This window comes from Rhamphochromis longiceps, linkage group LG10, assembly GCF_057381845.1.
Source record: "Rhamphochromis longiceps isolate RC_006_pf linkage group LG10, R_longiceps_female_GT1.1, whole genome shotgun sequence".
Taxonomy (NCBI): domain Eukaryota; kingdom Metazoa; phylum Chordata; class Actinopteri; order Cichliformes; family Cichlidae; genus Rhamphochromis; species Rhamphochromis longiceps.
In genome coordinates, this window is record NC_140566.1 from 17,465,318 (window position 1) to 17,609,496 (window position 144,179).

At 39.7% G+C, this 144,179-nt stretch overlaps 5 protein-coding genes across 8 annotated transcripts in view; 2 read left to right on the forward strand and 3 right to left on the reverse strand.

The window, feature by feature from the left end:
- Positions 1–2,448: 2,448 nt before the first annotated feature.
- slc43a2b (solute carrier family 43 member 2b) lies at positions 2,449–12,756 on the reverse strand. Its single transcript, XM_085420648.1, has 14 exons — positions 12,636–12,756; positions 11,463–11,775; positions 8,909–9,203; positions 8,728–8,783; positions 8,544–8,620; positions 6,442–6,534; positions 5,965–6,098; positions 5,564–5,760; positions 5,324–5,467; positions 4,488–4,620; positions 4,199–4,331; positions 3,641–3,714; positions 3,359–3,482; positions 2,449–3,282 (listed from the first exon to the last, which is right to left on the reverse strand). Exons 2-14 carry the CDS (start codon positions 11,620–11,622, stop codon positions 3,121–3,123), a joined length of 1,782 nt encoding a protein of 593 aa, XP_085276774.1. The 5' UTR covers positions 11,623–11,775; positions 12,636–12,756; the 3' UTR covers positions 2,449–3,120.
- Positions 12,757–14,430: 1,674 nt separating this feature from the next.
- hephl1b (hephaestin-like 1b) lies at positions 14,431–37,724 on the reverse strand. Of its 2 annotated transcripts, XM_085420645.1 has the most exons (20): positions 37,402–37,724; positions 35,446–35,690; positions 34,340–34,552; positions 33,844–34,056; positions 33,352–33,606; positions 32,515–32,683; positions 28,008–28,141; positions 27,727–27,858; positions 27,084–27,289; positions 26,614–26,758; positions 26,233–26,445; positions 20,440–20,656; positions 20,183–20,322; positions 19,981–20,106; positions 19,783–19,889; positions 19,450–19,684; positions 16,129–16,268; positions 15,842–15,995; positions 15,719–15,739; positions 14,431–14,849 (listed from the first exon to the last, which is right to left on the reverse strand). In XM_085420645.1, exons 1-20 carry the CDS (start codon positions 37,575–37,577, stop codon positions 14,791–14,793), a joined length of 3,300 nt encoding a protein of 1,099 aa, XP_085276771.1. In that variant the 5' UTR covers positions 37,578–37,724; the 3' UTR covers positions 14,431–14,790. The 2 variants fall into 2 exon arrangements, with proteins under 2 accessions (XP_085276771.1, XP_085276772.1); XM_085420646.1 differs by lacking the exons at positions 26,614–26,758; positions 27,084–27,289.
- A 2,173-nt stretch (positions 37,725–39,897) lies between these two features.
- tmem135 (transmembrane protein 135) lies at positions 39,898–46,248 on the forward strand. Its single transcript, XM_085420649.1, has 15 exons — positions 39,898–40,073; positions 40,414–40,541; positions 41,336–41,428; positions 41,550–41,583; positions 41,670–41,735; positions 42,023–42,069; positions 42,146–42,187; positions 42,288–42,416; positions 42,513–42,582; positions 42,707–42,874; positions 43,004–43,067; positions 43,193–43,269; positions 43,549–43,647; positions 43,757–43,824; positions 44,614–46,248. Exons 1-15 carry the CDS (start codon positions 39,936–39,938, stop codon positions 44,762–44,764), a joined length of 1,374 nt encoding a protein of 457 aa, XP_085276775.1. The 5' UTR covers positions 39,898–39,935; the 3' UTR covers positions 44,765–46,248.
- Positions 46,249–47,595: 1,347 nt separating this feature from the next.
- Positions 47,596–63,421, forward strand: ltn1 (listerin E3 ubiquitin protein ligase 1). Its single transcript, XM_085420650.1, has 32 exons — positions 47,596–47,751; positions 47,926–48,132; positions 49,211–49,309; positions 49,665–49,895; positions 49,984–50,036; positions 50,149–50,329; positions 50,550–50,723; positions 50,882–51,072; positions 51,289–51,436; positions 51,527–51,784; positions 51,977–52,288; positions 52,660–52,878; positions 53,003–53,044; positions 53,160–53,349; positions 53,447–53,686; positions 53,786–53,939; positions 54,078–54,228; positions 54,390–54,600; positions 54,745–54,901; positions 55,146–55,250; positions 55,355–55,482; positions 55,574–55,709; positions 56,187–56,331; positions 56,653–56,869; positions 59,099–59,336; positions 59,466–59,543; positions 59,685–59,871; positions 60,004–60,169; positions 60,593–60,813; positions 61,909–62,103; positions 62,335–62,502; positions 62,626–63,421. The coding sequence occupies exons 1-32, from the start codon at positions 47,710–47,712 to the stop codon at positions 62,686–62,688; spliced, it is 5,307 nt and encodes a 1,768-aa protein (XP_085276776.1). The 5' UTR covers positions 47,596–47,709; the 3' UTR covers positions 62,689–63,421.
- A 37,853-nt stretch (positions 63,422–101,274) lies between these two features.
- cadm2a (cell adhesion molecule 2a) overlaps positions 101,275–144,179 on the reverse strand; it is a 239,753-nt gene continuing 196,848 nt past the window's right edge. For 2 of the 3 annotated variants that reach the window (XM_085420654.1, XM_085420653.1), the window contains 7 exons: positions 141,889–142,026; positions 128,996–129,157; positions 127,724–127,814; positions 127,429–127,607; positions 124,526–124,639; positions 104,344–104,466; positions 101,275–103,435 (listed from right to left, as the gene is read on the reverse strand). In XM_085420654.1, the coding sequence (XP_085276780.1) occupies positions 103,317–103,435; positions 104,344–104,466; positions 124,526–124,639; positions 127,429–127,607; positions 127,724–127,814; positions 128,996–129,157; positions 141,889–142,026 (926 nt within the window). In that variant the 3' untranslated portion in view covers positions 101,275–103,316. The remainder of the gene's footprint in view (positions 103,436–104,343; positions 104,467–124,525; positions 124,640–127,428; positions 127,608–127,723; positions 127,815–128,995; positions 129,158–141,888; positions 142,027–144,179) is intronic. The other variant, XM_085420656.1, reaches the window with a different exon arrangement.

Here is a 144,179-nt window from a genome sequence, read left to right on the forward strand (position 1 = left end):
CTCACACCTGTCTTTATTCGGCTCTCCTCCCTGTCCTGTAAGTGCGCACTGCACAAACAGCGGAAATTCACCAGGTGCGAGTCGTTACGTATGTATGAGTAAAATAACACATATTCGACTTTATTGGGTGGAAATGTGTTTTGTGCTAGCAACCAAGGCAGCAGACCCCAAAGCAGTTAAAAAAAAAACCCCTCATGTTGGCATTCGGGCAAAATGAGGTTCCCTGAACCGTTTTTCTAAAGGGTGTGCAACACTCTGCGTCATCGCTGTCACGATGACGTAGAAGCGTAGTTATTCACCATCATCAGAGTATGACACGGAGATCACCGCTGGCACAGACGCACGGTGCGTCAGCTCTAAACCCTTTCCAACAGAGTCCTTGCATCTGATGTGATTATCCTCTTCCACACCCACTCGATGACAACTCACATGAATTACAGGCTGATCTGTAATTCACTCAAGGACCCCGGAGGCGTTCGGACCACACGTTTCAAGCAAGGCATTACAGATCCCTAATCCATGCAGTCCCTCATCCCGAAGACCGGGATGTGATTGCGAATGTGTGAGTCTAAAATTATGTAACGATGGAGTCTGTATTTATGGCGCATCTGTAACAGTCTGCCCGCATCCACTCATTCCTGTGTCATCTTGGGATTGCCTTTACCTCCTGTAATATCTATCTATCTATCTATCTATCTATCTGTCCACCGCCTTTTTTACACCGAGTTCCCAGATATGAGTGACGTGCAGGTGAGAGGAGCTGAGGTGTCAAGTGACAACCATCTGCTAGAGTGTAGTATCAGGTGGCAGTGCTGCCAGGCCTGGTTAAGGGAAACATTTAGTGAGAGTATGCTAGGAACATCTGGTGAGAAAACTGCTCAGAACTCCTCTGTTTGGAAATGTTTGGCCACTTTTCTGCACAAAGGCTTATTTAAAACATTAAATTATGGTAAATGGCCTGTATTTATATATTTATCACTTTTACTAGTCCCTAAGGACCCCAAAGCACTTTACACATCCAGTCATCCACACACTGGTGATGGCAAGCTACATTGTAGCCACAGCCACCCTGGGGCACACTGACAGAGGTGAGGCTGCCGGACACTGGCGCCACCAGGCCCTCTGACCACCACCAGTAGGCAACAGGTGAAGTGTCTTGCCCAAGGACACAACGACTGAGACGGTCCAAGCCGGGTTCGAACCGGCAACCTTCCGATTACAAGGCAAACTCCCAACTCTTGAGCCACGATCACCCACAAATTATGTCACCTGCTTTGTGGAACTGTATCTATGTTTTGATTTGGTTTAAATATTTAAGATAGTCTATTTACTTTTAAATCTTAGGCTGTATATCCAAATTTAATACAACATAACTGTAATTAAGGGTTTACAAGAACTATGAGCCAAAATCTACCCAGCCTTCTTCCTCTGGTGCTGGCTCCAGTGCAGGAATATGCTCCTAATGCTGACCCCTGCTGTGGTTGCAGAACAATCAAAAGCCAATCTCCAACCAGTCTCAATAAATATTTTTTGGAATAGCAATTGATTGCAAGGCTGTACGTTTGATGAAAGGTGCTGATGAAAGTACTTCATCGGATGACTTTCATCTTGCATTTAAAGATTCCTCAAACCAATCAACCAAACAAATTGCCTCAGAAAAAAATCTCAAAATTGACCACAGTGGTCATTTAATTTCTCATCCAGTGGATGGAACAGATTTCAAGGTAGAAAGGAACACTTTTGCAACTTGATGAGAATTACATGCAGACACTGAGTGCAGTCTGATAAAAAGTGAAAAAAGCAAGAGTCTTTATTAACCTCGGCAGATTTTTTTCATATTAAACAAACTTGCACAACAAAACATCCCTACATCATGACAGGAGGAGCTCTATGCTAACAGCACAGTATACAATCAGACACAGAAGTAGTTGTCAGCAGAGAGCAACTTAAATATGCCAAGAAATTTGAGTGTAAAATAAAATAAATAGAAATAAGAAGGCAGAAAATTCTAAGGCTAAGCAGAACTATTGCTGAAGAGATGAAGGGGAACTGTCAAACTGAGCTTTTTTTGTGTGAAAGAAGGGTAAAAGTGCTGTATTTCTCTCAAGAGTAGGCGGACAGACTGGACCAAATACTGACTTTAAGGTAAGGCATCTGAACTGTAAGTAATTTACTCGTTTTTTTATTTTATTTGTATTGACATCGATGTGTAAATGGTAATGTCAAAAGCTGTTTTCACTGATATGTGTGATGAACCTTCAGTTAGATTCGACATCGAAATGCACCCTAAATTTAAATTATAAATAGAAAAACTAAAGTCAAAGAGTAAAATAAATAGTCTACAAACACACCACAGAGTGGCTCATTGAATGGATTGGAACCTTCAAAATACTGACATTCATCAATACTACACGATGCGCTAAGCTACAGTTGTACTGTAATCAGATGTTAGCTTTAAGAAAAAAAAAAAATCCACCTCTGTAATTACTGTCCTGACTGTCTTTACTACTCGCTTGAGAAACATCAGCAAAAAGGCTCTTCTCCCCTTTCTGTTTCTCCTTAACAACACTGAATCAAAATCTACTGTACAGCAAAAACCCAGCAGGTGAACAGAAAGGTGGTACTTTGCTGATTTTAAGTCAAAGTATGACAAAAACAAAAGAAAAGAAAAACAGATTCTGGTTTTCTGAATGACGTGGGATTCACAGAGGAAGAATCATCCTTTTTATGGTCGTGGGAGAAATACTGAAAGCAGCCTTAGGAGTGAGCTGCACTAGCGTGCGGCTCATTGGGGAGGGGATACAAAAAGACGTCAGGAGGATTTGGGGGAATACAGAGGCTGTTGCCTCTTTCCTTTCACAGTCTTTTCTCTCTCTTGTTCTTCTTTTCGCCCTCTGTGTTTATACCCTTAGGTTTATTTATCTTTGTAGCATTTGGAAAATGGGCATATAGGTCCGTTGGTTTGTGTAATGTATAGAGAAGTACAAAAACATTATGTTTCATTGTGATATTTAACATTTCAGTTTTCCTTTTACAACCAGCTCCTTGTGTTCACGTGATTGCCCATGTTTCTCAAAATCTTCTTCATCCCTTCTTTTGTTTTCCTATGTTTGCTTTTCTCTAGACAAAGGCCTCTGGGATTTCAGAGCTGTTGATTTTGATGTAGATCTTAGCATTGTCATCCTTCAGCTGCTGCTCTTTGTAGAGAGTTCGTCGGTACCAGATTAGGTAGAGAGGCAGCAAGAAGCCCAGCATGCTTAGTACAAGGAGTCCAACATTGACCTAGAGGACAGTACAAGAATTAGCCACGCCCGAGGGCCTAATCTCTGATTGTGTTCATGTGTATGCATATCCATACCCAGAGTGGATCTCCACCCAGTGGTCCCATCATAGCCAAAAACAGTGGCTGCTGCAGCAGAGCAAACACAGCACTGACCAGAGACTGCATCCCTGTTAGACTTCCAAACAGTGACGAGGGATACCTGAGGACACACGAGACACGGCAGGTATCTTTAGCGTCTTAGTGTGAAGCTGCATCCACATATAGAAGAGTAAGATAATGTGTGTGTGTGTGTGTGTGTGTGTGTGTGTGTGTGTGTGTGTGTGTGTGTGTGTGTGTGTATGCATGTGTGAGACTTACACAGCAGCATAAAGGCCACCAACAGCAGAGTGGATGAATCCTCTCACAACCGTGTGTAAGATAAATGACACAATCTAGGGAAAGATAAAAGTATAAGAAATTATTATTCATTATCATTTCAGAAGATCAATCATCAAGTCTATTAGATTAAAAGATTAGCTACTCTTATCTATTTACTCTTACTTAGCTAACAGCTAAAACTGGTTAATCTTAGCTGTTAGCTAGTCTTAGTTATTAACACTTAGCTAACAACTAAGTATGGCTGATCTTGGCTAGCTGGTCTCAGCTATTAAAAATCAAATTAGCAGCTATGAAATAGCTGCTAATTTGATTTTATCATTCAGGATAACTTTTCCATCTATTTCTAGAATTTCTGCTAAGCTAAGCAAAACAGTAAAAGTGTTTTGTTTTCACTTTGTCTTGCAAGAAAGTAAACATAAACACCTAAAAGTCTAACTGTACTGTGCAGTGTAGTATAAACTGCAGTCAACGGAGATTGCAATTTACATCTAGTGTTAAGTGTGAAAAATGTTGGTAAACTCAAGCTGGACTACTCACCTGCAGGGGGAGATTAGGCACTAAGCACGTAATCCCAAATCCAACCAAAAGCAAGTTTGTGAGCAAGAATGCTCGCAGTGCATTGGTCACCTTCTGAATCTTTCTGTCTCTGCGCTTGGTCTTTGTTTCTCCTCTTCAGGTTTGAAACAGAAAGAAGGAGAGGTCATTTTTCAGTCACAATAACCTTTTATTTTTGGCTCTATTAATCACATTCTGTGTCTAGAAATGTTGAGAATTTAACAAAGTGGGTTTGTCCTGCATTGCAAAGGATTGCTAGTATTTGACATACTTGTTTAAGGGTTCCTTGTCTTCTTGTCCGTCATCACAGTCCTTCAGCTTCCAGTCCATAATCTGACCAATCACAGGGGTGGTCATCAGGCAAAGTAGCTGCAGCACCCCGAAGATGGAAGAGTACAAACTCACTGAAAAAGAGATCAGGGTGAGCATACAATATAAAAGGATAAGGAGAAAGTTTAAAATACAGTGACAGTGTTTGAAAGAATATACCTATACTGACTTGGTTAATAGGACAGTATAGTTAATATTTAGCACCTAGTATTAGTGCTATATTGAGTGGAACAATGGTTGATGCAGGAGGGGGTAAGGTTGTGTGGGTTATTTCTATGGGCTAAGGGAGTAATGATACACGGAAACTGCATCACGTGAAACTGCTCATATGGTGTGCACCCTTTGCTGCTAACGGGCAAAGTTAGTTAATAAGTACAGTAAATAGTCATTCCGTGCAGATTAAAGCAGAATGAAAGATCAAAACAACAGCCAAGGTCAACTGATGAAATAAAATAACTAGCTATTAAAAAAGGTGCTATTCAATGCTGTGAATGGTACTATTCACAGCATTGAATAGTACTAATCACTGCTGTGATGCGTTTCTAAATTGTAAGTGTTTTCACCTTGAAATGTAACAGTCGAATGATTTAGTAATCTACTGATACAGAAGACTTCTTATCTTACCAACTTCCATTCTTTCCACTGAAAATCCAATTAAAACAAGTAAGCCAAACTGCTTTCAAGTTATGATTCATATTTGTTGAGAAAGAAACAGCAAAAGCATTCATGTTTAAGTATGCGTGCAAACTTCAAGCAAAGAGAAGTCGAGAAAGTGACCTGTATTGAGGTCTCCATCGGTGAGTGACTCCAGGACGCTGTTCATGGCTCCCATGTAGAACAAAAGACGAAGCTGAGTCATAGACATGGTCACTAGACTGAGCAGGAAAACTGGAGTGATGATAGTTTTAAAGAATGACTGGGCTGCAGAGGAGAAACGAAAAACGAAGAAGGGTAAATTCAGTGGATTTAAGTAAAAAGTGCATACATGGGTTCAGGTTTATAATACTGCAGTCTTACATTCTTCTTGTGGCTTGCACTCCATTTCCAGGTCCATGGTAGAGAGACAAAGATTGTTTCCATCTTTGGTAGTCAGCTCCTTTTGCTTTGTGTTGGTGCCCACGCTCAGACGACGGCCCACTGTGGTCACTTGCTTGTAGAACTGCTGACCTGTGATTTTATGGTCGAAGCCAAGCCAGCTGAACTTGATCTTCACACTGAGGAAGCAAAGGATGAGAGAGGGATTAGAAGACTGGATAACAAGAATGGGAGTAGAGGGGATTATGTTAAGGGTAACAGAGAAAAGTGGAAAGAGATGGGACCATGGGGGAATTGAACAATTAAAAAAAACTAACTGTTGGTGTGAATTGGCGCTATATAAATAAAATTGAATTTAATCAATTTGCATGTGTGTTACTAACGTGTAGTCCATATCTTCTGGGCCTGGGAATGGTTCCAGTGGCCAGTTGAAGAAGCAGTTCATGAAGACCAGTCCTGCACAGGCGGCCCACACCACCAGAATCGTGATGAATGGTACGCCAAAGTCATAGATCACCTGTGTCCAAAACAAGGGCCCATAAATACAAAGTACAGTGCAAAAAAAGACATAGAGAAGACAGTTATAGTCACAGTTCTTGGACTAAACCGGTCTGGGAATTCTAAGTTCTCACATGATTCTTATGGTGCACTTTGTTAATTGGGTTAGACAAAATCAAAGTTATCCTGTACTAATTGGCAGGAAAACCCACTCCTTGCATTTAACCCATCCTGAGAATTAGAACCAGTTCTCCTAATACTTCTGATAATCCATCTGTGGACCAGTTCTAGATTTTGGCAAGTGCCTTGATTGCCAAGATTAAGGTGCCAGGAGAAAATACGTAGCCTTCAGTGTTTGTTACCTTGACACCGGGAAAAGTGACAGCAGAGGATGCGTAGGAGCCGATCATCAGGGCGATGAAGGTTGAACGAAGGTCCCCAAACATGTTTGGTAGCTAGAAGAGAAACGAATGAAGAAACAGGGAAAGAGGCCGTGAGCTTTACAGTGTTTTTGTTCTCTAGATTTTTGCATTAGATTGCACAGCAACTGAGATTAGATATATTCAGTTATCTAAAGGAAAAAATGGGGAGGTCAACTGTTGTGCAGCTGCACTTAGTTTAGTTTGGGAGGGGGTGGAGGTAGAGGGTGTGGGTGCAGATTGGGGCACTGTGAGGCTGGTACCTACTGACAATGGAGTCACAGTTTACAGTAAGACCCAATTAGTAAGCAGACTTGGCACCATGGCGCGAACATCAGAGAAAACAAAAATGCAACAGAGTGACATGAAACCAGCCCACCTCGGTGTATGTAAATATAAAACAGCATCACATAACACACACAGCTGTCCAACATACGACACTACTGATGAGTTCTTTCCAGCTGAAACAATCGGACGGGTCGGCTGAGGCGAGGTGACATTTGAGGACATAAAGATGTCTTTAATATACTTTTCTTTAAGAAAAAAAAATGGATTTGGAAGCCAAAACAGGAGACAGCGGGTGACAACAAAACATCCGAATACAAAGGCATTCACAAGCTGTTCTGTTTTCAGGAGACTGAACAACAACAAGCTCATTCAATTACATAAGAGTGGGGAAAGCTAAGGAAGAGGTATGTGAGTGCTAAATTGAGAAGGCGTGTGCACCCAGGTTACCAGGATTTCCCAACACTTTAATCAGGAATAACTTGAAAACTCATCTCATTGAGTTTAAATGACTAAAGGTGCTGTGCACAAGCAACTGCTGGATGAAACCTAGAACGCGGAAGGTGAGCTGACATTAGCACTGAGCCAGTAGTGGCCACTGAGGGCAGCTGACTGTTACCCAACATCCCTCAGCTGAGAATGAATGCTTTAAGGTCTGCGGAGAAGTCACGGACAAGCAGTCAAGCAACAGGGTTGTGTCTAATGATTAACCCGACACTGAGGCTTTCTTGTAAATTGAGCTGCTGAGGAGATGAAGTGAAACTTGGTGCGAGGGAAACATCTTTTTATGCACCACCTCTGGAGACTGACAGTAAAGGGAGCAAACAATTCTTTAAATCAAGGTTTTACTATAACACTGATATGAATGGCCATGGCAGCAAGTAATGAGAGACACGACAAATACAACAGGAGAAATAAAGGATGTAACAGCAAGAGTCAGTGCTGGTATAGAATCGGGATGTTTCACTGGGAGATTTAGTGGAGCAGAGGCCCTCTCCAGTGAACAGCATCACCATGGTAGAGAACTGGACTCCCATGTGAGTCACTGCAGGCTGAACTGATGTCAAGGCCAGAGAAGAAGCGGGGTGGATAATTGCAGGACAAGAATGCAAATAAATGATGATCTTTAGACTGTTTATCTCGGCTTTTGTATCCTTGCCTGTAGGGCTGATTACATTTAAACTGTTTCAGGTATAAAGGCTTTTTCTTTGCTCCAAAGAATCTGTGAAATTTGATGAACTGAATCGAAGGATATGACTTCAGGAATTAGGCTCTTAACTGAAATTTTAGACTTCCAAGAGTGATGCTGCTTGGTTTTTTTTTTTAAGTGGGAATTTCTGTGTTTAGGGACTGTGCAGCAAGTCCATTAAGTCTTTGCGAGAACAGAGAAAAACGAGGGATAAGTAGGAGAAATTCTTGATTCCTCCTTCATGTCCTTTGTGAAGCACAATAATATCCCTCTAATCAACTCCCTTACCTGCTATCTGACACTTGGCAGGGTAATCCCTAGGAACGTGTAGTTCAACATTAGAAAAAAGGCAAAGTTAAAAAAAAGAAGATTAAACAGGAGACAGGGTGGAACGTCAGACAAGAAGGGAGGGAGAAGGCGAGCAGGCAGGGAGCCAACAGGCTATTATAACAGAGCGAGTGAGACAAAGAGCTGTGTAGATAGAAACATACATCTCGACAAACATATTGCAGCAGGTGCAAGGACTCTATGGAACAAGGATTATAAAGCACACATCAGTGTGCACACTTACTGTGAGAGAGGTGAAGGTCATGCACATGCCCCCGAAGCCATTGAAAGTAAGAGCAATGAAGATAAGGACGGAGAGTTCTGCAAAAAAACCCAAACAACTATATATAAATATATATAAAAGTCAAAATCCATACAGTGCTCCAAATGTTACAGTGCAAAAAAGACATTTGTTCATATGAACTCACCATTTGGTTTGTAGGCTCCATAAGCAATGAGTAGACAGGACAATCCAAAGCAGGTGCTGAAAATATATGATTGTGTCACACTTCTGATAACAAGCTAACTAAAGCTCTATTTATGACTACACGTGTATTTTTCTCCATACATCACAGTAAGTCTGGATAATTTCTTCCCTTCTTTGCTTACCTTCCCAGCAGTCTCAGTTTGCGAGGCCCATATTTATCCATGACAATCCCCAATGGCAGCGTGATGGCTGAGAGGAGGAAGGAGCCCACTGTGAAAGCCAAGTTCAGCATCTCATCCTGTTCTTTACAGATCAGCCAGCCGTTCATCCTCAGGGGCCCATCCATAGGGACCAGGGGCCTCATCTCGACACCGTCTCCCAAACCCACCACACCAGCCTCACTTTCATAGTCATAAGTGTACTCATCAGACGCCTGTGCTGAATGAGACTGGGACAGATTGTAGTTGGAGCTGTTACCTAAGGACCGAGATAAAGGTTGGTAGAATATAAGAAGTTTTATAGGAATTATGCAAGTGGAAGATATTCAGTAAGTTTGGATGTTTCAGGCTGACTTAATGTGCCCTTTTCACTTAGAAGTTTTTTTTTTATAATGCTGCGAAAAAACAAACACCACCCAACTAAGATGCAGTGTTGTGGATAATCAGGAATTTTTTAGGTTCTCTTCTGTGGCTGAAGAATATAGCTCTGAATAGTTTACTTATATCTCTAATACATCAATACATACCAATCAAATGTGCACAGCCAGTTAGATTAATTGTGAACCTCAGCATAAAATAAAAAAAGTGCCCCTAAAGATTATGATATGGAATGCAATTTGGCTTTTATTGCTACTTTGGAATGATATGAACAAAACGTGATAAGCTAGCACTTACAATAAACTTCACATCATTATCAGGACCTGCAAGGAGATAATGTGAACAAGTACAAAAGTCCAGAAGACGTCCAGGTGATGAAGTGAGGGGAGCTGCAGCTTTGGACCTTCTTAGCATTAGCTTTCCAGATCACGCTCTTCCAGTGCTATCAGCCACCGGTTATCTCTGGGAGGAAAAACGTGTGTGTGTGGCATCCCAACGTGAAACACTGTGACGCACTTCATGACCAAGTGCCAAAGTCTTCCCCAAGAAGACAGATCAGCATCTCATACCCTTTGAATCACTGGGACACAATGCTGACGGGAGCAGCTGAATGGCAAACTATATTGCTGAACGTGCAGTTAATACCCAACACTGTGTCCCTGTAGCATGTATAGCAAAATGTTTGACTGGGCATCCTGGTGCAAAATGACTTACAAAGGCTAGAAAAGGCATTAAGATGTTGGCACCGAGCTAATGCTGAACCCTGCACTAACACTGCACACAAAACGAGAAAAGGCAGCTTCTAAATGCATCGATATCTTTTGCTTTATTTCATTTGAAGTGATCTGGTATTTCATAATTAAAATTCATAAAATGTTTATTACGAAACACAAAGCACAAAGTGCAGTCTATATATTTTAAATGCCAAATATGTGCTTCTTGTGCCGGTCTATGCTGGACCATTATCTTTCCATTTCGCCATTCTATTTTTTACTGTTTCCTGGTTTGATTTCTACTGCTCATCACTTTAGCTATCTCACCCTCTCTGCCCTTTGTCACTGAACTTTAAACTCACTTATTACCAGCTATAAATGCTTCCTGCTGATTACTTTGTTCCTCAATCACGTCACATGTTTGAAAAAAAGCTGAGCTGGTGCTTGCTGCTGTTCTCCTTTTTTTTTTTCTTCTCTTATGTCATCAGAACAAGATAAGATGACTGTGGCAGTTCTCCAGGAAGTTATTGCTCAACTTTTACTTGACTGGTGAGTGTGCACAGCTTCACAGCTAAAACATTTGCACTAGCCTATAAAATGTTGTTCCTTTGCAGGTAAATGTGTATGGGACAGCTGTCAGCCTTTATAAGTTTTTATTGCTGAATGTTAATATTAGCCACTGGTGCAGAGGTGAGTAAAACATCCTGCTGCATGTTATAAATGCTCCAGGACTTAGTGTGGATACTAACATGTTTACCTCTTTCAGGCCATGGGACGCCACACAGTATCACCTCGGGTCCTCCTTTACGTTCCCCTTGTTTATTCTCTTTTAAAAGACCACACCAGGGTCACTTAGGCTGAGTGCATCAATCCAACCTTTGTTCTTAACGATACAAAGTACCTGGTGTAACTTTTGTCATAGTGTGGGACTCTTGACATAAAGAGAGCAAGCTTTAAACAATACAGACTCAGGTAAAAGGATCAGCCGATCAGTCCATCATTGGTCTATGAGTTGACTCTCAACAAGTCTACTGCACCATAAAACCTTTTATACTTTCACTTTAGACCAACTGACCTACCTGTTACACTGCTCTTTATTTCATTTGCCTGCTCAGATTTAATTTCCTGAGTCCTTAAAACAGGTTATGACACTTGTACAGAAAAAACCCTCATTCTCCCTAAAGAATGGAAGAGGCCAGAACACAGTAGTCTCGTATTACAACTGTTGAATAAAACCCGCTCCTAACTTAAGATCACCATTGCTGTCAATCACTTAATCCTTATTTTATTGGGATATTTCAGCGTACAAAAAGGAAAAAGTGCTTTCCAAAAGCTAAGTCAAAAAACCAATTGTCTTTTCTTTCTTTCTTTACAAGGCATCGCCATAACTATTTTGGTAATTATAAAACACAAGAGTTTCGACTTACCCTCCTCGCTGCAAAGGTACGAGTAGAAGCCCTCTGACTTGAGCATGATGAGGAGCGATCCCCATCCCAGCAGCACAGCAGAGAAGAGCAAATTCTCAATGATAGCAGTCACTGCCATCCACCAGCGCCTGGCAAATGCTGTGGCCAGGGTTGGAGCCATGGTTGATTGGGAAAAAAAGTTAAAGACAGAAGCAAAAAGCAAGAGGAGAGAGATTTAGGGGACAAAGAAAGAAAGGGAGAAAGAAGATGTAGCTGGAAGTGCAGAAAGAACCTCCCTGACTGACGCTCGGATGAAAGATCACAGCTCACTTATCTGTGAAGAGAAAAGAGCAAGAGGAGGGGGGGGGGGGGTCTTACAGTTAGCCTATCACTGTGACAGACAGATAGAAAGGCTCACTTCTTTTTATAAGATTACAAGATCAATCACTTAACTTTGAACCCAGCAGAGGAAGGCTGGCTGCACTGCATGGAAATCTGTGCTGTTTGTTTGTGGCACTTTTCTGATTAATTTAAAGTGTCTGTGTTAGTTAGATACAGAGAAGACGCTAAGCTCTACATCAACTAACATTAAGTGGTGAATGATTAACTTTTGTCATTGTAGGAAGATTATGACATCATGAGACAAAGACCTTGCATTACATTACAGGCACTTATAATACATGCAACCATAGTGGACTTTCTGCTGATTTCTGGAAAAACCAAACTGGTCTAAACTGGACATGCACAGAAAATGGGATTCTCTCACTGCCCATGGCCCCTCATGCCCATCCAACCGCAGCTTTTCTCTGCAATTAGTGTGGCACATCCACAGCCAGACAAACAATAAACAAATCAACGGGAACAGCCAACCTCTCTCTCTGTCTCTCTCTCTCTCACACACACACACACGCACGCACGCACGCACGCACGCACACACACTGTCTGTTCAGCTAGTAGAATAAAAGTAGTTGCAGAGCTGCAGAGTTAGTTGTACGCCTCAACAAAATGACCAAATCAAACGAGAATACACTCCTGGAAATCATTTAATTGTAGGAGCTGTTGTTGAATGCTTCATTTAATTAAAAAAAATGAAATCACTTTCCCACTCCTGTTTCAGTCATTCACTCTCTATAGCACACTTCAAAGCAAATTACAGATCTGCTTTGACATGTTCAGTGAGTCTTAATTTCTTACCACTGCGGCTCAGAGCTGCTCCTTCCAGCTTCAAAGTGATGCCTTCTGGTAGGCTTTGAGTAACCTGGTTTCTGTGAAAATCCACTTTTATATACCAGCGTCGCCCGCACATAGCGCCCCCTATGGACATTACCATGCAGTATGTCTGGACTCCAACCAGCCTTTATTTTGTTGACACTTTTATCACCAGATAGTTATATAATTTAATAATTGTGGGTCTAAAGCCATTATTTTTACTTTAATTAAATGTGGTGAACTATGAAGAAAAAAGAAAATAACCTGTGTCTAATTAAACAGATTTTACAGGTAATGACAGGAAATATGACGGTTGTGTGTATCAGTTGATAAAGAATAAGAGCAGACTTCCCCTATTTCAGTATTTACGCCACCTGTTTACTTATGTTAATCTGAGAAATTAGAGAAAATAAAACATCAAAAAAGAATACTCCATTGAAGTCTTTGTTAAAATTCAGCAACAGTAAAAGTTAAAGTCTTAAATCTTTAAAGTTGATTTAACTAAAGCTTCAGCATAACTGACCAAAACCCTCTTGAGCAACTCTTGTATTGAGTGTTTTTCTACACATAAGACTTTAAATGAGCTGCAGTTTTTATTTCCTGTACAGGATTCGCCCCTTCTTAATTTTTATTATTGGTTTTGTTTCTTAGTTTAATTCTAAGCACACTGTTAAATGAAAAAAAAAACAAAAAAAAACGGATCTGGTTAAAGCAAGTTAACACACGTTTACACCGAAATGTCAGAGTTATATCAGCAAACTTGTTTTTCAGGTTGGACACTTGAGTTTGTCCCCCTGCAGTGGACTGTGATTCAGCTCTAATCAATTGGCCACTCAATGATTCAGTGACCACTGTGACCATATCTGCATAAACACTGATGTGCTGCTTTGTGTTGTTACAGTCTTCAGTATCTCACACTGAGAGCACTCTTTAAACCTTTCAACAGCAAAACAGTTAAACTAATGGGATCTCTCATCTCTAATTTTCAGCTCTAATCAGTCTGTTTGAATATCAGCAGGCCCATCACAAGGTGGAGGTACCCAGCCTTACTTCACAGTTATTGACAAACTCTTTGCAGTCACATCAAGTAAATTTAATCCCTAGTGCACTGTTTTTCCAAGCCTTATCAAAACCATTTATTGACCTGCTTGCTTTTCACACCTTACATTTGCGTCAAATAGTCTAATCATTTAGATATTGTTTACTGTCTCAACAAGGGGCCAAATCTGTATGTTTAACTGTTAATCTTAAGGTAAAAACCAAAAAAATATCCGGTATCTTTTAAATTGTGGCACACACATTGAGAACTTGCTGTTTTTTCATAGAATTAATGCCACCTTGTGGCTTTTAGTGATCCTGGCACAGTCATCCAGGTTCATGGCCCATATGCAAAGCTCAGCTAAAAAACAGTAAAATGAGTCAAATTTGGGGAATTTGTTCAATTTTTTCGCCTTTCAGGTTCACAAAAATGCTGCTATTTTAAAACAGATAAATGTATTGTGACTGCTTTGCTTAACACTTTTACTCGTCTGTGGTATGTACCATGAGTACTGTTTAATCTCCAATAAATCTTTACTCTCTCTGGAATTTCTACTCATTAGTACTCATTTCTAAGCATAAATAAGTCTAGCTTGTCTTAAAAATATACTCTCCTCAAGTGTTCACATCTAGAAAAGAAATCTGTGGGTGTCTAGTGGGACAGATTGTTCCACATCCAAACCCAGCACTGTTGTGCTAGCACAAGAAAATGAATTACTCACACTGACGCATGCCACAGTGCAACTGAAAAAGTTTTTTTTTTATTGCACATTCATACTTGAAATCCAGTATTTGGTAGCAGAAGTAAAAAAAATAAAAAAAAATAAAAATAAAAGCCAACATAGTGCAATATGACAGAAAGCAGCAACAGAAACAAATCCCAACTGTAAAATGCTTTGTTTCCTTCATTCTAATGCATAAAGTCATCTTGAACATTATACATGATTGTAAAGTGGTATATATAATTTAACTGGCCTGGGCCATGCTTGATATTTATGTACATGATCTCAATCAAACACATAAGTGACAGACAGTTTTATAAGTGCATCAGTGACCACTGTTATAATCCACACATATAATCTGTTGTCAGGGTCCCTCATCATTAACATATAGCCAGTAGAACAAACAGCGAGAGCAGCATCTTTATGGAGCTTTTAGTTCCTGGTGGTGTAAAAGGAAAAGAAATATAAGTGAGAGATAAGGGAAGCCAGAAAAGCATTACAACATTACCCAAAAATCTATGAATCTTCCCTGTGATGGGCTGCAGGTAACAGTTTTCTAGAAATGCATATGTTTGATCTTTGAAAAAGGGAACACTAAATGTAACACCCGCCTTATCAACATTTACGCTTAGTCAAAAATTCCTTAGCAGCACTGCATCAACAGTGCCACAAGGACACCCGACGCAAATGACTGTTTTGCTATACCCAATACAAACAGAGCAAAGACAGATAAACTTTAAAAACATTCCCCATCAGTTACATAACAGTACTGAGGAAATGCTTTGTCCTGCAGTACTTGTGACCGATGGTGTGCCGCAGAGGAGAGATGAATGGTATGCTGTGGTAGTAACCACACCAAATAAAAAAGACCACTGCTCTTGAAGAAATATTCCAGTGTTTATGCATGTTTGGTTACTGAAAAGCATGCCTCCAAACATTTTGTATGTAATTCCAGGCACAGGATACGGAATCAGGAATATATTCAGACACATAATACATAAAAAAAAAACTACAATGTTTAAAAGTATAAATAGCAACCCAGTGTGTTAAAGTGTATTTTTGTGACAATGACATCATAGTTATTGTAATGTAATGCAGTCCTTTGAAACAGTAATAGTGACATAATACAAAAGTTGTTAAAGAAATTCAATACTCTGTGTGAAATTTATTTTTCAATCATGTATCCTACAAAATTAAGTTGCATTACTTTTAGGCTCTATTTGATATAAAGTTAAAGTGACAGAATACTGAAATCTTCCACCCAGTGACGCCCAGTAACAATTTTTACGTGAAAAAAACAGATCTTACCATGCGAGGAGTTTTCTGGAACTGAAAAAAACAAACAAGCGAAATGTTAAACTCATTTCTAAATAATAGGTGACAGTGTATTAACATGAGAGACTGCCCCGCAGATCCTTTACACTGACCAACCTTTGATGGTGAAAGTGGTCTCCATGCCAGCATGGATATGGTCAGTCACATGACAGTGGAGCAACCATGTGCCTGGGTTTCCAGCCACCATCTCCACAGTCTGGAAGGTCCCGGGGAACAGATCAAAGACGTCTGCACGGTGCACAAGGTCCGTCTGACACACATAAGAGTGGTGCAAAAAAGGGGGAACAGCAAAGAGGAAATATAAATGGAGATATGATTCTTTCGGTGCGAAAGAAAGAATGGTCTTCCCGCTGCGAGTGACCACTAACAAAGCACAAACAAACCTTGTAAGTAAAGGTCTCTGCATGAAAGTGAACAGTGTGCATGTCTATTTCGTTGCCCATTCCGATGAGATACCAGTCAACTTTCTGGCCCTGAGTCATCTCCAATCCATGGAGGTTCCCATATAGCTTCCCATTGATCCCTGCAGCAGACACATTCACACACAGAATCAGAGACATGGTGCACAAGAGAAACAGGAAATGTGAAAGCAAACACACTTCAGCACACTCATCAAAAGCAAGCTGAGGAATAAAGGTCTGATTTTGTATCCAGTACAGGACTTTATTGAATTTAACCTCATTTCTACTGTCTGATAAAGAGAAGTGGAATGTCCCTGCTTCCTGCTGGATCAACTTTAGATGATGTACATTGATGTTTGTGGGCTGAATTTGGGGATTTGCTTGTTATTATGCGTTATATGTAATTTATTTTATCTTAAATAATTTGCATTTGAAACTTTTTGTGTTGTTTAACTCTCCTCAGAATTTTATTGGCACTTCTACACTGTGCCCTAACTTTACCCAGATTTGCCTATTTTATGATACAGCCAGGGGTTAAAGTGGGCCAGAAGAGGAATCCAGCAAAGATTCAAAACATCATTCAAGCACCGTCATTTAATGAGTAAGTAGACAGGTTAATGCATGTTACTACTGGATGAGTTTATTTTTCACGAGCTGCAGGCTGGCATGCCCTTCAGTAACAAGAAAACAATCCCTACGATGCCTTCATGGTACAGATATAAATTTGCAGTTGCTGAACTTAAGCATCTAGCTGCAGAAGAGGAGTGAGCATAAATGGAGTAACGTCAGGTCATTTCAGATGCAACTTTTCAAACAGCTCAACAGACACGAAATAAACTGTTTCTTTCACAAAATGTGTCTCTGACTAAACACCAGATTTAAATATTGATTAATTCCATCTTAAATCAACACAAGCCTGCTTGATCTCTGATCTGCTCGAGTTCCAATTTGCCTAAAAATTTTATGGGCGAAAGTTTGAACATGTATAATGAGTGCTGTGAAATTTTAGCTTCATATACCAAATGCCTTTCAAGATCATTTTTTAAAAAATGGTCAGTCGACCTGCTTTTTGCACGTTGAAGATTGTTACGGCCCTGGGGCCTGTTCTTCGTACCTCGCTAAGTAAGTTAGCTGGATTAGATTGTTGACGATTTCGCGTGATCTTGGATCGTTCGGTTCCCCGAAGCTCATCCGGGACTTGCTGTCATAGCAACAGAGCCGTAAGCGTAAACCTGCTCGGGAGCAGGTTTACTTTATGTAAACAGGATTAGATCGCGGCCACGCAGGTATGTCCGCTTCATTTATACGAAAGCAACAGCGATAAATAAATAACATCAATGTAACTGAAGATAATGCAGCACTTGATCCTTTTATTGATGTCACACAGATACATACAGGTCATTTCCTAAAAAAGGGAAATGTACTATTAACATTCTATTACATGTATGTGATTATTACAGATGTAAGTCATATTTCAGAGTAGTAATTGTAAATTACTTCGTGTAATCAAGATGAGAGACCACGGCTATAAAAGCCAAGGTGGATTTGGGAAGCCTGTCGCAGCCATGTCCTGTCCGTTTACGCGAGCAACCCATTGCGGAAGGTGCAAGATTGATAAGGAGAGTCCTCAGAATTCAGCATATATTGCGGGACAGACAGGATCCTTTAGCTCAGCGCGACAGTGTGCTCATTGAGAGATATCGATTTTCCCGTGAGGATATTATTTACTTAACCAACTTGTTGACGAGGGGGTGCAGGACCACCACCTGTCTTTTTTTGCTCTGCCCTTTTCTTGGTTGCTGTTATAAACAAACAAACAGATTATTTCAGGGTCTCTTTCCAAGAGACTAAAAGCAATATAAGTGATAAATATTACCATTCTATAGAATATTCTTATATTTCACTTTTACTTGTTCCCATGTTCTAGTGGGTCCTGTTGTGGCTCTAATGTGAAAGAGGATATAATATAACAATATAATATAATGTAATATAATATTGGATAATATAGTGTAATATAATAAATCTACCCTACCGCCTACTGGTGTTGGCCAGAGGGGCCGATGGCGCGATATGGCAGCCTCGCTTCTGTCAGTCTGCCCCAGGGCAGCTGTGGCTACAACCGTAGCTGCCTCCACCAGTGTGTGAATGTGAGAGTGAATGAATAGTGGCATTGTAAAGCGCTTTGGGTGCCTTGAAAAGCGCTATATAAATCCAATATATTATTATTATTATTATTAAATTACTTACGAGTTTAATTTGTCAGCAACTTTCTGCCAGCCCTCTCTCCTTGCTTTTGCAGCCTTTGCAGTGTTCCCTTGCGTTCTGATTAAACTCTGAAACTCCTGAAATCCCTCACTCAGGAGTTCTTGCTCTGCTGCCGAAAAATACCGAGCCGAGCGCGCTCCTTCGACATTTTCGCCGACCAATCAGAGGGTTGCCGATCAATGTTTCTACTATCGATGCGTAGCCCCTTTTACGACACCCAGTGATCTCACATTACTGCGTCCAGCTGTACTAATCGTCAACGGAAGGTGTGTTCGGAGAACCGGATTAGCGAGCTCACGGTTAGCGCGATGGTTTGATCTTGGATGTGTCATTTGATCTTGGATGTGTCATTTGATCTTGGATGTAGTGAGCGACGTACGAAGAACGGGCCCCAGGGCCGGCTGTGTACCTTTGTTGTGCTCTGTCTTTAAGACTCCACAGGTCCTTCCTGATTGGAGAGCTGGCGGCGGCTGATTGGTCTCCAATCGGGAAGGACCTGTGGAGTCTTAAAGACAGAGCACAACAAAGGTACACAGCCGGCTCAGGGCCGTAACAAAGATATTCATGTTTGAACATGAATATCTCAAAAACTGTTTAATATAAAAGCATTCAAAAGTTCTTCCACAAAAGTAAAACTATTTTAGACAGTCCTGTCCAAACAGAACGGAGTTTCCAGATGGTGCTGTAGTGGTGCTGTAGTTATAAGTTATGTCTGTGAAGGTTCTCAGTCATAAGTTAGAAATTTATTTTGTTAAATTTGTGCATATTTTCTATTTTCGAGATCTGGGTCATTCCATTTCAAATCATCAAGTTTTTTTTGAATATTTTCTGCTCAACCATCTCTGATTTGCTGTCCTGATTCATTGTGGTGGCAACAAAAACGATTACATTTATACTAGGTTACATCAAGATCAACAGACATCAATTTATGTTTATCTTCTCTGGATATAATAGGTGAATATGTTTACTAAATCTAAAGTTTAATTCTTTGGCCAATAAGGTTGTTTTTCTTTCTGTGGCCCCGTTCACTCTTCTTACCGTGCATCTTGTTACTCTCCTCAAACTCTTCATCTGGAGTGAAGTTCTCAGGGTTGAGACCAAGGTACGTTCTGATGTTGTCTCCCAAATACCAAGACTTGTTTTCATCATGCACCATAAAGAGCAGTGCAAACTCCCTCTCCACGTCACTCCTCTCCCTATCGGGACCCTCCCCACGCTTCAGAGTCCCAGGCCTGCATATCACCAGAGGCCCCAGAAGGCCGCTGTACAGATCCTGAACATAAACAAACACCTTATCAGAATAAAATCTAATACTTCAACTCCTGCTTAAATATTCTAGTTGCGCTGTAAATGATGCGCTTCTATTTTTACCATAACAAAGTCAACAGTGGAGTAGTAGATATAAGAGATACAGTTAGGATCCGTGACCCCTGGACCAGAGCTTTCAGGAACATCCCAAGTTACTTCAATAAAGTTGCCTGAAGGTTCAGAGAACATAAAAAGTATGAATCCTACTGCTTCTTTAAAAAGCCAGCATTTTTTATGCCCGTTTAAAAATTCATTTCTCACCGGGTTTGACAGGAATGTGTCCACCGCTGGCCCTAACGCCATGTGTGGTTATTGAGTATGGTCGGGTGGCATTGTTCTTGAATATAATCACGATCTGCTCTCCTACTTCTGCTTTGATTATTGGCCCTACAGGAGAAAATAAAACTCATGTCATCTTCATTCTTCTCTTAGTAAAAACAACATAAAGAACTGTTAAGCTTACCTAGAATTTCCAAATGCTGCTGGTTGGGCTGCCTTTTCTTCTGAACACTGAAGGTGTCATCAGTATATTCTCTATACACCACCTTCTTATAGCGTGAGCCAATTCTGTTCTTTCCTTTTCCCACAAATATGCTGCCTGGACTGGGAGACAAGTAGCAATTTGCTTCTATTAACAAACAGTAATAAGTTATGGCATGAATTACAGGTTGTGGCTTCAACAATGAAACGTATCATCCTGCAATTATCTCACTCACACACCTGTCCTTTGGTGTGCTATGGTGTTTCTCCAGCTCCCAGTCTCTCTTAGGTGAATAGTCCCACTCTATTTCCTCAGCACTGATGAAATATCGCACAGTCTTGTTCAGCTTTGTGTATTTGTGATTTACTTTTTTTCCTGGGCACTCATTAACTTTATACCACTGCCTCATGCCACCTGAGTAGTGATCTATTACTATGCAGCTCACCTCATACACACCTGTTTGGAGAAACAACAAACAAGAAAAGGTTAAGGATTTGGACACATTCATGTGCCTTAAAAACAGGGCCCCATGTGAAAAAGGCAAACTTAATAACTGATTGTGTCGCTCTTCGCAGAATGAACTGCAATCAAATGTTTGCAATAACTGACAATAAGTCTCTCACATCACTGTGCAGGAATATCAGCGCACTCTTCTTTGCAGGAGATTTTTAATTCAGCTACATCGGACAGTTTTCAAGCATGAACAGTATGTTTAAGGTCAAGTCAAAGCATCTCGACCTGATTTAAGTCACTTTGTCACGGTCCCCGTGTCTCTCTGGTTGGCCCACTCTGGCTACAGGTTTTGTTGTTGTTGTTGTTCGTCCTCCTCCTCTCTGCCTGGGTGGAGCTCGTTACGGGCTCTCGCTCTTGGCCCACGCACCTGTGTGATTGTGTCCACCTGCTGCTGATCTTGCTGATTTCCCCAGCTGCTATTTAAGGCAGTGGCACAGAGCAGCTCACCGCTGGAAATGTTGAACCTCCTGAGTTCGTGCTCGCGGCATTTTCAAAAGAATCCCCTGTGTGTATTTTGCTGTGGAACTAATGTTAACTTCTGTGTGTAGATATCCCTCTTCTGGACCACATCACGGGACCTGCCCGGGTGTGGCAGCGTGTGTGGAGTTTTGGAGCGAGTGCGGCTGAAGAGGAGGTCGTGTGTGCGGAGGAGCTGTGGCGGTGACTGTGTGGAAGAGGAAGCGTGTGTGTGGATTTCCCCCCTCCTTCTCTCCCTGGAGCCCTGGACCCCCCTCCCAACTCACTGTACATATATATAGCACTGAGGTGATCCTGTTGTAAATAAATCTCCTTTTGGTCTCTGAGGAAGAACTGTCTGAGCGTGAGTCCGTTCAGTAGCCATGACACACTTAATTGGTCACTTCAACTTGCTGGTGTGTTTTGGATTGCCGCATAAGTCGAGTGAGCTTGAACTCAGGGGAACGGACTGATGGCCGGGCATTGCCCTTGTGGATTTTTGGTAGAGAGCAGAATTCATGTTTCCATGGTTCAATTATGACAAGACGCCCAGGTCTGGAAGCAGAAAAGCAGCTCCAGACCATCGCACTACCAAGAGCATATTTGACTGTTGGTGTGAAGTCATTTTGTCTCATCAGTCCACAGATGACTTTCCCCAAAGTCTTTGGGATGATCAGGATGTTTTCTGACAAATGTGAAATGTGTGACATCCTGGAAAAGCCATCGAGGAGTAACTCCTGGAGTAATTTTGGTCTCGCCAGACACAGGTTTCGGAAGGTTCCCCACTGTTCCAGGTTTTCTGTCACAGTGGTTCACGAGAATACTAAAGACTTTATATTTACATTGCTTTATAACCTGTTCCAGACCGACAGACCTCAATGATTTTCTCTCAGCTTTTTTCTTTACATTGGGGCTTTAAGTGTTACTTTTTGAGATCTTTTAGCCTACTTCACTTGTGCAGACAGGGTCTGTGTATGTGATTCCTTGATTCAACAGGTCTTGCAGTAATGAAGCCTGAGTGTAACATGTGAAAATGAACTAAGCTTTAACTCAGGGATAATTACTTTCTACACAGGGCTATAGGTTTGGATAACTTTTCTCAATCAATTAATGAAATCATCATTGAAAAACTGAAATATATTTACTCAAGTTATTATTTTATTTATTTTACTAATTATTAAAATATGTTTGATGAAATGCGAAAAAATAAGAAACCAGGAAGGGGGAAAAGTACTTTTTCATGGCATGGTAGATATAAACGCACAGAGTACAAAAACCTTTGATTTCATGTTTATTTCCTGTCAGTTTGACTGCATGTATTTTGAGTCAAGCTGAAGAAAAGCATGTGACAAAACAATGCAATAATAAACTGTCAGTGATTACCACTGCAGGAAAAAAGATGTTGTTTGCACCTTTTTTGCAAAGCTTAGCTTGCTTGGGGTTTTCCTTGTTTTGCAAATGTCTGCGCAATATGAGCAAACAGATGCTGTATATTTTGTGAATCTAGATCTTTGCTTTGTTTTTGTTTTTTTTGATGAGTGAAATTCTAATATTCTATTTTTATGATACATACCACTATTTAGATCTATAGTGCTAACTTCGCTACCTATCCATACTCCCCTTTTTCACTGCAGGAACAACCATATAGCATATGTGTGTATATATATGTGTATATATATCTATTAGGGGTGCAACGATATTCGTATCGATATTGAACCGTTCGATACAGTGCTTTCGGTTCGGTACGCATATGTATCGAACAATACAACATTTGTAATTTATTTTATCAATTTTCCTTCTGACGATGCTGTCTGTGTTGAGCGCTCAGTCAATCTGCGTTCGACTACTCCGTCTAGGCTGCACTGTCCAGCGCAGATCCACTGAGCGCTCAACACAGACAGCATAGTCAGAAGGAAGAGCGCAGGGCAAGCTAGCGAGACAGAAGTTAAGCTCTGCTTGCAACAAGCAAATTGAACCTCATTCAGATCTGGCGTTTGGAATTATTTTGGTTTTCATGTGACGTATGACCCTGAAGGTAAGCGAGTCATGGACTAAAGTAAAACAGTATGTTGGATGTGCCATGCAATGCTCAATTACATTGGTGTGAACTAGTGTGTTAGCGCAGTTAGCTCGTTAACGTGTTGGCCGTCTAGCCCCATGCACGGAGCGATCGGCGGTAGCTCGTTAACGGAGATTTGCCGTGTTGTGGCGTTAAGGTCATTTCAACGAGATTAACCTGAAAGCACTAGTGGGAACACAACGAATATGACTGCACATTTACGCCGACATCATCCTAGTGCAAAGACAAAAACAACAAGCATGCTACTAACTTTAGCCGAGTCATTTAGACAGCTGTTAGCACATGATTCTCCTTATGCTGCTGAGAATATAGCCCAGAAGAAGCGGATAGTATAGCTTTTATTTTGGAAAGAGACATTTCTCTGTAATAAACTCTCTTTTCCAAAGATGAGTGATTCCTCAATCAGATACAGGGCTTGCAATATCGCTAGCCCGACGTCCCGGAGCTAGCGATTTTTTTCAGTCGGGCTACCAAAATCTATCTCTTCCCTGCCCGTCGGGCTATTGTACGAAAAATATATGTCAATGCTTTTGCATTCTTTCAGAAATGTAGCTGGGTAATTATGTCATTGGCATCGGTGAGCCACTGTCAATATGTGACATATTGAAATCGCGTTTGAATTTGCGCTTGTTTTTTTTGCTTTCACTTTGCAATCGCAAGAACTGTGTCTAGAGAGCGACAGCACTGATCTGTGAGTGATGATAATTTGTGCACCAATTCCTCTGACATCGTCTTATCAATCGTTAGCTTACTATGCAAACATGACAAGTGAAATCTCCCGCAGCTTAAACATGTGAGAGGTTGATCGCGCAGAGAATCGCTGAGCTTATGTGAATGCGTGTGTAAAAGCATTTCAGTTCTGCTGAGCCAAATAAGACAGGTCAGGGTGAAGAAGTGACAGCCAAAGAAAAGCTTACCACAAAATGGAGAAGTTATGACAAATCAGACTATAAGGCAAAAAGAAAGTGCAGCTTTATGGTTTCATGGACAAAAGAATTTCTGTGGCTGCAATATGACGAGCTAAATAACCAGGGCTGCACATAAGTGGTCCGCAGGTGCGCATTCGCTGTCAAAATAAAAAACACGCACAAGGGTTAGGGTTAAATTTAAAAACTGTACTTTTGAGTTAAAATATATATTTATAATTTTAATAAATGACAAATTAAAAATGCATGAACATTTTTTTGTATCGAAAAAATATCGAACCGTGACACCAAAGTATCGAACCGAACCGAACCGTGAATTTTGTGTATCGTTGCACCCCTAATAGATATATGTGTGTGTGTGTGTGTGTGTGTGTGTGTGTGTACAAAAAAAATCCTAAAATTGACAAGAGCTGAGGTAAGTAACATATTTCCTAAAGGTGAATGTCTAGTGTGGAACAAAGTAAATGGCATAGCTAAACGTCATTCATTGTGGTATTTCCCTTTAGCAGAAGAGCCTTAAACATACATAAGGACAATGTGAACCAGATTCTCTGGTGGCTTGGATCTCCGACTACCTCACCGACAGACCACAGTACGTCAGGCTGAAGGACATCACGTCTGACACTGTGGTCAGCAGCACAGGAGCACCACAGGGAACTGTGCTGTCCCCTCTTCTCTTCACCCTGTACACCTCTGACTTCTGCTACAACTCTGAATTATGCCACATTCAGAAGTTTGCAGACGACACAGCCATCATGGGGTGTATCTGGGATGATCAGGAAGAGGAGTACAGAAGTCTGGTGAGGAACTTTGTCGCATGGAGTCATACAAACCACCTGCAACTCAACACCTCAAAGACTAAGGAACTGGTTGTGGACTTCGGGAGGTCTAGAGCAGGTCCACTGCCGGTTCAGATAGAGGGGGAGGAGGTGGAGGTGGTCAACAAGTACAAGTACCTCGGGCTGTGGGTGGACAATAAACTGGACTGGTCATGCAACACAGAGCACCTGTATAAAAAAGCACAAAGCCGACTGTACTTCCTCAGGAGGCTGAGGTCTTTTAACATCTGCAGGAAGCTCCTGAGGATGTTTTACCAGTCGGTGGTTGCTGGAGTACTTTTCTATGCTGTGGTGTGCTGGGGGAGCAGCACAGCAAAGAAGGACTCATCCAGGCTGGAGAAACTGATCAGGAGGGCTAGCTCTGTGGTCGGCATGAAGCTGGACACTCTGGTGACAGTGGCAGAGAAAAGGACATTAAAGAAACTGATGGACATTATGGACAATGCCAGGCATCCTCTGCACACGGCCATTAACAACCAGAAGAGTCTGTTCAGTGACAGGTTGCTTCTCCCCAAGACAAGAACTAACAGACTTAAAAACTCCTTTGTCCCACACGCCATCAAACTGTTTAACTCCTCTCTGGAGGGGAGAGGGAGGGGAAACAGGAGGACAAAGGAGGGGGGAACAACTAAGCTGTAGTGCCTCTTCACCTCACTGTGCAATACCTTTTGTGCAATACTTTTGTAAATAGTCAACAGTGCAATAGACCTCAATACTTGAAATGTGCAATTCACTTGTATTTTTATTTTTTATTCCTATTTATTCTATTTATCCCCTTGGTATATTTTATTTATATTGTCTCTGTATTATATATATGTGTGTGTGTGTGTGTATATATATATATATAATATTCTGTAACTCTGTAACTTCTGTCGGTGCTGTGCTTTTTTGGAAATCGAATTTCCCAGAGGAACCCACCCGAGGGATTAATAAAGTTCTATCTTATCTTATCTTATCTTATCTTATCTTATCTTATCTTAATTTCCTGTTTGTACTGTATAAGCATTAGTGTATGCATCACAGGAGGCATCCACACAAACTTATGTAAACATGTTTATAGAGGATAACTTTAACTGCCAAACAAAATCTCAATGACAGATTATGTGTGTGGGAAAAGATGAAGTGTGTTGTTTTTGTCAGTGTGTGTGTGTGTGTGTGTGTGTGTGTGTGTGTGTGTGTGTGTGTGTGTGTGTGTGTGTGTGTGTGTGTGTGACTAACCAGGAGTGTCAGGCTTCATGTCGACAGCTACAGTGGTGTGAGGGAAAAGGTTGAGAGTGTCCCGGGTGGTGCTTTGTTTGTTGAAAGTGTTTCCCTCAAAATACACGCCATGGATGTCCACCTCTGTGCCTAACCCAAAGGTGTACCACCTGACTTTGTCCCCTGAACACATCTCCAGGCCAAGAAGGTTCCCATGCATGCGCCCATTTACAGCTGAAATGAAAAGGAAGATATAAAAATATGAAAAAAATACAAAGACACACCTGAACCGGGTCTCAAATATGACAAAATCTGAGTTGCAATCAACGCTGATTCAATAGCTTTTCAGATAAATAGGTAAGGTAATATCTATTCAGCTGATTCACCAAACAGACTGATTACCATGCATCATGTTGCTCTCCTGAAAGTCCTCGTGCTCTTGATTAGTCTCATTGCTGCCAAACTTCTCAATGTTCTCATCTAAATACCAGCTCATGTTTTCATCCATGACAGAAAAAAGAAGGAAGAACTCCTTATCTACATCCTTCTGTTAGACAATAGAGACAAAATTACAGAATCAGTAAGGCTCTTAAAGTGCTGCTAATTTGATTTTAAGGTAACATCACACAGAATTTAAAAAGCACTTAAAAATTACACTTAAAATTTTCATCATAAATTATTTTGTCCTTATCTTAGCTATCTTGTATTATTAAAGTTCTAATAAATTTGATAATCCCCAGCAACTTGTCAAACAAAAGGCAAGTGCTATTTTGATTTTAGCTATTTAAAAGTGTATACACTCAGAGGTTCCTTAAGGTTTTGGGGTTTTTTTTAACATGAGAACGTGTCTGAATACATAACCAAAGCAGCACCTGTCTGCCGTCATCCCCAAGCACTCCTCTCTTGCATACAAGAAGAGGTCCAACTAGTCCAGAATTAGTGTCTTTGGCAGGATCGGTGGCAGAGTAGTAGAGATAAGGGATGCAGGAAGAATCAGATGATGATGGGCCTTCCAGGACCTGCCAGGTGTAAGTAAAGTTCTCACCTGGACCAACATGGGAGCCTGGCTTTTCAACACCTGCAGTGTTGCAGACAAAGAAGTACAAACAATTTGGTTTACTATAACTTGCTGTCAGTACAGACAGCAGTCAAAAGGCACTGTGATTCTCTTTTCACTATGCTTAACACCTTAATATAATATCATATGTATTAGTCAAACAATGTGCACTTTGAGTATGAACAAGTTCATTTACAGCTTTTATTTCTTACTTTGTGTGATTAATTACCTTTTTAAATTTGTAGAGATATACTCATTTATTTCTTTGCAGTAACTCTTTTTAAAGTATCAGTAATGCAAATGTATGCTTTGGTCAGTCTGAACAGTTAATCATTAGTTTCAGCTTGTGTTTTTAGAGAATAAGTAGCGTCCCCTAAGAATTACAGGATATCCCAGCTCCTTGACTTACTGAGTTAACTGTGCCAGTATTATTTGTGTTTGTATCGTTGCTTCCTCACCATCCTCATAGCTGCTTCCCTGGAAGTGTTTATCATAATGAAGGCCATGAGGCTGGATGCTGTAGTTTCTATCAGCCTTATTGAGGAATGTCACTCTGAGAGTGTCACCCTCCTCTGCCCTCAGGACTGGACCTGTATGAATAGAAAAGGAACACTGTAATCAGATAAGAGATCTTGAGACTTAGTGAACTTGATGAATTTGGTGAATTGTTTCAGGAAACGTATAACAAAGAGAAAAGGTGACTTTTATTCAGAACATGGTGAAAAAAGGGAGGACTTACCCAATAGTCCTAAATGTCCAAGATCAGCTGATTTCTCAGTAGTGAAAGTATCATCTGTGTACTCTTTGTATATCACTTTTATGTATTGACCACCGAGCCTTCCATCATCTCTGCCAAAAAACACATCTGATGGACTACAAAAGAAAAAGATGGGATAGTTGGAGGAAGAAAATGAAGCAAAAACTGTAAATGTGGGTTGTAGTAAATATTAGGGGTGCAACGATATTCGTATCGATATTGAACCGTTCGATACAGTGCTTTCGGTTCGGTACGCATATGTATCGAACAATACAACATTTGTAATTTATTTTATCAATTTTCCTTCTGACGATGCTGTCTGTGTTGAGCGCTCAGTGAATCTGTGTTCGACTACTCCGCCTAGGCTGCACTGTCCAGCGCAGATCCACTGAGCGCTCAACACAGACAGCATAGTCAGAAGGAAGAGCGCAGGGCAAGCTAGCGAGACAGAAGTTAAGCTCTGCTTGCAACAAGCAAATTGAACCTCATTCAGATCTGGCGTTTGGAATTATTTTGGTTTTCATGTGACGTATGACCCTGAAGGTAAGCGAGTCATGGACTAAAGTAAAACAGTATGTTGGATGTGCCATGCAATGCTCAATTACATTGGTGTGAACTAGTGTGTTAGCGCAGTTAGCTCGTTAACGTGTTGGCCGTCTAGCCCCATGCACGGAGCGATCGGCGGTAGCTCGTTAACGGAGATTTGCCGTGTTGTGGCGTTAAGGTCATTTCAACGAGATTAACCTGAAAGCACTAGTGGGAACACAACGAATATGACTGCACATTTACGCCGACATCATCCTAGTGCAAAGACAAGTGGAAGCAGAAAAAAAACAAGCAAGCATGCTACTAACTTTAGCCGAGTCATTTAGACAGCTGTTAGCACATGATTCTCCTTATGCTGCTGAGAATATAGCCCAGAAGAAGCGGATAGTATAGCTTTTATTTTGGAAAGAGACATTTCTCTGTAATAAACTCTCTTTTCCAAAGATGAGTGATTCCTCAATCAGATACAGGGCTTGCAATATCGCTAGCCCGACGTCCCGGAGCTAGCGATTTTTTCAGTCGGGCTACCAAAATCTATCTCTTCCCTGCCCGTCGGGCTATTGTACGAAAAATATATGTCAATGCTTTCGCATTCTTTCAGAAATGTAGCTGGGTAATTATGTCATTGGCATCGGTGAGCCACTGTCAATATGTGACATATTGAAATCGCGTTTGAATTTGCGCTTGTTTTTTTTGCTTTCACTTTGCAATTGTGCGAACTGTGTATAGAGAGCGACAGCACTGATCTGTGAGTGATGATAATTTGTGCACCAATTCCTCTGACATCGTCTTATCAATCGTTAGCTTACTATGCAAACATGACAAGTGAAATCTCCCGCAGCTTAAACATGTGAGAGGTTGATCGCGCAGAGAATCGCTGAGCTTATGTGAGTGCGTGTAAAAGCATTTCAGTTCTGCTGAGCCAAATAAGACAGGTCAGGGTGAAGAAGTGACAGCCAAAGAAAAGCTTACCACAAAATGGAGAAGTTATGACAAATCAGACTATAAGGCAAAAAGAAAGTGCAGCTTTATGGTTTCATGGACAAAAGAATTTCTGTGGCTGCAATATGACGAGCTAAATAACCAGGGCTGCACATAAGTGGTCCGCAGGTGCGCATTCGCTGTCAAAATAAAAAACACGCACAAGGGTTAGGGTTAAATTTAAAAACTGTACTTTTGAGTTAAAATATATATTTATAATTTTAATAAATGACAAATTAAAAATGCATGAACATTTTTTTGTATCGAAAAAATATCGAACCGTGACACCAAAGTATCGAACCGAACTGAACCGTGAATTTTGTGTATCGTTGCACCCCTAGTAAATATGTGACCTAGATGTAAAAGCGATGAGAAATGTCTTACTTGGACCTTAGTTACTTACTTAGAACGAAAACTGGTGTCAGATCAACAATAAATACCAGATAATAACAGATGGGTTGCTGCATGATCATCTAGACTGTTGAATCTTCACAAGCTACTCCAAAATTGAGAATTCTATTATCTGATGTGAAATCTTTGAAAGCCTGCCACCTGCCCGCACCTTTACACACAACTCTGACTCTCTATTAAAAGATTTCCTTTTGTCACCAAGGAGCTGTCACTACATTTCAACTCTCCATGCAAGTTATGAAAGATGACGTGCTTTTCAGTGCATAAATAAGTGTAAAAATTGATTACATATAAATTGTTTTGATACTTTCAAACTTTATTACAAGGTTTTAAACAGAGGTGGGACCAAGTCATTGTTTTGCAAGTCTCAAGTAAGTCTCAAGTCTTTATCCTCAAGTCTCAAGTCAAGTCTCAAGTAATGTCAGGCAAGTCAGAGTCGAGTCTCAAGTCACTGGTGTAAAAGTCCGAGTCAAGTCACAAGTCTGAAACTTTGAATTTCAAGTCCTTTCGAGTCTTTAAAAAAAAAAAACGAAAAAATAATGTTGCAGTTATGCTAAATGTAAATATTAGACCGTGTAATTTTTTAATCTGTGTTTTTCTCAACACATGACAAAATAGTGAACTTAGAAAATATACACAAATTGTGAAATTGCACCTCTTTAAAATGCAGCTCAATTAAACCTAGCTCCAAGAATAATTTTCACCGACAGTTCTGAGATAAGCTGCATGTTATTCTTGGATGCGGTTGTAGGACCGGCTTTAAAATCGCATGACAAAAATATCATACACATTAAAAAAAAACTGTATCACCAACGTAGCCTGGACAACATTTGCTAGTTAGATGAAGTCAGCTATCTCATCGTAGCATATTTATATGCATATTTATAATCATACGGTTCTTGGAGTGAGTGCATACACTCATGAAGTTTAGTAACTTCCGGTCACTGCAACAAGCCCAGGTACAGTTTACCGACGGATGGGTGCAGGACCTTGAAATGCACCGTGTAGAACGAAAGACCATCGTACGTATCATAAGTTTACCAGTCTCACAAATCGTCTTCATAAATACACATTCGTTAACCGTTTATTAATAGGACCTTTGAGCTCAACGGTAATTAATTAGTAGTGGAAATAATTTCTGGTACCCATCACAGAAATGTAGCAGTGACAATAATATTGTATGCTGTAATCGTACTGGGCAATTAGTGATACAAAAAACCTGTTTTATCCTGTGAATAAAAGTATATGTTTTTGTCAATGTACCATAATAACAGAAGCGAAACACAATATTGTGTCAGGACAATTCACTATTTATGCACAATAAACAAAGGAGCATAGCGCGACAATTTCTGTTCAGCGCCAGACTTGCTTGTAACCTATATCACCAATTATGTTATGAAAATGACACATTAACTACAACAGCAGACTGACCTTCGTGTAAATGCTTGGAGCAGACTAACCTGTGAGCTGGAGGGTTCTGGGACGTTATATTTGATCTTTGAATGGCTGCAATCCAGACCATCCGTCGCGTCTTTGTTACTTTGGAAACATGGCTCGAACAATTTCTCTTCAACGACGTAATCCGATAACAACCGATCTCTTTACCCGTCGGCTTCCCGTGGCTGTCATGCGACCGGCTATTGCAGTTAATAATACAACAGCTTCTTGACATTTTTGTGTTTCTTTTTATCGCTGTGTGACTGATTTCAATTGAAAGCCTGCATGCGCTAGTACCGCTTGCCACGAGTTCCCAGAATCCTTTGCGGTTCTACCCGTGAATGACGTCACATTTTCAATCTCTATATAATATGCATGTTAAATTTTATATTTGGGGTAAAATATCAAGTCTTTTCAAGTAAACCGGTTCAAGTCCAATTCAAGTCCCAAGTCATTGGTGTAAAAGTCCAAGTCAAGTCACAAGTCTTAGAACATTTTTTCAAGTCAAGTCTAAAGTCATAAAATTAATGACTCGAGTCTGACTCGAGTCCAAGTCATGTGACTCGAGTCCACACCTCTGGTTTTAAACTATTTTTTTACTTGTTGCACACAGAATCACATTGTTCACCTGCATTACCGTCATGCTCCACCTGGGGGCTGTGACCCATGCTCTGGAATTGGTCACTCAAACCAGACCACACAGCCTGAATGAGCATCACATGTACTGTATAATCAGCCCCTTCCAGGGGGCATGCACACAGAAAGTCAAGCCCCATTTTAGAGTTAGGAGTACTGACAGAGATAGAGAGACAAGATCAACCCATAAAGGTATCTTGAGTGTGTTTTGGGGGAAACCTGGCATGAAACTATGTTGGTTTGACTGATGGTGTGTTTGGTTTAAGTCTCTTCTTGAGTTTTTTGGGCTAAATAATAAATCAACTTTTATTTTGAGATACATGTAAACCATTATTTAGACTATCTTGATGCATGCTCAATCATCCAGGTAAGTAAATCCCCATAAGTTGATTCTGTTCATCTGGATGTAGCGTTGTCCAGAGAACAGAATAAACTTTTGGGGCATTATTTAGACTGCATTTTGCAATATGTTGCTCACCTATCTGCTTCAGTAAGGGATACATTGCTGATCAAATCCCTTCCTGAGGGGGCATAGTTCCACAGGACTTTCTCTGCCGCCAGGTAGTAATTCCTTACAACTCCACCTGTCAGCATGGATCCGGCCTCATTGTTACACGACCTCACTTCATAAAAGACCTGCATCCCAGCTGGAACAGCACACACACAGACACACACACACACACACACACGTACAAACCATAATTTAGATAAGTAAAAACTCACTGAGATGTAGACCTTTGAGCAGGTCTCCAGGCTACAGTAACTGTCTATAAAATGATAAAAACATTCCAGAGTTCATTTTAAATGTTTAACTTGCTTATCTTTTAGGAAATTGGGTTTACTCTCAAAATTCTGAGCAGATCTACAACATGTAAAACTGTCAGTTGTGTGATTTGCAGCCTAAATAGGTTTATAAAACAGTAATGTTACTTTTTTTTTTCTCAAAGGGTCAGGAACAAGAGAGAGCCATTATAAAAAGCACAGCCTTATAAAAAGTAATAGTTCTTCACAAGAATTAGCGGTAGTCATTGTATGACTCTCTCAATGTTATGTTCAATAGATTTTGGGCAGCCTGAAAATAATAACAAATAATAAAATGTCTGCTCATACCCTTCAGCTTTTAAATTCAGCTGAGTTCTAGAAAGTGTTTTACAAGTCCAGGCAGGCTCAGAGTAGAAATACTAATCTCTGCTGTGGGAATGCTCAGGCTTTGACAAAACAGCAGCACCCCCATGAAAAGGGTATTTCCTTTGTCAGCAAAGTGCTGTAGCAGAAGGTCAAAGGTGACACATAGGTTAAAGGTCAAGCATCCTACCCTGCAAGTGGTCATTAACCTGGCAGGCCAGCAACCACTTTCCATTTGCTTTTGGGACCATCTCGGCTGTTGCGAACGTGGCTGGGAACAGGCTAAGGACGTCAGTGCGGTGACCACGGTCCAGCAGGGTATTCCCATGGAAAAATGCAGAATGAATATCTACCTCATTACCCATCCCAAACAAATGCCAGGCTACTGCGCGATGCTGACATAACTCGATTCCAGGCAGGTTACCAAACATGTACCCATTAATAGCTGTCACACAGAGAAAAACACACACAATCAGAGGACAATGAGACATTTAGCCATCAAAAACCTCTCCTACAGCCTTTGTTGTCAGAATTAGAAATGTGAAGTGAATTCCCTGTGAACACATTTTAAACTATATGATGCAGATTGCTGAGTTGCATCAGCTGGTTTGGCCCGACTGAATGTGTGCAGTTAGTCCAGTATTAAATGATCCTAAAAAGACTTTAAATATCTATCTCTCACCGTGCATAAGGTTGGACTCTTTAAAGTCTGGGTCTTCTGGGTCAACTGTTTCTGGATCAAAACATCTCTGAATGTTGTTTTTCAAGTACCAACTCATGTTTTCGTCCACCACACTGAACATTAAGAAAACATCCTGGTCGACATCACTGCGGGCGGACTTTGCGGCAGAGTCTCCCTCGGCTGCATTTAGTTCATTAGTCTCCTTCAAGGCTCCTGCACTCAAAGAAAAGGAGCATGCGTAATCTTTGTTTCCTTCTGGTGTCCCACTGTGTGCGATTTTCACGGCAATCCTTCGTTGGCAGTTTTTCAAGTAAAGCAATTTTTTTATGTTATTTTTACAAAGGCTGTTTCTGAATGAGACTACTGGCTTAGGATGTAGAAATACATTTGATTTAACATACAATTTGTGCATACAGAAAGCTGCATACAGCAGGCAAAACACTGTATGAAACACACCAAACATACAATCAAATATATTTGCCAAATATATTTGTACCTTTCTTGCATGTGAGTAACGCCCCAATAAGTCCTGAGGAGATGTCCCTGGGGGCGTCAATATGAGAGTGGTAGACCCAGGTCAAGCAGTTGGCATCATCATCCGTGGGGCCAAACTCAGGTTTGACCTCCCAGCGGTAGGTATAGCTGCCTCCTGGAGGGACACAGTCATCTTTCTTCAACTTGCTTGATGTCCCGTCTGGATAGAGTGCACCTGGTACACGAAGGGAAAATGTTTGCAAAGAGATCACTCTGGTCAGAAAGCAGCCGAGCAGAGATATTATAGTTTATAGTCTCAATAAGAATTTTGTAGAAAATATTAGAAAACATTTACAAGGATGTTATTTAAAGCAGGTTTCAAAAGTCAAGGTAGTATTCATTTTCTTTGTTGTTTTTTTTCTACTTTCTGGTAAGCCTTTAGTTTCTATGGCAGTGTGTTTGAAAACAAAGCATAAATGAGAAGTCACGAGAACACTGATCTTTGATACAGTGTGAATGTCGGGACAAGGTTTAACAAATTAACTGCTTTCTCAGTTCTCAGTATCTTAATGTGCTGACACCACTGACATGTGATCTCATTATCTTTCAGCTCAAGTTCCAGTTTAAGCAAAAAGATGCCACTTAGCGTTCCTCATGTTTAATAAAATTGCTGATTTTAAACCATGACACAAAGTATAACAATAACCATTCTCTATTTTAAGTAGGAAAGGACTGCAGCTGTAGTCTCAATTTCCACAAGGCTCTCAAGTGTACTCCGGCAGGATTTCCCCTTCACATGATTGGGGTGGGGGTGGGTGGTGTACGAGCTTCTTGCATAGCAGAGAGCTGTAAAGTTCAGAAAACCTAAGAACAGTACCACGCCTTCTTGGAACTTCATAAACAATGTTAGCTGTTTCATGTAACTTCAAGCCCTTTTGGACTTTTAAAAAGTTATATTATTCAGTTCTTATTACAAATTTTGAACACAGCAACAATCGGTATCATTCAGTATGAATAAATGACACTTTGTAACCCTCACTGACAGCACTTTGTTCTTGTAGGTGTGACTCTGTGTGCAAAAGCACCATGAATTTTTCTGTCTATATCCAGTAGTATGGAACATTTTACCTTCTGTATCCTTCTCATAGAAAACCCCATGGGGATGCATAGAGTAGTTCCTGGTTGCAAAGTTCTTTAAGTGGACAACAATAGTTTCATCAACCTCAGCACGCAGTATGGGTCCCAGGAAGCCCAGCCAATCAGGTCGAGGAGACAGGCGACTGTATGAAGCATCTGTATACTCTTTGAACACAGCTTTCTTGTAAATACTTCCAATTCGATGGGGCCCTCCCTGTAGGAATATTGATGCATGCCTGAGAAAGTTTGAAAAGGAAACAACAAGAATGTGAGACACACAGTGGAGCGATTATACAGAATTCCGAGAGTGTGTAGGAGACAGACAAGAAAAATACTTTTTTTTTCTTCTTGCATTTGTATTTGTTAGGGTCAACGTCAAGTTCCACGCTGCAACACCAACTTTCAATCAAACTTGTACAAATATAGCAAAAGTAAGTGCATTGCCTTTCTAGGTTTTCACAAAAGGCTTTGATAGATCTTTTAGTTTATACAATTTTGATTATTGTCTAACGGCTAGAATTTCATTGTAGACCAAACAAGAACTAGATCTTACCTGGTGTAAGAATAGATGTAAAGCCACTGAACAAATTGCATGTGGTTGCAGGTCTTTAACAATTAGACATATCATTATTTTAATAACATGTTTTGGGGAGCTAATAACAGGTTGTTGAAACTGTAGCTGATGCACTTTTGGAAGTAAGATTATCTTAAATAGATTCTCAAATGATTTTGACTGAAAACCTTGATGCCTGTCTGATTACCGCTGTTTCAGTCAGAACCCGAACAAAGCAAAATAGTGCTAACATTGCTCCAACACTGCTTATTCGTTTCCCCTTCTCTGTCTTATAATACGACATATGGCTTTATTAATCTAATGCCATGCAAACGCATTGCAAGTTGATTTGACGCAATTCCACATTTTAAATGATGGGATACAAATGGCAGGAAGAAACATCTTAAAGCTTCTTGTGAATTCAGTTTGCCATGAAATGGGAGTGAAAAGACAATATGATATCTAACAAAGATAAACATGCCCTGCAGTGATTAAACAGCTTGAGACAGTTTAAGTACAGCCTGTACACTTTGAGAACGTTATTAGCACGTCCAGAGGTTCAGTTACATTTAGGAATGCCATGTATTGTGTAAGAATGAAGCAATTCCCTTATGCTTCACAATTATTTATTTCTCTGACAGGAAGGACAAAATTGTCTCAATCATTGCGCAACACCCATGAGCATTCCTTCATTTCATGAAAAATGTGCAAATGTGTCCAGTCTAATGTCCTCTTTTTTAATATAAGAAAGGGATTTTTGATTATTAGGTATTGGTTCCTGAACTATAACAGCAGAAACACAGACAAATGTTGTGAGTTGTCAATGCTTACATGTGATGTAAGTACAAGCCGCATTAACAGTATTATTTTATATGGGGGTTTTTTCTAGAAATTGAAAACTGTGAAATGCAAGGGTCACACAGTCTCATTGTCACATCTCTCATTAAATTCCTAACCATGGTGTGATGCAAATGCTTCTGTCAGACAGGATCTCTGTGCCTCCTTTTTGGTGATTGGCTGCACATAAAGACACATGGCAGATAGATACACAGTAAAGGAAGCCTCTAATCTAATGAAAGGAGACAGTAATTCGCTGTTAGTCATTGTCATCTTTCCTGCACATCCGTTAGACTGCCAGCAAAGCACACAAAGTCTAGACACTGTCACACCCCGAGCACGCGACATAACCCACAAGTTTTGCACTAAAACTTTTTTGTATCTCTAAACTGTCTTTTCTTTCGCGGTCTATTTTTTATTCCCACATGAGTTATAATGACTTTCTACTTGTGAGTGATCTTAGACATTATATATAAAGGCGCTAAAAATAAAAATGAATATTTACAAGCAATTAGTGCCGCCACTATCTGAGCATACTTTTCCGAATGTCAACTCACTCATCGTCTTCGATGTCTTTCCCGTTAAGCAGGTTTTTTCCACTTGGTGCGTAATCCCAGAAGTCCTCAATGATCCCCACATAATAAACTCTCTCCCTGCCGCGCTCCCCGCTCGCGCCCAATGAAAGAAGAAAAATCAGCAAACAAGTTGCAAACAACCCCAAAGTCCGTGCCATATTCAGCTGATCGCAGTCTAAAATGCTGGCCAAAGTGATCAGCGGGTTTTGCTGGTACAGGAACAAGGGGTAACCTTCTTTCACTCTTCCATGTGAGTGCGAATGTCCGTCTGGACCGCAGCGCTTACGAAACTCAAAGCAAAACAGTCAGGCTATTCAGCCAGAGGCTACGCCTCCAGTAGTATCTGATGTGCAGGGATAAGAACCAGTAAGTATTCCCAAGTCAATTATTTCTTTCTGGATTTAATTGAAGCGGTCTGCTGGGAAATTAGGTTAGTTAGATGCACTACGCAAAAGAGGCAGTGCCAAGCACTGTGGATCTCTAATTTGACTTTTCAGCTTCACAAAAAGCACTTTTGATGTGTGTTTACAGTTTTATTTGTTTATATTTGATCCTACAGTAGACTGATGAAATAGCAGCCCACAAAGAACTCAATTTTTTTTTTACCTTATCTTCCTTTATCGGTAGGTGTTGCCACCAGTGGCGGTTCCAGAATTTTTAAACACAGGGCGGCACAGTGAGGGGCCAAGAACAAGGGAGGAGAGCCCAGTGGAAATAAGAATTTTTCATGAATGTCAGTGTAGAAAATATTGGGCATGATTTTAGGCTCATGCGCAGCTCTGTTTTCTAATACAGATTTATGAAAAGCCAGCTGCAAGAATCCAAAAATCCTTTTATAACCATAGCTTCTTTACTTTAAGATTACTAAGTTTTAGCGAAATATTATTTAAGTTACTTAATAACAAGTTATATGTCAAGCTACAAATAATATGATGCTGGACTTTAAGCATAGTATAAAGTATTTAAAATAAGCATCACCTTAAACATATGCAGCAGTAATATTAATCCATTTAATGATGATGGGGAACTTTTTTTCTGCAGAGTAATTATTTTTAATTTTGATATTTTATGCAGAAATTTCCAGTATCATAGTTTTATCGTGAACAGTAGACCAAATGCATCTCTCATGTCCTGTGTCAGGTCTTTGCAGGATTTTTAAAAAATATTTCCTAAGAACATTAGTTTCAGATACTGTTCATGTGCTGTAGATGATAAAATACCATTTTATGCCTGTTAAGCTGTGTTATCACTAAAATGTTTGACAGATTTAGTTAAAATAGGAACAAACTATGTTTTTTTGCAAAAAAAACACTGTTTCATCCGTTTTTTGCTCGATGATTCATAGGTCAGTGTTAAGTGCATTAAAAACAAAACAAACAAAATAATAATAAAAAAAAGTCCTCTTAAAATATCTTGAATGGTTTTTAACAAGTGGAAATTCTTAAAACCATACTGAGCTCATTCCCTTCAACACAACCTTACATTCTCTAACTTGAAATTTTGTGTCGTAATTTCGGAGGCAAGGGTGACACCTGCTGACCTAGTCGGGACATTACAAGAATATACATAAAGCTTGGTGAACTATATGACGCATCTATGACTTTAAAACTAACAAGTTTTAGATGACGTGTGGTATTAGTGTTCTATTTAATTTTGTTTTTAAACAAAGAATATCTGCTCTGTAAAATTTGCATCACTCTCCATACTGTACACAGTGCAGTGAGATGCTGTCGATTTGCTGACTGTCATGGGACAGGGAACCACGTGATATAAGAGCATGAGTTTAATGGAGGAGATAGAAAAGAGAAAAAAATTTGTTATACTGGATATTTTCAGATATCTCATATTTCTGAAAAGATAAAGATTCAGTTTCCAGTTCATTGGGGGTTTTTGTTGTTGTTGATTTTTTTTGGGAAAGACTAGCAACATGGAATTTCCACAACAATGGAAGTTTGAACATTTCCACTGTGATTATATTGGGATTAATGTTCAGAATGTAAAACAGTCATAAATATACGACAGTTTCTTGCATAAATCTGTAAAACATATGAGTACTTTTCTATCAAGATATAAGTTTTGATTGATTTTCATAAAAATTTACAGACCGTCTTGATCCAAAGTCCATAGGTGCACAAAGTTGTACCTCTGTTGGAAAAAAGCTGGCACTTAAAGGAGCAAAAACATATCTGCAGTAATTCCATTCTGTGCTTCTAATTTGAAATAGGGTCAAATCTTAATAAAGCTGAATTGAAAATTGAACCATAACTTGTGTGTTTACACTGACGGAAACAAAGAAATTATTCGGCATATCTGGGTTAGTCGCTGGATGCAAGACTTGCTTGTAACAGGCTACCTATAAAAATGTCACAGCTGTTATTGCAGCCGTGTAAAGAGGGCTCTTCTCCTAACCTTATTGATCAGCACCGGGCGCGTGCATAGCTCATCCTCGTGACTGCGCCCCTTTTAGGGAACGCGCACGGCAGCCTACCACCTTCCTGCTGTCACTGTGCACAGACATGGCTGCTCTCAGCAAAATACCGCATAACTGCTACGAAATCGGCCACACTTGGAGCCCGTCGTGTGTGCAGTCTGCTGCCGATGTGACTAGGAGTGCTCTGGAGGTGTCCTTTAAAATATACGCGCCTCTTTACCTGGTAAGACGTTTGACCTGAAATATAACTGTAGACTGTGAGGCTAGCTAAATAGCTAAAGTTAGCGAGCTAACTAAAGTAAAATGGCTTAGTAGTTCGCAGAAAACCTCTAAAGATAGGCTGGCACGTCGCTAGTGTTGCACTTAGGTACGAAGTCCAAGTTGTACATGTGGCCGATCAGATAAAGGAGCAAAAACATGTCATGCAACTTCAGCCAGGTTCCCCCTTTGTAAATTTCATTGCCCTCTGGGCACTCGTCACGACTGTAAGTGTAAACTTTAGCAGAGTTGGAACTGTATTTGCCTTGCATCTCCAGTGTGCAGTAACGCACTGTGCTTTGCAGATAGCAGCAGTTCTAAGGAGAAGGAAGAAGGATTACTACTTAAAAAGGCTTATCCCAGAGATCTTTTGGTCTACCTCTTTCCTGACTACCAATGGGGGTCTCTTCATCGTTTTCTTCTGCATTCTCAGGTCAGTGAACCCATGTCTAGAGTATGTAAACACAAACTTGGCACTAAGCTGCACTGTCATTATGTTTATTAATGAAAACGAAAGTGAAATGTATACAGTATGATATATGGATAAACTGAGCATGAACGGTCATGTTCTGTGAACCACACCTGCTGAAGCTGAAGCCACTTTAGCTTCTTCCACGTGTGCCTCCTTTCCTTTAACCTGTCAGCATCTGAGTGTGTCAGCTTCATGTCCTGGCCACTGTGGTCATGTTTGCATTAGGGTCACCCTCTGTGGACATCTGTGATAAAATAAACCCACTATTAACTTTATGGTCTTGTTTGCTAGTTTAAGAAAACTTTTTTTTTTAAATAATAATTTAGTAAATTTGTGTCCCGTTTAGAGTAAAGTAAAAGGTGGTTCTATAGTGTCATGGTTTGACTAATAAGGAAAAGGTCCCTGGACCTTCCAGGAGTAGATACAAATCCCTTGGGTGTTACGTCAGGAAGGCCAATCAAACATGCAGAGATATCTGCTTATTCATAAGGAGCTGGCACTGCTGTGGCAACCCCTTGTGGATAAGGGAATTGCAGAAAGTAGTGTATGACTACAGTATCAGCTTGGATTGTCTTTGTCTATCGTTTCAATAAGTGCGCATTTTAAATACTTGGATAATACTTTCCTTATCATGGAAAAATGGAAGACGGAAGAGCTGACAAAATCTTGTGCTGACAGTGTGGGATTGTCTTCACTGAAACGTCCCAGCTGGGGGAAAAAAGGAAGTGAAATAATGCAGTGTATTTTAACTGCAGGAGACTTTTGGGAGGCTTCTACTCCTGGTCTGTTGGGTTTGGCTCAGCACTGCCAGCCTCTTATATTGCCATCCTGCTGGAGCGCAAGAGCAGGTGAGATGCCCGTCTGTTACGTTTCAGTATGTTTTTTCTCGCCTCTCCTAGATTCAAACATGTTTCATTCACATAGAGTTTACTTTTTGCCTTTTCGCCTCTTTCTTTTTCATCCTCACAGGAGAGGGCTGCTGACAATATACATGGCAAATCTTGTAAGGGCCGCTTCTTTCGAATATTAGTAGTTGTATGTGAACCTTGCTATGTGTCTGCATTTTTAATAGCGTAATGTTGTTCTCAGGCCACTGAGACTTTGTTTCGCATGGCAGTGACACGAGGTGTCGTCAAACCCATTAAACATGGCGAGGTAAGGTCAAAGGGTGGGGCTATGAGCTTGTTATCAGGGTTAGGTTTAGATCATGTAAATTACTGCCAACCTAATTTTTTTTAAGACTCTCTCTTGTTTTTGTTGTTGGATTATGAGTCTAATAATGCAACTACAGGGAACTCCAGTTGTGAAAACTGAACAGACTTCAGTAAAAAGTATCAACGGATCCAAAAAGAAGCATTTATGACTTTATAGTTCTGACGAGACTGCACAGTGGTGAAATGAGTCATGTGTTTGATTCTTTCTCTCTCTCTGCTTCCCATTAGGTGCTGTTGTTCTGCATTACTTCATCACTCTTTATGTTCTTCTTCAGGTTAGAGCAGCACAGTGAACACATTGTTGCAAGTGTTAATGTTTAAGGTTAAGCTGAATTTTGTTTTATACTATAGAAGTAAAGATGGTCTCAAAGGCTTTGCATTCTCCGCATTGAAGTAAGTTGTTCCCGTTTCTATTGATGCCTTCATTTTCACTGCTGATGAAAAAGGTTTATAGATAAAAGTTTATAGAAGTGGTGTGTGTTTTCTGTCTTAGATTCATCATTGGGAAAGAAGAGATCCCAACACACTCTGTGCTGGCTGATGATTCACAGCCATCAGCAGAAAGGCCTGACTCTAGAAGAAAGACTCTTCTATCCTCCACCAGGAAACTGCTCGAATCAATGTGAGAGAAAACACACCCGACATCATGGCAGTGTGTTGGATTGTGGCTTACATGAACTATTTTTCGTCTTCTTTTTTTTTTCTTTTCCAAATCCAGATGCAAACGGGGACCAAGACACAGATGTTGCAAACATTATAATGACAACTGCATATCCTACTGTGTCAAAGTAAGTCTCCCAAGAAGTTAGTTTTTGTGTGATCCCAATCCTTTGTGATGTTCTCATAATGCTTATTCATTTACATCTTAAATAATGATACTTGATTAAGATTTGTTATCATTTGTCACCGTAGGGTTTTGTCAGGATGTTCAGTGTTGGCTACGTGATTCAGTGTTTACTTAAAGTGCCATCAGCATTCAGACAGATGTTTTCGAAACCCTCCCGCCTTCCCTCCCTCTTCTACAACAAAGAGAACTTCCAACTCGGGGTTTTTCTAGGCTCCTTCGTCAGTATCTATAAGGTAGATGTGCTGTTTTGTTTTCTATTAGTATCTTTATTATGTTCCTTTCCTGCTTACACATTTGATTTCCTGTCTTTTACTTGTCTAACCTTGCCACGTTGTTGTATATTGTGCTTTTCTTTCACTCAGGGAACAAGCTGTTTGCTGCGCTGGATGCGTAACATTGATGATGAACTCCATGCGCTTATAGCTGGTGAGACAGGATGGTGTAACCTGTCACATAAAGTCCCTGCAGAATGATCCTCCTCGGGATTCTGTTGTGCCTTTGCTGATTAACTTCTTTTCTCATATGTTTCTCCATCTCTCTTTTTCCTGAAGGCTTCCTGGCTGGAGTTTCAATGTTCTTCTACAAAAGCACAACAATATCCATGTATCTCTTTTCTAAGCTGGTGGAGGTAAAAACAAAAACAAAAATCATAGAAATAAAAAAGGTCCTCATACTGATATATTGTCTTTGAACTAAAGTGTAAATGTAATAATAAACTTGTATCAATATAAAAAAAAAAACAGAATTAATGCTTTATTGATAAATACCACATTTTTATCATTATTCAGGTATCTCTGCTTGGTTTTATGTAGTAATCACTGACATGTGCAGCCACGTAAACATGTTTCAGAAACTGCAACAAATACACTTAACATATACAACATTCCCTATGTATCCCTCTCTTTAGACTATCTACTTCAAGGGCATTGAGGCTGGCCGGTTGCCTTACATTCCACATGCAGACACAATCATATATGCCGTCTCCACTGCGATCTGCTTCCATGCTGTAAGTAAACATGCTTTCTTACTCACATACATATGCTTCACACAAATTTTTTTTTTTCTTTTTTAAAGCTGAGCAAGGATATAATGCTTGATGTATGGCTTCTACACAGGCTGTGATGGAAGTGCAGAACCTCAGGCCAACTTACTGGAAGTTCCTGCTGCGTTTAACCCAGGGCAGGTATGGCTGTATGGACATTGTAAATGTCATCTTACTTTGAACCTCTGACCGCTTCTTCAAGGTCAAATAAGGTCATACTTGTGTCTTTAAAAATATGCTTAAAATTTACTGAATTCGTTTGTATTGGCAACATTTCAGAAATGATACTGGTGTGTGGGGATTCTAAATATCACATTACAGTTTGCATCCAAATATCATGTCACATTTGACCTCTGACCTCACTTTTATATTTCTCATCTGCCTTTCTTCCAAGTTGACCCCAGTATGAGACACATGAGATGCCTGCAAAGAATTGTGGAGAGAAAGAGAATGAGCTGGCTAGTTACTTAGAAATGTAATGTAGTGTAATAATAAACTCAAGTTATTCATGTCCAGTTATTTACCAATCAATTCCTGTTATCCATTACCTACTCCTACAAAATGTTTGTATATTTAAAGTAAACCTTTGTCATGATGTTATCTGATTTTTGCTGCACTACAAACTTCTCAAAGTACGTTTAAAAATACCAATGAAAACAAAATGAATATATGAAAATGACAGTACTACTACCCTTAAGAGTAAATAGTGCCCAGAGATTGAGCTGCCTTGCAGAGGCCTGTGTACTTGGAGTGCTTGTTGTTAATCAGGCTTTGATCCAAACCATACAAGAAGATATCAAAGTTACTTTGCAGGAATCTCATATAAACGAACAATATTTTAGATAAGTTGTCACTTTTATTCAACATCAGCTTTGTTCGTGTTGACTTCAATAAAACTGTACAGGGCCTTTTCTCTCTCTGATTTTCTAGGTTTGCTCTGATGAACCGACAGGTGCTAGACATGTTTGGGACTCAGGCTTCCAGAGACTTTAAAGGCTTTGTGCCCAAACTGGACCCCCGTTACACCACGGTGCCCAGCAAGACAGTGCTTCTACCGGGAGGTGACATCCAACTTGGATGATTTGGGACCAACAGATTGACTTTGGGGTTACCTCAACATGAAACTAACAGCCTGGTTGTTCTCTCTGAGGAACTTAAGGGTTGTTTTTTTTTTTTTTTTTTTTTTTTTTTTTTTTTTTTTAAAAAGGTGTGATGCTGCAGAAGTAGTGATGTGTTATGAAAAAGATATGCTTCGGATTGCACCCAAGTTCAAAACAGGGTTTCTTGAGGGTTAATTGTTGAGCTGTAGAAGCTCACTTACTGACAAAGACTGAACTTTACAGGTCACTTGTTTGAAAAAAGTGAAATGTACAATTTCATTTTAGCTCTGTCATTTTTGTCAAAATTGACATGGACATTAATAAAAAGATTTGTTAGTCCTAATGAAAATGAAAAACAACGTAAATGATCTGAATGAACAACAGATTTTGCTAGATTGTCAGTTTGTATTTGACACGACGTAGTGATCTAGCAGCTGGAACAGTTCCTTCAATAACAAAATGCTTTTGAAAATAAAAATGATTGGGTGCGTTTCAACCACATTCTTTTTATCCTTTAAACACAATCTGGATTTTGGCAAGTTACCTTTCAGTTTGCTCTGATTTTTGTGCTGTTCGAGTGGTTGTTTTCACAGAGATTAAACCTCACAACTCCTGTAGGAGTAGCCACAACGATGTGTTTTGACACTGATTTAAAAGCAGGAAGAACGCGGGAAGAATTTTACACCCTGATCTTTTCTGAATGTGTGTTTAAAGGCAGGGAGACATATAATAATGTAGCCTTATTCAATCAGTTATCCATAGTAGCAGTGGGAGTTTTATGTAGATCCTCCAATACAAAACACAGAGGTACCATTTTAGCCAGATGGTTAAACTACAGTAGATAGTATTTATTTCAATTAATTTATCCACCTTAAGAGATACTTGGCAATTTTAGGAGTTATTTGTGGTCAAATTGATGTAGTAATAAATCTCACTGCAATTGACATTTACTAAAAGTCACAGGTGGAAAATAAATCCATTCACACTGACAGCGTTAATTGACGCTGAGTAAGTTCACTCGCACTGAGACTCTTTGCTTGCACGTAAGAAACCAAATTATTAGTTCAGTTGTTGTAGGGAGGGAAATGAACACATGCAATGTGATCACTTTAAACTTGTTTGGAATGTGCAAATTGTCTATGAACACACCTCTGCCTCATATTTTAAAAGGTGGGGTTATTTAAATGTATTGAATGTTACATGTAATTATGCTACAGTCTAAAGAGATTATTTGTTCAGTGCACTGACTATTGCAGTTAGCTTTGCAGTGATTGTAAGTTTGACTCTGTTTAATAAGTTTGGGTACTTGGATTTACATCCTCAGGCTCTGCATTGAGAATTTTAATCTAAATTTACTGGAAATTCCAAGTTGAACCCTGTCACTAAAATTCCACTTTGATCAACTGTGTAAACTGACGAATTTGGAGCATTTCCTTAAGGCTGCTGTGTTCTGTGAATAAAAAGAAACACTCAGCTCAATTTGGTTTTGATTTATGTATTTATTATTGTTTTTGGAAAGATATGTGTCTGCAGGAAAAGATTGTCGTTTACTAAAGAGTGGCATTTGCATGTTTTACTGATAAATGAACACATGTTTTACAGTTAATGAAATTCTGAGTCTAAGGATACTACGTAAAGTTGTGAGTGTACAACACAAATTACATCATATCAGTATCAGAGTAAATACTTTACAGTATATTTTAACAGTAATCAGAAAAAATGTCATACCAGTGCAGTGTATCACATCCCAATTTACATTTATCAAATCTAGGAAGCAGACAATATAAACATTTCCAAATATCATGCAGGGGACATTTAAATGAGCTTTTCTCTTGCAGCATCCTCGTCTAAAATTGGAAAAACACTGTTTACTTGCACAGTCTGCACTCTGTCTGTGGAGGGCAGCAAAGATGCCCGCAGTGTTTCAGCTTAAGAAGAAGAAAGAATTAACGGAAGTAAGCACAAGCGATTTCAAGTTTTTTGAGAATGTGACTGCTACTGCTGTTATGTGTGTAGCAGTGTGTTTAAAATATAAATTAAAATTTGTTTAACATTAATTCCCAAACGATGTCGCATGATAAGTGCAAACTTAAAATATTTTAGAATCCAAGCAAACCTACTGTATGACATATATATATATATATATATATATATATATATATATATATATATAACATTAAGATTATATACAAGCTAGTACATGCATATTATTTCTTAATTAAAAAAAACATTTTTAGAACAACAAAACACCACAATCATCACCATGGTTTTGTTAATACACTCACAAAACCAAAGAAGAGTAAAAATCTATGATAGCAACAAGAAGTCTACACATGACCCATGATTACGTAGTGGCTATAGTAAAATGCTCCAAGATCTAACCCCATACTTACATTTTCTGTTTTCAGAAAGAAAGAATTCTTATCTAGGGTTTAAATTCACAACAACAAAGATACATACAGGGGGAGGAGATAAGAAGTATGACCACTTAATTCCGTAGATGAGCATTGTTCCAAATCAAGTCAAACTTTCAAAAGTTCTGTAAAACTCAATTTTACACTGATGGACATATCTGAGGGAAATGTCAGTCTTATCTTTGCAAATTCCTGCAATTAGTTTGTCACAAGGCATATTTCAAGTACTTATTATCTATTGACTACAAAAATGCAAAGATCCTGTGACAACGAGCACTGATAATAGTCTTCGTTAGAAAAGCCAGTACCAATAGTTATCACCAAAACCCCAAAAGACAGAATTATAAAACTTTGACACGGGCGCTTTACTTTGAAAGATGTAAACAGGAAGTCCAGACTTCCGGAACACGAGCGTGACAACTGGCGTTAGGTCTGTGTAATGAAATGCTGTCAGCTTTAGTAACTACAGAGTTATCATAGGAAATATACACTTTAAAGATTAATACATAGCCATGGGGGGTAAGAATAAACAGCGAACTAAAGGAAATGTTCGGGTGAGTTGCTCCCACTGTCTGTAAGGCAGAGTGTTAAAGACAACAGCTAAAATTGCTAACAACAAAGCCGAAAACGAGCTAATGTAAACTTCTGATTATCACAACGCGTGACATAGCTGTGGTGTTTGATAGATGTAGCTAACCACACTTCGTTTTTATCTTTCCCGCCACTAGCCGTCCAGCAGCGGCCGAGCTGCTGAGGTCCTGACCCGGGAAGGTGGCGTAATCCCGGCGTTTGTTGGCTTCGGTTCGACCGTCGCCTCGGAGCTGAGTTACGTTCCAGCTGTCCACGGCGCGGAAGACATAGACAACCTGGTAGATGCAGATTTCCGCCTGGTGCTCAGAAAATTGTCGAAGAGGGATGTTGTCACCAGACTCAAGGTGAGTTTAAACCCCAGCTGTAAGTTTAACTGTTATTCTGCTTGATGCCAGATACACAAACCCCGTCATGATTTCACTGTAAATAAGTCATATTACGCAAAACATATGCTGGGAGTTTAGGATATGTTTATATATGCATATGAAACACTGAGAGTTTCCGTGAACAGCCACCAAATAAAAGTTTAACACTTAGAGTGAACTCCAAATCTCCATACTGATGAAACTTTCCTCACCCAGCCAGGAAACTACTTGTCAGTCAATTGTCCAATTACATTTGAGTCGTCTCTGAAAATAGTTGATCTGTATGTAAACATGGTTACCTTTTTAAAACGGTGAATTCTGTACTTTTGATTAAACTGTTGAATTAAAGCAGCAAGTTTGTTTCAATCATGTCTTGGTTGCTTGAGTTAAACGCCACTTTGTTGTGTACAGAGGTCACTTACAAAAACTTAACATTTTGTTGAGATCTAACTGAAACGCAAATTGTAGCAGCTTACTCTCAACAGGAAAGAAATGACGTGATGACATCACACCTGTATTAGCCTCCTTAAACTGGCTTGCACTCCATAGCAGGATTCACTTTTCAGGATCTAAGTTTTAAATAGTCTCAGTGGTTTTGATGCCATCTTACTTAGCTTTTCAGTCATGGCTTGTGACCTTTGAAAGAACTTATCTTTTCACATAAGAGCTGCCCAGTCTGAACAGACTGATAAAAAACCTATATATTCTCACTTGCTTTCAGTTCTAGTTGAGCAGGGTACACTGTCTTTTTTTTTTATAATGCAAGCACAGTCTTACTTACTTTGTTTGATTGTTTTTAGTGTATATTTGTTGTTGATTTAGTGACTGTTGTGTATGGTGTATATTTCGTATAACAGCTGACATTGTTTGAAATGTGCTATAGAAATAAACTTTTGACTTTAGTTGACTAGACATAATTGCTATGTAAAAAGTTAAAAAAGCACACATACCCACACACATGTTACAAACAGTACCATAAAATACTGTGTGGACATGACTGTTAGATACGTTGTTTTTTTGTCCAAACTTGTCTGGTGATTATGTGTAATCTTCTCAGGCTGTGCAGGATTTTGGGTCCATGTGTCAGGAACGGGATGCTGATGTTGTCAAAGGGATCCTACCATACTGGCCAAGGATTTACTGCAAAATATCAGTGGTGAGCTGTCCATTTATTGGGAAATCATGATTAGTTTTCATATTATTTCGATTGTTATTATTGTTACTATTAATTTCAACTATTCTGGAAAAATTAATGACATCTAGTGCATAACAAACCACTCCAACCAGCTCAACAATTGTAGATTTTACACTACTTCAGATTTCATATCAATCAATTCAATTATCCCTTTTTTACCAATGTGTAATTATAAAAATGTGTAAAAGTATTTCTCACTAAGTGGCTGCCTAAAACTACACTAGAAGAACATTTTATGTGAGATTTAAATATGTGTTTGTTTGTTCTTAGGGTGTGTCTATATTAAAAAAGGTTTTCTCTTCATAATGTCTGTCAGGATCACGATCGACGCATTAGGGAGGCTACCCAGCAGGCTTTTGAGCAGCTGGTGCTAAAAGTACGTCGCAGCTTGGCCCCATTTCTGAAAAGCTTGATGGGTCATTGGATTCTGTCCCAGTGTGACACCCACACACCTGCAGCCTCAGCTGCTTTCCAGGCCTTCCAGGCTGCTTTCTCACCCGCAAAACAGCCTGAAGCTATCAGCTTCTGCAAGGATGAAATCCTTAATGTGAGTAGAAGCGGTGGCATCATTGTGGACGTGGTGAATTTTCTGCTTTAGCTGAATTTAACATGCAATTGTTGTTTTTACATTGCAGGTACTTCAAGATGTTTTGTTGAAGGAAACGGCCGACACACTGAGTGATTCCCAGTATGCTAAGATTTCATCTCATTGTAGCACCTCTGTTCGTCCTTCTCACTGTGCGCCACGATGATAATGTATTCTGTCTTTGCTGAGGCACTGATTTTTACTTGTTCTCTAGAAGTTTGACGGAGGAGGAGAGGGAAGCCAAATATGTGCGCATGCTGACCAGTTCTCTGTTGGGGGTGAAGAGACTTCTCTCCCTGCTGCTCCAGGATGACAGGGCGGCCCTGGAGACAGGACTAGCACATCTTGTTAATTCTGGAAAGTTTTGGAAATATGGCAAACACAAGATTCCACAGGTACTAGCTGATTAGGCCTGATTTGAATGGTATTTGTAGTGTGCAAAAAACAAACCCTCAAAACAAACAAACAAGGTGTTTTTGCTGGGCTGTCACCTGCCAACAGAAAGCTTTAAATGCACCATGACATTAATTTCTGTCACTGTTTGTTTGCACGTTTTGGCTAAATCTGAACTGAATAAGCAACTGTTGTTTACTGTTGTAAAAATTACAACTGCAGGTGAGGGGGGCGTTTTTTGAGATGGTGTGTGCTCTGTGTGAGTTCACACCAGGACTGGTCCACGCTGAAGCAGCGCGTCTCTGTCCTGCTGTCCTCCTCAGTATCGACGACACGGATCCTGTAGTGCTGCCCCCCGTGTGGGAGGCTGTTCTCCACGTTGTGTCTACAATCCATGTAAGCTCATGTTTAAAACATGTCCATGCAATAATGATAATACAGCTGGATTTCTGATATTAAAATGAAGTGAAAAAGTAGTGCAAGAAGACATTATGTTAAGCAACAACAAGTAGATGTGTTTTATTTTGTTGTTGTTTTGTCTGTGTGTGGTTTAGGATTGCTGGACACACGTGAATGCCAAGAAAGGCTTCTTGCCCAAACTTTGGGCTCTGTTAAAAGAGGGCGGCAAAGGCATGGCTAAAGCTTTACACCCGAATCTGATGCCGCTTCTTAGTAAACTGCCCCCAGAGGTCACTGATCCAAAGATGGACTTCTTCACCATGTTCTTCACTACATTCGCACAAGGGTAATTAGTTTATGTGTATATTTCTATCTGTTTTTTAAAATGTATGCATGTATTATGTTGAATGAGAAAATTGTACAGGTCAAATTAATACACTCAGAAAGTAAATGTATTACTTGAATTCTTTAGCAAGTCATTTGATGAATAATATTCTTATTACTCTTCACGTAACTTAATAATCTTTTGCACTATATAACCTCAATTGTGTGATTGTGTCAGTCTTTCTAGTGAGCGTGCAGTAACGAGCCCATCAGAAAGTGCGGCGATAGTGACATCTTTTGTTGAGTGCTTGAGATACTGCGTATTACAAAATGCAGAGGATGTGGACGACCAGGGGAAAATAAGGAGCATGCTGAATTCACAGCAGGTGGAGTCACTCAGTCATGCATGCTTTTCCCATAATGGTAAATCTAGCGAGGTTGGCATCTTTCTTACATTTGCTTTTGTCTTTTTGTAGCTTCTACCCCTACTTGAAAATGCTCTAAGAAATCCTTCCCTTCAGAATGGTCCTCTCTTCCTTTCGGTCACTGAAATGCTCATTTCCTGGGAGAAGAGGGTAGGTTTACAAAGGGAAGGTGAAGCCAGTGACAGCAAAGATGTCTTTCAAAGACTTCTGACAGACTTCTGGGAGGAACTTGGTCTTCTCTGTGTGAGTTATGTTGACAACGAGGAGGCAGATCCACAGGCTTTGGAAGGGATAGCCACCTTGCTACATGTAAGCTTACTTTTGAAAAGTCTCTTGCTCAAATGTATTCTCCACAGAAATGGCAATTTTGTCACTGAGGATGCAGGAGATCAATATGACTGTCAGAGCAATTTATGTCAAAAAAAGAAAAGGAAAAAAAGGTCATTAGGTAACAGATAAAGTGGCGCCAAAACAAATCTATTCTCTCCCGTGTTTCTCCAGGTGATGCATTATCCTGAGAGGGTAAACAAAAAGCAAACACAGAAGAAGAAATCTGTCAGGTTGTGTTTTTCTAAACCAGAAGAAAATGAGAAAACTGGAGTTGAGGGGGATGGCGCTGAGAAGCTTGCGCAGGCGGTGTCAGAGCTTGTGAATGAGAAAGCATTTGGGTCCCTACAGACGCAGCATTTTGAAGATGTAGTGTGCCAGCTGGCACAGCTGTGCCTGGTGCATGTGAATGAGAAAAACTCAGAGAGACATCTTGTTTTCCTCTCCCATCTTATGCGGTCTTTCCACACCCCCAGAGTTTTCAGTGTAAGTCATTTGTTTTTAAATTTGTAATTTTAATTGCAGAGAATTGTATTTTAATGTCAATCATTTATTCCTTCCTTTGATTTTTAGTGGTTGTGTTCTGCTAATCTTCTTTTTTTTTTTTTTTTTTTACACCCGATGAATTTGTCTTCTTAATTGCAAAATCTGTGAAAACATTGTTTTTACAAATAGGTGTCATGATTTGCAAAACTGCCGACGGTAACGTTAATTATCTGTAATTTTAATGAAGTCTTAAATGTGAAAGAACCCTTGTATGACCCTTTGGATTCAATAGTGAAAATTATTTCATCCTTACCAGCTCTTATAGCTCATTGAAGGTTTCATTTTTTTCACCCTAACTGTGCTTCTCTTAGACATTGGTTGAATTGGATGACAAAATGACAAAAGACGAGAAGCAGAGGGATGAGGGGATTATGAAAAATCCAGCAGTGCAGTTCCTGTTGGAGCGGGTGGTGGTGTGGCTGGCTGAAAAGGGGCGCACAGACACCGAGCACCTGGTGGAGATGGTCTTCAGCTCGCTTCACTGCTGCAGTGGGCAGGAGACCAACCGCATCCTCAACCATATCACCACGGTGAGATGCAGATGTGAAACTTGATGTCGAGTCTTCACTATCATCAGGATTCCCACATTTGCTGGAGATTCATCTCAAACCTTTTTCCTGTGCTAATATTTTCACTCTTCACTCTGGTTTCTAGATGGGTCTGTCATGGGGAATTATCCTGCAGATTATTCAGAGGGTATGTGCTACTCACTCACTCATTTCTTTTTTCTTTTCTTCAGCTTGTTCCCTACATATATATCAAATTTATGATGCTGGAACTGTCTGTGCTGCTCTGCTATCTTTCCTGTCAGGCATGTACGGATCCGGAGACTCTGAAGAGCTGCAGTGATTGGCTAAAAGGTTCGGTTCTGGGTGAACAACTCCTGGGATTGACTGAGGAGCTCTGCAAGGTGGGGAGCAGCTCTTGCGACTCCATCTCTTCTACAAGCGGCCACAGTTGGACGCTTATCAGCCTGGTCCTCTCTCAGCATCACAACAATGGTGAACACAAAATCAAACATTTTTACAAAAAAAAAATACTTTTTTGTTTGCTTGTTTTACTCAAAAATCACGTGTTCTGTCTGTTTTACATATGCAGAGTCTCTGATCGGAGAGGTGTACATGGAGAAAATCTTGGAGAAACTCCACGCCACTCTGTCTGAGACCAAAAGCCTATCAGATAAAGGCAACATGGAGCCACTCATCTCCTTCATTTGTGATGTGGCTTCCACGTTCTTCTCTTCTGTACAAGACTGCCTTCTTCTCGTCTCCGCTGAGGAGCTCTTGCTCACCGTCTTCCAGCTCACTGCTCAAGATCAGGCGCACACTCACTTATCTGGTGGGTATTTGCACAGTGCACAAGCCTCATGCATACTTGACAGGTATGATTTAAAAACAAACAAAGCAAAACTCATTTGTCGTGATATTGTTTTGATAGACTCACTTTTACATAAAATGAGGAAAGTGTGCGTGGCTGGGGTCCAGTCATTGGTCCAACACTGTGAATATGAGGTCAAAGAAGGCGGCTTCCTGCACAGTGCAGCTGTTTGGGTGAGGAAGCAGCTGCTTGCCACACCGCTGGATATGAAAGGGTAAGGAAATGCTTCTTTAAAAAATAAAGTGGTCTGTAATTGAACTAATTCTGACCTGTTTATTGCATGTGATGCATACTTGAAGAATCTTTTCCTGTCTTGTTGCAATTAAGATTTCTGGCTGTTATTTTGTTACAGCATACAGGTTCTAGTTTTGGCCGTACAAAGCGTGGTGGAGTCGATCATCTCTGTCTGTGATCAGGCGTCCTCCATCATCATCCAGTTCTTTACCCTCCTGATGCCCAGCCAGACAGAGTGGACAAGAATCAGGCGGGCCTTACCTCCTCAGGTCGGTAACCTTAATGCGCATCAATTTTACTAAAGGGATCATTTGGGCACTGGCAAACAATGGGCAAATATTTTAAACGGAATAATTTTTTTAAAATTAAAGCTTGCAATTAAATATTTGATACTAATCCATAGTTTTACTCCTATTCTCTGTGTCTTCAGTGGATCAAAAGCCCTTTACTGTCTAGCCGTTTGCGAGATGTTTGTGAAAAACCCTCCATGGACATGTGGAAGTTCAGGGAGTTGAACAAGCTGCCAGCCCACCTGTGTGCCTGTGCTCTTTTAGGGAAGGTGGCACACAGTGCTGCATTCACACATGGTGGCCAGAGTGAGGCAGAAAGTCCTTCACTTCAACAAAACCTTACATACACAGGTAGACAAATTGAACAGAACATGAGCTACAGTTTTCCCTCAACTTATTTTTTTTTTTTGTTTTTATTCCGAGACTACATGATGTATTTTTTATTTGACAGACTATAATGTTTAATCCATTTTTTGGTGCCCTTTTGTTCATTAGTTTCAGAACTACTTTACGCTCTGCAGTGGTGTAAGGAGTTAAACTACAGCCCTACGATGGTGTCGACATATCACAACATGCTGACTGACTGGGGCCTCTCAGAAGGGCTTAATGGACAGGTTCCAATGAAACCCCTGCAGGAGACTCTCTACACGAGGTGATATTTACTCACTAATTCCTGACAAAGAACAGATTTATTTAGGACTTGGCAAGACCAACCTGTGTCGTAAAATTCTGTATAAACAGAAGCTGATTTATTGAGTTTTCAGCTCTACTGGAAATATCTCATTTATGTTTTTTGCTCTGTCTTTGATTCACATCTCACTTTCTATGCAGTAATTTAAAACACCATTCAGTGATTTATTTATTTATTTTTTTTAAATTGTCTTGTTGCCATTTAGGTCAGTGACAGAGGGAGGTCTGTGGTCTCTGACTCTAGAAAACTACATCCACAGCAACAGCTTGGAAGGCGCAGCAGTGAGGAAGCTTTATGGTAGTGCAAACAGGTCAGCAGTTGATCAGTTAAAATTGTTTAAATTCACGGATTTCACACTCAGAGCTGTCATGTGGCTGCTGTGTTGCATATTCATAATTTTCTGTGTTTGACTAGTTTGTTCCCAGTGTCTCAAAGCAAACTGAACACACTCCAGGTACTCTGCCCCAGTATGAGCAATGAAGACAGGGAGAGTCTTGTAGCTTTGGCTACTGCTGGATTAGTCAACTGGCAGGAGGATGAAAGTAAGAACACACATATGAATATACACACAAATGCACACATGCTTATTTTGCACTTGAAGAAGTGAATAATAATTGTGCCTGTGTGTCTCAGATGTGTATGGGTGTCTGGCAGTGCTGCTGTGCTGTCTGAATGCCAGCACACAAGTAGAGGACAAGGTTGTGCAGGCTATCCTGGCCACTGTGATGGAATGGAGGAACAGCAGGGAGGACTGGTTCCTCTTTAGCTGGTAATGTAACTGCATAAGCTGTTTATTAATCTCTCGAAACACAAAGTTTGTGTACACTGATATCAAAACCCTCGACAGCTGAAGTTTATAACATCTCGATAACATTGGTTATCGTATTCCAGGGGTCACGGGATAAAGTAAGAAGCAAATGAGCAGTTCCAAAATGCTAAAGTCTTATAGGGGGTTCTTGGTAAAATGTGGTTTGTACCTACTAAACGAGATGATTCACATGAATGTTAATTTGACACATACCCCTTGCACCACTGGCATCTGTAAAATATGCTGGAAAACAAGTCCTACTATAAGATAAGGTAAGATTAAATTGGCTATACTTTATACCAGATTTGGTCAATTCTTTTAAAGAATGGTATATTCTTCAATAAAGTTAATAAAAACAGTTACAATTGGTTAAATTGTGTGACTCACTGGTGTATTTTCTACTGGTTTTGACTGCTTTTTCTATTTCACATGTTTTAGTGACCTGTCCAAAGCAACTTCAGAGCAGTTGAACCTTAGTGTGGAGATCATGCGGTTCCTGTCCTGGCTGGTGACTCGCTGTCCAGCAATTCTAGGGGGAAGCCAGTGGGACTTCCTGCTGTGCTCTATGTTGGCATGGTTGGAGGTGAGATGTATCTCATAGATGAGCCTTTTTCACATATACACCGCAGTCAAAAATCGTTCTAAACTTTAGCCCGCTGAGCGTCATGCGAAAACAGAAACGTCCAAATCGGTATGATCAGGCATTAAACGGATTATCCTCCAGCTGTCTTCGCACTGCAGAGTCCCAAACATTGTTTGGAGTTTATCTGTGAAAACGGCTGTTTTTTTTTTTTTTTTTGTTTTCACTGTATTTAAATTGTTAGTCTTTGTTGTGATACTCTGCTACTCCCAGAATGTTTATTTCTCACAGTCTTCGACTTTATTTGCTTGCTTTCAATCTCAGACTGCCAGTGAGAATGTTGGAAGTCTATGGAACCCATGGGTGCAGCTCTTTGTGTGCGAGAACGCTGGATTGATAGTGAAGCTGAATGAGTTCTTCACAACATTATCTTCGTCCAATATAGCAGACAAGCTGCCACCAGAACTGGCTGGCGAATGGACAGATTTCTTTGTAGAGGGAATCTACAACCTGCTGTTACCGCTGCCTGTCAGTATCACAGGTATGTGTGGATATGATGTTTTTCTTTCCAATTTTGCTAAACATTAGATAGCACATATCCTCTGTGTAACTGAATAGTACATTTTTGATCCAGAGATTCAGTCGGAAATTGTGGAAGAAAGTTGATACCTCAGTCACGACCCTGAAGTTGAAAGTGGACAAACATTATCAGCAAGAGCAGAGAGTGGTGTGAAAGTGTTTGACCCTCTTCCCGAGTTCCTCTTCTTTTATATGTATGTCACATTTACATGTTTCAGATTATTAAACACATTTAAATATTAGACAAAGATAACACAAGTAAACACAAAGTGCAGTTTTTAAATTAAGGTATTTATTGTTAAGGGGAAACAAATCCAAACCTACATGGCCCTTTGTGAATAAATGATCTGATTAAACCTAATAACTGGTTGGGCCACCCTTAGCAGCAACAACTGCAATCAAGCTTTTGTGATAACTGGCAACGAGTGTTTTACAGCGCTGTGGAGGAATTTTGACCCACTCATCTTTGCAGAATTGTTGTAATTCAGAAACGTTGGAGGGTTTTCGAACATGAACTGCCTTTTTAAGGTCGTTGATTTTGTCTAAGCTGCTCCAAAGTCTTTATTTTGTTTTTCTTAAGCCATTCTGAGGTGGACTTGCTGGTGTGTTTTGGATCATAGTCCTGTTATAAGAACCAAGTGCGCTTTAGCTTGAGGTCACAAACAGATGGCCGGATGTTCTCCTTCAGGATGTTTTGGTAGACAGCAGAATTGATGGTTCCATTTACCACAGACAGTCTTTCAGGTCCTCAGGCAGCAAAACAGCCCCAGACCATCACACTACCACCACCATTTTTACTGTTGGTGTGATGTCCTTTTCTGCAGTGCTGTGTTATTTTACACTAGATGTAATGGGACACACACCTTCCAGAAAGTTCAACTTTTGTCTTGTCAGTATTTTCCCAAAAGTCTTGGGAATCATCAAGATGTTTTCTGGTAAATCTTTTGCTCAGCAGTAGGTTTTGTCTTGGAACTCTGCCATGCCGGCCATTCTTTCCCATTGTCTGTCTTATGGTGGAGTCATGAACACTCACCTTAACTGAGGCGAGTGAGGCCTGCAGTTCTTTGGATGTTGTTCTGGGGTCTTTTGTGACCTTTTGGACGAGTCGTCGCTGTGCTCTTCGGGTAATTGTGGTCGGCCAGCCACCCCTGAGAAGGTTCACCGCTGTCCATGTTTTTGCCATTATAATGGCTCTCACTGTGGTCTCACATGATGTCGATCTTTTGGTGTGCTCCACTTTGTGAGGTAGGTCTCATTTAAGTGATTTCTTGATTGAGAACAGGCGTTGCAGTAATCAACCCCACCCCACCAATAATAAACACCTTTACTTAGAAACTGCATTTTGTGTTTACTCGTGTTGTCTTTGTCTAATATTAAATTTGTTTGATGAACTGAAGCGTTTAACTGGGACAAACATACAAAAAATAGGATATCAGGAAGTGGGCAAACACTTTTTCAAACCATTATACTTCACTTTCAGAATTAAATTTAGAACAAGTCTCTGTTTCTTTCTGTCCCACAAGCACTTTTATTTGAAAATTAATTTTTTCAAAGTAAAGGTAAAATGCAGATATGTCATAACTAGTCTCACTGCAAACAACCACACTTTTTAAATCAATAGGAATGCAAAGAGTGGAACCCTACTTGTCATGTGTGAAGTTTAAAGTAAAAACATGTGGCAGACAGTGTGCAATATGAATCTCCAGAGGTTTTTTTAAATCTCCTCAGTGGCTTCATGGTGTAGTAGTTAACAGTTTGCCTAATGTGTGAAAGATCCCTGGTTTGAGACCTGGAGCAGACACAAGTCCCTCAGAGGGTTTCATCTGAAGAGGCAAAATCTGTGCCAAATCAAATAAAGTGGATCGGTTGAAGAAGAAGACAGATGTTTTAGCTCCTGACAGTAAAGGACTTCAAATTTAGTGGAATTAACTCACTGTCATTAGATAAATTTATATGTAGATGTTTTAATTTCTGTATACCATTTAATATATGCAGTATTATAGCATGTATGATATTTAATGTCGGTTATTTACATATGCACAAGTGCATAATAAGTGTAAGTAATTGTCTTTTTTAAAAAACAAACAAACGTATCTCTCTATTATATGGTTTAGGAAGATGATGTACATGTTAAAGCATTACGTAGTCCTGTATGTAGTACTCTAATCATTCTCTTTGTTATGTTATTCAGAGGCCTTTGCTGAACCAGATGACCCCGTGTTCCCTTTGGCAGTACTGCAGTCAGTCGGTGTTGCACTGACGCATGTACCTGTGCAGCAGCTAACCCAAAACTCGTTGCCACCGCGCTTCATAGCGGACCAGAAGACGAACCTGCCAGAGCCTCTTCAAACACTCCTCAACACTTTCTGTCCTCTGCTCCTGTTTAAGGCCAGACCTCTTCAGATCGCCATCTACCACATATTGGAAAAGTGAGGATTTCGAATATACAGTGTTATATTTATCCTGAAAACTTGAGCGCCTGCAGGCATTTGCACATAGTCCCCTCACGTATACGGTAAGGTATAAAAAATGAATGTACTTTCTTCTTGTCAATGCAGGGTCATGCCTCAGCTGCCCGAGTGTGATGGAGAAGGCGACAACAATAAATCTGACGACGACAGAGATGAGCCATGCCTGTAAGTCATTTGGGATCGTCTTGTTGCACAGATGCAATGGTTTCTTGTCCACTTTCTTTGTTTTGTCATATACAAAATATTGTCAGGTTTTGTTATAGGTAAAATTTTTAAGCGATTCTTACAGTTAGATCTTGTGTTCAGGTCTCCTCCAGCGTCTCTGATGGCCATCCTGTCAACCTGTGAAGAGCTGTGTGATAACATCCTGTCAGGCATTCAGGTGGGAGAGTTTGCAGTGGTCCAGCCTCTCAGCGTGGAGTACTCCTGCATACTAGGATACTTGCTGTCCTGGAAGCTGCTTCTCACTTTTTTTAAATCCTCATCGTCGCATGTGAGTCACAAGATGGAATTTTAAATTTAATTGTATGACAGAATATGAGCAAGCCATATTAGTTCTGTGGTGAGAATGAGATTTGATGAGGGTATTTTTCAAAATATTAACTTGTCTTAATAATTTCTGCAGCTGCGTGCCAATTATGCCCAGTACCTTAAGAGAAGCTGCTCCCTTAACAAACTCCTTCTCCACGTCTTCAAACTGATGCCCGAGAACCCGGCCTATCCAGGCCAGGAGGCAGAGGCGAGGGAGACTAAAACCTTCTTCACAGAGAGCCTGAATCTGGCTGTTGACAGTAAGCAACATATACACACCTACAGTTACGAGACAAAGTTTAACCCATTAGATTACCAAGATTTCAGCGCTGGTTCACAAGTGAATATGTTCACCAGTGACTGTCAGTAAACTGTTGTTTTCACAGTATCTCCCATCAGTTAATTCAGTGGCCATTGAAAAACAAGGGTTAGGGTTGTTCATAACGGGTAAATCAGCACCTTTGCCTTTGCGCCTTGCTCTCTGTTTACCATGATACACTGGTATTGTATCACCAAAGCCAGTTTGTGTATTGATTTCTCACATCCCTCATCCCTATCGTAACCTCGGCCTATAAATGTGGTGTTTCCAAGGAGTTCTCAACCTTTCTCTTGAGAGCATATGTAGCCTTTTTTGTACTTAAACATCAGATTTAAATATCGCCTCCTGTTCTTCTTCCCTGTAGAGTGTGACAGTGTTGAGTGGGAGCTCCCTCACCTGGCTTGCAGTGTGTACTACAGCACAGTGCAAGACCTGCCTGCCATGGTTCGACTGTGGTGGAATAGCCAGGAGAAGAGAGTGAGCGCAGCCGTGGAGAAGTTCACGATTAAATACATCAGTCCTGTTCTCTCAGCCCAGGAGATCTCATCTGTCCACACCAGCACTCAAATGTTTGACAGCATGACTGTAAGTTTACTTAGTTATTACTTAGTTAAAGAGCTTAAAATTTCCAAGTTAGTTTGAGCACCAAATCTGTTGTCTTGTTGGTACAGATTTCTTTTTTTTATTCAAGTTACAATCTGAAACCTTTTGCAATTAATTGGTATTAAAAAACTATTGCAGAATTCTCATATAATTCTAATATGCTGTTTCAGCTTTTTATAAATTATGTCATTTAAAATGCAATAATAGCATACGATGAGTGTTTCCTCCACTACTCCGTCTACTTTGTTCATTTTTAAGCTTTTGTTATTCACATCCTCACTGCCAAAAACACACCGAGACCTCTTCTCTTCATTTTGAATGGCTTTTATGAAGCCGCTGTTGACACACTGTTTCTCATGTTTTCAATTTTTTAACATCACAAAGTTAACATGAAGTGGAATCATAGAAATCAGAATCAATGAAACTCAGCCACACAGCCTGGAACCGAGTATATGAGCTGAACACTCTAGTGTAGCTGAAATAGCCGACTCGTCTTACATTTTAAATAGGAAAATGTATTCACACATAATAACTTTCTTTTAGATTGTTCTCTGGCATTTTCAGAAAATTACAAAAAAATAATGAAACAATAACCAGCAGCTCCCTTGGGTCGCAACCCTACTTTGGGAAGAGGCGTAGTAAACAATGGCATTTCTGCAGTTTACAGTCCAGATGTTTAACTTTTCTGAGCTGGCCTCTGGGCTTTTTTTTTTCTTTTCTTTTACTATGTGAAATTCCTCATCTTCTCTGCACTGAACCGTTTGCAGTTACTTACGCGATCTTGTCGAAATCTGCAGATGCCTTCTTCTTAGCCTGTGGTAAAAGGTTTTTGTAGTAATAAACACTGAAGATGAATAAATCCTGCAGTGCTACACCTGCCTCACATTTGCAGTATAATGATGCACAAACAATAGTTTCTGTTAAATCGAATTTAATGAACCCTCACTTGACAATAATGCATTCAGTTCATTAAGTAGGATCCTGGCATTTAATTATATAGCAGGTGGCTGATTGTTTAACTGAAAGACCCCCAGTGAAAACGTGCTTTTTTTTTTCTCTCTTTTCTTTGTGCCCCAGGTCAAGGCCCGCTCAGCAGCACGGGAGGTGATTGCCACCTATTCTGTGGATGATATCTTCATTGAGTTGGTGATTCAGCTTCCACAGAATTACCCTTTGGGTTCTATTGCTGTGGAGAGTGGGAGGCGTGTGGGTGTTGCCGTGCAGCAGTGGAGGAACTGGATGCTACAGCTGAGCACCTACCTAACACATCAGGTACACAAAAAGAAACAAACAAAAAGTATATATGCAAGAAGCTGCTGTAATAAGTTGGGGTGTTGTTTTTCAACCCTTGTTGTTTGTATTATATCCTGGTAAAGTAAAGTTTGTTGAGTAGAAAGGCCAGTGCTGGCACTACAGGGCTGTGCAGATACTTTCTTTTCAGATAACGGCTAAGAAAAAGAATACAAAACCACTGAGAAAATGTAATTATATGTGCTCTTTTAGAATGGCAGTATAATGGAGGGTCTGGCTCTGTGGAAGAACAATGTGGATAAGCGTTTTGAGGGAATAGAGGACTGCATGATCTGCTTCTCCGTCATCCACGGATCCAACTACTCTCTGCCGAAGAAGGCTTGCCGCACATGCAAAAAGAAGTTCCACTCTGCGTGTTTGGTGAGATATTGATATATTTTATAAATATTCATTTATCTTTTATCAGTCTTTATAGAGATCACTGACCATGAACTGCAGCCTGTCTATTAGTAACAATATATTTTTTCCCTCTTCTTGCTACAGTACAAATGGTTCACTTCCAGCAACAAGTCCACCTGTCCACTCTGCAGAGAGACCTTCTTTTAAACGCAGTCTGATGACCTTGGCTGAAAAGACGACTGTTCTTTTAATGAACCGCAGCTGGATTGACATTGATTACGTGAAGGTTATTACAAAACTCAAACTTAAGGTCGAACTTATTAGATCAGTGAAATGAACGGCCTCGTTTGGATCGAAAAATAATGCGGAAATCGAAAGTAAAATCCACCAGAATCTAGTTCTAATTGTAATTTCAGAACGTTTCTGTCTGTATTCACAGTCCAGTTGGTTCATTTGCTTTGTTTATCCCAGTGCATTATTGTACTGTATATATCCAGCATCAGCTGCTCCCTGCTGGTGTTGCGCTGATTTTTTTCTGTAGTCTGATTTGTTCCATCTTTAAAAATGCACAGGTGTGCAACAAAAAAAAGTTGCAAAGTTGAAAAATGAGAGCTGGTCGTGCTTCAATCATTAAGAAGCAGCTGTTTTAATTAGTAGGTCTGTAAACTTAAAAAATAAAAAGAGATTTAGTTGAAGGATTACAATGGCTAGGAGGATTTTCACCAATATTTCCTAATATTTAGGAGTGTACAAAGATGATGTGTGATTTAGTTTCATGCATTTCATCTCTGAAACGCATGAACGAGAGCTTCATTGAGGTGGTTTTTAATATGAACACAATTATTCTAAAATATAGCGCAACTTAATGTTATGTGTCCACCCTGTGCCTGCAGAAAGCTGTAAATGGTGATTGAAAGTAAATAAAATACAATATGATTAATGCGTGTCTTCGATTCAATGCAGCAGAGCTGAACAAAGAATAGATGCAGGAAAATAAACTCTTAAGCTGTGTTCCACAGAAAATTATGTTATTTTTACTGTCAAAAGTTTATGCTTGTTACCATCAATAGTCGTCACGGTGATGTATACCGTATGGCAAGTTGCTTTTGTATAGGAACACAAAAGGCTGGCCTTGAAGTCTCCCAGGATGTTACAGACAAAGACCAGGTGGAGAATGATAAATAAATATATCAGTTTTTCTGGTGACTGAGTCATGCAATAGAGGAGAGTGCATATGCGGGGATTCATAAAGGTAAAAAAAAAGACTGCCCTTGTATTTCTTCACCTTTTGCATGCACAGACTTTTACTCTCGAATCTACAAAGTTTTATACCTCTGGTGTATTGTTGCAGTCATCATCTATAAAATCACTTTTCTTGTTAGCTAGGAAAGTGCAGAGCCCAGGGCCTGATTCTGTAACTAAAGACAATATGTTCACAGGAGGAACAAACTGTAAAAACGTATGGCTTAAAGGATAAACCCATGACTTAACATATGGTAAGAGATGTGATACTGACTTGGGCCACTACCTGCTAAAGAGAAGTGTCTGTATAAAAGTATATAGGTTAACAAGGGTGATATTTATGGCATGCATCACCTGAAAACCTTATTTAAAGTCAGCTTAAATGACACGTGTGCTTCCATGAACTGTTTGGTGAACCTTAGCTTCTAGTTACACTTGTATAGTATTTTATATCCATGCATTTATAACTGTAAGTAACCTGTGCTAGTTTCCCAGAAAAGATTGTAATTAGCCTCAGCCTGCGACTGCTGCACAAGTCTCCCAAGCTCATTTATCTTGGGCCCACCTCCTCCTCATGTTGAATAATTTATCTGTTTAATGGAGACTTGCTCTCATCACAGTTGTTCCTATGGAATTAATTATGACAGATTAAGCATGATCAATGAATTAATCCCTATCATTTGGTCTGCTGTCTATGCGTGTGCGCAGGCATGTGTGGATTTGTAATTCATTATAGCAGCCAGAATTTATCGATAACCTACAGCCAGCATCCATCATCATCTGCCCTTGACCTTTTTAATAGCTATTGATCTGTTTGCCATGGATAAATATTTATACCACACCCCCCTCTCCCTCCTGAGTTTTGACAGAAACACTCACACCAACAGCCTCAAATCTTATTGCTCATTATCTGGTTGATTAAGCAGTGGTGCAAATGTTATGAGCTACAATACAGTTCTGTTTGAAGCTTGTTCAAACCAGAACCACGTCAATCCTCACCGGAAGATGGCAGTATTATCACAAAGACCGGCTGACGTCCTGTGACTTAAGAGGTGCTATTTGAGGAAATGTGGCCATATTAACCTAGAAGAAAAGGGATTATTGTTCTGGGTCTGTCTAGGGAGATTAAATTACCTATGAAGGATCAAATTTCTGTTGTAAAATGTTCTGTCTCAAGTTACTTTTCAAACAAATAGTTTTTCATTTCATCCAAATAATTAATGTGAAATTTAAAAGGGAAATTAAAAAGAGATCACAGAAGGACTATTACCCTACTATCTCAAATTACTCTAATGAATTTGATTCATATTTTAAGTCACAATGCTAGCAGCTTTTGAATAGGACAGTTGCAGAGGTTAATTATTTCTAATCTGCTTCTACAGATTATTGGGAGACTGTAGATCGAGACAATAGATCAGATGTCACATGCATCTCTCGTCTAAACACTAAAAGAGCTTTTGATGCCATCCATCCATTCGTTTGCTGTCCTCGTACACTGACCCACTTGCATGAAACTGCTGTACTAGTGCAAGCTAATTAGAAGAAACCCTGTCTACAACAAGTCAGTCCAGTGGCCTCTCTGGCCTTCGAGCTTGATCAATGTAGACTTGGTTACTTCATAATTAGCCAGGCCTAGTTAGCTCTCATTTAGCTCTCTCTGACCCATTTTTGAGACTCTTAGCATTCCAAACCATTTGTAGGAGGCTTGACCCATCACAGTCACACCACTCCGCAACACTGCAGGCAACTGCTCAGCTCTGGAAATGGCTTTGAATTACTGTGTGTGTGTGTGTGTGTGTGTGTGTGTGTGTGTGTGTGTGTGTGTGTGTGTGTGTGTTTTAAATGTACACATATCACAGTCAGTATGACTCTGCTCATATTAGTTTTATTGAAATTAATCCCAAATAGTCATTTCATTGGCATCTGCATGTCCTCTCTGTGTAGCTCTCTCCCATGTTCCCCATCGTACAGCAAATTATATATGTTTGGACGTAATCCTGGGAATTTCTGGAGTTCGTTTAGGCTGAACCAAAGTGGTTTGCCTTAACATTTTGTGTTCATATAATGAAGTTTAAAAAAGCAATGATTATTGACCTCAGTCTATTGGCTCATAGACATGCATTTGTATTAGTCATTATGCCTGGGAGAGGCTTGCCTGTTCTGCCACAGTTTAAATCTACTGTTATTACTCTGTCATCGCGCACAGGCCTTTTATAGTTTTCTATTACTGCTGCCATGTTATAGCAGCAGTGGAGGACACCAAAGACCGGGTGACTGAAATTGCTGTTTTCAAAAGACTGGCTGTGATCCAGAAGCACCGTGAGTAGATTTAAAACGAATCTATGTCTGGAGACTAAACTGATAAGAGAAAAGGTAAAGAATTACAGAGACATGCAATATATCATGACATGATATTGTTTTATGAGGAAAAAATATATATAACTGGTTTCGATCGTTGTGCCTGGATAATCTATTTGTATGACTACTGAAAACATATATTTGCTTTTCTTTTTTCCCATGATTACTCTGATAAGCACTGACATTCACAGTCAAGAAGCACATGTGCGCCAACAAATACGACCGCCTGTGTGCTGTTTGCCCCATCAGTAAACCTTATACATGCAGCTTCAGTCAACCAACCACAAAGTAGGGCCCCGAGTTTACAAGTAACAGCCCAAGAGAACCCTAAAAGGAATGTGAGCATGGCCAAATCCTCTTAGATGCAACTAGGACAAACGCATGAGTGGTACTTCTTGAATATTTTAGGTTGCATGTGTTAACTCCTGCACACGAGCTAAATGGGCACTTGCTCAGCCCTTTCTGCAGTGCTATTGTTTTCTTAAGCAGTAGGTTAGGGATGGATCTACTCTGCTCTTTGTGACTCGGTGCAAAGGAAGCAATTAAGCAGCAAAAATTCACCTACCGATCTCTATATTGAGAGAAACCCACAGGCATGTCCATATATTGTACAAATGTTCTATATATAGTGATGGGGGGTAAGAAAATAGGCTTCCATTCCCTCTGGCAAAATTTGATTTAGTGTTCTATTTAAATGGCCACACTTTTTTAAAGAGAGGCTGGTGTTTCCATAGCTGAGCCCAAGGCATTTAGATAGATCATGCTGCAGAGTAACAAGACATTTACCATACCCCACAGACAGTGCACCAGAAAACACAGAAAACTCCAAAATATAGTTCTGCATTTAAATCCCACAGTTAGCGCCTGTTTTAATCATCCAGACTGGGGAGGGCAGTGTTGGCAGGGGATCTGCAGCTTAGTTCCAGACTCAAATGTCAATGGGATCCATTTGCATGAAATTTTCAACAGACATCCATAGCCAACAGATGTGAATCTTAAGGACTTATAGAGGTCCCAGGAATTTTTTTTCCTCTAGTGTCACCATAAGCTGCTATTTTTACTGAAAACCTGCAGGTCTCCAGCTCCTGGATTATATGAAATTTGATGCTGTCACCTTAAAGTATTTTAACAGCTTAAAAAAAAAATACAGATATTTCCACTAGCCCTAACTCCTCCTTGTGTTAAGATAAGATGGTGAACATGATAAATATTTACTTGATGAGCCCTCAGCTAATCACCTGCTGCTATATTGCCATCGTAGCCTTCTGACATTAGGAATTCGCTCAAAGCAGCCCTGAACTAAAGTAGCCTCCAGCCTCAGAGTGCTGCCATTTCATTTTCAGCTCAGAAGACAGATCTCCGTTGTTACTCGTCGAAACTCAAACAAAAGTTTGAGCTCACCTTGGCATTGGTTGTCCTGATACAATTCAGAGATAGAGTCATGAGTTTACCTTTTTTTAGTTACAGCACTGCCTGTCCCCGTCCGCCTCAGCTGTGGCATTTACTGCCGTGAGTATATCACAATTTGATCCCGGCTAGTTGTTCTCGTCTCTATAAATCATCAGAATGGCCTGGCCAATAAACAAGTACACAGTGTGATATAACCTGATGCACTGCCGCAAACTGAGTGAGAAAGCATCAAATTCTTGACTTTTTTTTTTTAACAATTAAGTAAATCCTAATTGGCAATTACTTTGATTTGTAATCCTAGGTGTATTTAATGAGTTCATTTAGTGGTGCCATGGAGCATGATGGGGTATGGTAATTGGTTTTTATAAGACGCATATAAGGTGTGCTTGTGAGTTAGATGCTGCTACTAATTCAGCGAGCCATTATGGGACATTAAAGCAAAGTTTTGTACAAAAGAAGTTAAGAAAAAACATCTCGAATCCCCCACCCCTCACCTCCAGCTGCGCTCCTTTGGATATAAATAGATGGAGTTTTGAAGTGAGATGTTTTGGTGCTGGCAGCCCCTTTCTTAATGATCCCTCCGATGATGATGTGTTTATGTGCAGCTATCTTCCAGTGTAAAACTGGAAGGTATAGAAGGAAAAAAGTAATAGTGCAGCTTTTTACAGCTGTAAAAGTGGGCATCTTACTCTTCAGTTCTTTCAAGGTCAGAGCTGTCAGAAAAGAGTGAAGCCAGGAAGCTAATATAATCAGGCCAGGAGGAAGAGTCATCCCTCATACACACAGCAGATGAGAGACCAGAGGAGAGAGAGGGAGGAGAGAGGAACAGTGCGAGATGGAGAAAGGCATGGAGATGAGTGAGCAGAAGGGTGGAGTGGGAGATTAGGACAAGACAGACAGGGAAGACAGAGAGAAGAAGCTACAAGATAATGGAGAACTGGAGCAGGGAGTCTGGGATAAGGAGTGGAGAGGAAGAGAGAGAAGCTGGTTGCCTTGCCCTAAAGCAGTGCTGATATGACAGTTGTCTGAGGCCAATCCATTCCACTGATAAATGCCTCTGGCTTTAACAACCTTTACTCTGAAGGATGCACACACATAGGGCTGGGTATCGTCACTGATTTCTAGAATCGATTCAATTCCGATTCACAAGGTCCCGAATCGATTCGATCCACGATTCGATTTAATTCGATTCGATTCGATTTAAATCTGGGAAATTTTGACAGTCAGAGATATAATTCAGATCAGGACATTTACATATTTTTGTATCTATAAAAAGGAAGCTGACACTCTCAAGACTTTAATCCAAGGTGTGAGCATCACAGCAGATGCCTTTGTGTCAAAGTAGCTGAAGATAAAACACAGAAAAACATGTAGGTGATTTTCCTGGCCTGGGATTTTATAAAAATATTCTGCAGTACATCAAAAACGAAAGAAAACCATTAATTAATCAACATTACCTCTGACGTTACAGCGGTTTTATTAGAGACATGGCTAAGCATTTTGCATTTTGAATAATTTTAAAAAGTTTCAATTTGTTCAGTATTGAACAGCAGAAATGAGGTTTTCTTTTCGGAAGAATGTAAAAGGGGAAAAAACAGCGGCCGACAGCGCTGTAAGCAACAGTAGACTTGTGTAACAAGCAAGCGAATAATGAAGAAAGCGAAACTGTTGGAGAGAGGGGGGGAGAGAGGGGGAGGGAGAGAGGGAGGGAGAGAGAGAGCTGCGCATCGCAATGGAAGCAAAACAGTAAAAGAGTGAATTCATGACGATGTTTATGTGAAGCGTTTGGATCTTCTTTTGCTGCTGATTCGGTCAATATTGTTTGGAGAGAGATCAAACTAACAGCTTTAGAATCAGCGCATAAAGGGCGTGAACACAAAGCGCGGACCCGGATCAGCGAGCTGTCGGCTTTCAGCCCCGACTGTGAGAAAGGCGACATCTAACTGATTCTGATCCGCGGGTCGCGCTGTGTGTTTAAGTCTATGTGCAGAATCCCTGTACCTGCTCTCATTTACTGTTTGGTGGTTCTTGAAATTTTGTGAGATGTCACCAGAGATTCTGGCATTTCGGACAAAATAAATTTATATTAAAAAATCGATTCAGGATTTTAATGAGTCGATTTTACGTTATCCAAGCCAGAATCGATTTTAATCGATGAATCGATTATAAAAACCCACCCCTACACACACACCACTGTAGCTCTTGTTTTCTCTGTCTGAGAGAAACGGTTCATTTGTAACACTTGAGTCTTAGATGTGTATTCCTGAACTATCATTATTAAGATAATTGTTGATCTGAAACATAATTTATCCCTCTTGTATTTTATTGCACAACCTTTGTCTTCGTGACATTAGCATAGCTGAGTCCTGTTGGCATCAGTCAGCAGCAGTCATGCACACTCATACACCCGGCTTATCAATTTTCTGCTGCACTGGCTGTATTGAGCTAATGGCTAATAAATAAAACGAATTATGCTTATGATAATGCAATGATAATTTGACATCAATTACTCATTCACTGCACAACTTGCACACTTTGGTATTTCACTGACAGACTGGAGAGAAGAGAGAAAGAGATACCTGAAAGCAGCGCTGCCTATGGGCTAATACTCACATTATGTCTACATTATCTCGCTGTGCAATGGAGCCTCATCAAGGCTAGCAAATATAACAAGGTAATCAATTAAGCGAACCATGCAATTAACTTAATTAATTGGTTGTATGCCCAGGAGTTTCCCGGGGCTTGTGCTGTGGACCACATTACTACACTGGCCAATGATTAGATTACAGAGTTAGTAATGCCATTTGAGTCTCAAGTGTGAGAGCTGCAAAGTGGAGTCCTGCTGGTTGCTGTACGGGTCTATCTCCAAATGAACAGTCTTATACCTCTGCCTGCATCAACAGCATAAATACGGAAGCGATATCTAGAGTGGAGCAACCTGCTGTAAAAATACAAGAGACCTTTGTAGCGAACAGTAAAGTACAAGCAAACTCTTTGAAAATATTACCAGCAAGCTACTAGCTGTTTTCTTATGTTACAAATTTTATTTACGTTTGATCAACTTGTGTTTGTGTCTGTGATGAGGTTTCCAGTGTTTGTGTGATCAAGAACAGGGTTAGAAAATGTGAGTCATGTTGCGATGAGCAGCGATTAAACACATTCATCGATTAGCATAACTGCTCACATGCTGAATGCAGCAGCAATATAATTATGTGGTGCAAAGAGTATGGAGCATTGCAATAAAACTAGAGCTAGAACATAACAACAACAGCCTAAAAACCATAAGACAAAACTGCTTACTAAAACCGCTAAACTAACAGTTATATACTGTTAACCTTATATTCACTACAGCACAGCACTGTTGCTGTTGCAGTTGATGAGCCATATGGAAAAATAACATTTTCATTTTGGAAAGTTGAGTACTTAAGGTAACAATCCAATAGATTAAAAATTTTATGTAGTCCATTATAACAGAGGTTTAAATCTTTCTTTTTAAAGACATGGCAAGGAGTAAATAATCCAAAGGTCTTTTGGCACGGCACAGACAAGGTCATTAAATGCTTCCTTACAGTGCACAGTTTAGCAGCTGATGGGACCGACGCAGTGAGGGTTCACCTCCTACAGAGCCAAGACGTATCAATACCAAGGTATAGTTCGTTTTATTTACAATTCTCTGTGAGCTGTGGGCTTTTTGTATTTGCTGCACTGCAATAGCATGAAGAACTCAATCATGTATATCACCACATTACCATAATACTGAGCTACCATGGATAAAACAATGCAATGGACATTGTTAACACCAGGTTTTAGCACCATGACAAAAACAAAATTGAATATTTTGATCAAAAAACATTTGACTTTGTATGGATTTTGCATAAATTGTCAGTAACATAAAAATACTAATTAAAACTCTCCTTTTCTCCTTTAGTTTAGCTGACTAAACACAAAGAGGCCATGCTGTTTTGAAGGCTAACTGTCAACCATTACTTAGTGAAACGAAAAAAGCATAGCATGACACTTACCAGTGTTTTATATGGATTTTGTGCAGCCTTCATGTAAAACAGTCAACCAACACTATTATGATTACGTTTAGCTTCACATGGTCTGGAAAAGAGTCAAAATTTTGTTTGGACTGTGCAAAAACACACATCCGCACAAGGCAACGTGGGGAATTAATTTGTACTTATTCAGATTTTTCCCTCCTCTGTTTGACTGCCAGTAATCATGTGCCGTTTCTCTGTGCAATATTGAAGATAAGAAACGCTGTCATTACTGTAATGTGCTGTATTTAAGCAACCATGCTACTACACCAGGTTGGATTTTACCAGAACAGAGTGTGTCCCTGTCCCTCCGTCCCATTTTCTCTGGTATTATAATGAACATGCTGACAGTCAAATTAACATGGTGCTACTGTGGCAGTATGCTCCAGTGACATGGCTTCACAGCTGTCCCACTGTGATAGCACACCACACACTGTTAAGGGATCATAGTATAACCAATAAAGCATGTGGGATGGGATGGGATGGTGAAACAGGCTTACTGCACCTTTTCTGGATTCAACTGTGGTACCTTTGGAGTCTTTCTTATTCAGTTTTAGAAATTTCTAAGGGCATCATTCAAAACAAGAATATGGCAATGCATCACGTCTGGTTAGAAATACTTGATTTGCAAACTTAAATTAAGATGATTAGAGATTAACATAAACCTGCCCTTACATTAAACTTTAAATCTTAATGGTGAAATGTAGTTATTATAATGTGACCATATACCACTAAGCCAGTGTGAGTAATACAAGTACACTGAAATACATACCCCTTCACACAAATGCCATGCTTGAAGGCAGCACCTGAGTCCTCGTACTGTGGGTTAGGGAAGTGGGGAAAAAAATTGCTCATTTTAATTGAGTCCCCCTGAGTAAGCCGGGGAAGTTCACCCATCACTCTAACACATGGCTCCTATTTTTAAACACACACAGCCACGCTGGAGAGGTCTACTCTTAATAGGCTCCCCTGGGTTATAAAGTTATTGTTGATTTCCATGCAGAAGACACAAAGACGTACATCATCAGATTCACATGTACGCACGCACAGACAAACTCTGCATGAAGGAATGTATGAACACCGGCTGAAGCGGATACTCCTCGCTCTTACTTTATCTCCTTTCACTCTCATTATATGAAAACACACACACACAGTACGTAGAATAACAACACCTTTCTTACATTATAGCCATATTATGAGCCAAAGTCTGAGTAATTTTTAGCACTCTAGGTGGAGTCTATCCAACAGAGCGAGCACACTGAGAGTATTTAAAGTGCAACTTCATAATTCTTCTTTTTCCAATCCTGTCAGAATTATATCAGTTAATTTTGACAGGATTAGATTTTGTGCAAAGCGTCCGATCTTGATTAGATCTTGTCCAGCCAGCATGCACTTAGTAAGGCAATAAAAAAAAAAGGTTTGGAAGAGATGAATGTTTGTAAAAGGTGATGACAGACACCTATTGAATTTGTCCATATTGGACTTTTGGACATGAACATGAGGGCCATCCATCAATGATTTTTCAAATTTCCATTGATCTGTAGTTCTCTGGGTGAAAATGCCTTTGTTGACGTCAGAGGTCCTGGGAGAATAGCCGTACTGTTTTGAGCTGATACAAAGGCCGTAGGAACTAAAATAACCACCTGTTACAAACAAGATATGCAGAAGATGGTGTCGGATTTTGTAAACAACATGAAAGCATGGATCCATCGTGCCTTGCATTAGTTGCCCAGGCTACAGATCTCAAGTTCTGGTCTCAAGGTAGTTCTGAAAGCCAAAAGTGGTCCAACCAGATACTAGCAAGGTGTACCTGGTAAAATGAGTGTATTCAGGATTTGCAACTCTGGGAGGAGAAATCAGGTTTGCACATGTGTCCACGTTCACAGTGACTGAGATTTATAAAACCGTATAAGGTGCAAATACGGCTTTATAATTCTGATGAAAAGCATATGCATGCTCCTGCTTGTAATCACTTGCTATATTACCTGTTTTAGTTTTAGTTTCCTCTTTCCGTCTCGATTTTAGAAGATATACTCCTATAAATGTGTTGTTTTTGAAATGTCAGCATCGCATGATTCAGTCCCCTGAACTACTGTTTAATGGAGCTGAAACAGTCAAAATCAAATTCAAATTCAAATTCAAATTTTATTTGTCACGTACACAGTCATACACAGTACGATATGCAGTGAAATGCTTAGACAACTGCTCGTGACCTAAAGAAAAAAAAAGAAAAAAAAAAAAGATACCCGATACAGACCTTATCTAGTGACTTAAACAAGAAATGACCTGAGGTGACTGTGGTTCTGCTCTAAGCTTGAAACTTGACTCAAAGAATAGGTATGAGATGTTTCTATAGACGTGACGAGGGCACAATTTCCTTCACTTCACTCTTGTACAGTGTTTTGACCCCCTCCTGTGACCTTCCTTTGACCACTCTAATTTGCATGTCCCTCAGACAGATGGAGAATGAGGTAATCATTTTTTCTCTTCGACTACTTTTACAGGCATCGGGAGGGCTATAAAACACATCTAAGGCTCGCCTGCAGTCTCATCATTAGTATTCATCATGCTGAAAGATTGAAAGAAGTTTGATCTGGACATTAAAATTACCTCCCAGCCTTACTCCCCCCCCCCCCCCCCCAATTTTTTTTAAAAGTGTCTGGACTAAAGATACCCTGGAGCACGATCCAGTCGGCAGCCATGCAAAGGTGAGTGTTCCAGGTGAGTAGGGGGTCAACTGATTTTACTTTGTAGCAAACACTTAAAAACACCGGTAAAAGTAATGCATCCTTGTATAGTATCTCTTATTGCTAGCACAGTCAAATGAGCAAACGCATGTTTGATGCTTCAGTTCAGTTCAGTTATAGAAACATTCCCCATTCCCCTCTAAGTGCGCAAATTACATTTATAGCACAAATCAAACAAATAGCAAACAAATTTGTTCTCATTTCTAAATATGATATAATGGTATCTGCTTACAACACTGAGAGAATGAAAACAGCCAGTGTGTTGATTAGTTAATTGCTTGACTGCACAGAAAATCAAGCTCACTTTGAAGAATTTTCACCCATTCGTTGATACGTTGCCAGATTTCCAGAAAAAGAAGAACAGGGCGGCAAACTCCCCGCTAATTTAACCATATGGCAGTTCAAACCTCATGCATTACAGTCTCGCAGCTAAAAATGCTCAAGTTGTGCAGAAGACAGGACATCTTGCAGGTCCTTTCGATTATATTTGGTACTTATTTTATATGCAGTTTTCCACGTAGCCCGGAGATATGTCTGATGCCATGCCCTTTTGATCTCTATTGATTTTAAGTAATGTTCTATGCTTTTTGGTTTACATTTAGGTTTTACTCGGGTTGCATATTCATTTGCATTTGGATACCTCCCCTGCACTGTGCATAATGTGTATTGATGTGCAGATTATACAGAAATCATCTGCCTTGTACTTTTAAACCTTCCCCTCCCAAAACAGTGGAATCTATGATATCAGAGTTGCTGCAGAAGCTGAAAATTTCAGTTTAAAAAAATAAATAAAAAATAAATAAATCTATTTTTTCCTCGCAGTGGACACAGAACTACATTTTTTAGAATAATTTTAACATCCACAGTAGTCTGTGTAACCTAATCAGGGTTGAGCTGAAAATTGTAGCTTATAAACGCACTGTTGGCACACAATACATGCAACGCGCACAGGCACAAGAGTGCAAAGGCAAACTGAAACGCTTTGGCAGCTGGTCTAAAGTGGGCCAGGCTGGGCCTTGGAGGGAGAATGAAGCAGGACAGAAAGTGCAGCAGCCAAATGGAGATGTTGTGAGTGGGGAGAGGCAAGAAACAGGCAAAAAAGTGAAGAGAGGGGAAAGAAGGAAAGAGGACAAAGATGGTACAGCCCATAAAAATACATTGGTGTAAAGTATCTCTGTCATATCAGTCATTCAGATATTTAGGCATTTACAGTATTCCCCTGAAGCTTTGTTTGAAGTAACAATTTACAGAAATACAGTTTTAAATTTAAGGTAACTGGTCTTTAGTCTCATCAGGAGAAATTATGAATCATTAATCAGTGTCTGAACACAGTAGTAGTAAAATGCATTGTTAAATTATTTAAAAAGATTTCAAGTTGTATTTTTTATCTAGAATTTATATTGAGTCTCCCATTTTAAATAAAGTCTAAAAGTATTTATATTCAAACCATTCTGGAATTACAGTACATCCTCTATTTGTCTATGAACTTTCTTGTACTACTTCTAAATCCAACATTGCTTTGTCTGCTCACATTGTTTCAGGATTTTGAAAAATGTTACACTGAAGGGAGCCGTGTCCAGGCTTATTGCTGCAAGGGTTTCCAAATGATTTCCATGATGCTGGAGCATGGTTGCTCCCTTATAGTGTTTGCAGTTTGGCTTCTAGGCTAGAAATATGTTACAAAAGTTAAACAAAAGGTGTTTGCTTACAGTCTTGCACAGGTCCTTTTTGGCACATCTTAATGGTACATCTTTAATAAATATTTATAGGGGGCACTGGGGGGGATATTAAAAAACATGACATGCTAAGATGGCCTTTTTCCCCCGAAGTAGATACAGATCTATGTAGAGTTGAAGATGAAGGCAAAGCAGTCATTTGTTTGGTGATGGCAGGCCAAGACGTGACTTTTGCAAGGACATGTTTGATGGGTATCTGTTTCACAGTCTTTGTAAGCAATACATGCGAGACTTCTAAGAATAATACAAGACGTGCCACTTCACATGGAAGAACATTAAAGGAAGAACAGATTTTGCAAAGTTAAATGTGGCTTTACAAGACTTGCATATAAATAATCCCCTCAGGTTTGCAGTGGTATTGCTTTTAACAAGTTGTAGAACCAGTTCACAACCTAAGGCAAAGGATGCATGCATGTTCATTATGTAAGCACAAGGCTTGTTCCCCTCATACATTTGTATTGGGAACTGAGATATATGAGTCTGTAGTCACATATATATTTAAAATATGTGACAATGCATATTGCATACATTAAGAAGTATTACTGCAGATGAGTAGCAACTCTTGATTCTTTTAAATCAAGACTGAAGACTTTTCTTATTTCCACTCCCTTTTATTAAACTACTGTAGATAATTAAATTTTAAAATTTAAATTAAATTAAATCGAAATAACTATTTTTAATTTATGTCCAAATGGTTTTGAAATTCTGTTGCTTCACTGCTTTTATATTTTTCACTGATTTTGTCACGGCAGGGATCAGCAGTGTGTTTACGAAACGGACCCAAAAGCAGACACGGGAGAAAAGAACTGATGTTTAAACAAAAAACAAGCTTTTTTTTATGGCTGATACAAAAAACGGAAAAACGAGGCAAGGCGAAAACACAAGCGTAACTAAACTAAAACGTCGACTGGGAAAACTAATACTAACTATGAAAACGATGACAAAAGACAAGAACATGAAACTGAACGGGAACATACAAAAATGTAACTGTGAAAAAAATCAGAGCGTGGGCCCGAACAGTTGGAAGAAATTCTCCTAACATGACTTGTTAGTCATGTTAACATGACTTTGACATGAAGACAAACGGACGACCCGACACTGAACAGAGGAAGACAGAGGACTATACACAGAAGGGTAATGAGGAAAGTGGAAACAACCGGGGAGACAGCTGACACAAATGAACATGATGCCTCAGGGGGTAGTAAAACAAAACACACTGAACGTGGAAACACTAGACTCTTCAAAATAAAACAGGAAACACGGAGAGACGTAGACATGACAACACAAGCGTGACAATTGGAACATGGAGCACGGGGAGAGACTAACGCACTGGCATAACTGAAAGTAAAACACAGTGGACAAGACTACATAGAGAACAGGAAACGACTCATAAATCAGAAGATACAAATGAAACAAAAAACAAGAACTCAATATTATTGCAGTCATCATAAATACGAAATAAGCTTTTACGTTTTATGTTAATCATTTTGAATGGCCTATCTGTTTTTCTTACTAAAATAATCTTGTCCTACTGCTTAAACCCTCAACTCAAATCTGAGACTCATAAAATCCAGCATGTGCTACACATGACTAGAATGTACCTATTCATGCAATCATGTCGTACATGAAAACCTGGCAATAGCATTAGTGCACACAATAATGATATTGTTAGATTTCAGCTATACACAAAACATGCTGATATACCTTGCTGTCATTTTTACAGTCAACTAGCAGTAAATTTTCAATAAACTAACAAATGAGCCATTTATTTGCAGCTAGTTGCTATAATGTACATTAAACTCGGTATTGAACTCACAGTAAGAAATTGCTCTAATTTACTGTTTTATTAGCAGTGGTACAACAGTAGTTTGATAGGGTTGCAGGATTAGTGGAGGACTACCACAAGAAATCTTTCTCCAGCATTTGAAGATAAGTGAGTTTATGCTTACGGCTTAGCAACACTTTCTTTTAACTAAATTGTGTTTTCACTGGCCCTATTTGAAAAATACAGACAACTATGCCAAGGCCTCACAAGTTACCACTAATAAAGGAGGTGCATGGTTTTCTGAATTAACGTTTCCACTGAATATGCTGCTTGACTTTTACCAATACATATGCCTATATATATATATAAAGAGAGAGGTATTATGTACCTGTCTAGAGGTGACCTATTAGAACACAGAGGAAAGCATCAGAGGCCATTCAACTCTACTGAAAGATACAGCATGTTAAAGAAACGAAAAAAATAAAAAATTAGTTGACAAAGAGAAAGCCATTTGAATGCATGGATTGAAGCCTTAGGTCAATAACTATACCTTTGACTTCTACAGCTCTTCTTTTATCTTTTTCTTATGTAACCTGAAATCTTTCAAAAACTCTAGTCTAATAAACCAGATCAATAGATTTCCTTTTAAAAGCAACTTCAGAATGGCAAATAGCAGCAAAACACATTTTTTTCCTATCATTTGCAGAAACTATGTAAAGTGAACTGTAGCTTCAAGTTTATATTAAAAAAAAGGAACTGTCACACTCTCACTTAATAATAATTTGATTTATTAAAAAACAAAAAAGACATTCTCAAACTATGCCTTATATAGAAAAATTTGTTTAATATACTTTTGCAATATATAAACTGTGTTCTTTGGTGTCTTTTATGCTTTGAACAAAAAGAAAAATCAATCAGCTGAAGCATAATTGTTGCATTCCCTGGCAGAGAACAACACAGTCATTTTGAAAATTGTCTAATGACTCCTGGTTTGGGCTTCAGTTTCAGACATAAACAACCCCAAACGTCCCCCACAACAAACAACAACAACAACAACAACAAAAACTAAAAAAAAAACAACTGTAAAAACCCCCGAAAACGTTGATGCAGCAGAAAACTGCACTGACATCAAAACTGCTGTCAAACCATACCTTTAATGAGACCCTAAATATGCAGAGCTGAGCAGAGTGTAACTTTAATGATGTGGATGATTCAGAGGTTTTCTGGTGCACCTGCCTTCCATCAGATGGCTTGACTTAGGATACTTAGTAAGGAAAATTACTGCACTCTTAGTTTTGTACTCTTTGCACAAGTGTCTCTTGTCCTGTTAGAAACACACTGCAACTGAGCTTCGTTTATGTCTTTTAATAACAACATAATTTCTCATAATTTTGTATAATAACTCCATTATCACATGATATTATTTAATAACTGTGACTTTTTGCATCATAGTAAAAGGCTCCTATTCATATACATGAGTTAGTGTTTCATGATCATTACTTTCTATCTTTCCGATAATGAATTTCTGTTTCATAAAGATTTTTTCTCAAAATTATCATTAAATAAATAATTAATTTGAGCTCATGATGCCTTATTATGAGAACTTAGTTTATAATCATGTGATATAAAATCATAAATATGATATAGTAAAAGCAGTGTAGTAGTACAAGGGACTCTTATGTAATGACTAACTATGTGGCTTCTTCTCCACTGACAGACACATTTTTCCAACAAATTAGGATGCAACTCTGACTTACCGAAACATCTGGTTCTTACTGAAAGATTTACTCCCAGGTCGCAATCCCCGAGGAATTTTCTATCCCTTGATGATAAGAAGATGTTTGACCCTAAGAGATAGTTTAATTAGGGTCTTTGCACTGCAACATCAAAGCTGAAATTACATCTAATTTTCATAATTAAGGATTTTAATATCTTGTCTACACTTTTAGTGCTGACAGGTGATGCAGGCTTGTTTGGGTTCAGAGTCTCCAGGCTCTGCTTCCTATGGTTTCCTTTTTATTTCCTTTGTTATTTCTCTAAGGCCTATCAGAAAAGCAGTGCGCCACCAGGCAATCGCCATTTACGATACTGACTATACTAAAAACATGTTTTGTAATTTCTACTAAGAGATGCATTCTCTGTGGTGTCATTGTTCGGAAGATAACATAAATCTTCTCACTATGCTTTGACTCAGTATGTTTGAGGGGCTGATTGACAGAACCAGCCATTAAGTGTTTCATTGGAGATCTTCTCGAGGGAATTTCCCTCCTCAATAGATTCACTCTTGTAGTGGACGTCTTCGCCCGGCCATTAATCAAATCATATCAGTGAAATGTCTCAAAAGTTAAATGCAAGCTAAATGCAACTCATCCATCACATTGTTGAAAGGCTTCATATGTAAGACATAGACATTTTTCTTCGCTATCCCTTGTCATGGGAGTATACGTTCTGTATGCAAAGTGGGAGTTCTCTCCACGCTTGATTAGTTTGTGAGGTCCTCTGGAATGGCAGGAGATGAAAGACAGAGGAGGGAAACAGTTAAGGGTACAAGCTGGATTAGTAGGAACAGAGAAAGAAAAGAGAGGGTAGGTGGGGAGAGACATGGAGAGAAAGACAGATCGAGGGATGATGGGGAGATTGGGTTACTTGCAGATAACATCGCTGTGTGATAGATTCTTGTGGAGACTAAATTGGGCTCATGGGCTGAGAGGGAATCAGTCTAAGTCCTGAGTGACAGGCAAGGAGAATGCTTATCATTGACTAGTGAGGGGAAATTGGACATCTCCTGAATGGGCTCATGATAAAGCTGCTCATTTGTGTGTGTTTCTTGAATGGTATATGGCACGCTAATCAATAATTCTTTTGCATTAATTCAAAATGCACCGTTTTACTCTTTGTAGGCTGACACAGATATTTGTCTGACCATAATAGCTGCACTTTAAAAAAATGAACAGCAGCCCCCTGTGGGCACACGCTGCCTCGGGGTGTAATGTTTTCCTCCAAAGGCTGAGCACAAAATATTTAGATGCAATTTTTTTGTATTGTAGCTTACCAAAACTCACTGTACTTGTTTAATCCAGACTGGTTTTGAATTTTAAAGCTGTGGAATGATTGACAACGAGACCAAAAAGACACTTTCACTCATTCCTTTGAGTTTTTTCACTTGCTTCACCCCTGTGTTACCTTGCTCCCCCTCTCCTCTCTATCCGTGCTGGTCTCACTAAACTGGCTTTAAACACTCCAACCAGATGGTTCAAGAAAATGAATAGCTGTGCTTGTATATGTGTATGGAAATGTGTCAGTGCGCATGTGCGGGCACACTGACACATTCAGGGTTAAGAGGGACATCAGTGGAAAGGGATTTTGACACCCCATCAGAGGAAGATATTTTTTAGCCCTTCACCTCATTCATTCATCTCTATCTGTATATCTCTCCTCCACTTATTCAGTTTTGCCTTTGCTCTCTATAGTTTGCATGAGCATCTATTTGGTTCTCAAACAGGGTTATGCTGAAGTGCTATCTGGCATGTCTTAGTGCTGTGAAGTAAAATCAGCGCTGGAAAGAACATGAAGGACATGAACCCTGCTTTACCGACTAAAATGAGGGAAAAAATGTGCTATATTCTTTTTGAGTGACTAAGAGTGGTGTGGATTTGTATCTACTCCAAAAATTCAAGTATTTTATTTAAATTTCACTTAATTTTAAGATAATTCTGTATGTTCTTTATTCCTGCCATAATGTTGAAAGATGCCTATTAACCTCTTAAACCCCAGGGGGTCATTTCCTGCTTGAAAATTCATAGTTTACACAACATAAAGTTTCTGCACCTTAGAAACTTTGTGTAAACAATATTGATATCAATATAAAGCTAACACTTGTGTGACTTTATCAAATGTAAATATTACAGCAAATACTATTCTGTCAAAGTAACCTGCAACATACAGTGGTAGTTGGGTCAGATCAAGCTCGGATCACGTTTACACCATAAACAAACTGCCCTGGAGTTTATTTGAACTGGATTGAGACCGCCTCCTCTAAAAGGGCCTTGTTTTGGTCTGCAGCCGAGAGCGATTACTGTTCACATCAAATTCAACAAGCGCTCCGATGAAACAGAGCTTGATTTAAACAGACTAAACACAGCAGGCATGAAAACACCACAAAATCCACAAGATGCTGGAAACATTTCTCAGAGAAATTCTGTGGGCTTTTTCTGGAAGCAGCCATCCCAAGATGGGTACACAGTTGTCATAAAGGGATGGAAATGGTCAGCAACAACACTCAGTTAGGCTCCAGTGTTTAAATGATGATCAGTTGGAAAGAAAAATAAACTTAGCACAAAAAGTAAGGAAATTTGTGTTTTGTCGATATTTCTTTGTTGCAACATTGCTTCTTGGAAATAACAACAGCTTGAAGTTGCCCTATGGCCATTGAGACTCATCAGACCAGGCAACATTTTTCCAGTCTTCTTTTGTCTAGTTTTGGCAAGCTGTGGGAAGTGTGCTTAGCTGACAAGAGTGACACCAGGTGTGGTCTTCTGCTGCTGTGGCCTATCTGCGTCAAGGTTCAATGCTGACCCTGTCTAAATGCAGTTTCTGCCATGTGTGTGGATTTCAAACAAACATCAATTTGCCCAGGACTGTTTTCTGCAAAACAGAGTCACTGGATCTGCTTGCAACTCTGCAGCTGCTCGAGTCAAAGTAAATATATCTACAATCATAAAGGGGATAGCACAAATTTGACCTGCATGGGAGGCTTGCCAGAAACAAAAAAGCCTTTGCTGCCCAAAAAGAACATCAGAACTACAGTTTGTAGATGAAGATAAAGGCAAAGATCAGGTCTTTTTGGTAGAATGTGTTCTGGACAGACAACACAAATATAGAGTTATGTGGTCACAAAAAACAGTAGACTTGCAGAGAAAATGCAGTTTTTCCAGAACAGACCTCATTGTATCATAGCTCTAAAGGACAGTGGTGGAAATGTTACTCGTATTTCATACAAGAATATAACAACTATTAATGTTATTTTGAAATGATGATTTAAATATATCCAAATATATTACAAGGAAAAACAACAATGTTTATTGAATATAGTTACTCCTTAATATGACTACATACCCTGTATGGAATAATGTGGCAGGGCATCCATTGTACAAAGTACAGCTTTGTGTGACTAGGAGTATAATGGAAATTGATTTATTATGCTATACAAATACACAGAATAGATAAATGATAAAGAGGATTCATAGTGCATATTTTTCCCGAGGGAATTCACTTCTCTTCTGTTACAGACATATTAATCACCTCAGGAGGGAGAGTGACAGCATGATAGTTTCATGAATTAATAAAGCCCTTGCTATACAACAAAGCCTTCCTGTTAATCCAAATAAGGTCATAACTCAGTTGCATTTATTTGCATGAAGTTGCACATGTACTACATGCTACCCACACAAACACATAAAGTTATCGCTGCTCTAGTGCAGCATTTTTCACCGAGGAGATAGCACAATGTTAATACTTATTATTCAAAAACAGTGGGGTGGTGTTGAGCTCAGCAGTCGGCCCATTTTTTAATAAACAGCACACTGCTGGGCTAAATCATATCATCGCAACTGCGTGTTCCTTTGGCGGATGCGTTTGTATAAAGTGAAGCACGACAACAAACAGATTTGGAACAAAAGAATTCATGTTTTTAATATGTAAAGGGAAATCATTAAATTGTAATAATTGGATTAAAAATTTTAACTTGCATTTGACTTGAAGTTGTACACACTGAACTGTGAATAATATGTGCTACTGAGAAGGAACAGCAAGAACAAAACGATGATGAAACACTTAATTTGCAATTGTTTCCACACACAGAAGCACTGAGCTGCACTCTGCAGTGTGTTGCATAGATGGCTGGGATAGGAAAGAGCTGGAATTCAACACCCATTCAATTTGAAATAAAAGTGTACTTTCAAAGAACATTAACTTGTAGATTATGAGCTGGTTTTTAAATGCTAATTGCTTGTCTCTTTTTTAAACTTACATTTTAGTTATCTAATATGGCTTATACACATTCTCATGAAAACATGCATGCAACCTGTTGACATTAGATGTAAGGCCACTGCAGTGTTGTAGTGGGGTGTGTTCGTATCATCAATAAATGATGTATTTTTCCCACAACAGAGTATTTCTGTGAATCTCTGTGTGTGCATTGCTAAATGCAGTCTTGGTTGCTGCTATAAGCGATTCTGGTGTGAGTTTAAATGTCTTTCTTGACCATGACTGATCCTCCTTCATATTTTAAAGATGGCTCTAGACACTCACTGCACATCTCTCGCGAACTCCTCTTTACCTCTGATTTTCAGTCTAGGTCTTGTCTTTGTCTTTGCACCTTGGGGACCCTCACGTTAACTTTTATTGAGGGAAAAAGCTAGTGTTTATCCTCCGTCTCTGTTCTGCTAATGCTAATGCTAACCATGGCTCTGCGGCTAGTCACCAGATACGTAGCACCCTATTTTAAGTCAGCTAGCTCAACTTCACAAACCTGCTGCTGTTTACTTCTCTGTCTCCATTTACCTCTAAAGTGATAGAGCTGCCGGTTTTACTTTTTAGTTATTTAGAAATCCCTCAGTTACCACATGTTCTATCATCTTTTGATGGAAACTAGTAAGCTAACATTCTTCTAACTGCGTTCAACTTTGTAAATCCTCTTTTTCATGACTGCCTGGATGTTAAACTTTATCCCAGTCATAGCTGGGATATAGGAATATAAATAATTTAGGGTTGGCTCTTTGCACATTATTGAATTTCGTTCAAGATTCATTCAGGACAAACCAAAGTTAATCTGATTGTTGGACTTCAAGATTCAAACACATGGAAAAATGACTCAAAATAAATGAATAAAGTATCTGCTGAATGAGTAATGTAGCATCACAGAGTATGACATTACACTATATGGCAAAAAGTGGAAAACAATCTTAAATAATAATTTTATAATAATAATAAGCTTAATTGTGTAGCTGCCATCGCTGCGGTTCTTGCTCAAAGATGTTTTGGAATTGAACTCCAATCACCTACATTCAAGATTTTCAGCTCTGAAAACAAATTTGTTTACTAGCCTCTGGATATAAAGGGAAAAAGTTATTGTTCAGTCTTAAACAAGTTCAGCATGTCATTCAAAAGGCTTTGCTGTTTTGTTGTGTGTTTTCTCAGCATATATTTAATTAAATATAATTGCCAAAGTGTACAGCAGCAACATTATTAATAGTTATTCTACCTCTTAAAAAATACATCTTTAAACTACATTTAACTGCTAACAGAGCAGTTAACAGTGAACAAGTCTTGCAATAGATTATTCATTTTTATCTGTGTGAGTCATGTGTTTTTCTGCTCCCTGGTTAAGATCTGTGCGTGTTAACCCACTGTGTCCAAGCAAAGCAGTGAGTCAGAACTGCAAGGGACAGCAGGACCTCACTTACCTCGGACCACGGTGACATCTGTTGAACATTTTTTTTCATTCACACACATAAAAATAACCACTGATAAACAAGTAATCACTCCTGGACTTCTTGTATTTCTCTGTTCACACGCAAACAGAAACAGCCTATACTGAACAGCTGACCTCCACTGCTCTTTTAAAAAAAATCCTCTTTACTGAACAACCCAGACATTCTCTTACACAAAACAAGTTTCCTGAGTTATGACATTAAAAGGGGACTAAAGCTCATCACAGAGAAGTATAAAGTGACAGTGACTGAATGACGTGACAGAGAGCCGTGTTTTGATGGTGCATTCTCACGATATACAACGTTAATGATCTTTTCTTAGCAACACCATGACAACAGCATAAAAGCCTCGCTCTTACTATTGCACTCGCAAACAGGAGGTCTCTTCACAGAGAAGGTAGCATTTAGTCAGCTCATAGAGGATATGACATGCTAATCCCTCCCGGTCTGCAACATCTGCTTAATACTGACCCATGTCCCGATGCTCTGACTGCTGCCTCTGCCATAACATCTGTTTAAAGGTGACCCTGACCCCAGTGTGGCACCTTGGTGTAAAGTTGTACCTTTCTCTCGACATAGATCATTACCTCTGGCCAAACCAGAGGGGGTAGTGTCTGTGAACAGAGAAGCATGTGGAGTCAGAGCTCAGTGAAAAACACCTGCTTCATCGTGACCTTTCTGCAACCTCTGATAAAGTTACAGCTTTTTCAACAGTTTTTAATTTGTACACCTAGGTGGTGACTGCCTGCAATGCAATGCAAGGTGAAGTTACTGTCATCATATAGGTCTTAAGAACTGCACAATAAAATTATAATTATCCTCTGGTGGCTTAACATCTTCATACTTACAGGAATTCTTTAGACGCAATATATGGTGGCCACATATCCTGACTTCCATAACAGAGAAGTAGGTCTTATACAGTGAGATTTCATATCTGACTCGAGTATTTGTAATTTATTGAAATCATGGTGCCAGTTAATGCACTAAATGTTGAGAATGCAGCTGCGGAAGGCATAACACAAAATCTAACTGATTTGGGAAATAATTAAAGTAATTTATTTCTATTCAGGGGCATGGATTGTTTTTTCTTTCTGAAAATGCAGAATAAGATGGATGTTCTTATAATAAATCCGCATCTATGTGCCTAGAACCAGGCAGATAACCAAGACTTTGTTGTCCTTGGGCACTGAACTGTAGCACCAAATAGCAACCCACATACATAGTCTATAATCTTTATTTAAACTTTATTATATTTAAAGCTGCATTTTAACTGTGGGTTAATAATGTAACTTTGATGGAAGATTATTAAAAAAATACCATGATTTATATCAAATCAAAGATATTGCTTAGCCTTTTAAAGAGCATGCTGATAGTTACATTTAGACATGTCTGATTAAAATAAATAGTAACAACTTTAAGAAAATGGTTCTATAGTTAGATTTTTTAAGCTGCTTTGCAGATTGAAGGAAACATTAATGCCTTAGGACATGGATTTTACAGAGAAAGCAAATCCCTCAATATAGAATCATTGAACCCTGCTTAGTATTAGTAAGGAGCAAACTATTATACTGACTATGAAACAATGTAAAATGTAGAAATATGCTAATAATATCCACATTTATGTTTATCTAAAATAAATGAAATGTACCCAAAGACTATTCAAAAGATTGTCCCAGCCACCTTGACATCAACAGTTTCTTAATGTCAAGGGCTGAAAATGTTGGTCTGATGTTTGTAGCTGAGAACAGGAGTTTCAAAATAAAGTTGATGTTGTATTCATTAAGACTTGAATTTAGACTTGAAAGGGGCTATTATTGTCAAAGAACTTGACGAGTCACTCCCGCTGACTATTAAAAAAATAATACCTGTTTAAAGTACTTATATGCCACGATTACGGTAGATTTTTTTTTAGAAAAGCCACATCCAACTTGTAAAAAGAACCTGTAAAGGCAACAAACAATTCTTACTTTCAGATAAATGTACCAGAACATATTATAATAATACATACATCTGATTCCAACTAAAAATGTACCTAGATCAGTAGTATGTACCCCTCACCACAGGCCTGCCACCATTTATACCAGCATTACAGGCATTCCAGGCTTGCTGCAGTTTTCCCTGAACAATAGGTGTCATCACTATATACACTCCACATTGTGACATCAATTTTGACTGTTCTCCTGGGACCAAAGGGACCAAATCTCATCAGCTAGATAATTCTTTTAATATGCTGTAATTTCTTTATTTTGTAAAAAACAAAACAAAACAGCAGCACGAAGGTCGTAGGTTATAATCCAGCCTGGGGCCTTTCTCTGTAGTTTGCATGCTCTCCTCGTGTCTGTGTGGGTTCTCTCCAGGCACTCACGCTTCCTACCACAGTCCAAAGACCTGCACGGGGTTAGGTTAAATCATGATTCAAAATAGGTCATAGCTGTGAATGTGAGCATGAATGGCTGTCTGTCTCTGTATTTTAGCTCTGTGATGGATTGGCAGCCTGTCCAGGATGTACCTCACCTCTTCCCTATGGCAGCTATAGGCACTAGCTCCCCTGAATTGCATGAGCAGAAGAAGTCGGATGGATGGATGAAAATGCAAACAAACAGATTTCAACTGAAGACCCAAGCAATTAACCCTAGAGGAGCTACCAAATACCTACTAAGAATACAGAGTCAGCTTGCTGATGCAGCCATGCACAGACAACCTGCACTGAGCAAAAACATGCTATATTACAATTAGTGTTAAAGAACAAGGAGCACAACAACATAGTAAATATTAATAAATCGATTAATAAGGTTAAAAGGTAGTACACGCGAATGAATAATAAAAATTAATGATAATACATTTCAAAGCATCATGGTTCAGTACGAATGGCTCATGTTCTTGCTATCGCACAGAGAAAAACGGAGACGATGGAGAGCAGAAGTGAATGGCTGCCCCTGCCAAAGAAAAAGAAGCAATACTTTTTGGTTTATACTTGCAGCAATTACGTAACGCACGCTTTCAGAGCTGCTGCTAAGTGGTGTGTGTGTTTGTGTTTGTACTTAGCTGCAGTGTCTGTGCATGAAATACAGACAAAAATGCAAAGAGAGTGTAATCTGTTATAATAAACTATGATAACACTGCAGCAATTTAATGAGGCATCACCATTCACAGCACCCAATCACACACACTCACATACACACACACACTAACCACTGTGCTTTCTCATCATTTGGAGCTGTGCCCCAAAACGCGCAGTCTAGAATGGACAGACCCCAGGCCTTTTATATCCTCCATTAGTTGTGCAGCAGATATAAATTAGCGGTACCACTGCAACCATGGCAGCATCCAGCCAAAGGCAGACTAATGCTTTGCAGTCCACCATAAAGCTCACATTCCACCATGATATACTCCTACTACACTGGTGTCTCACATAAAATGAGCTTCTTTGGACAGCCATACAGTGATGTTTGGCTCTGTGCTGTTATTACTTTTGATGTGAAACCGCACAGCTGCTATTAGTTTCATGTCCAGGCTGTCAGCTTTAATGGATACGTTCTCTCACATGAAATAAGCAGTTGGAAAACTTCTGCCATGTTTTGACAACTTTATCCAGGGCCAGTAAAGTAGTTTTTCCCCCTGTGCCACAAATGTATTATTGTTTGTTAGAATCGCAAAGTTTTCTGCTCTTTTTAGCAATGTAGTGGATGCCAATTTGTTTTAAAAATATGGAAAGCAAACGCTAGAACACACCTTTTTTCCCCCACAAGGGCCGTAGAGTGAACAATAAATGTGCGATTGCACAGAGACACAAAATCACGAGCATCAGAAGCTTTCCCTAGGAGCTCTCTGTGTGTGTGTGTGTATGTATGTATGTATGTATGTATGTATGTATGTATGTATGTATATATATATATATATATATATATATATATATATATATATATATATAAACCTGCGGGCGGTTTATCCTTCAAGCTCGGGTCCTCTACCAGAGGCCTGGGAGCTTGAGGGTCCTGCGCAGTATCTTAGCTGTTCCCAGGACTGCGCTCTTCTGGACAGAGATCTCCGATGTTGTTCCCGGGATCTGCTGGAGCCACTCGCCTAGCTTGGGAGTCACCGCACCTAGTGCTCCGATTACCACGGGGACCACCGTTACCTTCACCCTCCACATCCTCTCGAGCTCTTCTCTGAGCCCTTGGTATTTCTCCAGCTTCTCGTGTTCCTTCTTCCTGATATTGCTGTCATTCGGAACCGCTACATCGATCACTACGGCCGTCTTCTTCTGTTTGTCTACCACCAAAATGTCCAGTTGGTTAGCCACCACCATTTTGTCCGTCTTTATCTGGAAGTCCCACAGGATCTTAGCTCGGTCATTCTCCACCACCCTTGGGGGCATCTCCCATTTTGACCTCGGGACTTCCAGGTTATACTCGGCACAGATGTTCCTGTACACTATGCCGGCCACTTGGTTATGGCGTTCCATGTATGCCTTGCCTGCTAGCATCTTGCACCCTGCTGTTATGTGCTGGATTGTCTCTGGGGCATCTTTACACAGCCTGCACCTGGGGTCTTGCCTGGTGTGATGGACCCCAGCCTCTATGAATATTGTGCTCAGCGCTTGTTCCTGTGCTGCCATGATTAGCGCCTCTGTGCTTTCTTTCAGTCCAGCTTTGTCCAGCCACTGGTAGGATTTCTGGATGTCAGCCACCTTCTCTATCTGCCAGTGCTACATGCCGTGCAGGGGCCTGTCATTGATGTATTTGTGGATGTTCATTTGTCTCATCCTGGACTGTGGTGATGACACTCACTAGTCCGGCCTCCTTCCTTCCACTTACCATTTAGCCTCAGGGTGTCTGAGTTGGGGTGAAACCCTCCATGCATGGTCAAAAGCTTCTTGTTTTGATGTCAGTGGCTTCTATGTCCTCATTTGGCCAGCTTATGTACATGGGGTACATGATCACAGGTATGTGTTGATATCCCGGATCTTGTTCTCACCGTTCAGCTGACTCCTCAGGACTTGCCTGACCTTCTGCAGGTACTTGGTGGTTACAGCTTTCCTAGCAGCTTCTTCATTGTTCCCATTTGCCTGTGGGATCCCCAGGTACTTCCCATCACATAGACAGTGCCATCTATGCCAGGCCTGGCCCATATCTGGATGACGTACGTCTTATCAAGCCAGAAGTCAGCCAGCAGTGCCGGCTTGATACCAGATCTGGGCCAGACTTCCTTGCTATGTGGGTTGTAGTTGTCCTCTATGTCTGCAATGTTGCCTTCTGGTAGCTCGATCCCCTCAGTTCTGACTACCTTCCCTCTCTTCCCTCTCTTCCCTGTTTGTTATCATCTGACTACATCTCTCTAGTCCTAACGACATTCTGATCTCATTGCTGTATATCCTGGTGGTGTGGATCAGTGAATAGATGTCTTGTTCACTCTTGGCATAAAGCTTAATGTCATCCATATATCTGAAGTTATGCATACTCCAAGATTATTAAGTTAGACATCACCGATTTTGCTTGATCTAACTTTACCTATAACTTCATATTTGGTTTGGTTTGGTGATTATATATTAATATTAGTTATCTTATTATTTTCTCAATGTACATGCATTACCTAAAAGAATGAAGTACATCTGATAATTTTCTTTGTCTTTTTGTGTTCTCTTGTTCTGCATCAAATATAATTGCATTCAGGGTCTGATGAGTAAAATATGCACTCAAAATTTAGTATTTTCTCACAAATCTAATCATTTCATATATAACTTACCAGTGTCTAAACTTCTGCTTCTCTTTGTTTTTATTCTTTTGTATTGCTGTTACAATATAAAAATATATGTTCTCACTATGTCTCTGTGACATGGGAGGGTGTCGGGTACAAGGTGTTGACTGGCAGTCCCCTGCTTCATCACCTCTGTTCACTGGCCTGAACTTCACGAAAGTCAAAGAGGACCTCAGTGGTTCATGTGGGGAAAATTCCCTCAAAGTAAAACATGTAGACATCAAAGCCTTTTTCCTCTCTGATGGCATCTCAAAGCACAGCAAACATTTTGTGTGTGTGTGTGCATGTGAGAATGTGTGCACATGTATCTAGGCAATGTGTTGGCGAAGCTTTGGCCTCACATGGTCAGCACAATAACTGAACTTCAAAGGCTACTAACATATCTTCTGTCATCCTCTGAAGAGAATCATCTTGCAAGGTCAACGGAGTTCTTATTGGACAGGATCCTGCAGACGAGTGGGGAATTAAGGAAGATGAAGAGGGAAATGAAGATGAATTAAGAGTCCTGCGTTTAGAGCAGGGGAAAAGCGGTTGAGAAAAAGATAAACATCGATAGAAAGATAGAATAAAGTGGCTCTGCCTAAAATGACTGAAAGAAGGAGATATGTGGGCTAGTGCATCCACATCATAAAGAAGAGGAATGTATTTGCATATGGAGCGGCTGATACCTTCGAGACAGCTCCAGCTCTCACAGCTGGCAGACTGACAGCGCTGGGCAGGTGTGAGGCTCGACACCGTGGCACATTCAGAAAGTGACACTTAACGAGAGTTGTGTGTCCGTGTGTGAGCGCGGGGCACCATTCATCTTAAACAGGCTTTTGTGCAGCAGCCTTCAAAAATAGAGATAAACTCTATGAGATAACTCTTTTCCTGAGCAAAACCATCTGCATCCATGTTTCTAATTGCTGCTTTTTTCTCTCTCCCCCAAACAGTTTTCTCCCGTGCGTCTCCCAACATTAAACTAAGGGGCAGGAAAATTCTGTACTGAGTAAACACATGAGTGAACATTCATGTGTTATATTCATATTCCAGACATTTGTGTCTATGCTCAAGACTGATTTCAAGACTTTTTATTTTTTATTAACTTAAACTTTCCTACATGAACGTGTTTAACGTGCCCTAACGTGGTTGCTTTTGCAATATGTGGGCTATTCTTTATTCTGAAACAGTCTTGCACTGACAAACTTAAATGAATGCATCAATCAATAATACCCCTATTTCCATTCCTGCTTTATTCCCTTGTCATTTCTCTGGTGGCAACAAAGCAGCAATTTTAAATAGGCTGCACAAATTGGAATGTATACCGTGTATTGCAATCCTTTTTTACTTTAATATAACATTTCTGTATCCTGGCTTGTTGTGCTTTTGTGTTTTAACTTATTATTAAGTCACTTTTATAACAGGTTTAAAATCGTAGTAATTCATCATTTATTAATCATATTTGGGGGAATATTTGAGCCAAATTCCCACTTGTTTTCTTTTGTGAAAAGAATAACAAATAACAGCTTAGAAACAATCAATAAAGCCTCTATGTCAACTTTTACCGAGAAAAATATTGACAAATCTAATATTTCTTATTGCCAGTAAAATAACTGAGAGCATAAATCTTCCATTTGGAGAAAATTGAAAGTCTACCTCGAAGGCTTAAGGTTTGAAGAAGTATCTAATTATTTCTGATATAAAGAGAATATACATCCATCTAAAAATGGATACAGTGATGGGTGTTGGATTTGGATTATGAGACAGTTCGGTGGTGTGTTTTATTGTGAAATACTAAAAAATCATCCAACTCATGGCCACTTAAGGTTAGCTCAAAAGTCCATCCATCCATCCGTCCATCCATCCATCCGTCCATCCATCCATCCACCAGGGGCTAGTAAAAGCTGTCACAACATGTGTGGAGAGGCAGGGGTCCCCCCACATCATGTTAACATGAAAAGGTTAACATGAAAAGAGTATTCTTAGGACGCGATTACAGAAACAAGGTGTACGATGTCATCAACACTAGTAACAAACAGACCCCTCTTAAAAGTGAGTCCTTTAGAAGCTAGGGAAGAGGAAACAAGGCTTGGACGTTCAACAGTATGAATTAACATATGCCACATAAACTAAAATATATAAATACATAAAAGAATAAAAGATATAAAATCATTAAACTGATCCCAAGATTCTGCTTGCTCAATGAAAGGTGTCCCAGTGAAGTATTCTTTCCAGTAGTGCTGTGCAGTGCTGCAAATTTTGATATAAGTCCAATACCAAGCAAATTGCCGATATCAGTGCAGGTACCGCTACTCTGTATGGGAATTTCTTTTATTTATGTATTAATCCCATTATTTTATCGTATAATGCCTTGGTGCCACTGGTTTTTAACATGTCTCACACCCATACAGTAAGACAAATGGTGGGGGTCTAGTAAGGAAGTTGGTGGAAGCAGACCACTCCACAGGAAGAATCTTTTGTCTCTTTGAGGACTCTGGGAGGTAGCAAGGGAGTGTGAACCTTAAGGTGTGCAACAGCTGTGTACTGCCTTTTGTTCCTGGAGAAGGTATTTAACTGAGAGCCATGTTAGGGTCAGACGCTGCCGCCCCGTGATCATGCAGGCTCTCCACCAAGCTTGGTTATCTGTTCTTTGTGAAAATTCTAAACTCGAAATCACTGTGATTTTTACTTTCCACAATACTTAGTTAAGACAATAAATTACACCTTTCAGCTTTCATGCATATTAAAACAGGGTTGGTTTTTTTTAGATCTGGTATGTAAATGTGTCTATAGGCTATGAATAAAATAAATTCAGGTTCAGACATTTTTGATAGCTCATTTTCCCCGTGTTAGTATCAATCTGATCCCAATACCAGCACTGATGTTGATACTATCGAATCAATCCACCAACCTCTATTTTCCACTCCAGGCATCACTCCATCCTCATGCTTCACCACCACAGCTACACTCTGCCTGGTCTGCCAGTATCTGTCAGCTGCCTCCTGAGTCCCACAGAAACAGAACAACACTTGGGGTGGCCATTCCTCCCAGTCATACCCCTCCAGTTTTCATTTTCAGTGCCCAAGTTAACACTGAACTTCCTCACTACTGTAAACTGCGGCTTGGTGAGTAACCTGAAGGTGCAGGGAACTAACCATCAGGAGGGATATAAGTATACCGACCCCTGCTTGATGTGCATTGGGACACCGAACAGTGGAACAAGTCCAGCCTGTTTGCAGGAAATTGGTTCCAGAGTGGAATTGGAATAAATTTAACCAGTATCTCTCCTTCCCCACCAGAGAAGTGACGTTCCATGCTTAAAGCCACGAAGCGCTGAACCCCTTCAGTACAGACTTCCTGTGGATGCTGGAAGCACAGGAAGATGGAGCCATGTGGTTTGTTGGGCTGAAAAAAATTATCCTTTGATTAAAATATGGTAACTGGCTGCAAAAAAATAAAGATGGCTACAGATAAAATGGTAAAATCAAGGCTTTTTGATTGAAGCTCACAAAAAAAATGGATGGCTAGATCTAGCTTAATATCCTTCATATAGACATTTGCATGCGATCCAGCAGTTTGGTACTTCTGCACATAACACCTATCAAAGCAATAATATTACAGATTTAAATCTTTCAGCAAATTTGACAAAGCTAAGGTATATAGGTATATATAGTTAGACCTGGTATATAGTTAGATCTGCTGTGATGTGTGGTTTGGTGACAGTGATACAGACAAAAAAGCAGGAGGTTGAGCTGGAAGTGGCAGAATTGAAGTTGCTAACATTTTCGTTGGGAGTGACCAGGAGGGACAGGATTAGAAATGAGTATGTCAGAGAGAGAGCTCAAGTTGAATGGTTTGGGGGCAAAGTTAGAGAGGCAAGGGTGAGATGATCTGGACATGTGCAGAGGAGGGGTAGCGGATATATTGGACAAAGGATATGAATATGGAGCTGTAGACAGGAGGACAAGAGAAAGACCACAGAGATGATCAACTCAGGTGTAAACGAGTAGGATGCTAGAGATGGGGTAGCAGATGATCTGCTGTGGAGACTCCTAAAGGGATCAGCTGAAAGAAGAAGAAGAAGACATATTTCTCGCATGGGATACAACCCCTTTGGCTACAAAGCCTGCTTGACAGTAAGGAAGTATCGGTCGGGGCTCAAGAGTTGGGAGTTCGCCTTGTAATCGGAAGGTTGCCTTGTCTTGGTCGTTGTGTCCTTGGGCAAGACACTTCACCCGTTGCCAACTGGTGGTGGTCAGAGGGTCCGGTGGCACCAGTGTCCGGCAGCGGCAGTGTCCGGTAGCCTCGCCTATGTCAGTGCGCCCCAGGGTGGCTGTGGCTACAATGTAGCTTGCCATCACCAGTGTGTGAATGTGTGCGTGAATAGGTGGGTGACTGGATGAGTAAAGCGCTTTGGGGTCCTTAGGGACTAGTAAAGCGATATACAAATGCAGGCCAAGTATGAAAAACATGTCCGCTCAGTAACGTTTTGCAAGAAAATGCAGTTTTGCTGGTCCTGTTAGGTCTTCCTCATTCTCAGTGTGCTGGTTCACAAGACTCCTCTGACAAATTGAGTGGTAATTGAGTCATTCACTGACCCCTCACTTTCCATCAGGAGAAGAATCATACCTCGGTGGCACAAATGCAACCCACTCCAAGCTGTATTTATTCCTGACAGATGGGCTGATTGCAGCTGCTTTCTTCAGTCTAACGTGACATCTTATTGCCATTACTTAATTCCCCCCTCAGTCATCATCTCCTGACTCACTGAAAGGGGTGGATACCTCTCCCTCCTGTCTTTCAGGCTCCATTGCATCCACACCTCCTCCCAGTCTTTCCCTTTTCATAGTCTTACTCTTACTCTTTATGTGCTCCATCTTTCCCTTCATTTATGCCCATTTCTCACTCTCCTGATGCAGTTAGAAAGCAAACCTTAAGCTTTTCACAAGTATTGAAAGAGGATAATGTACGTGCCGATCTCATTACTACAATAAAATACTCTGCCTGCTCAAATGTCTGGATTTGGGTTTGACTAATTCAAAGGATCTGAAGAAAATTATGGCTTACTTATTAAAGCACTCTGCTCTTTGTGAATGTTTTTCTCTCTTTTGGGCACCGTTTCTAAAACTTTCATTAGAGTAACTAAGACGCTAGTAGAGATGCGCCTCAGTGAAGGGTGTAACGATACATGGAGTCTCTATTTTTCTTATTTCTCTTAATACTTTGTCAGCTTTTACAATTTTACCAGTAGAATCACCACAAAAGAGCTTTTCTTAGCCTTATCTATGGTGAAATACACTGAGTCGTTAAGTAAACACCCCTCTTTTTCATATGGACTTTTCCTGGCGCAAGTTTATCTTACATATTTTCCACCTTATTATTATTTTATATAGCAGCCCACATGGACTGGAAACCAGGGTGTAGCCTGCCTTTCCGGACTGGGGCATGGTCCAGGCCGACTTAGTTGGCTCATCAGTCAAGAAAAATAGATGGATGGTATGACCAGCAGTTCAATAATGATTAGAAACTTTAAGAATTATCTCCTCTGTATTTCATCTCCCTCAGTGTCTTTCAAGCTAGAGTGATTTCTCCCCAGCAACATAGACTTGAAATAAATCACCAGGTTTCCCCTCATTCTTTTCAACGACTTTTCCATGCACTGCTCTCTTCTGATTTACTGACACTAATTTCAAAGTTCCTCATGCATATCTCAGATAGCGACACTTTTGAAGGAGTATTACAACCTCAAATCCAACAAAAGTGGAATTGTAAAAAGAAACAGGATGAACACAAAAACGTACCAAATGTTTAAAATGAGAAAAATTTGCAATTTTAAGAAAAAAGTTATGTAATTTTGAATTTAATGCAGCAACATTGACATTTTAAACATCTGGGAACATAAGAGTGGAGCTTCTGAACTTTTGGATCTGTTTGAGGACTACAGCTGCTCAGCAGCCCTGGGTCTTCTATGAGCTATTTTTGCTTTTATGATGTGCCAAATGGTTTTTTTTTTTGTTTGTTTTTTGGTAAAGCAGTGATTTCCATGCCTGTTTTGAACAAAGTGCCACTCTATGGAGTGAAGATCACAGCAATCCAATATTGATTTTTGCCATTATTCCTTATTCACAGAAATTTCTTCAGATTCTCTGAATCTTTTGTTGTCACAATTTGTAGAAGATTCAAAATCAATGCAATTTTACAATTATAATTTACAATTTTATGCCCAATCATATTACTGACCGGATGCCAATAAACCTAATCAGATGAAAAATGTTTCTCCACCACTTTAGCCCCCCCCCCCCCCCCCTTTACTTTTCCACCACAACCTTTTTTTAGATTCATAGTGTGTTACTATTAGTAAAATGTCACAGTTTAATTTTTTATGTTTTTTCTGTGTTCTATGTTGTGAGTAAATTATGGATTTATGAGATCTGCAAATCATCGCATTCTGTATTTATTTACAGTTTACCTAATGTACCGACCTTTTTCAAACTGGGGATTTATTAATATTGAAAACATTATAATGTGGATGGTATCATAGTACCATCACAACCACAGAGCTCAGATAGGGCGCAAAAACACAACACGAATTATTCTTGTTAATAAAAATTCATGAACACGTATCTGTGCATGCGTTTTCTTGTCTTTTTGCAAGTATGTGTATATGCATGTGTTTGTGTGGGTGCGCTTGTGCACTGATCCTCATGAGGACAAATTCAGATGTTTCCAGCGTATTTATTGTATATCATTATCGCTCAGTTGAGAAATACTGAGGTAAGCAAAATGATGACTGAAAAAATGGAATCAGGCTTGTACAGATGTTTTGGCAACTATTTATTCAACAATTTCATTTCATACATACGAACCTCTAAATTAAATATAATAAATCCCACAGACAATGGGAGAGAAACACCTCCGTTACGGTGCTATATATCAAATCAAGCTTTCGGAGTACAGCTTGATATCAAACCCCCTATTTCACCAAGGTACATCAGAGGCTGAACTAACATTTGTCTAGCTCTAATCCTGATCTTTACTGAGCCTCACTGTGGATATTTTGTATTTAGTGAGAGACAGTGCCTTGCAGCACCTGCCACCTAAAGACTGATATACATAAAGATGTGTGTTGCTACAAAGGGAAACATGATAAAGGACAAAAAGCACTGAACCGCTTACATAAGCTAAAATTAGATTCTGTTAAAGACACCTTCCATCATTTTTGAAACGCAGTAATTTGCAGCATATTTCTAAATCTCAGTATTTCAAGTCAGTGATCAAAAAATTAAAAAAGAAAAGAAAAAAAGTTTCCTTAGTCTAATATTCCAATGACAGCAAGGTGACAGAATTATTGAAGAGTCACTGAATCATTTTTTATTATCATTGTGATAATCTTAAAACTCAAAAAATACATGGTGTCAGCACACAGGGACTAGCAGAGTGAAAAGTGCTCACAAGTCCCCATTTTAAGACAGGAAACAAACAAACAAACGAACAAAATCTAAATGAAATATATTCCTGAGATGCAAAACAAAAGAAACAGATATAATAATAATAAAAAAAGAAACATCACTACATGCGATTGTGTCACATGTTGTCATCGGTGTGACAGTAAAGAAATTGGGCTGATTGATTCTTGTGTCACTATTGCGGAGTGATAGAGAAGTGCACTGAAGCCATACTGTACAGCAAAGACATCTGAAGAGCCAGAGGAAGGGAGATGGGACAGGAACAAGCCATGTCATGTTACAAGCACTACTGTAGAGAACACATTTGCCATTAAACTCATGTATTAAAAAAATATAAACCATAAGATTAAAAAAAGGAGAATTTCTGACAGACTATAACCCAAAGTGTCCATTACGCTCACTTCTGCTTATAAGCAGATTTTAATATTTTGAATACTAACGTGGGCCTCTAATTTCCTGGAAGTTAAAAAAATATGTGTGTGTCATTACTGCCTGCGATGTTTGGTGACCCGATTTGCTTCGAGGTCAGCGTGGTACGATGAAACGAGTGTCTTTTTTTTAGCAGGTTTGTAAAGCTTTATTAATCACACATCGCATCAACTTGTCTGATTCCTCTTTAAATGAGCCCAGGAGGGTGGTTCAGTGGCAAACTTCAGGTGCAGAGTCACAAGGCACTAATATAAAGATTTTCAAATATGTGTTTTAATGTGACTTTATAAGATACTCTGTAATCTGGTAATTTTTTAGGCAACAATATACTGTATCAGCCCACATTGTAAACAGTAACAGTAATTTGAGATCATACAGTTACCGTCTTTTGCATTCAGAACAGAACACACGAGATGATTACAGATAGAAGTTTTATCAACTCAAAGCGAATGGTCTCACAAACCCACGAGGAACTGTGAAACTATAAACAATCTTCCAATTTAACCCACTGCAAGCAGCTTACATCCCGTAAAAGGTGTGGGTTTTGTGCATTTCAACCTGACAAATCCTAGGCAAAACAGTAGCCTATACATGAAACTTTTTTTAATGTGATTTTGCACAGGCTTGTTTGTGTCTCCGCCAACCTGGAAATTGTTCACAAAACTGGGTGCAATTTCATGTCGAAATTACTGCCAGTATTGCACTGTTAAATCTGCATAAATGCACAACCGCAGCTCCCTGACTCGCACCTTCAGTTGAAGAAAGCGGGTTTGTTTGGAGCCAGGAAATTAGAGACTTACAATCCCACAAAATGGACTTGTGCCCAATGAAAATGGCACTGCGGCTCTGTTAGTGCCTTTACCGTCTTGCTGCCAGGATGAAATTAAAGGCTTGTGATCTAGCGAATATTAACCCAACTGATAAACGTTGAAAATCAAGGAGGCAACGCGTTTAAAGCTTATTTTCAGCCGACAACAATACAGAAATAAAACAAAGATAGCCAAGATATAACAGAGCTACAGTTGATCCTGTCGTAGTGCATGGTCGTATGTGCCAGGCTGCTAAAATAACAAATTAAACAAGATTCAGGTTTGGTCTAATGATTATAAAAATCCATTTGCAACAAATTAGCTCATTACTATTATGTCAAAACAAACATTTACATGTGAGTTTCAGAAAGAAAAAACAAACCTCAAAACAAAGCACAGATTTTACTAATTACTAAGAAATATCCACCACATTGGTCAGAGTGCATACTTGAGTAAATGGCAACTGTTTAATTACTAATGCCAGCATCAACTCATCACTGCAGACCCGGTTAATTCTCAGTGTGTTTGATATGAAACCGCCTAACTTGTTTCTCTGACTTCAGAATCAACAAAGTCATTCAACTACTTTCCTGTTTCAAAGTTGGAGTTGTAAAGCAACACCAAGTGTGATCGACACCATCAGTGATTTAAGACACAATGAATAGAACGAGATACAAAACCAAAAAGAAAGAAAGAAAGATAAAGATGTTAAATCATTGTAAGAAATGTATCTACACATGTAAAACCCAAGGTTTGCTAGAACATGTTAGACTAGAACACTTTGTGTAGAGCATTTGTGGTGACGCTGAAGTTGAACCTGTATATAGTGATATGCTCAGTGCACTAAAAGTGTGAGATATGGAAACTGTGGCAAAGCTTCTTTATTTTCAAAACAAACAAATAATTGCTTTTAAAAATGTATTAAAATGTCAAAACCCCCTAAATCCTACATCGATGATGAAAGGTAAAACTGAGTAGATTGACTTAATTATTCCCAACTTGTGGTTCACTCGAGAAGTGCTCGAGTAACAAAATAGAGACAAAAGATTTTTGCTGACCCTATTTGCATAATGTTGTAAATTAGACCACCAAAATGGAGACAATTGGCCCAAAATATTATTGCCCTTGATTATAATTTGCTCCCTGGTAGCAGACTAGTGCCTTGCTTTTGAGCATTTAGGATCATTCCTTCGAAGCCAAACTTCTCCAAACTCATGAAAGATGAAAGGTTGCTGACTATGACGCGTCATGGCTGTCTTAATATGTGGAAACTTTCTTGCAACCGGCATGGAGGTATTGTTTCTTTTGATTTCAGCTCCAAATTCTATTACCTCAATTTCCATGGAAAAGCAGCTTATTCCGGAGTTTTGCATGTTTGATTTGCCAAATGTCCTAGAACATCAACTTCTTCAGATTTGGAGCAACTAGGGTCAGGCCACAAACACACAAAGCCACCGTTTTCCCAAAATCAAGGTACAAATATACCATCTTCATTGTGGTTCTCTCTTAAATAAATTTCAATTTCAAATAAATTAAACATGAAAAAGAACCAAACAAAAACATGCTAATGTGTATTACCAAAATTTAGTTCTCACACATTATTTACATGCCTTGTGCCAAAACAAAAATACATTTGTTTTAAAATTTCTCTAATGAGGATAATGTAATGGAAAAAAAAGTAATTAGATAAGGTGGCTAATATACATATTTGAGCAAATACAGGAATCCAGAATTTAACAGCAATTTTCACAACCAACCACATTGTAGCAGACACAATATACAGCAGGGAGCTTAACCATTAAAACCAAAAAAATATTAGAAACATTTTCTTTTTAAATATAAAAACATGATTTAGCTTACATTTTCAAAAAGATGCACTGCACTTTTTTTTTCTTCAGAATTGAATCAAAGACAGCCTTGTCATCTTCTCGTTACCCATTTGAATGAAAGAACCGTTCACAAGGCGATCTAGTTGTTGGCAAATGAACACAGTAACTCATTCAGACAATTTTGTGCTTTTCTATTTGTTTTCAGTTTTTTTTAAGTTTTGGAAAAGAGGCCCCTGCAGATCCCTGACCCAGCACTCACACCATTTGTTTCTTTTTCTATTTGCTTTTTTTTTTCTTGAAGACCCCGTGAAATGGAAATGAAAGTTGAGTTAATGGAGACAGACTGGGAAAATAGGCATAAAAAGCATGACAAGCTGATGAGGGCAGCTTCACTAAACTATTAAAAACTATTTAAAAATAAATTTGAAGGTGACAGAATCAAAAACAATGACAGTAATCAAACAGATGTTATTGGTCTGGTCTTGTTTTAACACCTTATGGTTGAGTTTACATTTCACGGGTTCTTCAAGCCTTAAAATAATTCCACTGTGACAAACGATAACCAAATTATTCAAAGTGAAAAGCTAAAGTTATTTGAATACAATTTATACAGCCTATACAGAGAGAGGAGAGTGACTCTTTCTGCACACCTGAACCCTTTATGGAAAACACAAACTACCGTAAGCTGTCCAGATGACACTGAAGGTGATGGTGTTTTGCTAAACCGCTGCCTGGACGGTGCAGGACTATACAGGTAAAAGTACCTGGGCAGCACATTTAGCAAGTGGTTTTATATACTTGATTATGCTTGCTGAAAAGGAATGCTTGACCTGGCATCTTTCATATATTTTTGGTGTGTTTTTCTCTGCTCTAAACAATACCACACTACCCTTTATTACTCCTACCCTAATAATGCAAATCATATTGTACACTTACTGTATCTGATAAACCTTGCTACAGTGTTACACAAATCCTTCTTCGTATCTTACAAGGGTCAACGGTTTAATTACAACTCTATTTAGAGGGAGATGGAATAGGGAAAAGTGGATCACCTAAAAGTACCATATTTAGTGTGACAGACATGTATAAGGCGTAAATAGCACAAATTGTCATTCAAAAAGAAAAAGAAAACAGAAAAAAAAAGATTCGATGCGTAATAAAAAGCTGTGAGCTAAGCAATGGAATGATGGCTAAGGTAACCATCTACAAAGCATTTACATTGCTACTGACAGACGATACATGAAGGCATTGACAGAAGTTCAATGGCGTCTGTATTTTTAGGCACCGTGTTGATGTGAGAGATGATATGTGTTCGTGGATTTGTGTGAACAGGAATATGTGTTTGGGTGTCTGCTTGGTGGGGAAGAGGAGCAAAGACTAACGAGAGGGCTAAGGAGCAGTCATGGTAGATTTACAGATTTCTAGGTATTCATGTTGAAGATGAGGAAGTGACAAAGGGGCAACTTCAGCAGCAACAGCAAGCTGCCAGTGAAAAACATCTGCCAAAAGCAAAAAACAACAAACAAAAAACCCCCAAACCAATGAAAAAATAAAGGACAAGATGTAAATGACAGAGATTGTTTCAACAGAAGGAAATAACAGGAAAACACACTGGGAACTTGTCTGTTTGTGGACTGCCTGTGGGTTCCTTGTTGACATGATGGGGGCCAGTGGCCGGAGGAGAACAAGAAAAGTGAGAGACGGAAAGAGAGAATAAGAAGTACAGAGATCAAAAGAAGGAAATGAGAAGGCAAGAGCTGCACAGCTCCCCCTGCAGTCTAAATGAAGTATTCTTTCTTTTCTTCCGCGTGCGCGTGGTTTCCCTCAGCGTTGATGATGGCTGTGTCGGCATCGGGGGCATCATCCGCTCCTTTGGCCTCGTTTGTCAAGTATGTTCCTGTGGCAACGAAAAAACAAACTTCTATTGAGGAAAACAAATACCAAGCAGCCCTGCATGGTGTTGGCTGCCTGAGGCGAAAAAAAACCCCACATCTGAAGACAACATCAGTAGTGTTACATTATTCATATCTAAAACAATGAGGAGCTGGGATAGTGTAGTGGAGTATTTAAATAAAGCAGAGTTAAATTTGCGAGACCCTGCATCGATACAGCAGAATAGCATCAACACCTCCTACGTTGCGTGTGACGACCATCAGAACTCACAGCTGCAAGTCCAAATTGAGCTCTTAGCTTAAACTTAGAAGTTAATGTTGTGGGATTAGTGACGAAAACCGAGCAGCAACTTGGAATTCACTTTATTTCCACTCTTCTTTGCGAACTTGGAGCTAAACTGTAACAAGTTTGAGAATCAATCGATCACTTTCTGTTTGAGAAGTGATTTACATTTACACATACAGGAAGCACATTTAATTGCGTAAACGAATTTCTTCCCTCACATTATTACTGTTTGTCTAATACTGTCTGGGAATAAAATGCTTTTTTTCCCTGTGGTGCCAAAGTGGATTTATGAATGTTTATTTTCTCCCATCATCATCACAACTAAATTAAAATAATATTACGGACCTCTGCGCAATTAAAAAACTCCATTCCCATTATTGATAAATACATGGATAGAGAGTGAATTACAATAACAACATGTGCTATTACTTTGTGCTGCATATCAAAGGCACATATTCATTAACATTTCTGATGTGTGGATGGTGTAAGCTTTCCCACTTTTGTTTTACTCTTGAAGGTGTAACTTGGGAATTGGGAAAGGACTGTATTCTAATGGGACAAGAAGGACATGCTCCACTAGCTCCATGAGCCTTGAAAGCCGTAGGTCTGGTCCACTGTGGATTTTACCTTTATGCCTGGCCAGGTATCTTCCCAGAACGATGATTAGACACAAGGTGACAAAGACCACTACAGCCACCACTCCTCCGATCAAGGCATGGTCAGTGCCGTGCTGCCCAAGAGCATTGGGATCTGAGGAGAGACGCCGAGAGAGAGACAAAGAGAGCTGATGAAAGTGCCAATTGGTGAGGTTAGGGAGTAAGAGAAGAGAACAGCAGACAGTACACAACAGAGCAAAGAGGAAGGAGATGATTATTTCCAGCTCCTTCCTGCTTTAACGATTGTTCTAAGCTGCTATCATTTGGTTCACATCATGCAGTCAGAGCAGAGCTTTGTAGCTGTCTGAGAATAATAAAATAAAGAGAGAGGGGAAGAGAGACGGACACCAGATTTACACAAAGAGACAAGCAGGCACACATTCGCCCTGCAAAATGAAGGAAAAAGAGAATGAAAGAGGGACTTGGAGAAAAGAAGTGAATAATTCAGGACCACCCTCACAGTGCCGTAAGAGTCCCCAACATGCAAACCAGGGCAGTAGTGGAAGAGCAGTACACAGTAAATAAATCATCACTTGGAAAATAAAAAGGGGTGGGGGGGGGATCAATCTCTTTCTGATTCTTAGCCAGAAATTGTTGTTGGGAAAATGAATAAGGAGTCAATACAGGTCTCCAGCTGCTGGATAAGCAGTAGAGATGATAGTCATGAAAGAGAAAGGAATCTGCCTGTCCACACCTCATGCTAAAACTCATCAAAGGTTTCCCTTTCTTCTAACAAAAGCTTATTTCCTTTATTCGCACTGACTTCCTCTTTTCACAAAGTCTGGTTTTCAGGTTATTCAAGGTAAGACACGACACCGATGCGCTGACAGCATACGGACATGTTGTAGGTGGATCTAAAAAAAAGAAGGTGACAGTGACAGCAGTGGGGAAGATAGGTAACGGAATGGCCTGTATTATTCATATCAGTCTATGACACCTGAGAAATTAGTACTTATCTCATTATCCTCTCCGAGGAATGCCACATGCAACCCTGCCCCAGTCTGTGTGCAGTGTGTGGGCTCGTGATAGCTAAAATACAGCAATGTCAGAGCAGGGCAGGCAGTGATAGGAGGATGGTTTAGCCATACAACACACGTCGTATATTGACACTGTTTCTCTTCAGTATTCTCCTTTTCTTTCTCTGTCTGCCCATGTGGCCAAATTGAACAGCTGGCTTGCTCTCGCTCCATAAGTCTCCACGGTCCGAGTGACCAGGCTGTCAGACTTCACTGCCTCCCAGTGGACACACGCACTCAAATTGACACACACACACACGCATATGCACAGACGTTTGTGGTTTCACTGCGCCGCAGTTCTGCTTGGTCAGTGGAGCAAAGAGTAGAGGAATGTTCCCCTGGCAGGACCCAGCAGGGCGAGGACTAGGGCATTAAGTTACACACATGGTTGTGTCTCCTCACCTCCACCTGTCAGGACTGTGAGTATTTTTTCTTCTTCTTTTTTTTTAAACACACATCATACACTATCACCGTCTGACCGCTTCCGCTCTGGTTTGGCTATTATACAGCCACAAACAAGCCAACTGGATGTCTGATTGTTGTATAGATTACAATGCAAATTTCAAATCCTAAAAAAAAAGCGCTTTCAGTGGCTTCAGAAATAGAAGAATAACCCATTTGGTTCTTACTGACTACGTTCAAACATTTGAAACATTAATGCAATCTTCATAACACGAGTCATACATCGTGCTGCTGCCCCCTCATAGCTCCAAGGCCATGCCAACACTTCCATTTTTATTGATTTATTGGCGATAGCTTAGGGAGTATTATTGCATATGTGAAAAAAAACTTGCAGAATGCCTTTTTAGCTACATATAGAGCTGCTCAGAGTTCAAGTGATATTATTCGAGTCGTCGTCTGCGGCTGAACAAAAGAGGTTTAAATAAAACAAATCAAAATCAGTGTGTGTGTTGATGTGGCATTAGAAAGAAGCATACTAGCCAGATCCTAGACATTATAAACAACAAAAAAACAGCTTAGTCTCTCACCAAACTGTAGCTGGTTATGTTGCATTGGTGGATAGGCTTTGACAAAAATAAGAAGGTCCTGCTTTTGCTGGATCAATCTGACCACCATGAGCCCAACATTATCTTCCTCTCCTCTTGCCTCTAATCCACTCTGCTAAGCAAGAGTTTTTCACTGCACCACGCATACAGAGGATTTCTCAAAGATTTTACAATGTGCCGCGAGTGGTCACCCTATTCAGCCGTTCTTACACATGAATTCCATACACTGTCGAGATAATCAAGCTGAGGCCTTGTCTGAAGTTGTCCTTCTTTAAAAAAGAGAAAAAGAAAAAAGAAAAAAAAAAGAATACTGCAGGAGATTCTCGACAGCAGATCCTCACTGGAGGAAATCCTCATTTTGATGGGTAGAGCCTGCAGGCTGCAGGACACGTAATTCTCACTTGCTCTGAATTACCTGGGTAATTACCGGCTCTTTTCTCACACGGACTTTGTGCTAGGGAGGTGGGTGGTTAACGTCAGATCCAGCTGATTCTGGATTCTCACATGAGGTCCTGATGTGTAATGTTTAGAGAAGTACAGAACATGTGTGAAAATGTTCTACTCTCCCTACAGACACAGTAAGGGGCCAATAGTTTGAAAGTTGGGACCTCAAATGGGCTGAGGGTACAATGCAGAGGGAGTCTGACTTCATTCTGGGCTAAGGGTGCCATTGATTTTATCTGCATACTGTAGTTGTTTGGTTGTTTTATTAATGTTCAAAATTTCACAACTTTTCAAGCCCCTTTTAAGATAAAGGGAAGACTGTGTGACATTCAAGACCAAATTTTCCAGCACTCCATTAATTTGATATTCATGCAGCGTCAAAAGCTTGCAACATTTACAATGTGTAGATGCCTTTTGTGTGAGTGAGTTAAAAAAGAAAAAAAATCATCTATTCTCCTCTTATGTATTCTGGTCTAGTCCGCTGTTACTCAACGACGGAGAAAAAAAAATACAACAAGGCTGTACAAAGAGACAAAGTAAAAATGGACAAAATAGAGATTGATGCACACAAAAAGGCTGAAATTTCACTTGGACCAAGACAAAAGAGGAAAGAAGGGGGAAGAGGAGTTGTGGGTTATACATTTTTATGGCTCCAGAACACATTATCTTTTAATAAGGGCAGATACATTCTTCTTTGTGTGATTTAATATGAGAGTGTGGCAGAGCAAACTCTTCTTTTAATATTTATAACACCCTCCTTGTCGCCTGGCCTTGTGAGTTGGGCTTGTTTAATAAATTAAAGAGGGTTCAGGTCTTCTGTGAACCACTGTATGGCCGCAGAGAGCCAAAAGTGTAACTGCTCATCTGATCTCTTCCATTGTTGCTGGCTCCATATGTATGGAATGCCAGGACTGCCATAATGAATTAATTAAATACACCATTAAATAATTAATTAAATGTGGCAATAATTAATTAAAATTGGAATTAATTAATTAAATAAATAGTTATGATATATGTAATTAATTAATTATTGACACATTTAATTAATTATTTATGTATTTCACGTTTTAATTAATTATTGACACATTTAATTAATTAATTATTGACATATTTAATTAATTATTTATGTATTTCACATTTTAATTAATTATTGACACATTTAATTAATTATTGACACATTTAATTAATTATTTAATGATATATTTATTTATTTCATTTTGGCAGTCCTGACGCCTGGCTCTCATCATGAAATAATTTTATCTGTCAGCCTCACCCATCAAACTCAGGGGGCGGGGTTAACGCTGATCGAGTCAAAACCATTGCTTTGGCCTGGTGGCCATTGTTTCTAGCACACAACAACCGGCATGTGGAAGCTAACAGAACTGAGCTTTGAAAAACCCTGTTTGTGTGTTACCAAATACCGTTTTAATATTTTTTTAGCCGAGAATGTAGTGGTTGTGTCTGGTCGGTTTGTCAAGATACAGCCTCTTTGCAAAAGTGTTTCGATGATTTCGGAGATGTCGTCCCAGTCTCACGGCAAAGCGTGGGATAGACCCGCTCGCCTCGCAAGCAATCCCACCGACAAAGCGCAGGCCCCGGTACACAGCTGTAGTAACCCCCGCTGACTTCTTTTACTGAGGTTATATTTATCGGTGTTTTATTTCCTGATGTTCTTATGTGTCCTACGTGTTTCAGTCGCCAATTCTGAATTATAACTAACATTAAAAACATGTTTAAGGAGGAGAGAGAGCAAATAAATCTGTTTAACATCTGATCTTTGGGTTTTTGTTCAGTAATCAGCGTGACCTGTGTATAAACACATAAAAGAGATAACGTTGGTGTTTCCGTCATGTAGTAACTGCTGGCTTTAACTGTACAAAGGTTGTTCGACACTATGAAACACATACAGACTTCATGATGTTCGGCTAATATTTTTATTGTGAATATTAATCATGCTGACCTCGCTCTGTACACCACGCAGCGAGGTCAGCATATCCACGATATCCTCAGCTCCATGAGTTAACACAAAGTTTCCCAGCTGACTATCTAACTGCCAACTATTCCAGAGACGTGAAAATATACAGCATAAAGAAAAGTGTAAGAGACTCAGCAGCAGATTAGAATAACAGTTATACATTTAATAAATCACCAAATGAATCCAAGAAACGAGCAAACCTGTTCCGACAATTTGAGTTTGTATTCCCTCAGCTGCAGACTCGCTGCTGTTTAAATGTTTGAAAAGGAAGATTAGATATAAACAAACGTCAAACATAGACTCAGTCTGCCTTCACATTTGATATGAGGCCAGCACGTATAGTGGCCTCAGCAGGCTATTACTGAAATACACATGCTATATCATAAACTATGATATAAATAGGGAGGTCCTATTAACATTTTTAGTTTTAAAGGACACCTTCCTGCCTTTAGTCTCATTCATGAGCAGTATTAGTTTTCTTCTAACATCCAGAAGTCTGCACAATGTGTTTCATAGTTTGTAACAAGCCTTTGACAGGTAAACATAACATGACCGAAAAAGCAAAAAAAAAGAAAAAAAAAAAAAAAAAAAAAAAAAAGAGAGAGAGAGAGAGAGAGAGAGAGAGAGTTGACATAAGAAGAGAAAATTCTCTCAATTATGGAGACAGGCAAATGGTTCATTTATGTTTGATGTGTGTTTATTCCTCCCTAAATATCGTCGGTGAAGTTCGCCATGCATGTCAGATTTTCCTGCGCATTTTTATACCTCTGCCAACAGAGAGAGAAAAAAAATCACATTCTAACAGACAGCTGGTGCTTAGAATACAGTTGAATAACTATTAAAAAACAGATGATATTTAGATGATAGTTCAGTCTAACACATGTGCCAGTGAACCATTAAACGTCTGTGAAACTATGCAGTTATGAAACGTAACTTTAACCTCAGCCAAACCGATTTGCTCAGTTGTAAATAAAACAGCGAAGTAAACGTGACCCGACAGGCAGAACCTGAGTGAATGAAGTCCAGCGTTTAACCACTGAGAGCTAAAACTCAGCTGAGGTTTGAAAGCTGTGTGCTGGTGATTGGACATCAGCCGCTGATAAAGCTGGCTCGCCTATAAAGTGCTCTGTAAGGAAACAAGCTCCAGCAGCTCTGCGCTCGGGGAAAATACTATATTTACTTATCTTGTGCAGAAAAATGCGCTGACATTGCTTTATATCGAGCACCGGCTGCCCAGTTAAACTGTGACTATCACCAGGAAACGTAGGCGTGTTTCTTGAATTAGCAGCAGGTGTTAAACAGCTGACAGATGAGGAGGAGGATGCATGCAGGTAAACTGAGGGTCTGCTGAGCTGATCGCTGGTTTCGTGAGAAAAATGTCAGCTCGTTCTTTATGTTACAGAAGCACAGAGACACAAGACCAGGCGGAAAGAGACGATCGTTCGGTGAAAATGAGAATCTGCGAATGCAACATGTGGAACACGGAGAGTGGAATATGTAAACAAACCGGTTAATGTACCCCCTCGGTGCGCTCTGCATGCTAACTGTTAGCAGAGCTAGTGAAATCTCTGAAAACATCTGAGCACTTTTGCAAGCATGTTCTATGTTGACAACCTGACCAGACATACGGCGCGACATTCGCGGCTAAAACACTGTTAAAAGTGTAGCTGGTGACAGAAAAACGGGGTATTTTAAAACTACACCACCACCATTGCTGCTTGTGATTTGATCTGCATTCTGGGATAACTGGCTGCCCCAAGTCTACACAAGCAATCGATTATCTAGGATCGACCTGTTTTGACTTACTTTGCACGGCAACCAATCAAATGTTAGAGAAGCTGCATGGGCAGCGTTAACCCCGCCCCCTGAGTTTGATGGGTGAGGCTGACAGATAAAATTATTTCATGACGAGAGCCAGGCGTCAGGACTGCCAAAATGAAATAAATAAATATATCATTAAATAATTAATTAAATGTGTCAATAATTAATTAAATGTGTCAATAATTAATTAATTACATGTGTCATAACTATTTATTTAATTAATTAATTCCAATTTTAATTAATTATTGACACATTTAATTAATTATTTAATGGTGTATTTAATTAATTCATTATGGCAGTCCTGGCGTTCCATACATATGGGGTTACTGTGGAAGGGTATGTAATAAAGATACTGTGCACATTTCAAGAGACTGTGTAAAGGCTGGAAATAAAAACGTGTATGCATTAAGCATACATACCTAATGACATGATGTCTAAAAAGTGATATAAGGATTGATGTACTTAAGAACTAAGTGCTGTAAATCCAAAGCAGATATTTTAACACTTTATCTACAACTGTGACTTAAAGAGACTCCTTTGACACTCACAGCTGACAAGTATGTATCTAACACTAAGCTAGTTCGCGTTTGGTTCAGCGGGGCTGCTATCTCCACAGACAGCACGTAAGCAAAAGAAACGTGTGCAGCTTAAGTGTCAAAGAAAGCTTCTTAGAGCAGCACACTGCATGTCAACTGCATGTCCTTATCTCACTTTTCAAACGCCGTGTGCTGTCAGTGTCTGAAGAACATCACGAGAAATGTTTGCCACGTGTAAATTATTGTTATAGCTGTACACCATCCACCGGGCCGCCTTTCATCTGCACTGACAGAATCCTTTAATTCGTCATACAGTGCAAGCTATTCAAATGTCCTTTCCATTCTGCTGCTTTAACATACACGCATCTTTCTCCCTCTCTTCCCCTCTCGGTCGTAATTTTGTGAATATTAAAATTCATCCCCCACAGGCACCTTTTCTTCTTTTGTGTTATGCTTTTTTTCGTTCTCAGTTTTAGATTTAGCTCTGTGAAGCAGTGGTTTCAGCTCAGATCAATAGAGCAGAAGCTAGCTTAAGCACGGGCTGCTTATAGAGCTGCAGTGTCCTTGTATCTGTGGTGCGGGTCGGGGAATCTTTCGCTGTGGCAGAACAGAGAATTTTGCAACTGAAACTCAACATATGTCTCCATTCATGAGAAACATAAAAATAAACAAATACATAAATAAATTGGATGCTATTTTAGCAGGAAATATGAAACTTGTTGTACATTAATGGAATGATTACCGAATGGGATGCCAGTAAGTTTAAAAGAGTATGTGTATGGAGCTTATACGTTTTATTGGCTTGGGGACTACTTTTTTGGTTAATGATGCCTGTTGCTTCGAGGTGCTGCAAGAAAAATATGCGACCACCTCTGTCCCTTCATCATAAAACCAAACAGTCTGTGCAAAAACACCAGTGCTTATAATGTACCACACACATCTGTTCCCCTTTTATTACCCATTTAGTAAGTGTAATTAAAATGTGTTTTGATATTTGCCTGCACACTGTTTGGCACGCCTGTCTGGAAACCTTTTAAACTTTTACTTTCATTTGATATAAAATGAGAAAAAAGCAACTCAAAACAACAACTTAGAATATACTGTGAGTTTGAACTCCCACATTAGAGATGGTGAACAAAACAGATTTTTATGATCACAAAGAGGCTGTTTTGTGCAAGTGAAAAGAAATTCATAGTAAAGCTGTCAGTGCCCATTAGTGTAAGCATTCAGAAAAAGGCCAGAATCCTATTGCACAGGCTGCAGTGGATCCATAAATAGACTAAATAATTTCAATACATTGTATCCCTCAGTTTTTATATATTTATTATATTTTTGTATTATACTGGGTAGCTGAAGCCAGCCTATATTTGTGACATTTGAATCACCCTTCCTGATTTTGACAGGCTGTATAGTACACGCTATAGTGTTCACTTTTCTTTTTTTAAATTTTTTATTTCTACATTTTTTGCCAAATGCTGATTGTTTCACAGCCACCATGATTTTTTCTGCAGGACTCAGATACAGCTCTTTCAGTCTAAACGGTTCTATTTACAGGTAGCAGCCCAGACATTAGGAATGACAGCAAATACAGCAGCTTGTTGTCACATCGTCTGTTTACACACTCACCAGCCATTCTTTTAGATGCACCTGTTCACTGTTCGCGAAATATGACCATACCTTTGAACCTGGAAAACAATGGGCTGCAACAGAAGAAGATCACACCCAGTGCCACTCCTGTACGCTAAGAAGAGGGAAACTGAGACCACAATTCCCACAAGCTCACTAAAATTGGACAATAGAATTTGGAAAAATGTTGCCTGGTCTGAGGACTTTCTCCTGCAACACTCATATGTTAAAGTCAGAAATTCATTCTGCCTTGTATGAATGGTTCAGACTTCTGATGGTGGTGTAAGGTGTGGGGAATGTTATCTTGGCACACTTTGGGCCTCTAAGTATCAACTGGGCATCATTTAAATGCCACAGCCCACCTGACTATTATTATTCCCCACGTCCAACCCTTAATGACCACAGTGTGCCCATCTTTTGATGGCTGCTCCCAGCAGGATATCATGTGCCATGTCACAAATCTCTAATTATCGCAAACATGCATCATGGCTGTGCAGCCAACTGTGTGATGCTATCATGCCAATAAAGACCAAAGTCTCTGAGGGATGTTTCCATAGATTCATGCCCGTGTGTTATATGTGTAACACAAGTCACACCATAACATCATTGGGTAAGCATAGCAAAAGTGTGCTGTTTCCATGGCAAGGTGCTACATGTTGAGGTACAGCTTCATGACAAAACTTCCTGTGTGCTGCCACAAACAAATCGACCCGTAGTTTACATCCATGTCTATCCAAACTTGATCATTTCATCATCATTTTCATTCTTGCAAAAGTGACCTTTGGAGATCGAACTATAATCACATCCTCAGTCAATTAAACATTCTCATTTTCACAAGAATGGAATACACCTGCATGTATGGACAAATGATGTCAGTCCAGAGTATTCAGAATTCCATCAGATTCACACAGGCGAACAGGCTAATTCCAAACCTCTTTGTGTCTTTTAGGGTAATAATGTATCTAGTAATAGTCTTTTCTACAACAGTATTTGAAAACACTTCACATTTAACGTGAAACAAAAATGAATTACTTTGTGTTAATTCCTCTGCACTGATGGTATGTTAAAGCCACCGATACAAAAGCTAGAGTGTCGACCATCAGAAAGTAAAGGGGAGAAAGTGGTGAAAAGTGCCTGCAGACTTTGCTTGTTCAGTGAGTCAATTATGCCCAACTTTTTGGCTGAGACTGGAAATTCACCAATCTGCATCTAATGCTGGCTCTACTGCCAAGATGAAAGAGTCCCTGGAGGCTGTAGCAGAGGGCCGAAAGACACTTGTGTGTCCACCTTTGAATGCATGCACCCAAGCCCATGAGAGAATTAAAAAAAAGAGTAATGTTACCAAGATGTGTGTGTTGCCGTGTTTGTGTGTGTCCTTGCACATTACTGTTTGCTGGGTCGTGCGGATTAATTAGATTCTGAAAACAAATTACTTCAGCTAATCATTCAATAAAGCCCACATGTGGACACTATCTTGAATATTCAACCCAGTGGTTTTCTTTTCTTTCTTTCTTTTTTTACTCGCGGAATAAAAAGAAATTGTGGTCAGCAGGGTAACAGCATGGAGTTATAAGCAAAGCAAGATAATTAATCATAAGAATTAATTAAGTCTCATGCAAGAATCATCTATCAAAGCAGCTCTACATTCTGCAAAATCCATAACCTCTTCAAAACAGCAATAAAATCCACCAAAGGAAGAAGCAGAAAGATAGCATCAATGTTACACTTGTGGTAACTTAATCTTGCCTGTGTTGCTGCTGCTTTTCAAATATTTTCCACCACAAACGACACTGCTACATTCTGCTGAAAGAACCGCGCTGTGTGAGCCAACTGCAGCACAGGAACAGCACAAATAATGGCTTAAAGAAATGAGCGATTCTGGATGAAGTAAGCTGCCACCACAAGCCCAACTTGGGGGGTTGGGTGGGAGACAAGGAAGGAAAAATTTATAAAAGGACCAAATAGCACTTCATGTCAATAAATGAAAATTGGACTGCCTTCTCTGTGTGTATGTGTTTCTTCAAGATTGCCAAAAGTGTCCTCTGCCATTGGGAGTTAATGAAAAGAAGGGCTATTACATGTAATTCATAACAGTAGCCCCAGGATCTAACGATTTCTCTTTTTCTGTTCTACACTTTATTCCAAATTGTTGCTATAATTCTTCCCCAAAGCGAGTTAATGTGACAGGATATCAATAAGCTTTCCTGGCAATAAGTGGAAAGACCTTTGCATTATGTTTTAATTTCTCCAGTGCTCCTAAGCTTTATCGTCCAAAGAGCGGTGTGAAGGTGATCTCCGTTGTCCGATATTTAACCATTTCACCCCAGGGATGCAGCGGCCTGTACCTCTCTGGTTTAAGCACAGCGACTAAAAAGCTGTCCGGGCTACTTGCCCTCCAGAAAATATGTTTTCTGGTCATCACATTGCCTTACCTGTGTCCTTCATTTAAAAGCAAGATCGATATCAATAGAATAAAACAGTTACAAATCCCTCCAAGGATTTTCCCTTATTGAGTTTTCACAAAAGGTTTGTCCTTAGCCTGAATAAGCTTGAATAAGCTTGAATAGAATGTGTGGTTATAGCCAGAAAATGGTCACCTGTGGAGTACAATCAGCTCTTTTGAATTCAAAACACTTTGTGACAGCGATGAAAAGAAATGATTTGAAATTTGAACAATCTCCCTAAATACACAAAGCTTATTATTAAAGACCTTGAATTAACCACCCAATTATTTAGTTTTTAGTTTTGAGATCATTAGTAAGGTTAATTACTGTATTCTCTGATGCATGTTTTCTCACCTATTTTCACTTTTTGGGTTACAAAATCATGTATAATTTAGATTTATTTAAGGCAGATTTAAAACAAATAGCTTGAATGTTATACGTTATAGTCTATATATTATACTATATTACATTCTGACATGTACAGATAGGCTTAATGATGTTTAATAACCTATTTTGGAATGTGAATATAGCCTATATTTAAACTGTCTATGGGTATTTTGTGAATTATGCAGGCAATCACAATCTGGAGTGACTGCAATGCCAGAGCACAGAAGGAACATGAAATGACAGTCAACAATCAGGTGACAGGTTGTCAGTAAACATAAGCAAGTTTACATATGTTACATGTAGTGTGATAATGGCCTGTGTGAGTGTGTGTGTGTTTTTCAGGTAAATGATGATTGCCTCAAAGCTGCCATCAGAGTCTGAGCTGCGGGGAGCAGATAGAGCTGTCTCTCCCTCTCCTTTCTCAGGAAGCAAAAACAGACGTTAGTAATGGCAGCAATTACAGGTGAGGTAAAGCCGCTCGTTGTTTCACTGTGTGGTTACATATAGTTTTCAGCATGTTTAGCATCATAACATTTAGAAACTGCAGTGTGGCTTAGTGTACAGTTTCAGAGCCATGTGGAGTGACATCCCAAACTTTCATTAATGGCCGGCTTGACCCCCTTTTAATTTTCAGAACTGCTTTAATTCTTAATGGCACATATTCAACAACAAACAAACATTTGGAAACATTTCTGAGCACTTTTGGTTCATATTGACAGGAAAGCATCAAACAGTTGCTGCAGATTTGTAGGATGCACACACAAAGGTGCTCTATTGGATTGAGATTTGGTGACTGTGGAGCCCATTTGAGTACAGCGAACTCAATGTCATGTTAAAGAAACTAGTTTGTTATGATTTGAGCTTTGTGACACGGCATGTGATATCCTGCTGGAAGCAGCCATCAGAAGATGGGTACACAATGGCCATAAAGGGATGGATATGGTCAGCAATAATACTCAGACTGTGGTGTTTAAATAATGCTTGAGTGGTACCAAGTGGCCCAAAGTCTGCCAAGAAAATATTCCCGACACCATCACACCACCAGTAGCTTGAATCATTGATACAGGGCAGGATGGAGCCATGTTTTCGTCTGTTCTCTGCCAAATTCTGACTTCCATCTGAATGTTGCAATAAAAATCAAAACTCTCAGTTATAACTTTGAGTCGCTGCCGTGTGATTGACTGATTGGATATTTGCATTAATAAGCAGTTGAAAAGATGTACATAAGCAAATGGCTGGTGAGTGTTTAGATTAATATGTTTCTGGCCACATTTCATCAAAAGAACTTTTTAAAGGAAAGTAATGTTCCCAGTAATAACATTTTTCACATTAAATGCGAAAAAGTAAAGACCTAATTGCTCTCCTTTAATTCTTCTTCAAGGACAGTAAGTTGGGAAAAAAGAGTAACTGCAAACAGAAGTTGGTAAAAATAGGCCTGCAGACTTTGACTTATTCTGAATCTGTTATGCCCAATTCAGCAATCTGCATCTCAAGCCAACAACCTTGCCTTACTATTTGCATGCAGCATTTTGGCCAGTGCACACTTAAGAAGGGAGAAAGCTCAGAGGCTATTCCTGATCTTTGAACTTGTCTCTGCTCTTGAATTCTCCTTAAGTTTGCAGGTACTGGTTTCAGTTTAAAGAGGAGAAGAATAATGATTTGGCTTTGGAGCACCGGCCACAAAAAAGGGAAAAAGGTACAGAGTATCATGATAACCTCCACTGTCAGTAAAAATGCTAACCATCCCTCTTGTATCAATTAAGACAACTACACTTTGATTAATAGTCCCAAGGTTCTTGTTGCATTCCTTGACTTTTATCTTCTTATCCTCGTGGGCAACAAGACCTTTACTCTACAATCAGGTATAGGGGTATTTTAGTTTTTCTCTCTTCTCCACAGGAGAAGACACTAGGCATGAATAATTGCTGTCTTCCCAGCAGTGGGGCCTTTTTCTGCAGCAACACCAGGCTACAGGGGCTGGGGTTGGCCACACGAATGCTTATTATGAGAAGTGAATAGTAAATATTTTAAACACCAAAGAAACCCTTGTGCATGATTCACCTTTTAGCATCACAAGGTCAGTGCTAATTTGCAAGCCACAAAAAGCATTTGACATATTTTAGAGAACTCAAGAGAGAGAACGTGTAGATGTGCGCGCATGTGTGCGTGTGTTGTGCGTCAGTGCGTGTGTGTATTCATAATGTGAAGGTCTGATGACATTACATAGACCTCTGATACTTACTGAAAGAGTTATTATAGCCATTAAGACTGACTGGGCTACTGAAGCAGTGTGAGTGTTGGGCATACCTGCCAGCACATCATTAATAAAGAGAATTAGAGACTGCAGTAATGCATCAGTTCTGGCATTATACAATACAAATGAAAACCAGAGGAATCTCTTGGATTTTTGTGCACTACTAGCGCTCTAAAGGTCAACAAGACAAGTAAAGGCATGGGTTTTATCAAATCTAAATTTCCTATTAGCTTCGGTAAGTGTACGATAAAATATTTAACAACAACAACAACAACAACCTTTATTTATAGAGCACATTAAAAGCCTTAGGCATACCAAAGTGCTTTACAAAAAAACAATAAAATAATACAGTTAAGAGCATTAATATCAAATATAATAAGAACAGCAGACAATGTTCACAGTAGAAAGCCACTAATAAAATGGACTGCAGCACATAGATTATAGCAGACCCAGTGCCGCATGATAGAGAACACCAAGAATGAAGGAATAGTAAAAAGTTAATGCAATAGGTCGCAGTTAACAGTCAGCATTACTGCCAAAAATCATGATTTCAGTCTTTTTTTCATTGAGAATAAGAGTATTTGCCAACAGCCATTTCTTGACCTCACTCATGCACTCACGAAAGTTATTTAAAGATAAAGCGAGATCATCATGTAACTCAAAATAAATCTGGATGTCATCCGCATAATAGTGAAAAGCAATGTGGTATTTCTCAAAGATAGCGCTTAAAGGAAGCATATACAGTGAGAAAAGGGTCGGGCCTAACACAGAACCCTGGGGGACACCACAGCAAACAGGTACAGGGGAAGAGGAAGATGAGGCCAGATGTACCGAAGAAAGCCGATTGGAGAGGTAAGATTTGAACCAGTCCAAGGCAGTGCCCTTAATGCCAACAGAGTGCTCTAATCTTGCGACTAGGATGTTATGGTCAACCATATCAAATGCAGATGAAAGATCCAATAGAACTAAAACAGAAGGACGACCATTATCAGCCATAAGTAAAAGATCATTAAAAACACGAAGCAGCGCTGATTCAGTGCTATGATGTTGTTTAAAGGCTGATTGGAATTTATCATTTATATTATTCTCGTCCAGGTAGGTCTGCAGTTGAAGTAGAACCACCTTCTCAAGGATTTTAGCCAAGAAAGGAAGCTTGGAAATCGGTCTATAGTTGGCAAAATCACTATGATCCAGGTTATTTTTCTTTAAAACGGGTTGAATAAAAGCATGTTTAAGAACTGAAGGTACATAACCAGAAAGCAAGGAGAGGTTCAATATAGACAATAGACAGGGTCCAATTACATTAAAACAATCCTTGACTATACGAGATGGAAGAACATCATGTACACAATTAGTATTGTTTAGTTTCTCAGTTATACGCTTCAGAGTGGGAAGTGAAATTAATTCAAATTGATGTAAGGCAGCAGAACAGTCAGGATTAGACATACTGTCAGCCACCAAAGGAAGCGTAGATCTAAGAGATAAAACTTTATCTAGAAAGTAGTTTGAAAATTTTTCACAGAGACCTGGGGAGCACGAGAGTGGCATAGAGGGACGAGGATTCACCACTGAGTTAAAAATTTTAAATAGGATGCGAGGATTGTCACCATTAGAAGTAATAATCTTAGCGAAGAAGGCTGCTTTAGCCATTCTGGCAGCAGATTGGAATTTCGAGCGGCTAATACGTAAAATGTCATATGATGACTGGAGTCTATCATTCCTCCACCTCCTCTCATCGCGCCTGCACAAACGCCGTAGAACACATTGTCTAATATTCGTACAAGGATAAATAAATGTCTCGGTATATGATTATATTGGCCACTAAAACTCGGAGAGACTGTGTCAGCAAAGTAACACATAAAAAAGCCATTACTGTGAAATCCTACTAGACAATAACATTTTTCATTATGGGAACACATTTTTGTGAATACGGTATATGAAATCCTTTAACAACTGAAAGGAAAGATATTCATATCTGCAGCCAGTTTGAAGTTGCTGTGCAACACGAGTTAAGACAGCATTTTTCATTTACTGTATACAAAAGATGGACATAGCCACTGTGACATCACCCATTGGTTTTAGTGTCAACATTTGGATAAGAGATTGGAGAGCCAGTTTTTCACTTAACACTAGAAAGCTCAGTTGACAAGCGGACTCCTTTTACTGTATAGTTGCACACCAATAGGTAGATAAAATATTAATATTTCACTCGTGAAATCTGAAGCACAAACGTCTTGAACAGCTGTACCACACAGCAAGCCATATCCATGGAAATGCTCCAAAAGGTACCAACAGCATAACTGTCCACCCAATTTATTGACTGCAATTTGCAGAAGTGAGGGCTTACATAGAGTAATCATCTACAGCCAATCAAAGAAACCACAACCCTAATGCTGGTATCCAGATAAATGCATAAAGGGATAGCCGTGCGCTTTCAAAAAAAAAAAAACCAAAACCCCATACGCTGATAAAAGAGCAGAAGGAAAGATCACCGAAACGACAAAGGGAAACCTGAGAACGCATACAGCCTATAGTGCTGAACCTACAGCATGCCTGTGGAGGAAGACAACTTCATTATGCAAAAATACAAAACGTCATGGGGCTGGTAAAGCTCCACAGTTGTTTGCTTTCATCCAGGGCCATAAAAAACCTGGTAATAAATCAAGTAGACAGATGAAAACAGATAGTGAAGTATCCTGTGACTAGGAACGCAGTGAAGGAGTCTGATATTTAGATTCCCTGTAGATATACTGAGAGGCTCAGCTCCTCTTGTGTCTCTGAACTACACAAACAGACATCAGAGAAGAACTGTGGCACACTGATGAAGAACATCCAACAATGTGTGGAAGACTGTTATCTAACAGGGCCTTCAGAGAGATGTTAGGGGGCAGAAGAGATGAAGCGGAAAGGAGAGGAATAACTGAACAAAAGCTTAGAGAGGGACTAAAGCGGAGGAAAGGTAGAAGGGGAGTCAAGCCTCCCAAAGGACTTTAAAGACGGTCATTTACAAAAAGCAGCAGTGATGAGAGGAAATTATTTTGAGATGGAGACCATGATGTTGAGAGGAATGAAGAGAGGGAGCAAAAGAGCACAGACAAGACAGAAGATATCTTGCTTAGATGATGATGAAAAAAAACATACACACATAAATGGAAATGAATAAAGCTGCTTGGGTGAACTGCATGTAAAGGATCAGTGACTCTCTTCTCTTATATTTCACCGTTTATTTGAAGTAATGGGCAATAATGTTTTGCACACCTAAGGAGCAGAGGGTGCAGGGTTTGGCGGTCTAGGAATCTTGTGTGTTGGCTTCATCCAGCTTGTCATTAGGGTGATTTCAGCCAATGAGATGCTTTCATCCCAACCACCTAACACGGATGGGATGAGATTTAACATTTCAAGTCTGAAATACTGGTTCTCAGTTGGAAAAGGGTAAGGTAAGGACAGAGTTGCTTCCCCGATTAAGGAGTTCAAGAATTCTGGGGTTCGTGAGTTCAGCAGCTGCAGTAATGTGGATGATGCTCCAGTCTGTCACAGTGAAGAGAGAGCTGAGTGTGAAAGCAAAGCTGCTGCTTTACTGGTCGACCTACATTCCCACCTTCAGCTATGGCTACGAGCTGTGGCATACAAGTGGTGGAAATGAGCTTCCTCTAGAGGCTGGCTGGGCTCAGTCTTAGAGATAGCAAGGGTCTCAGAGTAGAGCCGCTACTCCTCCACATCATAATGAGCCAGCTAAGGTAGTTAAATTATCTGACTCAAATTCCTTCTGGACACCTCCTAAGCGAGGTGTTTTGGATACTTCCAACTAGCGGGAGACCCAGTAACCCTCGAATCAATATATCTCTTGACTAGCTTGGGAAGGCCTCCCTTTTCCACCAGAAGAGTGGCTGTTGTCTGGCGAGGGGGAGACTCCTGCTTAGGCTGCTGCCCCAGTGACTCAGACCTCGATAAGTGTCAGAAAATGTATGAATGCATAGATCATGTAAGTATATTTAATTGCTGCTGAACTGAAAGCTCATATTTTGTGCAACGTTTTGTGAGAAAATACACAGTGTTAAATATGTTGCTTTGTGAGAAAATATACAGCGTTATAAATATGTTAACAAAATTTCTTTTATGTGCTATTACCGATATCACACTATGATGGATTGTTTACACAATCACTTCAGGAAAACATGTCACACACTGATAACAGCTTTGGAAACCATGATGAAGATGATATATGAGTGAGCAAGTTCTTCTGCATACGGGCCATCACAGCACATTAGCTTTAAATTGACGTGTCACTCAAAAACGTGGACATATCAATCTACTGTAGCAGATGTGGTGCCATGTCAGCATCTGTGCCCTGGCAAATAGGTTAAAGCAACTACACCCGCCCAGAGGCTCGCCATATCCTTTTCATCTACTGCATCTGTTTACTGCCAGTTATGTGTCGCAGGGGTGCCGAAACATCCTTTTCCATAGCCGTGTCCTCCTGAAGGATCCTGATGCTTTCCCTAGACAGGTGGGATATGCGATTCCTTTCAGCATTTTCTGTGTCCGCCTGAGGGTCACCTCCCTGTTGTATAGGGCTGAGCGCCTCAACGGAGAAGACTGATTTAATGTGATACATGATATTTTTGTAATGGAAAAACTGACATTTCATTTGAGACTCAGGGTGGACATGTTTGATGATTACTGGAAAGTACGGACAGAGTTTATTAAACAATTTAGATCAGATTTCATGGACGAGAGGAAGAACTGTCGTATAAAATACACTACAATTAGCTGCTACACACCGATCCTTGGTTTTATTTTTTCCTCTTCTTTCTGTTTTCTTTCCTTTTCTCTTGCCTTTCTTTTCTTTTGTATTGCTTAGATCTGTATGGCCTCAGGAAAAGCACAGTGTAATTAGCCAATGCAAATAGACTTTGTTCCTAAAATAAAAGGAAAAACATAAAAAATACAGTAGGGCTCTTGGTCAGAAAACAACCAAAGAACTAAAAAAAATAAATAACAAGAAAAAAAACTCAACTGGCTTCTTTGAACAAGTTCAGCTGGACGTGCTAGAGGACCTCAAGTGGGACTGACTCCTTTTGAAGCAAGAGTATGCATCGTATACTGAGGAGTGGCAACAGCAGCCTATGATGCCGCGAGTGGTAATTAAGTCTGTCAAAATCAACTAACTTTGTTAATTATCACATCATGTTACTCGTGAGATCGACGAGCTGCAAATGTCAAGCTGGAATTGAACCTGGGACTCACCACTCAGTGCATTATAATTCATGTGGCTTGCAACCTTGGCTGGTTGCTGCTGCCCTTGTTTTTGAAAGGCAGAGAGCAAAGTGAAAACTTCTGTGGAAAACTCAGCCAAAAGCTAGCAGGAGGAGATTGTTATGCCAGCCCTTTGCTGCAGGGCCTTGTGTCATCAGTAGCTGTAATCTGCTTCTGAGACGCTGCTGAAACGGGCTGCAGCATGTCTGGTGGAATCGCAAGCATTGTCTTGAGTGGGAGCGATCGGCTCTGGCAGCCGCATTAGAGCTGGAACAGGATGCTGCCGTCCCCCGTTGTACACAGGGATAAGGGAAGCATGGCCTTATGCTGCATTTGATCTACCTCGTATGTGAGAATACGGACGCCAAAATGAAAACATTTTCAACCTCTGCCAAGTTAGTGCACAAACTGGCAAAAACAAAACATGGCTACCCCAACCTTTTCTTTGTTTCCTTTTCCTCTACAGAAAACAAAAAAGGTCATGAATGTAGTGTAGTTTACTCATCTAAAGTAACACAAAAGCCAAAAAGAAGCAAAAGTCACAGTTTTACTCCATTAAAAGCAATATGAGAAAGATTTTATGTGTGGAAAATGCAGAGTCAGTGTTCAGAAACAGTATCCGATTTACTAAGTGTAAAAGTATTGTTTGTTTTCAATAGAGTCAGGAAATTCTTAGTTCCCAGTTGCTATCAAATGCAGCATTAAGCCCGCCTATGTTCATGCATGATTGGACGCACAAAGTTTAATGAAGCTTGCTATATGCTTACTGGAGCTGGCCTGCTTACAAGCATGATGAAATTAGCTCTGTCTTATCTATGTTTAAGGGCATAAGATGAACAATAAAAAAGCCTTAGTTCTGTACAGGGACCACTTTAAAAACACCAAATATGCAGCCTTAGTGGCAAAGGGACTATGTCAAGTTAGGATTCTCTAAGAGTTAACACAGCATTAGAAGGCATGATGAGATATCTCCAGTGGCCAGACATTTTCAGTTGGACATGACATTTGCTTCTTTGAGGTTTCAGGGCACAGAAGTGCTGGAGTCTTTGCAATTCCAAGGGGACAGCACACAGAGTATTTGAACACCTGGAGTTTCTCTGAAACTCAGAAAAGTCTGTCCCAGTGTAAAAAAATATATCATTGCTCATAAAAAAGAAAATATTTACAGTCCTTCAGCTGAGAAAATAGTTTAAGTAGCAAAAATTAAAGGCAATAATTGGGTAGGATGACCGATAAGTGTCTTCACATGTTTTATGTCCACAAGAAATAAGAATATGAATGCCTGAGGTAGAGAAGTAGCAAAGAAGTAACAGAGGAGATATGGAAGTGAGAGGGAAGTTAGACTATGCTGTAGCATGCTGTGGAGATGCGTGGGGTGGTACTGTACCTCTGTTGCCAGTGACTGTGGGGTCTGAGGCGTGGGAGCCTAATAGTGCGGTAGGATCTGGAGTGATGGGATGTAGGGGGGGAGTGGTGGGTGGAGGCAGGGTGGTGGGGGCGTCTGGTGGAGGGCACAGATAAACACATATACACAAAATACAACAACAGCAAAATGAATTCACATGGGGAAAGTTAGATACGTTAAAAGAACACAAAGAAAAAAAACTATATACAGTGATGGGAAACACAAAGGGAAAATTATGACACAATTCCAAGCATATAACATAAGATCACAGCACAAGAAAGCATGCCTTTTCCAGTATAATGAAATGTGATGCCCTTAACAACATACATGAGTTGAGTGCATTACTGTTCCTGTTTTAGTGGGCCAGTAAGGCTTTCTCACTGATTCTGAAATGATCAGCGATGTTAAGAGTCCCAATCTTCTACATTTTGTCCGTCAACTCTGATTTCAAGTATTCTGTCTTTGAATTGTGAAGGCAATTTGTTTAGCAAAAGAGCAGAATTAACCTTAAATCTGCTAATGCTGGCGACTGTCTCTGGAGATGGACCCTGCACTAGCAACCTTTCAACATGTGAGAGGGAAGACAGCTGATGATTTGAAAACGTAATCTGACAAATGGATTAAAAAAAAAATCGGTTAAGCTCTCATTTCCGTGTTGAATTTTGGCTTCTCGCTACAGGATAATAGTAAAACTGATCGTTTCTCACTGTCACATGTTAAAGCTACAGAAAAAAGTGAGAGCGAAACATTGGGTGACAAAGTTAATGAGGTTACATTACCACCTTGGCTTTTATGTTTATGTCACTCTGCATTTTATGGTGATCCAGAAGCTTTTAATTGGCTCTCGTAGTCTTTCTCTGGGCCAACTGTCCTCTGTGTCTTGGTGACATTTCAGCCTGAGCGTGACTCACTAAGCAGCTAACTGCATGTCTTCGGGAAAGAGGGAAGAGAGAAAATGTCCCCTTGTTCGAGAACCATTAAAAAGGTATTTTCCAAGAATTATGGAGGCAATTGTGAAAGGCTAAAAGGTGTGATAATCACTAATGAAGGATAGGAACAGACTGGGTGCCATTTCAAGAGAACAAGTAATGAATCTGAATAGGACTTTTTGACCCTCCCGCACCCAATTGTCTTTTTTCTGGCAGAGAATTTGTCAGTTTAATAACATCACTGTCATTACATGCATTGGTTATTCTTGCTGCAGCTTCAGAAGAAATTGTTAGGTGCGGTGGCGCGCCATGACAAGTGTGAGCAATCCACTAATTAAATAAGAGCCACAGCTAATTGCTTAATTAATCATAGAATTTTCAAGAATTCAGCACTTTTGGAGTTTAAACAAAGACAAAAATGTAAAGACATCTCCTGGTGCTTTTAGCAAACAGTGAAAGGGATTTCCTGATAATTTTACAGCTCAAACAATTAATCAACTAGTAAAAGAAATGTTTGATGGAATGAAAGAGGTTAAAAAAAATCTAAAGGTCTCTAACAGCACTGTTTCAGAATCGCCTCCTTTAATAAAACCTATGGACAGGATTTGAATTTGAAGCTGAAAGGTATCATACATTTTTGATGGTATACATAATCAGTCTTCACTCATCCTATTTTGTGGCTTTGAACTCAAAGAAGGGATCTTTAACTAAATACCTGAGCGATATACTCTACACCAACGGTATTTTAAAAGCATCAGCAATTATCTGCAAAAATCTGACAGACAGAATATATATAGCAAATGAAACTCATTTGCATCTTTGCAGTAACCTTGTCTCAGCAGATACTGCGTGTGCGTACTAAGTTTAAATTTCAGTGATATGAGTAATTAGAAAGATGTAAGGTTTCTATACCTAATCCTTACCTTGATTTTGTCACATGGCATTCTGCATAAAATAAGCATATTTTGTATTGCCTTTTACATCCCCGAACATCTGCTTGCGTGGACTTGCGTTATATTTCAAAATTTACAGCATTTACTTAGAGAAAGGCTGAATGGCTTATACGTTCATCGCACTCTCATTAAATAAATCTAATTGCATGAACGAGTATTTCATTTTGTTCTGTCATTCATCACTCTTGAGGTTTCCACAGCCCTTTATGACCTATTCATAGTAACCTGTGTTACTCGGGTAGCTCGGTTTTATACTCAAAAGTTTGTAATTAGATTTTTCATTACTTTCTGTTTTTAAATAAAAGAGCTCATGTAATATTATTAATGCTATGTTTTTCTTCATCTCCACTTCTTAACGTCAGAACGACCTGTTTTTTAATGATCACGCACTGTTTCTATAACACAGTGAAAAGAGATGTTTTACTGCTTTGCTATTTTTTAAAGCATTATTACTTAATGCCAAGAGACAAATGGCAGTGAAGAAGCGGAAGAGAGGAAGAACTATCTGTTTTCCCTGACACTGAGTCCCTTTATCCTCCACCTCCTCTGGCGTTACTAGGAATTACTTATCCTTCCTGGTGATATTCCTGACAACGCAGCACTAAATTTTGCCTCTCTCACACATTTCCCTCCTAGTGTGTTGTGTGTGTGTGTGCGTGTGTATCTGGGACACAGGTTTATTTAAGGAAAGGCGTTGGTGGCATTTGTGTCACCTGGGGCCCTTATTCTCCCTGTGAGGGATGGTACCACTAATCACTATTAGCATTGATACAGTATGCAGATCAGGAGGTATTATAATCCTGTATTTTTTGAATGGTGTTTTGTACTCATGCCTATGAGGTTCATACTTTTCACAATTTTTACATAGCTTTGTTGGAAACCAAGTTTTCCTCTTGAAGCTTTTTTTCCCCAGTGGTGTCATATTAGTAACTGACTGACTTACTTTTTTATATTGTGTCATGAAATGCAATTATCCATATTTCAGTGCTTCCCCTGAACTCACCATAGACGTAGAGTACATATTGAGCACTGCTGGTCCCTAGGTGGTTGCTAGCTTCACAGCGGTAGGTCCCATTGTCTGTCTTGTTAAGAGACGTAAAGGTAAGCTCTCTTCCTTCTACAATCATCCTGTCCAGGTCAGGAAGTTCACTTCCATCCTTTGTCCACATCACAGGATCTGGCCTAAAAGGTAAGAGAATATGTAAGAGAAAGAAAGCATGCTGCATCTAGGTCTAATCTATAAAACACTATATGAAAGCATGATGTCAATCAATTAATGAAAATTTTTAGAGACTTACGAAGGGTTTCCTTTGGAGACACACTCCAACTTCAAGTACTGACCCTCCTGAGGGACTTCAAGGGAATGGGTGATCTCCACACGAGGAGCATCTAAGACAAACAGAGAGACGGCTGAAATTGAGGGAAGAAAATATAAAACATTGTTTTCACATTTTCTTGACATAAATGGGATACATATATATATTCCCCTGAGATGAGCTTCTCTAAGCATGCCTCAGGCAGGTGGATGGTGATGAGGAACAGGAAGAGGAATTATCCTAGACAACCAAGCTCCCACATGTGTAACTGGCTGACATCAGGAAACCCTACTGGTTGATAGAAAAGGACAGCGTAAAGGACGGTGTAGCGGCAGCACAAGAGCAGGCCTTAAGCACTAGATCCATATAACAGGAGTCTACCACAGGACCCAAGTTGCTGACTTTGCAAAGGGCCCCTGGAGACTATCCAACACATAGCACAGGGTGTAAGATCCAAGCTGGCAACAGCTTGTTGGAAGATCCAACAACAACCAAGGAACAACCACAAAGAACATCTGTGCTGCATATGGACTAAAAGTCCCCAAGTCCCAATGTCAGAGTAGAACAAAGGGGGTAAATTCCTGTGGTTCTTCTACTTCCAGACAGACAAGCTGCTGGCCAACAAACCAGGTGATAGTTGTGGCTGACAAGCAGAAGAAGACTGAAGTTCTGATAGATGTGGCAGACAACAAGATCAAGAAGAAGTAGCATGTAAAAACAGAGAAGTATCAGGAGCTGAAGGATCTGAAAGGTAAAGTCCAAAGTAGTCCCAGTGATAATAGGAGCAATGGGAGCTATAAACCCGAAACTAGAAAAGTAGCTCCAGCAGATTCCAGGAACAACATCCAAGGTAGTGGATAATGAACAGAACCCTCAAAACACAGCATTTGGATCACACACACATACAATCCCAGGGGGTGATATAAATATTATAAATATATTTGGACAATTGGACAGTACATTTTTGCCCAGACCAAGGGATACTGACTGAATAAAATACTAGTGCCTAAATGTAAAATTATAAATGCAAGATCACAGAAAATCAGCTCTGAAATAGTGCATTTACATACAATGATGGAGGCCTCATTAGTTGAAATGTTCTCTAACTGGGTTCAACAGCCATAAAAGCTCCCATTACCATGGCTATTTACAGTAGTTACTGCCTTTTATTGGTTTGAATTTTCTGTTATCCATTATGCTCATGTGTACACTTCATATATGTGTTTGAGTGCTGTACTTTGCGTCTACACTCACAGTGGACCTCCAGTACTTCAGTGGCCTGCTGTGGTGCTTGTGTGAGTGCCACGTGGTCCACTCTGCAGGTGTAGGCCACTCCATCATCATTTCTGTCCACTTGCAGCTGTAGAGAGCTCCGTACTGTAAATGTCTTCCCACTTGCATTCACCTCTTTGGCACCTTGGGAGAGAATTGCATTCTGTCACGGTTGCAGCACATTTATCTTATAAGGTGAGATAGCTACGAACCAATGTGTTACAACCACTGGCAGATTCCACCCTAGTCTTCGATTCATACAGAACACATGCCTATCATGCAAAACAATTAGTGCCTAAAATTTTAATGTACCTTCATAGTGATTTTCATTACAGGTATACCTGAAACGGGTCACATTTCACTAGTTTAAGAGCAAGGATCATTTTTCCATATGAATAGGGTGATTAACTTGTTTTTTAAACTCAACCAATGTACAGGATCAACATTGCACTGACCCGTCACATTGTTGTGATTGTCTTAGTTTTGCAATATAGGTAAAAAAAAATCCTTTGTTTTAAGAAAAAAAAAACTCTCTTCTACAACAATTTCAAGTGTTCTCTTTATTAATTTATAGAATAGAATACATATTTTACATATCAAATTATCCAAATTTGCATTACTGCATTTGCTGGTGACTGAATATTGAGTTAGCATTAGCCAAGAATATGGCTAATGCTAACAGCCAATCAATCCAATATACAAAATATGCAAACAGAGCTCTTACTAAGCACTAAGAAATGTATTATAAGAGCTGCTTGTATTTAAAGCTACAACATGCTCTAGTAATGTTACAATCATCTTACTATTCTCCAGTTACATGCTGCAAAAGATTACAATAGATTTGAAGCTACCCTATTGTAGCTCTTTTACTGTTATTGTACTGTAAGTTCACTTTGTTGCATATCTAGGCTACCTCAGTACGAATTCAACCTGGATTTTGCTGCAGGCAGTGTTAAAATGAAACGCAGCTGCCTCAACTTTAAGTTGTGGCTCTTTGAATGCATATATTTACACTGTTAACATTTCTGATTACGTGTGGCCTCACCTGTCATCTCTGCATGTGCTCCCACTCAGCTTGTACAAATCAACACTTTCATGCACTTCATATCTATCCGACCTTTTGGTCTGATTCATCTGCCTGACAACTACTTCAAAAAACATTACCAGTGGAAACCAGACAGTAATTGGCAGTAATTAAATTAGCCTGTTAGCAAAGTGTCATTATGCACAGTTCTCTTTATCAGTACAATTTGTTCTCAGAGATATCCCAGCAACACCTGCTATCCTAAGCAATCAGTTGTTGCATCTCCCTGTGACCACCAATATCCCAGACACCGCAAAGATAGTGGAAAAATCCTACAACCAGCTTAAATTTGGAATATTCCACATTCCATCATTTCTTCTCTGACACTGTAGTCTTTTGATAAACTAAATGTGTTTGATTCACAGGTTATAACCTGCCCTCAAGTTTATGACTGCCATATCAGAGCCCTTGAAATGCTATCAGTTAGTGATAAACCTTCCTCTCTAAAAGCAAAGTACCTCAAAGGCAGAGATGTCCTTCAAAGTGGAAAATGAGACTTCTGAACCACAGACTTTCCCTTTCTCTGTCAAGCTGTCCTTGAGTACCCTGACCTAGTAGATCAGTGGTTCTCTGTGAACTCTACATGACCACAGTTACATCACAGAAGTAGTAACTTCTAATGCTTCTAATTCTTCTTCCTCCTAATGTTTTTGTTACCTTTTCTAGAAACCTAAAGTTTAAGAAAATTACTACTGCGCTGAAACTTTAGCACCCTCTTAAAGGGATCTCACCTAAAACCAGAATATATCAGGAAATAGCTAGTGTTTAGAGAAATTAGACACCAGAACTGAGAGCAGATGATGACATTAGTCACAAACATTTTCTCAGAATGTTTGTGCTGCCACTGGAAAATAAGGTATACGTGTTCCTAAAAACTTGGGAGCTGTTATATATGCATTATGCAATACAAATTAGCATCCTCTTTCAGACCACATATCTCCCACTTAACTCAACAGCCTTTCACAATTCAACGCCACTAGGTTGTTGTTTTTTTTGTTTTTTTTACTTACTGGCTGTCTTACTTGATGATAATTATCTAAACATATCCACCTCCAAGGAGTTATTTTAAAACCTTCTTTTTCTCAGTAAAATCTCTACAGCCAGTCGTCAACAAAAGGTGTTTGGTCTGTTTACATTATGCCAGCGGCCAGTTTTTAAAAATCATATCAAGTCGCTACATCCTACTCAGAGTTTCTTTTCAAACAAGAAAAGAATTCCCTCCTATAATGTATTCAACACTCCAGGCTTATCTCTGCATTGAGATGTTGCCCTGCTTTGTCAAAAAATATGTCCTTCTTTTTCAGTTTTTATATATATCATAAGTGTATTGTATGTACCGTACCTCTCATGCTGACCACCTTTGTTTGTACCTCCTAAAGAGACTGTTTACGCTCCACATCTTTCTTTCCTCTGTGCTCATCTGCTCCACTTTCCAAGCCTCTCCACCCTACTGTCTCCTCTCTCTCTCAATTCTGCCAATCAACTATTCTGCTCAGCCACTTCCCCCAACTGAGGCAATGAGCCCGCCTCCCCTAGAGATGAATGACTGACAGGTCTGCAGTGTTAGCAACATCTATGCGAACAACGGGGGAGAGAGAAAATGGCTGCATTTCACAAAGAAGATACAGGAGATGACAGAGGAAAAAAATGACGGCTAAAATAAATTACATCTAACTTGTAGTATCAATAGTTTATTTTAGGAGTGCAAACATTTTCTTTCCATTTCTATTACTTATGGCAGCTCCTAATGAACTGATACTCCCTGCCTCTTTGTCAACACACGAGTCCAACCTGTCTTTCTCCTCCTTTCTGCAACACTAGAAGGTTCCTTCTAAAGAAATGCCCTTTTAAAAATTCAAACATGCTATATCTGTTTTTGCTCTTTTTGATTTTTTGGTAATTTGTAGTAAGTTCAATAATCACATCATAATTAAAAAAGGTCCTTCAGATATCTGCAAGATGGGTGGATAGGAAGAAAAAAAAAGTCAAACGTCTTTTTCTTCTTGTTCACTTGTGCTACAGTCAGCTGATTTCAGTCTGTGCGCAGAGAGGAGGAACATGGAGTGGTCTGTACCTTTTGAGGAATGGATGTACAAACATTTCTTTTATTTTTATGCCACGGGAAGACAAGAGTATGTTGGTAAAGTGCAAACTGAATCCAGGGCAAAGAATCTGCACTTTGCAAACATCTGTGTGGACAGCATGCTAACAGAAAACTGGCAAAGAACCCAGTGTGATCTTAAAGCCTGAACTTCATCAGTAAGGCAGCGATGAACAATCAGACTTGTAATAGTGGAGCCTCTATTTCTACTTATACATGTTTCAGTTACAGTAGAATTGAAGCAGAATTTGCTTTGAAGTTTCTCTGGGCTGATTTCAAGTTTGCTTTGTGTTGTTGGCTTTGTGTTCATAATTAAAGAGTAAAAGAACGATCTTGTGTATTTGTGTCAGTGTGTTGGACTGAAGTGCTTCAAAACTGCCTTAATTCTTTGTGGTATAGATTCAACGGGATGCTGGAGTCATTCCTTAGAGATTATGGTCCATATGTGCAGGAAAATCCCAGTAGATCAGGAGGTTCTGAAAAAGTCAGACCAGCCCATCTGGCACAAATAACCAAAGCACATTCAAAGTCACTTAAACCTTTTGTCCTCATTCTGATGCTTGGTTTGAACTTGTTGACCATGTCTACATGCCTAAATGCACTGAGATGCTGCTATATGATTTGCTGATTCAATATTTGTTTTAAAGAGCAGTTAAATGGGCGTAGCTAACGAAGTGGCTGGTGAGTATAATATATATTTCTATCGCTCAGCATCGCTGATTCAACAAGGTCATGGAAACATTCCTCTGAGATTTTGGTCCATATGGACATGATGGTATTTTACAGCACATTTCCAAAGAGGATAAGAAGTTACAGTGTTTTTATTTTATAAAAACAATTTTTATGTAAATCAAAAGATTGTGATGACTGAATAAACTGAAGGTATCATCTTGAATTATGCAGTCTGATTATACACACAGAAAGGCTGCTAAAGACACAAATTTAAGTACTTCAATCATTGTAATGCGCACTTGGCGATGCTCCTAATGTTCTATTTTTCACAGTAGACTTTCAGCAAGTTAGTTAGTTATCTTATAATATTACTATATCTGAGTTTTATATTGTAATTCTATTTTTGAAGTTCTTTGATTGTAAATATGCTTGCATTGAAATAAAACTGCTGGAAAGACTCAAAAAACGACTTTCTCTAGTGTATAATTTGGCCGTTTAATTTAAGAGTGTGGATTCCTTTTTTTTTGTCATGGAATTTTAAATGGTCTCTGATTGCTTGCGTGTGATTCAGGATGAGAGCACAGAAACTGACATGCTCGCTCAAAGTTTAATTTCATTAACATTATAATTCCCGAGTCTTCCGAGATCCACTTCGAGAACATAATCACAGTTGTCCAACACCAAGTAAGACTTCATCAATAAAGAGCAGCAATCAGCATGCACAAAAGTGTGTGTGTGGAAGTGTTTGGATAAGAGTTGATGTAATTGGTCCATAAATACAGTATCTTATCACATTTTAAACACAGCTGAAAAGAGCAGCTGCCATTGACGTGCCATTAAAGCTCTCGCGTGTCAATCGAAGAAGAAAGAAAAACTGTTACATGACAGACATATTATATTCAGTGGCTTGAGTAAGAAAAGTTGCAAAAGATTCAGCAATTTTTTTTTTTTACATGTATATGTAATGTTAAAAAGGAAATAAAACCAGAAAGCATTTTTTAACTGACAGAAAAAATAATTCTGTAGAGGAAAAAACTGCAGTGAACACAACATCCACTGACCTGAAGGTGAAGGCGAAGCATCACTGTTAAACGTTCTTACCTAACTTCACATATGGCTATGAACTGTGGGTAGTGACTGGAAGAATAACATCTCAGATACAAGCAGCAGAAATGAGCTTCTTTTGAAAGGTGTCTGGGCTCATCCTTAGATATAAGGTGAGGAGCTCAGTCATTCAGAAGGGGGCTTAGCGTAGAGCTGCTGCTCCTCAGCATTAAAATGAGCCAGTTGAGGTGGTTTTGGCATGTCAGAAAGACACCCTGGAACTGACCCTGCGAGATTATTTCTTTTGCCTTGCATGGGAAAGCCTTGGTGTCCCCTCAGAAGAGCTGGAGGTGGCTGGTGGTTGGGAAAAGGGTAGCAATGGCATCTCGGATTAGATTGCTGACACCGTGACCCAAATAAGCAGTAGCAAATGGAGGGATAACTGGAAATAATGTGAAAAAATACTGTAGCAAATTTTAGCTTTTATTTAAAAATCATATTCATTTGTTATTTATTCTCATTACAAACACACTCTGTAGACCCGATATAATAAAAAAGGAGAAAAAAATGGCACTATGCTGCCATATGCACCTGTGGTACCTCTTTTCCGCAAATAGCCTGGTAGTATTTGGCTACAAATGCGGTTGTTTTGTGGGTGGGTGCTCATGGCTCTGTATCAATGGTGTGAGCCAAGACAGAGCCTCAGAGGATTAGAAATGGAAATGACAGGCGTACAATGAGAGAATCTGACCCCTTTAAGCGATTTCACAGGAGAGAGTTGAAGCCGAAGAAGAGAACATAGAGGGACCGACAAGAGAGACCGAGGAGGTCTGCTGGGGTTGTGGAGGAATCATGAGCAACAGTGCCAGACCTGACTAATCCTGGCGGCAGGGGCCCGAGGGCTGACGCAACATACCCTGAGCTGCATCCCATCTGAGAATTAAAGCAACTTGCACAAGCAAGAACAATATCAAATCTTTTACGGGTGAGAGTGAGAATAATCAAAATATATGCGAGACTAAACACTATTTTAAATTTAAATTCGCTGAAATACACAATATTACCAGAAAATATTGGCAGATTAGCACCTATGTATGCTGTTCCCTTTGCCTGCCAGATGAGCTGCATAACAATAAGGATGAGTAAACTTTAACAAGAGCAAGAATATGCAGCAAGCTCCCGCTCTAGCGAGGTGTGGAGATGATATATCGTGCTGTCCACCATTTTCTCGCTTATTCCTGCTACTGTGCAGCGTTCAGGGAGCTTGTCTGTTGGCTGTCTGTAAGCATCTTCCCCTGACTGATCTGCCTTACCAGCTAGACTCTGTGCTTAACTGACGTGTGACTACAACCGGGGGGAGCACTGTTAAATGTTAGGAGACTTCCTATCACTGCCTGGCAGACCAGTATCATAATGTCCTTTCTGACATGAAACTCCCTGAGCATTCACAGCGAAGAAGCGTGTACTGCGGATTTGTGAAGACGGTTTTTCACTCTAGAAGGAGCGGTCTGGTCAGTCTCAGTGTCTTGACATTTAAAAAAAATGGACAGGTGCTCCACCTTTAGGACGTGGCTTTTAATGGGCACAGACAGTGGGCGTAGCAATATGATCTCTTCTTCTGTGCGCAAGTCTAAATCTGTTAACCTCAAACTCACAGGATGAGTCGGATATACCTTTTGCACTTACGCCCTTTATTCTTAACATATTGTTTTTCAAAGCTTTGAAAAAAAAAACTCATTTTTTTTTCAAACTCATTGTAAAAGTAACAAAAAAGGTGGAACATCTTGTTTGTCCATTTGAGTCCTGTATCTTAACGCTGATTAATATAGAAACAGATTTCCACAGATCATATGTCAGATGTGCGTGTTTGCAAGTACTTTGTTGTGCACATGTAACAGGATAGAGAGGGTAAAGAGGTATTTTTGTGTGTGCATCTAACGCATCTTTTATTCATGTCACCGTGACTTGCAGGAGCCATCTTGAAATTACATCTTTAATGGTCATTGATCCGCAGCACCCCGGGGAGCTGGATAGTATAAATGTAGTCCCAACGCAGACTTTTTTATGTATTGTGCAAAGCTGTCTAACACTGCCCAAGCAGCTGAAAAGTGTATTTTTTTCTTTTAACTGCAAAACTTCTTTAAATTTTTGAACTTGATTCATAGTGGGATGTTCACAGTGTTCACATTTTTTCCTCTTTCCCTTCACCTCTTCAACCCCATTCGAATGTTCGAATAGTGAGTAGCACCAAATTCTGGCCAATTAACCATAAATGAATACAGTCAGTAGTATTTGAGTGATAGTGTAGCAAAATGTGAGGTCACAATGACCTTAAATAGTGTTCAGACCTTGTCCTTCACTAACAAGTTTGACAACTGAATAGGGATGCGACTGCAAACTAATTTGAATCAAATCTCTGTGTTTTTTTCCCCTTAAGCCCCCTTGGAATAGAGCTATTGCGTTACATGATGGAGCAATAACCTCTACAGTTTAGGTCAGAGAGTATGATAATGCTAGTCTGATAGAGAACATCCCCACCCTTATTTGAAATAAATATTCATTTCATCTCTGCCTTGCTTGGTCTCCACACAGCTCCCCCTGGTTCAGCGGTGTGTAAACAACTTCTACATGTGGTGATATTGGAAGAGGTCTCTCTGGGTTATGGTGTGTAACTGAGATAGAAATATATCATTACTGGGTGGGGACTGAGGGGATCTGAGGGACAAAGAGACTGAGAAATAAGAATATTGGATTCTGTTCCACACACACAAGCTTATGTCCTTACATGCACGCTGTCTGCTCCATCTGTCTGTTTTGCTCATGCAGGCGCGCACGTATACAAAGATGTACACACCCACATTTAGCATAGGGTGTCTGTTAACTGCATGCGAATGGGTGATGGACTGCTCCAGTGGCTCTGCCAGTAATATAATCTTCTCTATTCCCCCAGATCCCACACCAATATGTCACAATTGTCATTTATTCCCAGCATGGTCGCTCACAATCAGATGGCTTTTCACATTGAACACACCCTGATCCTGTCAGGATGATGAACACTTGAAGTGCACTCCAATCCACCTACACGTGCATAGATACATCGTGTATTAACACATGCTGTTTTCTATTTGCTTGCTTTTAGGTGCTTTTTTTCTTTTTAGTCTGTTATTTTGGAGGACATCCCAGACCACCAGCCATCAGACGCATACTATTGGTTTCATTTCATTTTAACCATTTAAATGCAACACGGTTTCTTTATATACAGTGGGGCAAAAAAGTATTTAGTCAGCCACCGATTGTGCAAGTTCCCCCACTTAAAATGATGACAGAGGTCCGTAATTTGCACCAGAGGTACACTTCAACTGTGAGAGACAGAATGTGAAAAAAAAATCCATGAATCCACATGGTAGGATTTGTAAAGAATTTATTCGTAAATCAGGGTGGAAAATAAGTATTTGGTCACCTCAAACAAGGAAAATCTCTGGCTCTCACAGACCTGTAGCGTCTTCTGTAAGAAGCTTTTCTGTCCCCCACTCGTTACCTGTATGAATGGCACCTGTTTGAACTCATCATCTGTATAAAAGACACCTGTCCACAGCCTCAAACAATCAGACTCCAAACTCCGCCATGGCCAAGACCAAAGAGCTTTTGAAGGACACCAGGAAAAGTATTGTAGACCTGCACCAGACTGGGAAGAGTGAATCTACAATAGGCAAGCAGCTTGGTGTGAAAAAATCAACTGTGGGAGCAATCATCAGAAAATGGAAGACATACAAGACCACTGATAATCTCCCTCGATCTGGGGCTCCATGCAAGATCTCATCCCGTGGGGTCAAAATGATCATGGGAACGGTGAGCAAAGATCCCAGAACCACACGGGGGGACCTGGTGAATGACCTGCAGAGAGCTGGGACCAAAGTAACAAAGGTCACCATCAGTAACACACTACAACGGCAGGGAATCAAATCCCGCAGTGCCAGACGTGTTCTGCTGCTGAAGCCAGTGCATGTCCAGGCCCGTCTGAAGTTTGCCAGAGAGCACATGGATGATACAGCAGAGGATTGGGAGAATGTCATGTGGTCAGATGAAACCAAAGTAGACCTTTTTGGTATAAACTCAACTCGTCGTGTTTGGAGGAAGAAGAATACTGAGTTGCATCCCAAGAACACCATACCTACTGTGAAGCATGGGGGTGGAAACATCATGCTATGGGGCTGTTTTTCTGCCAAGGGGACAGGACGACTGATCCGTGTTAAGGACAGAATGAATGGGGCCATGTATCGTGAGATTTTGAGCCAAAACCTCCTTCCATCAGTGAGAACTTTGAAGATGAAACGAGGCTGGGTCTTCCAACATGACAATGATCCAAAACACACCGCCCGGGCAACAAAGGAGTGGCTCCGTAAGAAGCATTTGAAAGTCCTGGAGTGGCCTAGCCAGTCTCCAGACCTCAACCCCATAGAAAATCTGTGGCGGGAGTTGAAAGTCCGTGTTGCTCGGCGACAGCCCCAAAACATCACTGCTCTCGAGAAGATCTGCATTGAGGAATGGGCCAAAATACCAGCTACTGTGTGTGCAAACCTGGTAAAGACCTATAGTAAACGTTTGACCTCTGTTATTGCCAACAAAGGTTATGTTACAAAGTATTGAGTTGTATTTTTGTTATTGACCAAATACTTATTTTCCACCCTGATTTACGAATAAATTCTTTACAAATCCTACCATGTGGATTCATGGATTTTTTTTTTCACATTCTGTCTCTCACAGTTGAAGTGTACCTCTGGTGCAAATTACTGACCTCTGTCATCATTTTAGGTGGGGGAACTTGCACAATCGGTGGCTGACTAAATACTTTTTTGCCCCACTGTATATATAAAAGGAAATAAATATATTGTAATGTTTTGTGAATGGCAGCAGCCTTTCAGTGTCTTATATAACAAGGTGTCATATATAACAAGTTAGACCGACTGGGTCCATTCACACCTTCTTATTTGTACAAGAAATGGTCCAGTTAGTGGCAGACATGCTTTAGTGATTGACAAAGCAGAACTAAATATGTAAATGTGCCTGTGTCAATCATATTGTTGAGCGCTGGCTTTTCCCTGAACCAAACATGTCCTGAATATGTCTGATAAATAAATTGCAGAAAGCAACTACACTGCAGGCATCTAATTAAAAAACCGAAAACAAAAAAAGACAACCATGCTGTTTAAACTAAAAAGTTTAACTTGGAACACTTTTTATGTTATCTTTACAAAACATAACATTTTCAAAACATTGAAATCTGTCAGCTTTTTATGAAACAGTTCTTTATGGACCGACACGTACTTGTCAAGGAAGACAGATTATTATAAGGGATCCATGTTTTTTCCCCTTTGAGACCAGCACTCTTCAAAGTTTTCTATTTACTATTCATGAATTTGTTTGGTTAGAGGTGACTTTTTCAGGTGTTGGTAAATCGCTTTGCTCAGATCCAGTGTGCGAGATTAACAAAGCTCGTTTTAGGAGAGACCTCGTTCTGAGCATTTCCGAACAAAAGTGATGACACAGATTCAATCTCATCATCAAAGTAATTAAAATGAAAGATAAACATGATATCTGCTTAAAACTGTGTAGAAAACCAGCATTGATTTAGTCTTATCTGAGAGCATGTCTGCACCATAGAAAATCCTAAAGCCAGATAGCAGTCTGAGCTGTCTGGACTTAAACACGGGTGGAAAGGGTGTAGCGGCAGAAACTCAGGGAGCTTTTCAGTAAATTCAGCGTAGGCCAAACATCCTTTGGGATTGAAATTCTTGACGAGTCCAACTGCGGGTCTGACAACAAATTTCTAATCTGACATTTATATTTTGTCTCAAGGTTCTGCATTATAAACGGCGGCTCCGAGGCACATTTTAGAAACAACTACATCAAACAATATATTGTTATACAGTTATTAAAGCATTGAAATAAAGACAGCGGTTGCCCATGTTCAGCAGCAAATTATAGCATCTGACCTTAATGAGAGAGCATATCCTCTTGAGATTTTCTCTACTTTAAGCCACAGAGGATATCACTGACTACCTGTTTCTGTGGTAAATTAAAAGAACATAATGTCCTGGCTACCAGTGCCTTACAGGGAGCTCTTCTCTCAGTAGTTGGCCACTGGGAGTAGCAATAATCACCCGTAGAGACACAATAAGCCTGCAAGGAAAAAATACTCAGCCTGCTAATTAGTTTGTAATCTGTTATATGCTATATGCTTGTTCTTTGGAAGGGGAACAAAAGAAATACTAAGTGTAGTGGGTAAAATTACAAAAGAGTAAAAAGAAAAAACCCAACAACAACATTAATTGAAAGAATGTGATTTTACTTTAAATTTTTATGTTAAATATTATAATAATTAAAGAAGTTAGCATGCTCTGCACTTTACCAGGTGATTTATAAGGTGTCTCAGCAGAAGCAGAAGCATCTATTGATAAAGTAATTTTAAAAAACATACATAAAGAAAAAACATCCCATTTAGTTACAAGAAGAAATATGTGCCAGAGACATGACAGACATAACTAATTTAGTCTGCGACAGCCGAAATAAAAGTATTAAAATGCAGAGTTAATAAGACAAAAAATTATCTTTGCATTGGCAAAAAAACATTTTATGTGCTTTATTAATCCTTTGTATTAGGAGGGAAATTAATGTTGGGGAGTTTCTGTCTCGCGCATCCCAAATCCTTCTCATAAAGCCTATTCTGCTACATTTAATTGGGTATTCAGAATGTGTAACACCTGCCTGCTTGTTATTCTTATTAGGTTTCAGTGATCTGTTGGGTTATACAAAGATTTTGACAGCGTCTTCCTAGAAATTTGCATTGTTTTCTGGCAGTTAAAAAGTCAATGTGTGATTTTCAATCCAATTCAGCAGTCATTTAAATTAGAAAAAAGGCAATTTGCATTTTGATATCTGACTTTAATCTGCCTTCTGAATCAACAGAGAAACCTTTGTAAGAGTTCTTCAGCTGTGATGATCTGTGACAGTCTGTCCAACTGGGTTATATACTTTATTTGATACACAACTGCATCTGTTCCTCCTCTCCCTGAAAAACTTTATTTCATCATTTCATGTCCAAATCTCTTTTATCAGTTTTCTCTCTCCTCTCCCCTCCTTCCTTCTCTCTCCCACTCTCGCTGTCTCGTTCAATTACAAAGCGGACGGTTCATCAAGTAGAACAGAGCGGGAGCAGGGTGGAAATGAGGTATGTAGTCCAGTCAGTGAGATTTAGAACAGCCCTCTAATAACAAGGGAGGTTAATGTATTGGTCTCAGGCCAGAGGACACATGCTGAATCTGCTCTATTAGAAACAACTTGTTCGGAACAAGAATACACTGTAGAGACATCCAAAGCAGCAGTTTTATGGCAATAGTTTTATGAAAAAGAAAATACCAATTTTAAATCCATTGTGAAATACAAATGAGTACTTTCTGCCACATTTCTGCTCCGTTTGTTTATCACAAAGCACAATCACGAGCCATTGTGAAATGTGATAGCCAATATTTTTTGTATCTGACAACACAGCGAGACGGCTTTCCAAAGAGATCACTGTGGGGCTAACTGGGGAGTATTAAAATATCAGTAAATCAGCAGATACCAATTACAGAAAGTGATGCTATTAGAGCACAGCTAATAGGTACGGAATACAAAGAAAGTAACAAAATAGTTTCATTTATAAAAAAGTAACATTTTGTTTTACTTTAATTTACAGAGAACAGCCTAAATTTTAGATTTTATAAAATAAGTTGATCATGTTTTAAAATAACAGAATCTTTGAACAAAAGCGAATGAATCATCAGCCTGTTTTTGGTGACTACAAAAGCAAACGTGCTTTTTTTTATTCACCAACTCTGATTGGCATTTTTAGAATTGCTTGCATGATGGCATGTTTTCTAGCCACAGTACCCATAGATGTGATGCACGTGTAAACGCAGGTATGACGTTACACACCTTTGACCTCCTTTTCATTCCTGAACCAGCGCAGGTCAGCGGCGGGCTTGCTGCCCTGGGTGATGCAGGTCAGAGTGATGTGGTCTCCCTCCATGGCGGGCTTTGTCAGGCCATCGATCTCTGGCTTCTCTGGCACACCTGAAGGATGGAAAACGGAGATCACAGCGATGGCAGAACTAATTCATGCGCAGCAGGGTGTCATTATACAACAATAATATTAGTATGCCTTATTGGAAATCACCCGCCCCCCTAGCTTTCCCACCTGCAGGGAGATTAGAGAGCAGACTACAGAGATTCACCAAGCAGCGACATGCTCGACGGTACATCACAGAAGATTCGTGCTGGCACATGGGTGGGTGGATTTTTTTTTTCTAACCACTGGGTCATTCCCTGCTTCACTGCTAGGTCAAACCAAATTATAAGAGACATAATTTTTCACCATTAGTTTTGTTTCTTTGGTTTTTCCAGGTCATAAAACACTGACTCTGCTGCAAAACAAATACAATGAGGCAGAGAGGAATTTTGTTTTTGATGCTCACAGAATTAGAAAATACATAAAAACACATCAATGTGCAATCAAAGAACAATTCCACAGTTTTTCCTGTGGTTTTTATTCACTACTACACTTCCCTTGAAAACATAAAACCCCAAATATCATCACATCAATCAAAGGAAAAACTGTAGGCTGACAAATAGTATGCTTTGTATGTCTGTGTGTGACAAGGCTGTGACCGCAGACAAGGCCATTACTATTTACAGAAAATGTTAATCACTGGCCTTTCCCATAATGAGTGTTTTAAATGTGTGGTGTCTGCCCTTCCACTGTCAATGAGCAATAAGTCTGCCTCTGGCTGAGTGACTGAAAGTTCTGTCAGTCAATGCCATTGACTGACTCTTGCCCTGTCCGTCTCACCGCCTCTTGTAAGGTTTATTGCCACAGTTTAAAGGTCCTCCTGTTTTATGTTTCCCATTTGTTTGAAGGCGCAAACTGCATACGTAATCCCAACAACAGCCGCTGCTCGGCAGAGGCACAATTTAGCGATAAGCATGTGTTAATATTATACATGTGATTTTTAATGCGCCTCTTTTTTTTTTTAATGCAAATTGCTTAGTTTTGAAGTATCTAAAGTAAGAGTGCCACAACAGCTAAGAACGGTGGTGTGCGAATAAGTGCGTGTGGGTTGACTCAGAAAAGTATTTGATGGATTTTCCTCCAGACTGAATAAAAGCAGATCAAGTGCATTGTTCATCGTGTACAGTCACGTTCCCCTTGGGTGGCTATAGGCTGTACAGCTTTACACCCTCTCTCTATAAAGCTGAGTTTTGAACACGCAGAAAAGAGCTCAATTTCTGATACATGGAAAATAGGGAAATTGGATTTCACTGTTTCCACAAATTTCTGTGGTGGTGTGTGATTACAGTGCTTACTATGCTGATCAACACATAAATATATATGCATTTCCTTTAAGCGTTTGAGAATTAAGGTCGATCATAAGGTATTTAGAGCTAAAGGTAATATCCTTTACTGATAACTAGAGCAGGGCGATATGGCCAAAAATATTTATCACGATATATATTTGAAAATTTGCGATAACGATATAACCGACGATATAATTGATGCGAGACAAAATACAACTCCACAACATTACTAGCGCAAAAAGACAACCTTCCATTTATTTTCACTTAAACAAGAAGCTGGTTTTTATGTACATTAAAGCTTTATAAAAATGTAACAGTGCAAATGCAAATTCCTTGCTGAAAGTTTAACCAAAAGGCATTTCCAGTAGAAATGGGCTGACATATCCTGAGCATAACCATGTATAATATCCACTGAAGTTAAAAAGAGGTGCAGTACGCATTTTTCGGACCATAAGGTGCACGGGATTATAAGGCACATTAAGCGAAACAAAGCAGTCAGATAAATCAAACTTTATTAAACTCATTCTTCTTGCTTCCTCCACTTCTGTACCATTGATTCATTAATGTTGAATTCTCTGGCAGCTGCTCTATTCCCATGTTGTTGCAGTATATTAATGACTAACCTCGTATTGTGGATGGATTATCTCAGTTGTTCTCCTGACTGAAGTTTGGTCCGTTTACAGCATCCTGCCATGCGATTGCATTTGTCTCTAACCATGAAGAACCTTCACGTTAACTTTTATAAGTGGAAAAGTGTTAGTGTTCGTCCTCCAGCTTCACTGTTTATGTTATGCTAACATAGCTGTGTCGCTAGCGATCACGTAGCACATCATTATATACCAGCTAGCCCAACTTCAGTAACCCTACAAACG

What these genes read in the sequence shown, in the direction of transcription:
- slc43a2b (XM_085420648.1), bottom strand. Translation starts at nt 11,622, where the DNA reads ATGGCTCCAACCCTGGCCACAGCATTTGCCAGGCGCTGGTGGATGGCA. An exon ending in TGACCTTCACCTCTCTCACA is followed by an intron (nt 6,535 to 8,543) that starts GTAAGTGTGCAC and finishes TTTCTCTTCTAG; the next exon opens with CTACCAAACATGTTTGGGGA. An exon ending in GGTGGCCTTTATGCTGCTGT is followed by an intron (nt 3,483 to 3,640) that starts GTAAGTCTCACA and finishes GTGTGTCCTCAG; the next exon opens with GTATCCCTCGTCACTGTTTG.
- hephl1b (XM_085420645.1), bottom strand. Translation starts at nt 37,577, where the DNA reads ATGGCACGGACTTTGGGGTTGTTTGCAACTTGTTTGCTGATTTTTCTT. An exon ending in TTGGGGATGACGGCAGACAG is followed by an intron (nt 26,759 to 27,083) that starts GTGCTGCTTTGG and finishes ATTGTCTAACAG; the next exon opens with AAGGATGTAGATAAGGAGTT. An exon ending in GGAGAGCAACATGATGCATG is followed by an intron (nt 26,446 to 26,613) that starts GTAATCAGTCTG and finishes TTTTCATTTCAG; the next exon opens with CTGTAAATGGGCGCATGCAT.
- tmem135 (XM_085420649.1), top strand. Translation starts at nt 39,936, where the DNA reads ATGGCTGCTCTCAGCAAAATACCGCATAACTGCTACGAAATCGGCCAC. An exon ending in CTGCTGGAGCGCAAGAGCAG is followed by an intron (nt 41,429 to 41,549) that starts GTGAGATGCCCG and finishes TCATCCTCACAG; the next exon opens with GAGAGGGCTGCTGACAATAT. An exon ending in CTCTTTATGTTCTTCTTCAG is followed by an intron (nt 42,070 to 42,145) that starts GTTAGAGCAGCA and finishes TTTATACTATAG; the next exon opens with AAGTAAAGATGGTCTCAAAG.
- ltn1 (XM_085420650.1), top strand. Translation starts at nt 47,710, where the DNA reads ATGGGGGGTAAGAATAAACAGCGAACTAAAGGAAATGTTCGG. An exon ending in GGCGGGCCTTACCTCCTCAG is followed by an intron (nt 54,229 to 54,389) that starts GTCGGTAACCTT and finishes CTGTGTCTTCAG; the next exon opens with TGGATCAAAAGCCCTTTACT. An exon ending in GCTGCCTGTCAGTATCACAG is followed by an intron (nt 56,870 to 59,098) that starts GTATGTGTGGAT and finishes TATGTTATTCAG; the next exon opens with AGGCCTTTGCTGAACCAGAT.